At 44.2% G+C, this 144,179-nt stretch overlaps 1 protein-coding gene across 3 annotated transcripts; it reads right to left on the reverse strand.

The window, feature by feature from the left end:
- Positions 1-23,498: 23,498 nt before the first annotated feature.
- On the reverse strand, positions 23,499-115,042 carry LOC147902958 (eukaryotic initiation factor 3 gamma subunit family protein). Of its 3 annotated transcripts, none has more exons than XM_087374071.1 (12): positions 114,750-115,042; positions 114,541-114,662; positions 114,272-114,437; positions 101,343-101,424; positions 101,191-101,261; positions 100,951-100,992; positions 100,537-100,661; positions 99,966-100,059; positions 99,321-99,752; positions 82,230-82,335; positions 39,540-39,626; positions 23,499-23,750 (listed from the first exon to the last, which is right to left on the reverse strand). In XM_087374071.1, the coding sequence occupies exons 1-12, from the start codon at positions 114,863-114,865 to the stop codon at positions 23,664-23,666; spliced, it is 1,530 nt and encodes a 509-aa protein (XP_087230197.1). In that variant the 5' UTR covers positions 114,866-115,042; the 3' UTR covers positions 23,499-23,663. The 3 variants fall into 3 exon arrangements, with proteins under 3 accessions (XP_087230197.1, XP_087230196.1, XP_087230198.1); XM_087374070.1 differs by having other exon boundaries at positions 114,272-114,440; XM_087374072.1 differs by lacking the exon at positions 39,540-39,626 and having other exon boundaries at positions 114,272-114,440.
- Positions 115,043-144,179: the final 29,137 nt, after the last annotated feature.

Genomic DNA, 144,179 nt, shown 5'->3' on the forward strand with positions numbered 1-144,179 from the left:
GTCAGGCTCCAAAGTCACCACAATAGTCTATTCGAAACTTGGCGGTGTCACCACGACTAAAGCACTCTGAGAGACTCCTAGTAAAGTCACTAGTGTAGAGGTTGCAGACCTTGGTGGTGTCATTTCTACAACATTTCCCCTCTCATCAGCCTTTCGCTTCCTCTTCATGTCCACCTGACCATCCCATTTTTGTGCCTTCTTAAGGTCCCTTCGGTAGCACGAGCGTCTAATCAAAGAGGAATCTGAGGTGACGGTATGGGGAAAGCTTACATCTAATGGATGTGAGCCTATACTGTTGAACGGAGAACTACTAGAGAAAGTATGCATGAAGCAACCATTAGGATTTGTTAGCACTAGAGACACTAAGCAACCACTAGGATTTGTTAGCACTAGAGACACTGCTTTAGGATTGAGTTGAAGGGAGTTTTGTGATTATTCCTAGTCTTTTGGTGTGCCTTTGGAAGGGTATAGGAAAGGTTGGCCGCTTCCCAAAGGTAAAATAGGCATTTTTTTAGACATTTCTTTTTTTTAAAGGTGATTGGTCCAAGTATGCTCTTTGTAAGAGGCTTTAATGCATGCATTTAGTGACTTCTTGCTCTCTCTCTCTCTCTCTCTCTCTCTCTCTCTTACTTTTTTGATCTTGGGCAAGTCTTATGAATTATTAAATATCATTCACCTTGTTTATAAAAAAAAATATTCTAACCTCTATTTTTGGATGGTTGTTGGCTTTCCAGCTTTTTGGCCTGTCAAGTTTCAAGTGGAAGCCTAAGTAACGATGGCTGAGCGTGGCAAAGTGAAATTCATGTTTTTTGAAATTCTTTTGGTTTCCATTTTTGTCCCACTACGATTAGTCCAAGCTAGACTTTCCTATTCACTAGTTCAATTTACTATTTAAGTCCTCTCTCTCTCTCTTTCAAGCTTCCCTACCTCCACGCCCTTGCTCTTGGATTGTCTCGAGCTCGTTTGCTGCTGCGTTGGCCTCTAGTTGTTGGAAATTCTTCCACCAATTACCTGTTGGGCAAGCCTTATGAATGGCAAAAGTCATTCAACGTGTTTGACTTGGATGTGGTTTCCCACATTTTGGCTTGCATGTGCTTGCTGGATGGCTTCATACCTCCCAAGTTTGGATTGCTGGAGCGCCTTTCAACGCTTCCAAATTCATCAGCAGCTCCATCCCTGACACCCTTATCAACTGCACCAGTCTCTTAGGCATGGATCTCGACGACAACCGACTCGACCGTTCCACCCCGTCTCGTTCGCTTGGAAGAATTCCACAACTTCAATTCCTAAGTCTCAATTCCAATCGCTTTTCGGGGTCCATATCGGAGAGAATTGGCAATTGTATGTCTCTCTACCTCTTCGACATCTCTAGCAACATGCTGAACGGCCTCGTTCCGAACGACTTCGGTCTGCTTCAACAATTGGGATTTCTCATCTTTTCCAACAATATGCTCACCGGACACATTCCTCCGGCTCTAGGAAGCTGCGTCAGGATCTTCGTATTTGGATCTCTCTTTCAACAGGCTCTCTGCTAACATTCCCTCCAGCCTTTCCATGTAGAATCAATCTTTCGTTTAATAGTAACGCTACACTTTGCAAATCGACAGATTCTTCAAGATCACCTCGAATTCATCGCTCGCAATTCTGTCCTCCATTCGAAATTTCTCATATACTTCCAAACCTTGTTAACCGCTTTCCCTTCTTTTGACGCCTCTGTCAGCCATCCCTTCCAGATAAGGCAGTCTCTTAATCGCTAAAGCCGAGCCACTGCTCTGTACATCACATTGCCTCTTTGACCTGGTTGTTCAATGCGGGATGTGTTGCTCGCGATGCTATGTGAGGGAGGAAGGAGCTAGTGACGAGAACTTCAAATGATCGCACGAAGAAATGCATTGTAGATCCTATGCCCGGTTGCTCTTTCTAAGCATTTTTTCTTACTTCATTAGTGTACCTTCATTCGTCTTGCATTACAGCGCTCAAATTCCTATTCGTTGAGAATTGGTTGCCTACTGTCACGTAAATCTTCGGAGAAGTTTGGCACTATGTGAGACTATGCCCATTGAGTGCTATCATGATGGGAAAATTGTAACTTTTCATCACGACTCAATGTTTTTTAGGCATGAGCACAGCGGCATGAGAATGTGCAACAATTACGAATTTTGAGAGCCTTGCTTTTTGGCAAGAGGACATTTTGAGCCATTGCATTTTACCTAGCAATGCACACAGTAAAGCAGAGCCCTCTTGAACTTGTGTGAGATATAAATGCATTGGGCCGAATGGTCTTGTATTTGCTGGTGCGTGAGCAACATATTGTCTGCCTCATGCATGAAGGGCGGACTATGTGTTTATTGACTTCTTGAACGTAAGTCTCATGGTCAAGTGCATGTCTATATATAATGGTGTGACTCATTCAAGGTGAATAGTGTCAGAGCTAGAGCACCAAGCTGTAATTGAACCTGACAGTGGAGTGTTGCAGTCTCCAATGTCTCATTCACAAGGCTGTGAATTTAACTGCACCAACAAAATTCACTGCTCCACAAGCCCATGCTTGGCCAAAGTTTGCACAATCTAGCTGAAATCTAACTAGCGTAATGGGGCATGACAGGACCTTTACATTCAAATTTTGGCAACCTTATAGTAGTATGGCATCAGGGAAGTTCTTGCCAACCACGCCTTCCTACACGCCCAGCCTCCAGCACAGTGTTGCCATAGCTCCAACTTCGGATTAAAGAAGGAAATTTAGATCTGGAATATAGTAGCTAGTAGGACAACAATTTAACTCATGTATTAGGCTCCACCATGCATAGGCAAAATGGCACGAGTGTGTGTTACAAACATCCAACCAAGTGCTACACAAGTTACAGCCAAAGGGCTCAGGTTGGAAGCAGACTAACTAGCGAGTCCTAAGGCTACTACTAGGATGAAGGGACGAGTGCTAAATGACCCTTTTGTCTATACAACTTTGAAGGCAGGTATAGGCTGACTAGGACCAAGACTTAATTCTAACAATGGTAGCCATATTGCCCCACTTGGTTGGTCCCAAATCCAAAGTAAGAGTCATTGCTACAAAATTTGAAGCTTCATTTGCCTCACAACAAATTGGAGACCTACTACACATCTTCAAAGCTTGCATGATTCAACGGATGGAGCTGCTGGTCTTAAGCACGCTCAACCGACGGATGAGCCTGGTGACACCCATCTCATACATGAATTCCCAGTACTGGAGATCGTCTCTGGAAATATGTGCGCGGGTGGAAGAGCTAATTTTAAACACTCATAGAGGTGAGTGGTTGTTGCTGCTTCATACTAAAACAGGTTGTGACTTTTACTCTTGGATAATCTTAATGGCAATCGTAGAGGTGAGCGCGATGGTGATCTGTTGTTTCATGATCGATCGATGGATGGATCGCACATGTTGTGAGTTTTGGAAATACATTTTGATGATTGCAAGACTGAGATTCTTGGCATGTCGTCCGCTATGGTCGCTCTCGCTAGCAACATGCTGAACGGACTCGTTCCGAACGACTTCGGTCTGCGTAAACATTTGGGATTTCTCATCCTTTCGAACAATATGCTCATGGGATACATTCCTCTGGCTCTAGGAAGCTGTGTCTTGCTCTTATATTTGGATCTCTCTTTCAACAGGCTCTCTGGTAACATTCTCTCCAGCCTTTCTTCTCTAGTTGGGGCTTAATTTGCCCAACAATCCGTACCTATCCCTTCGTGGATTGGACAAATGGTCATGGCGATTGATCTCTCCTCGAATTCTTTGTCGGGCAAAGTGCTAAACAGCCTCGGTGATTGTGTTGCGCTCGTGCAGCTCAGTCTTTCGCATAACAAATTGGCTGGACCGATCCCGGGATCGCTCTGCAGCTCGACAATCTACAAGAATTAGATATGTCCTACAATATGCTCATCCAATCTTTACCGCAAGAGCTTGCCCTCTTATCTTCCCTCGTAAATCTTAATTTATCACACAACAATCTATCAGGTTTATTGTCTTCATAGATCTTGGAACCTTGCCTCAACTAGAACGGCTCAATGTTTCCTACAATAGCTTTGAAGGACCAATTAGGCGTGTTTGAACATATCAATGCCGCGTCCTTCCTCGGGAACCTTGGCTTATGTGGTCCGGTTCTTCAAAACACATGCCTTCAGGTTAACTCTACGCAAGACTTCAAAAATAAACATGGTCTTTCGCACAAGGGTGCAATTATTCTTATATGTCTGCATTTTTATTTCTGCTTTTGATAGGATACTTGACCACCAGATTCTATCAACGTCGAAACTCCAAGATTCGGGGTGCAGCCTTGACAAGACAAGAGCGCGCGAACTTGCAAGACAAGAGAGATTCATAGCGGAAGCTATGAAGAAGGAAATATTGTTGAAAGAGAAATTGCGGCACGGAAACCTGATACGAATTTTGGGTTACGTCTCTAATCTAGAGGTGAAGGCTCTAGTCCTGGAATTCATGTCCAATGGCGATCAAGGCCTGAACATTGTGAATCGAGCTAGGAAATGCGGCTCAAAGTAGTAATCAATGTTACAGAACGCTTAGTGTATTTCCAACATGGGTATGGTTTGCCCTATCATTCTCAAGGATGTGAAACCGAGCAATATCCTTTTAGACTCTAATTGGGGAGCACGAATTGGAGACTTCGGAATCTCCAGGCTCATTAGCAATCCTGATAGGAGCTTTGTTATCCAATTTCAAAGGTTCCATCGATCACATGGCACCAAGCAAGTACTCCGGCTACCATCTCCTTCATTTAGTTGGACTACGTGAATTGCTAGCTTCTTTAGTAGAATTATATCGTATAGTTTTTTTTTATAAAATTTATGATTTTGCTAGTTGTAAATATATTTTTCCCTAAAGATAATTTTTAAGATAATAAGAAAAAAAAGAATCGTGGAATGTTTTTGTTGTAGTCTGCTTTTGTGTATCCCATCTCTTTTGGGATATCCTTGAAGGGTTTTCTCAAATGGCACATGGGATTCGCAAAAAGCCAGTCAATGAATGCGCCTGTTCTCTTTCATTAAATATTCCATTATAAAGATCGTTTTGGCGCCATCTGCTTCAAGATATTTTTGAAAGAGTTTCCTTGGATTTAACTATCACTGTATATGTATGGTTAAATGCACTTTTGAATACTCTTAAGTGATGACATAAACCGGTTTCCTATGTACGAATAACAGATCTTGAAGATGAATGTGACTTGCAGAATGCATAAGGTGAGGACGAGTATGCAACTGAAGCCGTTGCTTGCAAAAAAAAAAAAATTGCAATCCAAAAAGCTAAAGCCAGTTCGCCTTTTAAAAAAGTCATTTGCCAAAAAAGCCGGTTCGCTTGAAAACTGATGTTTGCTTGTTGAAAGGACTTTATGCTAGCCAAACGGGCTTTACGCCTACCAAACAAGCTTTATGCCTACCTAACGGGCTTCATGCCTATTGGTGAAAAGTTCATTGTTTACTCTTACTGTAAAAGAAATAAAAATCCAAATAAAGTCCCCGAAAAAAAAGGAAAGTTACCATCAACACTTTGCATAAACTACTGGTCCAAGAGATATCATTTATAAAACCTTCATTGCTTTAGTTATTTTCTATTCTCTTTCCTAAGCTATGCAACTTCTAAAAGGACATCAAAGTGATTCATTTAAAACTATAAAGGTAGCCCTGTTGACATATTTTTTCTCTTTTTAAGAAAAAAAGGCGAGCCTGTAGTTCAAAACAATAACAATTAACCCAAACAAATCAATTGATAACATCTTACACAAACATAACTTAAGCCATGTCATGCATTTGGTTACACACCAAGCGATTGTTTATTTGATGCAGTCATGTACCTGTTGAAAAATGGGATGACCTTGAATAAGTACGGACTATAACAATCCAAAATTTTGTTTCAAACTTGTACAACAATGATCAGCATGCAATAAACTATCTCAACACATATTTGGATTTGAACTTCATGTTGAGATATGGTGCCATGAGCACATAGATTAAAGGGCTAAGGTATGTGCTAAGGAAAGAATTAAAGTAGCCACCCTAGGATGTGGACTACATGATGTGGAGATGTGGATTAAGGATATCCACAAGGAGAGATGTGGATGAGAGGATCCCACATGGTTTGACTATTTTAAAGGCTCTCTCTATATAAGAAGCCTATCATGTATTGTTGAACACACACATTGCAAGAGATATAGATTTGCTATCTCCCTCTCATGTCTTATTTAGTATGCTTTGATCCTCCTTAGTTCTTCCGCTTATCTTGTGTGCACTAGGCTAGTACGATCCGCACTTTGTTATCAGAGCATAGGTTTAGCTCTCCTAGTTTAGCTCATTAGTAGTTCACTTGGATTGCTTCCATTCCTATATTTGTTTCAGAATGTAAGATTAGTTTTAGGTCTCAAGAGTTTCTCACATCTAGTTTTGAGAGAGATATTCCTATGGTTCATTTCCATTGTGAGGAAGAGAGATATCATTCCGTCCATTTTCTTATGAGAGAATTTCTCTTCATGAGTTCAGTGCTCTTTCTTCTTCTTCTTCTCGGATGAGGAAATTTCCGTTGTTAAGGGAAAGAGAGCTTTGGAGAGAGATCTAGTCTCTCGATTTTGTGAAAGGCAAGAATGGCTAAGTGATAGAAGTGCTCAACGCTCCTATGCACACACCGCTCAACTAACAGCACCAACGAGCAGCTAGTCATTGAGTCTTGGCATCTCTTATGGGCTACCTATGGCCAGCAGCTACTCCTTTGCTCAGCTCAAGCAAGACTAGCCACCGGGACAGCTTATGGCAAAGCAAGCCTAGGCGGCTCCCTCCAACAAAGGCGTTCGACTCCCCGCCAACACGATGGTCAACAGCCTTCAACAACAATACAATCCAAGCCTCTACATCAACCTGAAGCCCATCTCTGCTACGTGCTCTGCCAGCCCAATAGGCAGATAACGACGTTGCAGTAGCAGTGGTAGTGTCTCCTACGACTAAGGCAAAGCTCATGGGAGGCTCCAACGAAACGGCCTCACCGTTCAGCGCATCTAGCTCCTCGACTCTGCAACGGACGAGCTCCACCCACTGGCGCCTAGCAACTAAGCTCTCCAACGACCTACGCAACCTTCAGCATATGCTCGCTCCACGGCAGATGCCACGCACAGCAAACAACTTCCTCACGGGCTACCTCCTAAGGTGTAGCATAGCCTAGAGATGAGGCTTCATCTACAACAACCACATGCGACTATTGTAGGCGACAACAAAAGCACACAGCAGCGCACACACCTAGTGCCAGCTGCAACCCTAGGACTCACGACAAAGACTCAATCTTGTAGCAAACGCCTCTCCAACACAACAGGGTCACGAGCGAGCGATGCCATAGCCTTGCCTCACAGCTCCAGAGCTCAAGGCCCTCACGGACTCAGATGAACAACCCACGCTCAGCTTCAAACGAACAACCCACAGCAGATTCCGCCAAGCTCCTCCTCCATCACACTTCTGTTCACTGATGCCCACGTAGTCCGCATCGCCGCTTCGATGCCATGGCAGATAGGCCTTTGATTCAAAGTTTTCATTCTTCCTAAGGTTTCCTACAAAGTGACATGTGGCAGATAAGACTTAATCAAGGTCTGGTTAACTTAGCCCACCATGATTAGAGTTAATGTTAGTTATGCCACATCAGCATGCACAGTCAAAGTGCCACCTAAGCACAGAGTCCCTTGCTAAGCATAGTATGGAATTCAACATGTGAATCCCTGTGCCACATCATCAAGACCCCCTCTTCTTCACAGAAACTTCAACAAGGCGCAACTTGCAATCCAGGAGGAATTTGGACACGCTCCAAAAAGGAAAAGTGATCGTCTTTTCGAGCTCCACGCGCCTATCATGTCAGAATCATTGTATGCAATTAGACACTGCCAATATTGAAAGAAGTCAGTTGGTAAGACCTTTGCAACAAATGAAAAAGCAACGCATGAATGCAGAAAGCATGCCAAAAGCACAAGTGCATGAGATGACCATAGCAGGAAGCATGGCATTCACACACAAAGCATCAAGGCGCATGGAAGAACAAAGCATCATGCATCAAGCTACGAAGCGAACGCCATCGACATGAAGCATTGAAAAGTAAAATCCTTTCCACCTACAGCCCATATGTTTTGTAATCAAACCTGACCACCTGAGAGTAGCTATGAAAGCACCCAGGGGAGGTATTGACATGTAAAATCCACACTTGACCACCTTAAGTAGCAATGCATGCACTAAGGGGAGGTGATGGAATGTAACTCACATCTGACCACCTTGCAGTAGCCAAAGGATCATGGCACCAAGGGGAGGTGTTGAGATATGGTGCCATGAGCACATAGATTAAAGGGCTAAGGTATGTGCTAAGGAAAGAATTAAAGTAGCCACCCTAGGATGTGGACTCCATGATGTGGAGATGTGGATTAAGGATATCCACAAGGAGAGATGTGGATGAGAGGATCCCACATGGTTTGACTATTTTAAAGGCTCTCTCTATATAAGAAGCCTATCATGTATTGTTGAACACACACATTGCAAGAGATATAGATTTGCTATCTCCCTCTCATGTCTTATTTAGTATGCTTTGATCCTCCTTAGTTCTTCCGCTTATCTTGTGTGCACTAGGCTAGTACGATCCGCACTTTGTTACTTCATACGTGAACAACATGGAGTTGAAACACACGACAAATATCTAACATGAATGAGTGTTCCGATATCACACGGTGGTCTTGGAGGAGATAGATTTGCCATTGCATGGCTTTCAAAGTTCCTTTTAAGACCAATTCTAGTGTGGTCATCTGCAACCGAAAAGATATGTATGTAGTGTGGCAATAAAAACGTATCGACCCCATTACAAATCTTGTATGATGACAGTTCTGTACAGGGCTTCAATTCTCAAAAGGTGCAAATCTTTGCACATCACTAAGGCAATAATAAAACACTACCCTTGACATTTGCAAGGAGGATTGGGTCTTGATGGACCCTGTATCGTGTCTCATGTTTATATATTTTTTCGTTCTTTTTTTTCTCTCTTTATGATATTTTCATTAAACGGTAGGATTCAAGTTTCAGTTTAAGATTGTAGTTATGTGCTCCATGACAAAAAAAGGAACTTTGAAATATAGAGAGCTATTAGTGATAATAAGCAGGTCTCTCAAGGTTAAGTAGAGGCTATCCACTTTGAAGTAACCTTGCATTTTTTCAACTACATGGATGCAAACATTGTCCTTAAATTTCTTTTCGATAGAGCCTCATAAGCTGAAGCCAGTGCTTTTGTGCATACATGCACTCTTGTTGAGAAAGGATCTAAGCACTTAGTGTATAATTTGAACTAGTCACTTAATGGTCTCAAGCAAGCCCCAAGTGTTTGGTACAAAAAGATTAATGGCTACTTCAAAGAGCAAGGGTTCCCAAGGAGTCAACTTGGTCATGCAAGATATATAAAGAAAGAAATGTAGATGTTCTCACAATAATAGCACTTTATGTGGATGACCTCATCATAGCAACCAATGACAATAAGCTCATCAAGGAGATCAAGGTCAATCTTTACAAATAGCTTGAAATGCATGATTTGGGCTCCTTGCACTATATTTTGGGTGTTGGGATCCAATAAAAAAGCATATTTTTTAGTTAAACTATGTACATAGACTCTAATTTAGGCCAATTTAGAATGTTGGCTGCCATAAGTCTAAATATGCCTGTTGAGACTAGGAACCATATGCAAAAGTTCGAAAGTTAACATTGAAGTTCATGACATTTAGAGCTAATTAATATTTCCTTAACATGTTCTAGATGTGAAATCTATTCTCCAATGATTTTCATACATCCATGTCCACTATTAAAATCATGACATACTTGACATTGAATTCTATAGAGTTTGGAGCTACTTCAGTCTTTTAATCCCATCCTTCATACTTATTGGAAACTTTAATCTCTTTTCCTAATGCTAATGGTTACTTAATTGTTGCCCATTGCATTGACAATCTATTTATTTGATGGAGGTACATATTAAATCATTTGTTTGGATCCTTTAAAGCTCCTTTGCTTGTCATGCAGGATACTATGAAGAATTATGCATGCCCTAGCAATTGTTGTAGGAACAAATGCAAGTAAAAGAATTGATGTAGGACTTGTAGAGGGTCATCTTGACCACGGAGGTGCCTCCAACATCTTGTATCTACTCAAAGGTTGGTTGAGGTTTGTGAAGGACTAGTGGAAGGTGTTCTTAGGCATTGATTCAAATGTTTTACCTCTTTTAAAATTGTTGTGTGAGAAGCAATACTCTAAGAGAACCTAAATTATAGGAACAATGGATACCAATCCAAGGAATCTTGAAGAGTAAAGGAATATATCATGTCAAATACATGAAGTCAAAGTTCGCACGATATAAGCGCCCTTAGTGATGTAAGAAGGGAAGGTTCCTTGCAAACTATCATTTTGTGATTCCGCAATCAATGACAGAAAAAAGAGAAGCAACCCTCCTATGTTGCAATAGTAGCATAACCTCTGCCTAGCACTAGGTAGAATGAAGCCCTACTTCTTCTCAAGTAGTAGATTCTCCTTCTTACAAAGGACAACAAATAGTTGAAGTGTATATTTAAGGAATTAGAAGAAGAGTAAAAGCATCTGTGATCAAAACTAAAAAGCCACTTCCCCAACCAGTTTTAAGTGATGAGTTAACCTGTAGCCAGTTGGAAGAGCTGAATCAGAAGCTTAAGGTAGAGATTCAAGAGAATCTCAAAGGAGAAGTGAAGAGGTCCCTACATACACATTGAGGGCCTACTTGATAAAACAAAGTAAAGGAACAAGATGAAAGTCAACACAACTCAAATAAATTCACAATTAGAGAGCTACATCACAGCTACAATTTAGTAGAAGACTTTTGCAAAGTGACATGAAAAAACTAACAAAGCTTTACCAGGCATTCAGTGACTAAACTTAGACTTTGATATTGATCAAGAAGGAGCACATGGAATTCTCACTTGCAAGACAAAATCTAAAAGAACACATATTGTCAAAAGGAACTCAAGAGTCTCAATCGAAGAACCAAACCTTAGAGCTTACAAAGGTAAAGGTTGTAGGAAAAGAAGGCAAATGGGTTGTCTATCAAGATGGCATGGCATTGATCAAATACCTCAAACCTAAATTAACAAACCCTTAGTCTATAATAACTGATGTATGATCTTCATTTGTTAGAGATTTGTTTTCTTTTTTTATTAGCTTTTTGTTCATCTTTATTGATTGAACCACTTGTTATTATAACATAAAGTTGTTGTCTTTTAAGACATAATACAAAAACTTTTTTGCCAAAAAAAAAAAAACTATTAGTATCTAAGTCCAACAAGTTTCTCACAAACGTTGAGGCAAAGAGAGAGTGTTCTTAGAGTTGAAAATCTTGAGTTTTGTTGAAGGAAGAATGGAGCTATATCTTTATGAGAGCTCATTTAAGGAATGTCACGTGACCTAAACTTGAGGAGACTACATAGAGAATTGAGTAAGGTTGACATCATCAAAAAAGGCCTTTAGAGTCTCATGCTATTATGAGCCATCATTGGATGTCTCAAAGATTATAGTTATTGATCTAAAGCCTACATATAAGATGCAATAGATAATACATACAGTCAGACGCTCATCAATTGAGGACATGTTTACCATCAACATTCTCTTCATTTGCTTTCTAGTCACAAGTGTCCTTCCCATTACCTTATGTGTCATCAAATGTTGTTATCATTGGCGGTCCAACTTATGTCCTCTTCTTGTTTGTTCACTTCTATTTGGTTTTGATCCTTTACTATTGTGTTATTTTCAAATTTTTCTCTTCATACTCTTTCATTTCTTAGTCATTTCAATGGTAACACAAGAAATGTCTAATAATTGAGCTTTATTTGTAATAATAATGGTGAATCAACATGCATGAAGCAATCTTAATGCTTTTGCAAATTAAGAGAAATCTTCCAAAAGGACCACTCTACACTTTAAGAGCATTTAATGACCACTTAATTAGCTAGGCCTCCTATTATTAACACTATTTTGATCACTTTTATGTAGATGCTATCTAAAAACTTACTTTTAAACACAAAATTTGTTAGAAATTACAGCCTTTAAGTTTTCTTTTGAATGCATTTGTTTCCTTTTTTGCAAACTTTGTGTTTGATACATTGTTTTATATTATAAAAACCTCATTAAAGTAGGGGCAATACTGAAAGCTCATTAAAGTAGAGGCAATGCTTAAATTTTCAAAATATCAAATAACAAAAATTTTTACATGAACTATAGAAACTAAAAAATGTAGATCTTGCAATACAAGATGAAAGCCACGCATTCTTACCCTTCTCATTAATCCTACATTTTCTACAATGGATCCTTTTTGGCACCCATAATCTATGTGCGAGAATATCCTCATGAAAAGCTTTTCTTGATTTTGGGAGTGTCTTAGCCTAATTTTGTTTATTGTGCACTCTCACCTTGCATTATGATAGCTAGTTATTCCAATGTAAAACCTTCCTCTTCTATAGTTTTTATTTTTTGTGTGTCTTGGCATAGTTTTGTTTGTTATGCATTCTCACCTTGCATTATGATAGCAAGTTATTCCAATCATCTCACAAGAGAATCATTTTGAGTCATGCAAACCTCCCCACATGTGCTTTTTAGGTATTGTTACTTGCTCTATGATGTGATTCATGCTCTTACCTCTGCTCGTGATCATGCATTTGCTTCCACAAGCAACTGGAAGACCAATAAAAATATTATTTGCACCTTTTATAAAAGGAAAGGACATGTTGAGGCTAATTGCTTGAAAAATAAGGAACAAGAACAAGAGAAGCACATGCCAATCTCGTTACTGAAGACTAGGCCGAACCTGAAGAGCCCCTTGAGGAGATACATGCAACCACTGTTGAGGTTCACGACCTCTCTCTTGAGGACATTATGACTAGGATTCTTGGGCTGTGTAGGACCTATATGATGCGTGTTTTTCAATTGAGCCAATAAATGTTCCTTGCCTTGAGTAGTCCCTCTAAGATGATTGTATTTGGAGTCAACAAAGGTTCTTTGCCTTGAGTAGTCAATATAGGTTCTCTGCCTTGAGTGATTAATAAAGGTACTCTGCCATGAGTAGTCCCTCTAAAATGATTGTATTTGGAGTCAATAAGGGTACTCTGCCCTGGGTTGTCCCCCCAAAATCATTGTATTGTCTTTTCCTTTGGTATGATTGTATTGACCACCCAGTTCAAAGTAAGGGGAGTGACGAGTGATGGTCTACCCTTGTTAGTCGCAAGCTAATTTAGAAGTCACTATCACACTGGAGATGTTGGATAGTTGGACTTACTCTTTGTAGTATTGTGGTGGAGGGGGGATCGATCTACTCCTTGCGTGTTGGGTCTCACACTCTTTGCTCTAAAGGGAGGTGTTAGAGAAATCATAGCCAAAGTGTGTGTTAGGAGTTGTAGTAGTAGTTCTATGTGTCTGTGCCATGACTCACTTTGGGAGTGAGTCCCATATACATTTGGTACTAGAGTGTGTGTGCCTATTCTATGAAGGCTTGTACTTCTCATGTCACATCAATGAATGAAAAAAAGCCTCAAGCTCTTTTAGTCATGTGAGTACTTTCATTTCATTATGTTTTCATTTGAGTATCATTTCCTCTCACCTACCCTACTCTCTCTCTCTCTCTCAACACCATGTCTCTAACAGTTACAGGGGCCTCCAAGACTTCCTAGCCCATTGTGGAGCCTTCCCATCCCTCCACGCCTGCTTCTGTGAGATTTTCCACGAGCCTCAAGAGGTTTTTTGCTCTATATCGGCACCCCACAAGGCCTCCACAAGGTTGCCTTGCTGTCGTCGTGGCATCCCATAAGATCCCCACAAAGCTACTCTTGTTGTCGCGGCACCCCCACAACCTGCTCCAACCCATTGTGCTCATGTAATATTGCAATTCCAGGCTAAGCATAGACACCTACTCCTATGTGTGCTCCATCTGACCTTGGAGCTGCAAAACAGCAAGAAATAAGGACCAAGATCAAGAAACGTGCCCACGAAAACTCCTCTCCAACAATCAACTCTCTCGAGACCCTCCCCTACCCCCATAGTCTACAATGCACTACTAAAAGGAATAGGAGGGACAAGATCATTGCCGTTGAAGACCACCCCTGGCTACAAACAAGCACACAAATATAAGGTGACATCTATTTCTATACTTTTGCATTTCGTGGTGGTATTCCTGAAGAGACATGGAGTGGCAAGAAGCCCTCTTACTCTCATTTGTGTATATTTAGATGTGAGGCATATGCACGCGTCAAAAGAGCTTCTAAAGAAGCTAGATCCTAAGTCTAAGAAATGTATCTTTCTAGGTTATGGGCTATTGTCTTGGGGATACAAAAACAAAGATCATACAAATCCATGATGTGGTCTTCAACAAGAAGAAGATGCATACGACACCCATGAGGGATGTGAAACTGGCATAATTACTTTGCAAGATGTGAATCCACCACCATATGTTGATAGAGAGCAAGTTGTGCATGTACAAATGTGCAACAAATGGTGCCACCAAGTACTCCCACAGGTACACAATCAAGGACAAATGATGAATCATCTATTGGTGAAAATGATGAGCCAAATTTAACGGATATACAAGTGGAACAAGCTAAAATGCCCTTGAGAAGATAATCTAAAGTGTCTAAACCGCCGGAGAGATTTGTTCCAGGGGCAGACTATGTCATGCTTGCTGATTGTGGGAAGCCTTCTTGCTACAGAGAAGCTATGATGCATGAGGACCAGTGCAAGTGAGTATTATGTGCAATCAGAGATGAATTCATTCATGAAAATTAAGACTTAGGACTTCGTTTCTTTGCCATATGAAAAGAAAGCATTGCCCTGTAAATGAATCTATAAGATGGTCACAAGTAGTGATGTGTAAGTACAAGAACTGTTTGGTTGCTGAAGGATTCAAGCAAGAGAGAGATATGAAATTGATGAGATCTTCTATTCGGTTGTGAATATGACTACACTTAGATGTGTATTTGGACTTGTGCTGGCAGCAGAGGATATGGAGCTTATGCAGATGAATGTCAAGATAGCTTTCTTGCATTGGGATCTGCATGAGAGTAGCCGATTTGCAGACTATGCACATTGAAGAGGTAGAGAGAAAGGCACATATCCTATGTACTTTTATTGCGCCTACTATGAGATCTGAGGATTGTAACATTTTTTCTTTCAGGAGGGACACAAATTCGGACCTCTCCCGACTGATCCACTTTCATAACCAGGTTTGTGTTGGACTCTTTTTTATGAGGATGCGGCAACCTAGAGAGACCCTACTGCAACAAATAAGATAACAGGTGACAGTACCATCAAAGACAGATCAAGCAAAACACGTCACTGAGTCACCCCTAAGGATACATTGGGCTAGAGGAGGAAGAGACAGCTGACATGACGACAACATGGATTAGCAAAAAAAGAGAATGTGGAGTAGTGGAATTAGCAACATAGAGGATGACCATAGAGGCCCAACCCATCGCTAATCTACTCATAGGAGACCACTCGAGTTGAGGCATTCCTCTTAATATGACCCACCGAATACAAAGATCACAAAAATCACATCCAAGACCACAAGAAGAGACGGTTCGACAAACATAGATACGTGATATCTTCGCATCTTGTCAGAGATCCACCATGGATATGTATTTTTTTTTTCAAAGAAATGAACCTTCTATTAATGCTTGAAAGATTTCATACAAGACAGCAACCCCGAAGGTGTTGAGTATGAAAAAAACCGAAAAAGCCTGAAAGAAATAAACCAGCATGTTCCAAAGAAACCCAGCTCACTGCCTAGGGAATCTGTAGAACTAGGACTAACATCCAAGTGGGGAGACTATACATCCAACAAATCTCTCGCGGGGTGAAGATGTAGAAAACTCTTACAGGCCAAGTCTTGCAAAAACGAGCACGTCTCTCAATAGTCGTTCTAGAGCCTAGAGTCCCACGCTCCCAGGTGGACCATATAGTGTAAATGATATCTTGCCAGATGGCAACTCGGGTAGCCGAGGGTCCAACCGAGTGCTCACCCATCACAAGACTGCAGCAGTAGCGAGCCACCCAAATATTCGAAGCCGTGATGTTGGATACCACCTCCCAAACACTATCCTCCCTAGGAGGAGGAGCTACGCTATCAGGAGGGACTGCCTTGTGGAGTGCAATCCTTTGGATGCTCTGACCCTATATCTGGTAGGCTGGGGAGATCTCATCAATCTGAAACGTGTGTCCTCCCTTTGTCAACCAAGGCAGGTGTAGTCTATGAAGACTCTGCGTGCGTGTCATGATCATGAGGGCTCCCATCCAGATTCTCACTGCGCTATGATAGCTCCACAAGTAGTGCGGGATAGTCTCCAGGACACCATGAGAGCAACAATGGCACTGCCCCTCCACTCGCATCTGCTCTGAAGCCTCCTGCCAATCCGTGTGGTGTAGAAAAAGAAGGGCACCTCATCCATCGGCTCAGCTAGGCTGCCCCTGGAGGGCCAGAACCACTCTCCTGGATCCCATAGGACCTCCCTCAGGGATCTACCCTCCCATAGCCAAATGCGCCATTTAGAGACATCCTACTCTGAGATACTAGGAGGGTCAATGTACCACTCCTTCCCCAAGCGTCCCACCACTTTGATCATCTGCCAGTGAATCCCATCAAGACTCCCATCAATCTCAAGGTCTCTCTCAGTGAGTGACTGAAGTAGGCCTCTAGGTCCTACATGAAAGAAATCGAGGTGCGTGCTGCCTCCTTGCATCAACAGAACACCAGTACAAAAAAACTGCACCCATCTACTGTCTCTCCAAACGTGATGTCCTTCCCAACAAGACTCAGGAATGGCTAAGTCAATCTCGCCCATCGCTTGCCCTGCCCCTCGCAAATGCACTAGGGCGTCAAGCCTCGCCTTTTCCTTCATAAGTAATTTGCTTCAACGGCCATACGATCCTGCTGGACCATTGTCCCACAGTGCCCAACCAATGTGAGTCCGCTGTCCGAGTATACATCCCTCCTGATCTCTGATCTCTGAGTGGCACATAAGGGACACCGCTCAAACTCCTATCTACATCTCGACGAAGCATCGACGAAGCACGAATGAGATCCCCTGCCAGTCTTTGCCAGATCCTGTGAAGGCTCCTCATCAAGGGGAGCCCTTTCTCGTAAGGGAAGCCTATGAGAAGATCCATATATGAAGGCTACCACTGTTCCCCAATGTGTGGGGTGTTCCTTAGAAGCCCTCGTCGCCGTAAGAGCAGCTTCCAAGGCTCTATACATGGGGTGAGGCCACGAACCACCAACTTTGCCCAGAAGGACTCTGTTCTACATCTCCGGATCAATGATACCCAAGCCTCCCAATGCCTGCAACATGATCACCATCTACCAAGCTAATCGAACCCTAGTGTTCCTCGTGCTGTCTGAACCTAGTTTCGTACCAATTCTCGGAGCTACCCAATGCATCCTTTGTGAAAGCACCAACAGGAGGCGATATACCGAGCCGTGGCAAGGACCTAGTTTGCCACTAAGACGAGACCTACTAGGGAGAGTGTGGCCAAGCTCCAATAGAGAAGCTTGTGCCGAACACTTTCAAGGATCGAGGCAATCTATTGCTCTGCTATAATGTCAATACCTACCTGGCATCCGAGGTATTTCGTTGTCTAGCCCCGCAGTATCCATCTCAAGCCAAAGTCACTCCCCCACTTGCGGATCTCCTGTGTCTCCTCAAAGCCTGTGAAGAAACCTATAGATTTCATTCAATTGATCTGTGTCCCCGAGGCCTCACAATAATAAATAGCCAGGACGCACCTAACTCTCCAGACTCACTATGGTGCCCTCAACATACAAGGCTGTGTCATCTGCAAACTCCAAGTCAAGTAGCTCCTACTATTTGATTGGGAGCCTCAACCCCGTGAGACCCGCCACCTGTGATCTCAAGTAGTAGCCCAAAGCCTCTGCCACAAACAAGAGGAAGGGAGCGAGTGGGCAGCCCTGATGGACCGAGCGAGAGAGAGGAAAGGCCTCGCCCGTGTGTCCTCCGATAAGCATCTGACTAGAGCTCCCTGCATATAGCGTTGAAACTCCTCTGACCCATCTGTCTGAGAAACCCAATCTCCTCATAGTGCCCTCCAAAAAGGACCACTCCACCCTGTCGTAGGCCTTCTCAAAGTCTAAGAGAAGGACAGCCAACGGCTAACTCCTCCCTGAACCAATCCACTACCTCCCAGAACGTGAAGATGTTGTCTAGGATGTTGCGTTCCTGGACAAACCCAATCTGTGTCATAGATGATGTTGGTAAGATGGGGCCGTAACCGCAAACTCAAGACCTTGGCGAGGATCTTGTATGTAGTATCAAGCAGAGTGATCGACCTCCACTATCGAATGTTTGACCTATCTCCCCCTTTCGGTATCAAACAAATCCACCCCTTGCTCAAGGACTGAGGAAGAAAGCATGTGTCAAAAATCTCCTGACAAGCTACACGAAAAGGGGTGAAGGTAGTCTCCTAGAAGTTTCGGAGTCAAGCCATCCTCACCCGAGCATTTCTGGGTCGGAAGAGCCTTGAGAGCTTCCCAGAGCTCTTCATCTGTGAAAAGCTCCTCAAGTCTGATGCATAAATCCTAGGAGACTACTATGGGAACGTGATCCCAAACTAGCTCTCGGGCCACAAGATCAACTGGGGTCATCCTCTCCGTCTAAAAGAGCTGGCTATAAAAACCGCTAGTCATGTCCAAAATCTCCTGCGGGTCAATGTGCATGATGCCCTGCGAGTCCCGGAGACGCTGCAGTTGTGTGCCTGCCGATCTTGGCCCAGTGGTCTGAAAGAACTGCTTCATCATCATGTCCACCTGTCTACTGTACCCACCGGGCCCAGGAGGAGTCATAGAAGAACTCAGCCCGCCGCAACTCTATGTCCTGAAGCTCAAGTCGAGCACTCTCAAATCTGTCACTAAGCCACACAAAACCTAGGTCCTGCTCCCTGAGCCTCTCAATGGAGGCGAGGTCTCTCCTCCCCGCTCACGCTCTTGAAGGGTCCTCCGCCTAAGGGCGGAGCCTAAGGGCGTGAGTCTGCAGCTCCTCACTACTCTAAATCGCATCGGCCACCCACGCAACCCAGCCCTCGCATGGTGTCATCTCTGACTGCTCCCAAATCCCTGCCATGACCTACTGGATCTCCTCGTCCTGTAGGAGGTCCTCTGGAATGCGGACCCCCTTTTGGGTGAGACCTCGACAAGCTAATCCAAGTGAAATACCACTGGAGACTGGTCTGACATCGTGGTACCTACCAAAATCCTAGTAGATCCGCCTCTTGTAGTGCCCAATCCCCAACATAGAAACGGTCTAGTCTCTCTAGCAATCCATCGTGTCTCCTCTGGCCAAAGGAGAAGAGAAGGCTGCCAGGTGTCCTACTAAAATCTGGCTCTCTCCATGAGTCTCTGCCATTGATCATGAAAATGAATTGCTCCCAGGGGCTACGCTCTGCTGTTGGCATCTCAGAGAACGAGGCGCCGCCTTGCTTGTCTTCCCCAAACTCCAGGTTGTTGAAGTCACCTCGAACAATCCAGGAGTCTACATCCGAAACACACTCTGACAGCCTCCTCCAAAAGGCCGAGCGGTGCTGTCTATATGCTGAGGCATACACGTTCAGGATCCTAATCCTTGACTCTCTCATTCGAACTCCCATCCAAACTGCCCGTCTTGTAATGAGCTTGCCATGATCATAGACCTCTGGAGCCAAAGTCTGTGAGATTGAGATGCAGACCCCTCCGCTCCGTCCTACTGCGAGGGACCACTCCTCTGAACCTCTCCTGGGAGAAGGTGATGACGTCCTCTGATGTCTGCAGCTGAAAACATGTGCTCATGAATCATAAGGATGTCCACTACCCGTCCTACCACTGTCCTCTGCAACTCCTACCGGAGTATCAGGTACTGAGGCTGGCTACGAACACGGTCGTGGAGCCCATGGGAATAAGGCTCTTCTGTGAGCGGGTGCATGTCCCAAAAAGAATGCCTTGTGCGAGGACAAGTAGTCGGGGCTAGAAGTATGCTTGCTTCACCTTTGCCTCCAGCAGCAATCTGATAACTCCTAGCTCCTCGTGCGTGAGGCTCAGCTGAAAGCTCACCTCCGCACCATGGGCGTACCAAAGGTCGAGTCCTTGTGACCCATAAGTGTAATCTGATTTCCCAGAATAGCATCGAACACCTATAGGGACCACTTCTCCAACCCTGTGGAGGCAAACTGAAATCTCCAAACGGGGTGTGTTTGAGATCCCACTGCACTAATCAAACCCCCCTTCCAGGACTGAAGAACCATGAGTGTTACCTCTAGTGGTAGAGGATATAAGTCCGGAATCTCTAGACAGTTCCGGGGTCCTAACCTCTAAAAGTCCCGCGGTAAGGGACGCCCAAGCTAGAGGTTGGGAGTTGCCGATCGGGGGGACAAGCCTCGTCTCTCAGGATCCCTCCTTGAACGCACCTGCTATTGCGATGAGGAAGCAAAAGGAGCGTCATCGTTCCCTTGCTTGCCGGTAGGGGTGTCAAGGTGAAAGAACCTGCTGCTGAGGTGGAGAGGGGGGTGGTGGAGAGGGGGGTGACGGAGTGGGAGTAGGGACGCGGAGGGCAGAGAGAGGGGAGCGGGTGGCGAGAGTGGCCATAGAAGGGGGGGCTGAGGGAGGGAGAAGGGGCAGGGGGAACCCTAGAGGGAGACGGGGAGGGGGAGGGGGAGGTGGAAAGGAAGAGGGGGACGGGGTCTGGAGGGGGAGGGGGAGAAGGAGGGATAAGGACAACCTCAGACCCCCCTACTGATCAGGCTCACCAGGGCTCTGGATCCACTCCTTCACGACCGCCGTTGGGCTAGCGTCTGCGACTTCCGCCATCGTCACATCTAAAGCTCCTTGGACTAGCAGCTGCTGCAAGGGTGGGTGCGGAGGCTAAACCTCCGAAGCTAGAGAATCGTCTGGATGGGAGATGGCTCCTGTTGTTCCTCCTTCGAGGCCTCTCGGTCAACACTGTCCCTCTCTCTGCGATTGGCCCTCTGCCTACGGCGCTTGCGGGTCTGCTTGCTTGGTTTCTTTTTATTTTTAACCTGGGTCCAATCCCCTTTTGAGGGGGTGACCCATGGGATCTGAGACTCCTGCTGCTCCTGCCTGAGCAGACGCTGGACTCGGGCCTGCTAACTATGTCTACTCTGTAGGAGAGGGAGGGGAGGCGCACGGGGGAGGCCACGGGGGCAATCTCTAGCGAGGTGACCCATCTGTCTGCACCGAAGACACTAGCCTGGTAACCCGGAGATCTCCACCCTTTGGCGAAGTGTGCCCTCAAGGGTCTCGATGAGGATCAACTCTGGGAGGGACTTTGGCTCTCAACCACCAGTCTGATCCTTGCGGCCGAATCTGGCAGAGACTCGAGCACTGTGCCAAATGCCCGACCAATGGAGGGGGGAACGGCTCTGTACTTCTTTGCGAGCCCTGGGAAGCGAAGCGTAGCCGGGAAGCGAGGAACGTGGTGTGTTGTGTCCATGTCCTCCACTATAAAGCCATGGTACCACGGAAAGAGACACACCAAATGCAAGCCAAGGAGGATGGGGCTCTGCTCCACCACCAGTGTCAAGGCTGTGTCGGGGGAGCTCAACTGGATGAGGAAAATGCCTCCCATAGATGGTAACCTCCTGAATGTAGTCGCCCTCTAGTGCCAAGCTCACCTGGATCCACTCTCGCACCTGTTGCCTTGTGGATGTGAGGCCCACAATTCTGCCCACAATCGCCTTGTCTTGAAGGGACTAAACTACTTGCTGAACCTCTTGTTTGTCGGCTGGAGAAAGGACCTTAACGACTATGGGATTCAAGGATGCTGCCATAGAGCCCCTCTGGCCAAACCGAAGGTCACCACCAAGATCCTCTTTCTTCTACCAAACCCAAAAGCTCCTGCTACTGATGAAGAATGGAAGGAGAGGGCCGAGGGGGGATGGGAAAGGCAAATGCGGGAGAATGGAGGAGAAGAAGGGAGATGAAGGGAAGCACGCAAGACGGAGAAGCAGCGGGGCGGTTAGGAAGAGGGCGGACGGGAGGCAGAGGGGGACGGGAGCACGGGGGAAAGAAGAGGAGGCAAGAGGGGGCGAAGAGGAAGGCGGGGGTGAAGGGGTGGGAGGGCGGTGAAGAGAGGACGAAGGGAGGAGGAGGAGGAGGATGGCGGGGCAGATGGCAAGAGGACGAGGCGGATGGCAGGATGGGGCGGCTGGCGGGCGAGCAAGGAGGTGGAGCACGAGGCGGAAGGGGGAGGCAAGGCGGCGAGGGGGCAGAAGGGCTAGGAAGGAGAGGCAGAGAGGAGCGGGCGGAGGCTGGAGCGGGGAGGAGGGTCAAGGCCAGGAGGCGGACGGGGAGAAGGTCGGAGAGGAGGCGAGGCAGAGGGGCGGGATGGCGATGGCGGGCAGCGGGAGCCAGGTCCGCGAGCAGCAGTCCCAGATGCTCCTTTCTTGGCCAAGCTCATGCTTCACAAGCAGCAATACGCTTCATCCCTGGATATGTATTAAAACACTAGCTTTGCATGTCTGATTTTTTGAGATTTTAAGATTATTAGCTTAGCTTAGCACTCAGCAAGGGCATTAGCGAGCCCTTTGCTTCAGCCCACTGTGGCTTGTATGACTTGCTCTATGGCTTGTACTTTGTCTCACGTAAATACCATTCTCTCTCTCTCTCTCTCTCTCTCTCTCTCTCTCTCTCAAAGCAAAAAGCCCACGCTGTCTCTCTCTCTCTCTCTCTCTCTCTCTCTCTCTCTGAGTACAGGTTGGCTATCCCAAAAAACGAGATATGCCAAATTACATCAACAGAAAATCTCACTATATGACGAGTATACATCATGTTCTATATAATGAGCTTGCAAACAATCAAAGAGAGAGTGCTGCAAGGAGTGCCTAAAGAAAGAAAGTGGAAAAGGTATGATCACCAAAGATGGGCACACATACACCCGCCCCCCCACCCACACACACACACAATGCACAGCCTCTTCAAAAATGGTAGGAACCTTGGAGTTGGCTCTTGGATAGGCCAATGTCCTGGCAAGATTGCTCATGAGCACAAATATATAAAGATATGAAAATATGAGCCATTGACATTTATCTGCAAAGCTGCAGCTTTCATAGGACCACTCTTTGTCCCATGGATCCTGTCGGGTCTCCAATGGACCTTAATAACATACTACCATATCATCTCTCTCTCTCTCTCTCTCTCTCTCTCTCTCTCTCTCTCTCTCTCCGTGGGTCCTCTCGCCCCTAAGGTCATTCTTGAATCTGGCAAAACATTGGAAATATAAGGGCAAATATCACATGCTATTGGGACAAAAATCTCTGAAGCCTCACTCAAGGGAAGTTTTTGTTAGTGTGACAAATGTAAAACATAAAACAAACAAGGATCCGGTTAAGAAGCAGATAATAGAAACCTGGTGCTCAGCCTTCAGCTATATCACAGTAATGATTTCCTGTGATTGTGCAAACTGCAGAACACTTATAGAATGCCTTGATGCCAAGCTGGAGCAAAGAAACTGTGAGAGTACCTAGACATGGCAGCAACATTTTTATATTTAATTACCCCTGCTTTCATGGACGTGTCCTTCACTCCAAGTGCGTGTGGAACATTTGCTCAGATATGTTCATATGCAAGCAACCTTTACTCCAGTCAAGACATAACCTCCATTTGAGTTCATCTGCATATGTGGATGTGTCCTTGAAGGCAGAACCTGTTTGTTCACAAAAATTGTACTTAAAGTTTACAGCTTAATCATTTGCATAATTCTGAAATGACATTTAAAATAATCAAGAAACCAACTGAATTCAGACCATGAAAGGGAATATTTGAGTAACTCTTTTCAGTGCTGCATCTTGGAAAATCAATCAAAGAGAAAAGCCACGCAGAGCAGTACAAAAAGAACCAATTATCATCAAGCTTGAAAAGCCAAGAAGGGTCCATATAACTATATGTAAAGAATCTGATAAGCAACACTGCTTGCAGAGCCTCGTCCTGCATACTTTTACAGGATGTCCACGTGGATTAATCTTCAGGCACATTTTGGTCATGCAGCTCTCTCTCTCTCTTTCTCAATATATATATATATATATAGAGAGAGAGAGAGAAAGAAAGAAAGAAAGAAATTTTATTAAAGGTCCACGGAAGGCCATACATGGCCTATGGGACACAAAATCATCCGAAAGGAAAATACATCATCAACGATGCGCCAACTAGGTGGCCTCATCGTAATACCGCTAAGATGCCAAAAATGGCTACAAAAATCCTAGATACAAAATGAAATGAAATAGAGTACCAAAATTGCCTAGATACAAAATGTAAAATATGAAATATGAGGAACATCGTCTTCCCTAAGGGGTCTGTGATCCAAATGGAGCACTCTCCTCCGAAAATCTGCCATCATCCTCCGTCGTCTAGAAATAAAGCGACAGATAGATAGTGTTTTTTTTTTTTTTGGAGGGGGGGAGCGGCAAAATCACCAAGAGAACTCCTTGCAGCGAAAACTTTTCCCTACAAGCTTCCCTAGCCCATGATACATTTATCTAGATGAACCCAGGAACATGCCCAAACTCGTCCTCTAAAAAAAAAATGGACTGTGCAATTTCAACCTCCAGACAGTCATCCACAAGGTTGAAAACCATTATCACACATAGCAGGAACTAGAAACTCTGACATGCCCATCAGTGCCCCCAATTGTGGGTGGTAAGTGGGACACAAATTTGAGCCAGCATGACTAGTAAAATGATGGGTAAGTTTCTCTGCATGCCTTGGACTCACAGAAACCAAATCACCCTTATTTGGAGTTGGTCAGAGTAAACTTAAAACAGCGAGGATGAGATTTTTTATTTTCCAACATAAATCCTAGATTTCAAGTGAACCATTATCCAAACAAGGTGAGATGCTCAGCAAGGTGACGTCTTCAATCAATGCAGAAAATAGTACCTCTGATTCCAATGGCCAAAGAATCTAGCAAGCAAACTTAATGCTTATCAAAACTTCAGGCATGTAATGGATCCCAAGGAGCCTGATTCCATTCAATCAAAATCAGTTGTAAGGCCATAAAGTAGGGTGGGAAAGGTATCAGCTCAAAGACTTACTCTGGATAAAGGACTTTCTTCAGGAGAGAGGAAGAGGTAAGGTAGGCATGTAGGAGCGAGGAGGAGACACGATAGATTAGATGTCACATCAACATGAGTGGTGGATGTGAACTTACATAGTCCCTCCACATTTTCCTTTAACTCCCACTAGAGTACTACTAACTTGGCCCCTTTTTTCCCACTTCATTACAGCCATCCCTCCCATTGAATTCTGCCCTCAAATTCAGGTGCTGAGACAGCAAAGTGATACTGATCAGCCTGGTAAAGATAGGGGTACTCCTGGACAATGCTCTCTGGCTTCCATGATTATTCATTCTCAGGTAGTCCTTTCGATCGAATGAGGTACTCAAATGTATAACTTTTTGCGGAGTACTCTATCTCTGAAACCCACAATGCTGCAGAGTACTCTATCTCGGGGACAGAGAACTCCTCGTCTATGGGTGGCCACTCTGGAAGAATGTGAACATGTTGATCCACATGAGGTTTCAGCAAAGACACATGGAACACATTGTGGATCTTGGACGTGCTCCGTAGCTCCACTTGATATGCTAACTCCCAATCTTGCAGATGATTCTATAAGGGCCATATTCTGACGAGCAAGCATTGTGTAGGTATTACCCTTCAGCGATGAATAACAATTTTTATGGAGACGTAAATGCAGATAATCTCCTTCCTTGAAAACCAAGTATCTCCTACATTCATCCGCATATTTCTTCTACTTGGAAGCAACATGATAGAATATGACTGTAGCAAAGAACTGCTTCGCTCCCCCCCCCCCGCGGGTCTCCTGCTCATTTGCCCCCCCTCCTTGCTTGCGCCCTTTTCCACCTCCAGCCACCACCTTGGAAGGGGCTTGTGCCCTGTTTTGGTGTCACCTCTAGCCTGGGTGAAGGCATGAGCAGCTCACACTGCTCGCGGTGCTCCAGAGCCCCCCCAGCCGACCGAGGCTCTTCAAGTGCAGTCCTCCTTGGTGTATTGCAGGTCCGGTCCCCCTCTGCAAGCTGTTTCAGCTTGCCCAGCAATAAGCCGCGCCCCCCTTGGTCACGGCATCTATCTGGAGCTGTGGGGGTAGGTTTTGAGCCCCCCGGAGTGCTCCCTTTGGGCTCAGCTTGTAGCTGCTCCACGGCAGGTGTAGCCGCAGCTCGGCACCTTCCAAGAAGCCTCCGTGCTGGCCCAAGGCCCATTGCAGCAGCTTGATTCTAGGGCTCCCTCTCTGGCTTCCCCCGATCTTCTCCACAATCCTGGGCACTTGGTTTCTCGCTCAGCTTTGCAGCCTTGTTTCGGACTGTGTGCCAGTTCCTCAGCCTTCATTCTTGGAGTTTTTTGTGTTGATTTTTCGGCAGCCCCACAAGCTTGTAGCAGCCCTTTGCTTAACCTCCTGGCTGCCCTCTTCCTCCTCCTCACTCGCCTCTGTTGGGGTAAAGGCACATTGCCATCCTTTTGTTAAAGTTATGACACCTATGACTGTCTTAAGACAGTCATAGGGTGAAAGCCTAATCCTAATAAAACCTATGAGTTTGTGGTGTGGCTCAACACTTTTTGACACACCCACACATTTTGTGTCTCTCTCTCTCTGTCTCCTTAGTTCCACTCCCTCTCCCTTTCCCTCACAGTTGTTGGGGTAAAGGCACATTGCCACCCTTTTGTTAAAGTTATAGCACCTATGACTGTCTTACGATAGTCATAGGGTGAAAGCCTAATCCTAATAAAACCTATGAGTTTGTGGTGTGGCTCAACACTTTTTGACACACTCACACATTTTGTGTCTCTCTCTCTCTGTCTCCTTAGTTCCACTCCCTCTCTCTTTCCCTCACAACTGGTATCAGAGCCTCTACCTCTCCCACTCCACTCCGGTCTACCCCTCCCTCTACCCCTTCCTCTCCCCTCGGGCATCGCACCCTACAGCAGCGGACAACGGCAGCAGGAGCAAGCAGCGCGGGGCAGCGCGCGCGGGCAGAGCAGGGCAGCGCGGGGCAGCGCGTGCGAGCGGGCGCAGCAGCCGCGCGCAGGTCGCGCGTGAGCAGCCGCAACAGCAGCAGCTAGCTGCTGCTAGCTGCTACCCGCTACCAAGCGGGCGCAGCCAGCGTGCAGCGCTGGCGCGCACCCAGGCTGCACACGGGCAGCCGTACAGGAGCAACCTGTACAGCCACCCGTACCAGTTGTACGGAATCCGTACAGGCCGTCGTACGGCTGTACGGTGGCGTGACCAGCAAGGCAACCGTACCGTACGGACGCCACCGTACGGACGCTGCGACAGGAGGCCGAAGTACAGGGTTCAGGTCAAAAAAAAAATTTTGGGATTTCGTGCCCTTGCAAGTACAGGGTACAGCAAGTACCCTGCGCAGGTACAGCAGGTACAACAGGCACAGTTTTTTTTTTGGGGAAGAAGGAAAAGAGAGAGCACTCTGCTCTTCATTCCCGGTTGTTCAGTTCTCAAAACTGTGTGTTGGAGGTACAGCAAGTACCCTCGTGTCCCTCGTGCTTGAGGTGACTAGTGCCACAGTGTGTGGTGGTTGCACAGTTATTTTGTTTCGGGAAGGTCAAATGCCTTGATTTTGCAGAGGGCTTTTATGCTTTTGCTGAGTGCAAATCTCAGCTTTCGGGTGACAATTTCAAAGGGCTTTTGCCTAGAAGTTTATGCAGTGTATGCCTTGAGGCAGTGTGGAGCCAGGGTGCCCACATTGGTCTTGTTTCCGCAGTGTATTCAGTGACATTTCTTGCAGGTCACATTCTGTGTACGACACCTTGAAAAATCTCAGTTGACGCTTGGCCAGGGCGCATCGAGTTTACTCGGTCCCTAACTGTCCATCGTTGACAGTGCTCAAAAGATTTTCTCTTCAGTGTTTGTACGTTGGGATCTGTGTTGTTACTGTGTACACAGGGCCGTTTATGCATTACATTGTCAGGTGAAAGTGCCAGGAGAGCGCTGTATTTTGTATGCTACCTCAGTGTTGAGGTGTTTTTCACTTGGTACAGGTGTCAAATCAAGGGGCTTTTGCCCAGATTTTGCTTGTGAGCACTTGAGTTACTGTTTGAGACCTTCAGATGCCTTTTATCCCCTTGGCAGAAGGGTGATTGCTTGGGATTTGTCCCATTCTTTGTTGCAGGTTTGTGACAGCCTGAGGTGTTTGGAGCCTTTTTCAGTGGACAAAACAGTGTATGACAAGTGGTTTATGCATATAAAATCAGTGCAATACCTCATCTGAGGTGGGAGAAGTGTCCAGGACAGCAGTGTTTTGTGCCTCGTCAGTTGATGATGCACTGATAAAGCACTTGTGGAACAGCTGCAGCATTCTGAAGTTACTGTTTTATGCCTATTTGAGCACGGTGCAGTGTGTCAGAAGGTACAGTGACTGGAGGGAAAATTTTTTCTGTTTTGCTGCAGATTTTTTGACAGTAAAAACAGCACTACTGTGAGTGCTCCTGGCTCTTGATAGAGCAGGTTTTTCTGAGAAATCAGAATTTTATTTAGTCATTTTTTGACTTACAGGGAGTCAGGTACTTTCCTTATCTGATATGGCATCAGGGGGAAGTGAATCTTCAATTCTGAACATAAAGAAATTGGAAGGGGCACACAATTATGCATTATGGGCAGAACAGTGTTTGAATGTACTTCTGCTAAAGAAGATTTCTAAGCCCATAAGGGTGAAGGGTGTCAAGCCATCTGGGATGTCAGATGATGAGTGGAAGGAGCTTGATTTGTCCGCTAGGGCTGCTATCATGCTTACTCTCAGTGATTCTCTTGTGTTCAATGTTCAGGCTGAAAAGACCTCTTATGGCCTATGGCAGAGGCTAGAAGAGTTGTATGCCCAAAAGAGTTCAGCCAGTAAGGTTTATTGGTTGAAAAAGCTTGTAGATCTTCGCATGAAGGAAGGTACAGCTATGACCTCACACTTGAGTGAGTTCAATGCCATCTTTACAGAGCTTATTGCACAGGGATTGAACCTTGATGAGGAGTTCAAGGCTACTTTCTTGTTGTGTACCCTCCCTGAGAGTTGGGACACTTTCAAGACCACCCTGTCTAATTCAAATGTCACTCTTATGTATGCTGATGTGGAGAGCTCTCTCCTTATGGAGGAGATGAGCAGGAAGAATAATATGGGCAGCAAGTCTTCCAATGCTTTGCAGGTACAGGAAAGAGGTAGGACTCAGCAGAAGGGGAGATCTGCTGGCAAGTCCAAATCCCGCAGTCAGTCCCGTGGCAAAAAGGATATTGAATGCTTTTACTGTGGCAAGAAGGGACATGTGAAGTCTAAGTGCTTCAAGTTTATACGGGATCAGAAAGCCAAGAAGGCTGAGACAAAGGATGCAGGCAGTGGAAGCAAAGGCAAAGGCAAGGCCAAGGCAGATGACTTGGATGCAGTGAATGTTGCAGCAGAGGACAGTGAAAGTGACAGACATGATGTTTTATGCTCTTCTGCTGTAATTGCACATACATTGGTTATTGATGGCCATGACATGCACACCTGGCTCTTGGATTCAGGTGCTTCTTTTCATGTTACTCCTCATAGGGAGTGGTTTACTTCCTACACAGGTACTCATGGAGTTGTTCACCTTGGGAACAACTATGCATGTCAGATTGCAGGGATTGGCAGTATACAGATAGTATTCCCTGATGGACGCACATTTATGCTTGATGGTGTTCGTCATGTGCCGCAAATCAAGAAAAATCTGATTAGCACACTGGCTTGTTGGATGACAGTGGTTACCACACCACATTTGGGGATTCCAAATGGGTGATTACTGATGGCCAGGTTGTAGTGGCTGAGGGTTATAAGAGTGATACCTTGTACCCTCTTTATGTTTCCAGTGTAGGTAATCATGTTGTTGCCATAACCGAGCTGCCAAAGGTTTCATTGTGGCATAGCCGGTTGGGACACATGTCCGTTAAAGGAATGCAAGAACTGTCACGTTTGGGTTATCTGCCGTCTCTTTCATTTTCAGATTTGCCTACTTGTGATCATTGCATATTTGGCAAGCATTCTATGACTCCTCATAAGAGGAGAACTCCCCAAAATAGAGCACCACTTGATCTAGTGCACACTGATTTGTGTGAGATGCCACAGCTATCACTAGGGGGTGCAAAGTATTATTGATGATGCCACACGCAAAGTGTGGGTCTATTTCTTGAAGCATAAGAGCGATGCCTTAGATGCTTTCAAGAAGTTTGTCCCTCAGGTTGAGAATTGGACAGGTCGCAGGCTGAAATGCCTCAGATCCGATAATGGGGGTGAGTATGTGTCACATGCTTTTGTACAGTTTTGCGAAGCTAAGGGCATTAAACAGGAACTCACAGCCCCTCATAATGCATCTCAAAATGGTGTGAGTGAGCGGATGAATCGAACTATTCAGGAGAAGGTTCGATGTATGTTGTCTTATGCTGCATTGCCCCATGGCTTTTGGGCAGAAGCCGTGCAAACAGCAGTTCACATAATTAACAGGTCGCCGAACAAGGCTTTGGAGTTGAAAGTGCCAGAGGAGGTGTGGTCTAGCAAGCCACCTTCATATAAGCACTTACGTGTGTTTGGCTGCGAGTGCTTTGCTCATGTACGCAAAGAACTGCGCACCAAACTGGAGCCAAAGTCTTTCAGATGCATCTTCATGGGTTATGGTGACGAAGGTGAAATGGGGTACAGGTTATGGGATCCCGTCAAACGGAAGATTATACACAGCAATGATGTCATCTTTAAAGAGGATAGTGTACACAAAGAACCCGTGCAACCTGTGGAATACAGGAGGGTTGTTTATGATGATGTCGGACAGCAAAGAATGCCCATTAATATGCAGCAGCAGGCTGCTGTAGATAACCCTGTTCAAGAGGGTATACAGGCTGAAAATCAGCCAGACAATTTTGCCAATGATGCACCACTGGATATGCCAGCAAATGGGGCTGTAGAACAGCCAAATATGGTGGTACAGCCACCCGTCATGCATGACGAACAGGCTAGACAGCAGCCTAATCCGGAACATCGGAACATTTTGTTAGGAGGAGCACCCGTGTACAACGGCCTCCTGACAGGTTTGTTCCAGGAGCCAATAATGTGGCTGATTTTATCATGCTGACAGATTGTGGTGAGCCTTCCAGCTTCAAGGAAGCTATGGGAAGAACAGAGAAAAGGAAGTGGGAGAAAGCCATGCAGTCAGAAATGGACTCCCTACTTCAAAATGATACATGGGATTTGGTGCAGCTACCTGCAGGCAGAAAGGTTTTGCCATACAAGTGGGTTTACAAAGTCAAAGTGGATTCAAATGCTTTACCGAGGTATAAGGCCAGATTGGTTGCCAAGGGATTTAAGCAGGAGAAGGGCATTGACTTTGATGAGATCTTTTCCCCTGTAGTCAAGATGACTACTTTGAGAGCAGTGTTAGCTCTTGTTGCTCATGAGGACATGGATTTATGTCAGATGGATGTGAAGACTGCTTTTCTTCACGGAGATCTCCATGATGAGATCTATATGAGTCAGCCAGAAGGATATGCTGTTAAAGGGAAAGAGCAGCTTGTGTGTAAGCTCAAGAGAAGCTTGTATGGACTCAAGCAGGCGCCAAGAGAATGGTACAAGAAGTTTGATGCCGTCCCAAGGGTATCATAGGTGTGAAACCGATCATTGCTTGTACACCAAACGGGCAAAGGATGGCAGTTTGATGCTACTCATTCTATATGTGGATGACATGCTGATTGCCAGCAAATCTCAGCAAGAGATTAGTGCTTTGAAGAAACAACTGCATAAGTCTTTTGACATGAAAGACTTGGGTGATGCAAACCATATTCTTGGCATGCGGATTATTCGTGACAGGTCCAAGGGACTTTTGTTTCTGTCACAGAAGGAGTACATTGACAAAGTACTGCAGAGGTTTAAAATGGAGGGGGGGAAGTCTATTAGTACCCCCTTGCCTCCACATTTAAAACTCAGCAGTAAGAACAGCCCCAGATCAGATGATGATAAGGCTGAAATGGCCAAGGTTCCGTATGCATCTGCAGTTGGTTCTTTGATGTATGCCATGGTTGCCACTCGTCCGGATATTGCTTTTGCGGTGGGAGTCATCAGCAGGTATATGGCAAATCCAGGCAAGCGGCACTGGGAAGCAGTGAAAGGTGTCTTGAGGTATCTCAAGGGTACCAAAGACTTGTGCATATGCTATGGTAGGCAGGATGCATTGGTGCATGGTTTTACAGATTCAGAGTATGCAGGAAATGCAGATAACCAGAAGTCTACTACCGGTTATATTTTCACATTTGCAGGAGGTGCTATATCATGGGTGTCTCGGTTGCAGAAATGCGTTGCACTGTCAACCACTGAAGCTGAATATGTTGCAGCCACTGAGGCTTGCAAGGAAGCAATATGGCTTACTCGGCTGGTGGGAGATTTGGGCATTACAGGAGATATGCCAGTTTTACATTGTGATAGTCAGAGTGCTATCATGTTGGCAAAGAATCCGGTTTTTCATCAGAAGACCAAGCACATAGATGTGAAATACCATTTCATCAGGGAGGTACTGGAAGACAAGCGACTTGAGCTTGTGAAGGTGCATACTGATGATAATCCTGCAGATTTGCTCACTAAGAGCTTGCCTACAGAGCGGTTTGCACATTGCCGCCACATCATTGGATTAGGATGAGACCATTCATATTTTATGGTCTTGTATACAGTAACTGTATATTGCTGTAATTTTTATTCTTTTCTCCCCTTTAGGCACATTGGCCTTTAGGTGGGAGGTTGTTGGGGTAAAGGCACATTGCCACCCTTTTGTTAAAGTTATGACACCTATGACTGTCTTAAGACAGTCATAGGGTGAAAGCCTAATCCTAATAAAACCTATGAGTTTGTGGTGTGGCTCAACACTTTTTGACACACCCACACATTTTGTGTCTCTCTCTCTCTGTCTCCTTAGTTCCACTCCCTCTCCCTTTCCCTCACAGCCTCATCCCCTCCCTTTCTCACAGTGCCGGGTTCGCTGTTTGGTCTTTGGAGCTGTGGCCCTTGTCTGGCAAGAAACCTACACACGGGAGCTGTGGGGGTAGGTTTCGAGCTGCTGGTGGCACTTGTCTGGCAAGAAGCGCTCTAATGGAAGCACCTTTGACTCCCCCAACCGTCAAGGTTTTGCTTTCTCCCCATGACAAAACATCAGATGAGGTTAGCAATTCAGTCTCTTAAGGGTAAGCGCAATGGACAGCGACGCGCCCCCCCCACCCCCCAGGGCCTCGGTAGGATCGACAAAAGACAGCAGAGGGAGCCTCAAGCAGTTAAGACATAGCGGCTGCACATCCAACAGTAGCAAGAGTCCAATCCCAGACCCCTTGGGTGGAGCCTTAAAAAGGAAAATGGACCAAGTAAAGAAGAAGAAAACAAGCCAGCAGGCAACGAGCCAAACTCAAAGAGAAGGCGAGAGCAAAGCAAAATCTTGTCTCCAAGATCTAGGGAGAGCAGTCTAGGATTGCCCCCTCGAGTCGTCCCTACATGCCAAAGGATGAGACCTTCTTCAACCTTTTGATAGATCCACCAATGATAGGAGCATAGTATACACACATATGCACGCAGCAGTCTGGGATTACCCCCTCAAGTCGTCCCTACATGCCAAAGGATGAGACCTTCTTCAACCTTTTAATAGATTCCCCTATGACAGGAGCGTAGTATACACACATATGCACGCAGCAGCAGGACGGCAGAGTTACCATTGCTCTTGCGTCTACCGCTGCCCCCGCCGTCCCTTCCAGGCGCATAGGGACAGTGGTTCAAACTACTCAGATACCTACTCAATAGTGAAGCACTTGAGTTTCCCGATACTTTAGAGTCTATCTTCCCTCCCATCCGCCTCCCCCTCCCCACTTTCTCCTAACACCCACCCCCAAACCGCTCTTCTTGCTGTAGTCACTATCTCTACCCGCCCCTTGCCCTCCTTTTCCTACCGTCTCCCTCTCCCTAGCCCGCTGGCAGCAAGATCGGCCGCCTCTTCTCGTGCTTCCCCTGGTCTCATATGTTGCTAGGAGTTGCAGAGGGCATTGGTAGGAAGGGTAGTGGATTTCCTTTTGATATGGGAGCACATGTTTCTAGCATCAAACATCAATCGCCTAGGCCACCTGCTTTTGGGGAGAGGTCCAGAGGTGTGACCCTCTCAATAGAAAGGAGTGGAAGTATTGGCATTTCAGTTTCTCACGCAATGGCACCAAAGATCCTTCATCAAGGACCATCTACAAAGGTGGAAAGAGCTGCAAACTATAGGATCACCCCAAGTCCGACAAGAGGGTGCTTGGTGGTAGAAAGAATGTGCTCTCAACACCAAGATAATCCCCATACTGGGAGCATACTGCTCAAACTGAAACCGTCTGACGAGCTGAAATTCAACACTGTGTCAAGCATTGGCCATAAAACCCCCGCATGGTGCGAGAATGCCTCCTAGCTGTCTGACTAATCCCCATGCTAGGGTATAGGCTGCTTGTCCTTGCCCGGTAATGCATGTGCGGCAAGGTAAATGATAGAGTAATGATGGCCATCCTCAAGTTTGATACAAACTTTTTTTTGGCTTCATACTTCAGTATTTTGATTGAATCTAATGAGCTAATGTTCGTTTATTTTTTGGTGCCGTATGATTATATCGTATGATTATATCACAGCTTCCTAGATCAATACAAAGCCGTGTATAAATGCTCCCTTTCTACTGTACTCAGCAATAACGAAAAGTCCATAATGGATGTTTCTGCCTAGTTGCAACCTCTAAATTTGGACAAAGTGCGAGTTATTTTTATGGCATAGAAGAGGTGTAAGTAGCTTTGTGTCTTAAATCTCTAAAAGTTATGCTCTTTCAAGACACTGCGACTGCATATCCAAAGATGTAGCTGAGTGGTAGGAGAGACAGGCTAAGTAAAAAAATATGTGCCACCAATGGATGCACCCACTGTGGAAGGCACTTGCTCATACTAAGCAACCTCTGGTGGTGAATCACTACCAAGTAGTGACTCCTCAACAAGAGATACACGCTTGGGTGCCACGGTAAGCTATCATGAGAGAACAGAGGCCTGAATGTAATTAGCTTTCCTACAACAAGTCTAATCTGGCAAACACGGCTGCCCCCACAAGCATGTATAACCATGGTGCAATGAAAGGAAGCATACTCAATGAAATAGATAGTTAAATTTGCCATAATAAGCACCTGATACTATGGGTGCCACGATAAGCTATCATGGAAGAATAGAGGCCTAAATGTGGCTAACTTCCTGCAAAAGGTTGAATCTAGCATACACGACTGCCCCCACAAGCACATACGACCATGGTGCAATGAAAGGAAGCATACTCAATGAAATAGATAGTTAAATCTGCTATGATAAGCACAGATACTATGGGTAGATGTCCATGGAGACGCTTGAGAGTAATGTCAATGAAGAAGCTTTGAATTGTCCGAATTGGCGCTGAAAACGGCCTTGTAAGGGCTGTTAAAGATCCTCAGAAAGAGCATGTTAAGGATTTTTTTGGGGGGGGAGGGGATCCTAGGCCACCTAGGACACTAACCTAAGGCTTCTAAGACAAGTAGGACACTTGAGTCACCCCCTAGTTGGTTTAACCTAACCAAAGCCATGGTTTAGCCTACCCTTGTTAGCTTAACATAACTAACCTTAACTTTGTTAGAATTATTGGCATATTCTAGGCAGTGACCGATGTAATCCATAAGTGAGTGAGTTAGGGCCACTTTTCCCTCACTAGAGGTTTTTCCCCCTAACCACAATTAGTGGGTTAGTGTGGTTTTGTCACTTGGACCAAACCACCTCCTCACTTGTAGTCTTCAATCTTATCTATTCCAATTCAATGAGACATTGAACACATGGTATTTTGATAGTGGTGCATCCAAGCACATCACCTCAAGGAAGAGTCTTTTTGCATCTCTGCATGCACCACCCGCTAAAAAGAAGGGGTGACATGAGCAAACAAGTCTTATTATTCAGTGTGTGGAGTGGGTGACCTGCAGATGCATGCTTACAGTGACTCAGATTGGGCTGGAGACTATGACACTAGGCAGTCCACAAGTGGTAATTGTTTCTTTTTGGGCAAAGTTTGCATTTCTTGGCTGAGCAAGAAACAATCTACTGTGGCTACTTCCTCATGTGAAGCTAAGTACAGGGCAGCTTTCACAGCGACAGTTGAATGTGTTTGGCTGCGTCATTTGTTTGCTGATCTTCATCTCTTATTGGAGGGTCCTTCTCCAATTCTCACTGATAGTCAGAGTGCTATAGCATTGGCAAAGAATCTTGTCTTTCATGCTCGCACGAAGCACATTGAGGTTCATTATCATTATGTCAGAGAGAAGTTGCATGCAGGGGAGATCAGTATGATCTATGTGTCAACACATGACAATGTTGCAGACATCTTCACCAAAGCACTTTCACGTGAAAAGTTTGAGGCATTTCGCTGTGCCCTGAATTTATCTCCTTTTGGTGATTGATCACTTCCTTGTACATCATCACATTGGCACTGCAAGAGGGTGTTAGAATTATTGGCATATTCTAGGCAGTGACCAATATAATCCATAAGTAAGTTAGGGGCACTTTTCCCTCACTAGAGGTTTTTTCCCCTAACCACAGCTAGTGGGTTAGTGTGGTTTTGTCACTTGGTCCCTCTTTGAACAAACTTAACCTAACCTATTCCAACCTAGAGTAACTAAACCTAACCCAGACTAAAACTAACATAACCCCAGCTAGATTAAACTAAACGTTAACCCTAAACACCTAACCTAACCTAAGGTTTAGCAATCCGACGCGACAAACGGCGATGAATCGGGCAAACATCATCATCAGTAGGCAGCGGCAAGGCACGACTAGTTCATGGAGCAGCAGAGTGGCTCAGGTAATTCATGGATGGTTTGTCTGCTCGTTGGCACTGGTGTGTAGAAGCGTTCTCATCAGGCAGCTCTGGTCGTCGGGCACTGGATTATTGCTCAACTATTGTTCCCATCTAAAGCACCTCTACCCATCCAAGTCTAGCCCTAACTTAAGTTCATCCGTGGTGCTGGTTGTCAGCTGATGATTGGCAGATATGGCTCCAATGGATCTATGGATCAATTTACTCACGTGCAGCGGTTGCAGGAGCTGACACCAATTTGGAGCTCAGCAACAATGGCAATCAAGTTTACTCCATCAATTTGTAAGTGAACAAACAGCCAACCCATTCAGTCATTGAACAGCCCTTACTTTTTCCAGGCCATGCCAACCTTCCATGCCTTGTCAGAGTACATGACTGCCTATCCTCTCAACACTGCTAGGGACTAAGTTCTGGGAATGCAACATTCTAATTTCTCATCCGTCTTCCATCTGACACTTTCCTAGCAACCAATGGAGAAGGGAACAGCAAATAGAAATAACAGACACAATTTTAGACCAGGATCAAAATCTCCATGGAGTATCCCAATCTCCGTAAAGGAGGATGATTCATTATAGGTCCTTACATATGACTAGAGAGCAGAACCTTTTTCCATATTTTTTGAACCTTGACACAAGAATCCACAGCAACATCAGTCAACTACTCAATATTGTGGTCAATAGATCAATCCTTTACAGACAGCGTGCTCAAATACCAAGGTATCAACAACTTTGCAACAAATGATGCAGGCATTATCACAACAATCAATACATACAGTGCATGAATCTGTCACCTTCATGCCATATAGGGCCATGTACAAATAAACCATAATACAAGGGCATCAGAGTCCTCAGAAATTCCATAGACGAAACTCCTTAATTTATATATGCAAAATATAAAATACATACATTAAACTTTCCTTCAAAAAACACCAGATTGAGAAAGTCTCTTAATAATGCCACGAATCCAAATAATATGCCATACAGGAAATTGCAATTCAGAGACCCTAATATACATAGGCAAGAGACAGAGTAGAAGAAGAGGCACCTTGACCACTGCACAGGCTAGTCCTAGTTTTGCTCTGCACTGTGTGGCCTGTCCAATGCTAACATCCACTCTTGCTGGTGTTGGGCCCGCTCCATGAATTACCTTTTCCATATATTGACCAGGAGGCTGTGCTAGTTGTCTACGGGTCTGTGAAGTTTTGAACTGCTTGCTCTTTAAGGCACCCACACCACAGGGACTCTTCTCAAGCCAGTGCTTGCTGACAGAGGCTTCCTATCCAACAGCTCATCTGCTCAATCTGAGCAAATTATTAAATCGATGCTCTACGTGGTTTTATTTGCACATGTCAATATGAGAAACTGTGCCATCCACCGTAAAGATACTGTAGATGCAAATTTTCTTGTGTCCTATTTTTAAAGCTTGCGGCGATATTTTATGACAGATTCTGTCGGTCTGGCTGCCCAAGCGTCCTTGCTTGTTCTACTACAAGCCCGTGGTTGGCACATTGAGTTGTGACACTATTGCTGTCACTTGTGTGTCCCCCAAAGCTCTTCAAGAGCTGCTGAAGAGGCCTTTCAAGCCTGAAATTCCTCATAAAGCCGCCTGAGCTATGTCTGATGTGTAAAGTTCAACCTTGCAAACTACTGCTTAGGGCTATCTCCTGTGGAAAGCTCAACCTTGCACACTATGTACAATATCCGGTGTTCATAAACCGTGAAGCATAAGTTGCAGACCCTTGGTCGTTTAAAATTTAGAGTAAGACTCTTTTAGCCTTCATACACACAGTTGATGCCAACTGGAGATCTCTTGTCCAGATTGCGATAAATCCACAAGAGAACCCTCTTTCACAAACTCAGAGCCGGCATAGCCTTTTCAAATACACACCAGTCCTCTCTCACACAGAGGATACAAGTAACACATGGAATTCAAAGAGGAAAACAGGATGAAAGCATAGGCAAACTAATCGAAGTAACAAATAGAATTCAATGAGGCAAACAGGATGGAACCATAGGCAAACTAAATTGAATCGAGCGAAGGAGCTTGACCATTGGTTTAAGCTGATGAGACCTTGCGCTCTAATAACAATGTGATGGATACACGATAAGCATATCAAAATGATGAACACAATTTATTAGCACACTCTCCATGATACCTTGTCCCAAGCTCCATGGAGTGACTCAATACATGTCCTCATATTGCCACACTTTGTGGACCTTTTTCTCTTTTCTCTTTTTCTTTCATTCTCCCTCTTTACGTCTCTAGCCATATAACTACTCTTTGACATCTTTGATGTTCTCAGTCTTTACAAAGTACCACTCTTTCCACATTCACTCACAATCACTTCTTTTCCCACAACTCTATCCTTTCACATACTTCACCTTGAATTCAAACTTCAGTGATATTCCAAAAACAATTAAATTCAATACTTTCAATGAGTGACCATGTACATGTAGACATGTTGACAAAGAAACGATGAATAGTTGACAACCCTCTTCCACACAAAAAATTTCACTTCCCTGAAATTCTCCAAAGCAGAACACTAAGGGTTGGGTATACCTGATACTCTCGTAACCATGGCTCTAATATTTCTAATGCCACAGCCATTCTATTTGCCTGTAATTGGTGCATGCACTGAACCAATGGCTGCCAATCAAAGATTTCAACAAAAACTATATAAGTAGCACATTCATGAATAAGCTATCTAATTCAATCAGAACTGAGAATAAGGTTTTACTCTTATTCTCATCATAGATTATCCCTTTCAAAATTCCAAGACCAAGCATACAAAACTAAACTTTTCACGTGACCAACATGATCCAAAGATTCTCTCTCTCCCTCCCTCCCTACCTCTCTCTCCCCCTCCCCCTCCATGGCCTCCGCCAGCTGCTGCTCTCTGCTCGCCCCTCTTTTGTTGCTACCCACTGCTGCCTTCTGCTTGGCCTATGCGCTGACCCCTGCTGCTCCCCATGGCCATGCTAGCTGCACAAGGCAGTCCGCCAGCGCAGCCTCTAGCCCCTGCCATCTAACTCTGCTCCTCCGCCACCCTTCTCTGCTCCTCCGCGACCCCATCTCTACTCCCCCGCCATCTAACTCTGCTCCTCCGCCACCCTTCTCTACTCCTCCGTGACCCATCTCTACTCCCCCCACCACCATTCTCTGTTGCCAAGTAGGCCCTAGGCTGACCTTGGTGGCCAGCCCCACTCGCCTCAGGCTCTGCACTTGCCCGGAACCTGCACACTGCCTGCACATTCAAGAAGGCTGCAAGGACAATCAGAAAGTACCAAGAGAGCTACCAAATATTTTGAATTTTCAGAGAAGGGGGCCATGAAAAGCTCACCCAATCAGAAAACCAGAGGGGAAAAAGACAGGAAATACAGCATAATTTGGACCAAAGGGCAGAAAGTAGAGGATGGGAATGCCAAAGCATGTCTATCCACTATCAAAGAGGTATGTAAGCTACAAGATGCTGAAATTGAATGCTTACAAAAGAAATTGGAAGAATACAAGAAGGATGAGATTTCAAACCTGTGTGCTCAAATGAATGAAAACATGCAGGGATGGCAAGAAGAAATGCATGCAAAATAAATTGGTAAAATGAAGATGGATATGATGCGAGATATGGACGAGAAAAAAAGGCTTCTTACATCCAAGATTGAGAGCGAAGCTCAGGTGATTAGTCTCCAAGATGAGAATGTAAAACTGAAGGCAAATACACACAGAGATGAAGGGGAGCTTAAGCCATCCCTACACGAGAAGCTGAATATCATTAGAGAACAAAGCTCAAGGGGACAAAGGGAACTTCAGAAGAAGGATGCAAGATTATAGATGAACTGAAATATGAGAATGAAAAACTCATATAAGACTTGGCATTTTTGCAAGACACTATGCAGGGTAAACATGTTGAATTCACCCAGAAGATCAAGAAAGGAGAGGCTGAGATCTTGGAATGGAGAGATGTGGTCAAGAAAGGCATGACTGCCCCCAACAAAGAGTTCATTTCAGATGCTCTAGAGCAGGATAAAAGCAGAAACAGTAAAGGCCTAAATGTTTTGGTTCGAGGTCTCACAGTGGGAGACATTCCTATGGCAGATGCAAAAGCCTTGTTCACAGAAATTGGGTGTGAACCTGACATGGAAGACAGCTTGAAGAGTTGGCAAACCCACAAGGCCACTTGTGATGAAGCTCCGAACAACCATGGATAGGAAGACCCTCATGAGCACGAGGGTGACTTTGAAAGGAACCCGGATCTACCTGGACGATGACCTCACCCTCCTACAGCAAGAACACTGGAGGAAAGGAATCATGGCAGCGAGAGAAGCAGGGAAATGGGCTGCATACAAGGATGGTAGGCTGATCATCCGAGAGAGAGGAGATCAAGACCAGGGGGAGAAGGAAGAAAAGGAAGAGAAAGAAGAGGGTGAATTATGACGGTGTCGGGCCAATGGGGCACAAAGTGGACTGAGAATTGCAGTGTGGAATTGCAATGGCACACTCTGGAGGCCAGGTGGTTTCTCAGAGACATACACTAATAGAGACATGGTCTTCTATACTGAGATACATGAGAGCCCCGAGAGAGGACTGCCCACTATGACAGGATATACATGGGAGTCATCTCATAGGAAGGAGACGAGGAGAGACACTGGTGTGTGAGGTTCGGGGGGAGTGGCTATCCTTTTTAGATCACACATGAGACCTCTCATATCAGTGGCATGAAGAGAGGAGCACGCGCGACACATGTGGATACGAGTCCAGCTACCAGACGCACGACTGATGCTCATAGCAATGTGTTATTTCCCCCCAGATACTTCATCCTATGCATGCGAGGTCACCACAGAAGGGCACCGCCCGTATGAGTCAATAGGATGATATCACTGAATTCTCCAAGCAGGGGGAAATCCTCCTTCTTGACGACTTCAATGCACGCACAGGGAACAGGCAGGTGGGCCTACTCGACTTTGCATTGGATTCCCTCATAGTACAAGAAGTAGATGCAACTAAGCTTGTGATAGTGAGACACTCTGCACATGCACCATAGGTGAAAGAGTATGGACGACATCTACTTGAGCTAGGGGTTGTTCATGATTTGATCATTTACAATGGCTTACAGAGATGGCCATCATCCAGTGGTCTCACTTGTTTCCCAAATGGCGGAGGGACAAGCACAATGGACTACCTATTGGGTCCCTTGGCCTTTAACTCACGGATAAACGACTTTATTGTGCCCCCTCCCCCAGCCGGTGCTGATCACTCATACTTAGCCTTTTGTATCTCTACCACTATACCAGTCACGGGGAGGGTCCTCTCACGCCCACTCGTGTACATGTTCACTTTGATCGAGCCCTGGACCCCATCTATGTGAGAAACCTGGGGAAGGGACTTCCAACACTATTACTTGGAGATGTTGTAGACCTCGCCCACGCCTCAAACACCCTTGCCACAATAGTCATGGACACAGCCATTAGCTCTTTCCCCACGACTCCATCTGCACGTGCCTCACTAGGGAAGATGCCACAGAATCCTTGGTATGATGATGAGTGCAGAGAGATGAGAGCTCACCTCACACGTGAGGGAGCCCTTGGCCACTTGACATCACCCTAGGCACAGTGGATCTCACGGCGACTAACACGTCGTAAGCGGCGGGCCTTCCTCACCCACAAAATGGATGAGGTGATCAGTTCATTTCGAGGGGGGGATCCCACCATTGATTGGGGGCTTCTATCGAAGGGTAGCCACCTATACCCATCACAGACCTAGATGTTTGGCACACTTATGCATGCTCTCTTTATGATGTCCCGATGCACGCACCACCTGATATGTCCACTATGCCCAGGCCCACCACTATGCACCCAGCTCTATTATGACCACTTTTTGAGAGTATCGGAGGATGGGCTCATCATCGGACCTCAGTATCTCGAGGACAGAGGAGTCTCACAGGCACTAAGGATTGCCATCAGACAGATATGAGTTTTGTCCCATCAGCTGAGGATCGAGACACGCATACCTAGAGAGCAGCGGACTTGCAGGTTGTGCACTATGGGGGTGGTCGAGACAAAGGAGCACTTTCTATGTGTCTGCCTAGCCTACTATGAGATCCAAGGGCGCTACCAATACCTTTTTCAGGAGGGGTACGGCTTTGGCCCACTCTCACGACTAATCCATTTTTAGGACCAGGTCTGTATTGGGCTCTACCTGATGGAGATGCGACGACACAAGGAGACACTACTACGACATATCAGAGACTAGTAGGATGCGACCACCGCACCACAAGGTACTGAGGTAGACCGAGGGCAGAGACAGGTCACGGATTTCTATGCATTTGACTCAGCTCTAGGGCACTCTGGGATAGAGGAGGAGGAGCTAGTCGACATGAGAGATATATGGATCAATGGAGAGAGCCGACGCACCACTACTAGGCGAGGGACACAGAGACCGTACACGGCGCAACACGCGATCAGGGCACACACGATCGAGATTCAACCTATTCCATCTCTCCTTAGGGGAGATCGATCGAGGCAAGGCATCACCCTGCTTTCCATGTAAACACTCATTGCTTTCCACTCCCTCCACCTGCTTTCCATGTAAACACTCATTGCTTTCAGTATGCTTTGGCACTGCTTTGTGACTACTTGCTTTTGTGAGTGCTTTTGCACTGCTTGTGAGTGGTTTGGTAGTGCTTTGGCACTGCTTTCTGACTACTTGATTTTGCCAGTGCTTTTGTGACTGGTTTGGCAATGCTTAAGCACTGGGTTTGTATTTTTGTTTGCTTTCCTTCTACTTTTGGAATTCTTTGCATATGCTTTGCTATGCAAGTGCATCATGTGCTTTTTGACCGTTTTCAGGGAGTGCTTTGTATAATTATTGGTAGTGCTTTGTTTCTGCATTGTCTGTGCATGACTACATGATTACTAAATGTGTTCTTGCATTAGTTTGCATGTGTTTTTTCCACCGGGATAACACAGGAGACATCCCGACAGATGCAGATACGTGAGCTCTTTGCATCTCATCAGAGAGCCACCATGGAGCCTGGATACATGGAACCGGTTCATGCACTTGGGACTCTAGCTCTGAGCACTTGATATTTTCATGCCACCCTCATGCTATTTTGCTACTTTTTTGCTATTTTGTACTAGTATAGCATTTTAGTACTCAACAAGGGCCTTAGTGAGCCCTTTGCCCCGGCCCATAGTGGTCTGTATGAGTGAGTTGATTCCGTACTTTGTCCCATAGGCCTGTGAGGCCTCCTGCGGACATTAATCTCTCTCTCTCTCTCTCTCTCTCTCTCTCTCTCTCTCTCTCTCTCTCACTCTTACACTTTGCCATCAGATGTCTTGCGTATTATGAGGTACGAGGTCATTAACATTGTCTCTTTAGGGATGGCTTTGGACCCCTCTTCAGTCTCCTGTCGTATCTAGCTCAGAGATGCCTCGCAACTTTCATTCATATTCAGGATACATAGGCAAGATCTAGGTGTATAGCCAGACTCCACTCAGGGCATGATCACTAAGTTTTTCCAGCTAAATAACACAAACCAGCAGGCCCTAGGGAGATGAGGGAGCTGAGGTCTCTGGAGCAAGAGAACAACAGCCTCGCTAGTGGGTTGATGCACAGATCAAGCCTGGGGATTTACCCTCCATATTCACCAGACCGGAGACATCCAATGGCACTTGTCCGACATAGGGCAACAACAAGGATATCAAATCGGACCACGCACACTGACCTCCACCAGTGCTCTATTCACATGATTTATGCCACCGCAGCTCTTGGGCTTGACCCCTCGAATAGCTTCTAGAGGATCATCATAGTGATACATCATACCATAGCTTCCATCCTCTCCCTAGGCTCAGACATTTTATGTATTAGTGTTTCTATGATTATGTTGTATTTATCTTGGGTGTTAATGTCCGCTTAAAGACTCCACCCATTCAGCTCATTGTACCTAGTTCTTTCAATCTCATAGACTCTTTGGTTTAATGAACTCTGTGTGTGTGTGTGTGTGTGTGTGTGTGTGTGTGTGTGTAGAAGTGTGTGTGTGTGTGTGTGTGTGTGTGTGTGTGTGTGTGTAGAGGGCCAAACGTCACATTGCTTCACCCACTTGCTTACGGTGTCACGCTCCTTCAGAGACTGTCCCTCATTTGCTTTGGCATTGTCAGTCTACTCGGAACCTCCTGGGAAAAATTTCAGATCATCTTCACCTCCGTTTCCCGAGTCACATATTTGGGAAACTTTTTTGGTTATTTGGCAAATTTAGGACGTCTTTATCTCAATACTCACTCTTTTTCTCATGGGTGAGATATTGGGCTCTTTGGACAATCTGGGAAGAGCATAATCTGGCATACTTGGGCCGCCAGTTTCAAAAGTCATATGAATCTTTATTGCGGCAATCTTTATATGATGCCTGCCATGAGGATGATATACATGCATCTTGCATTGAGCTTTTCTTTTTATGCTTCTAATCTGTGGAATACTCTCCATCTTGGAGACTTTCCCTCTTGTAAAGTTATGACATTATAAATACACTCCACTGGATTTTACCAAAAAAAAAGTGTGTGTGTGTAGAGGAGCGTCGAGGAGAGCTGAGGAGCAATCCAGCCATCGTCGTGCCTTCTACAGCATCCCGTACCACCAGTATGGCTGCCCGTACAGACTGTACGACGTTTTCCGTACAGGCTCCACTCTACCCGCAGCGCTTCGTACAGGCCCGTTCCTTTTCCATAGTTCCCTAGGTCTTTGTGCTTTGCTCGCGTGGTGTTTCGTGTGTTCTAAGTGAAGTATTTTCGTCCCTCTCAGAAACCCTGTGCAGCCCCGTCCGTACAGCTGTACGTTACCCGTACAGCGTCCGTACGCTCGTACATTTCCGTACATCTGCATCAGTTCCCATTTCACCTCTACAAATTCACGTACAAAGCCCGGTACCTTCTTCTCACAGTTTTTTCCATACACCTGTCCCCTCCGTGCAGCTCCATCCGTACAATCCCGTACTTCCAGCCGTACAAATCCTTGGAGTTTTTTGGGCTCTGCTGTCTTCTCTAACCGTCTTGTGTTCCAGCCAAAATCTTACATTTCCCTCTGCTATCTCCTTCCCCACTATACTCTTCTTATCCTCTCTAGTGGACTTCCTGTGAATACTTCTTTGGGACTGGTTTTTTTGGCTTTCACTACCCTTTTACAGGTACTTCATTTTCAAGCTCCCCTTCTTACAAAGTCATGGCAGAGTATTCATATGAAAAAATGTTTCAAAAGGAGCGCTCGGCTCCCTGCAAGAAACAAAAGCAGGTTGAGGGTCAGCATGACCTGATACATGAGACTCTTGAGGCTCAACTGGTATATGATGTAATGCATGAAGGATTTGCAGATACTAGAAAAGAGTGGAAAGACTCGGTTCCTTCAGTTGGCCTCATGGTTGAGGTCGATGAAATTGTGGATCCGGTCAGAGAATATGCCAAGAATGCAATCATATTATTTTTTCCAGGCCGGATGCCACCTGCTGCAGAAATAGGCAACTGGCTGACACGCACATTGGCTGGCTCTTTTGTTCGTAAAGTACACTATGCAGCTAGGGGCTTTTTTGAGGTTATCATGGTGGATGAGATCCACAGACAAATGCTTTTGGAACAATCACCTCTCTTTTTTGGGCAGCAAATGGTGCATGTCTTGCCATGGTCTCCCACAAGGGACTTTCAGGCTTTAATCCGACACAGATGCCCGGTTTGGGTTGAAGTTGTTGATTTCCCCCAATGTATGGCCTCGCTTTCGCCTAAAATTGCAGCACCTTTAGGTAAAGTGGTTTGCCCACCACGGCCAAAAGGCAACTCAAACAGATTTTGCATCCTCTAGGATACTGATAATCCCACACCGGACTCTTATTCAGTCACGGTGAATAATGTGAACATGGGAAGTGCTTTCTATAAACTCAAATGGGGTTTATTTGCAGGGGCTTCTTTTGAATGCAAAAAGTTTGGACACATGGCTTCACAGTGTCCAATGAATCTACATAAAATGCCTCGTGCCACTTTGCCAGTTTCCATGCCTACTAAAGATGTTCCTACTCCAGTGGCCAACAAAATAAAAGCAGTAGACAGCCTGCTGGGAGTCAGGATAAAGGCAAAGCTCCAGTGGCTCCCAATGGGAATCTCACATCACATTCACCTCCTATTATTCAATCCTCGACCAAAGTACAGCAACCTTCAACTAATGGGTGGCAGAGTCCAAGAAAAGTTATTTCTGCTAAAAGAATTCCACCCCCCCGCACTTGGAATGGTGCCTCTTCTAGCGGGAATACCCCAGAGATAAATCCAGGAATTGGGATTACATGGGCTTTAGTAACAGCCAGCAGAACACTCTTCCCTGAAGAAGAGGTTGCTGCTTTGCTGTCTACTTCTCAGGCGGCTACTTCTTCTCAGGGGCGAGGTCGAGACTTCTTCTCAGGGGCGAGGTCTCGACCCTGAGATAGAAATGCAAGGCTGACCTCATAAATTTTGCTGCTGTACATAGTTGTTACATTACTATAAATACCTGTATATATGACTGCTCACATCAAATGTTTTACACTTAATGTCCAGGGCATGTGTGACAGTAGGAAATGGAAATCTGTGTGGCTGTACGACAGATTTCAGCCTGACATAGTGGCATTACAAGAACACAACCAACATATGTATGCAGGCAAGACAGGACACTACTGTGGATATGATATTTTCTATGCTGGGGAGCACTCTTTCTCAGGGGTTGTCCTTCTGATCAAACATGAACTTCAACCAGTCATTGTATTAAATGACAACAAAGGCAGATGGCTTGTTCTCCAATGCCTTATTAGAGGAGAGGTGTTTGAATTTGCTTCAGTTTATGCGCCTCAGTCCTCTAGAGAAAGAACTGCAATTTGGGATGCCATGCAACAATATCCGTGGAGATATCATGCCTACATATGTGGGGATTTCAATAATGCTCCACAACAGGGAGACAACACCTCCAGACATGACAATATGTTATCTCCTGAAAGGCATGCATGGTCTCAACTACTTCTGCATCTGGATCTGGTTGACCTTTGGAAGGAATTGCAGCCTTTGTCACCAGGCTACACTTTTCAACATAATGCTCTTTCCGCCTATCAGGCACGTCTGGATCGATGGTATAGTGTTGCTCCCCAAAAAAATGGGGAGTTCACATGCAAAATGTGGATTGACTATGCCTTTGTGCATTCAGACCATGCACCACTATGGTTGCGGTTATCTTTTCATAACATGCCAAATGATAGACTGCCACACAGGAGACATCTAATCATAAACAATAGTTATTTCCAACATGCTGATTTCAAGGCAATAGTTACTGAAGCAGCTCATTGTCTTTCCTCTAGCAGCCATCTCAATGTTGATGGTGCCTGGGATTCTTTTATTTCTAAAATGCAAGTGGTGATTAGAGTTTATGGCAAGTCTTACATGAAGACTCTGAGGGAAACCATTGCTCAGGCCAAATCTACTTGTCAAGACCTCACTGAACTGTCATCATCGTTCGTTGTCCTTGCATGAGCAAACAACACCATGCCAGGCCAGACATTGTCTCAAACTAAATGATCACAGGAAACTGGCAAAATGGGAGACTAGAGCAAGACAAAGAGCCTTTACAGATAAAGGTTGCTCTTCCAAAGAATTTTTCAAAAGTTTACATCAGAGGAGAATCAAAACAGAAATTTGCGAAGTGCTTATGCCCGATGGATCATGGACTACTTCACGGTCACAGCCCACGGTCACAGCTTGCTTCTGTTTGTGTGCATCATTTCTCTCAGCAATTTGGCTCTACAGCTCCTCCCTCGCAACAGATTTTGCTTGCACGAAATTTACTGTTGCAACATGTTTCTCCTATCATTTCCCCTCCTCAAGCTTTGGAATTGGAGGAACCCTTTACTGAGAGGGAACTGTCAGATGCGATCAAATCATGTGGCAGATGGAAATCCCCTGGATGGGATGGTTTAATAGTAGAGTTTTTTCTAGCCTACTGGCCTATTATGAAGCATTCATTGCTATATATGGTGAATGCTGCATGGCAAAATCAGAAAATGCCGAACACATGGAAGAGAGGTCTTGTTAAGCTCCTTCCCAAAAAACAAATTTGTGAGTCTTTGGCAGATTGGAGACCTATCACTCTTATGCCCGTAATTTACAAAGTCACCACCAAAATAATTGTCGATCGGCTAAAGGGGATTTTACATAATGGGTTGCATCCTGCTCAATATGGCTTTGTCCCGCGCAGGCACATCACCGATAACATTGCTAATGCCTACATTGGAATTGAATATGCCAAATATACACAGCAGGATGTTTTGTTATTGCAAATTGATATTGTCAAAGCCTTTGATACTGTTCAGTGGGATTTTATCTCATCAACTATGCAAGCATTGGGTTTTGGCACAAAAATGCAGCAGCTCATCACTTGGCTATATCAAGACAGTGAAGCTGCCTGTATACTCTTAGGAGATATTTCTCCATCCTGGACTCTTGCTTGCTCTGTCAGGCAAGGATGTCCCCTGAGTGCTTTACTTTTTGCCATAGCCACTCATCCACTGCTTCAATATCTGGATCATCTCTTGGACACTGACCAGTTGCACGGTTTGGAGATTCTTGGTAATCGCAGCATGATTGCTCATGCATATGCTGATGATTCATTCTTTACTCCAAAAAATACTCGGGCTGATTTGTCCATGATTATGCATGCTCTTTCCACATATGGTTTGGCTGCTGGCCTTCGGGTAAATTTTCAGAAATCAAAATTGTTGCCATTACATGCACAGGAATGGCACAACCTTCTGTGGCCTGGGGAAATTGTCCCCGCTTCTCAATTCATTCGACATCTTGGTTATCCTCTAAGTTGGGGACTCACCCGCTCACAACAAACTGATTGGGTGCTAGCAAAGTTAAGGGCAAAACTTGAATATTGGAAGCTTGCAACTTGGCCATTACATGTTCGTCTGCGAATCACACAATCCATTTCGATAGCATACATACAATTTTATATGCCTCTCACTATGTTCACTAAGGCAGATCTGGTTTCATTTATGTCAGCTATCATGGAAATTTTCTGGCGTTCAAAACATGGCAAGAAAAGTCTCAGATTACTCTCTATGCATCGTCTCTGTTCTCCCAAGATGCACGGAGGTCTGAACATTCTCAATATTCAAATGCATTTACTTGCTCACAGAGGGAAAATGATGATACACTTTATGCAAGGAGATCAGCCTTGGGCTTTCATGATCCGCTCTCTCTTACTACATCTTCATACATCTGCCTTTGGGCATTGGCAGCTTACTCAGTGGGATTTTTTATTTGGCTCTATCCAAGGCAAGATCAGAGGATGCCCTTTTGTCTCTCGTCTGCTTCTTGATTGGAAACACATTCTATCCCATTTGGAATGGCATGGCAGGGACTCTCTCTCGGGCAACTCTTTGAGGGTAAAGAATATTTTTTGATCTAAAGTATTCCACCCCCCTTTGGCCATACAAGAACCCCGACGTTCTTATTTTCTCTCCTTCAAAGGCATTTCATCTGTGGCGGATGTACTTCAGGATGATGGCACACTTTTATCTTTTTCTATGGCTGCTCGCAAATATGGCTTGAGAGCTCATTATCGTCCTTTATGGCATCGAATTTCAGCAATGCTCCAACCGTACTTACCGGTACCCCATTTGGAACTTCAGAATCGGCTTGAGGATTGGATATTACGCTCTCCTTCCTTATACGCCCGTCCTCTGAAGCTCTCACATATCACAGTGTCATCACTGTATAAAGTGTTATTACCTCCGCCTTGGATTTCCCACAAAGCAAATACTGTTTGGCATATGGATCGCCCAATGAAGTAGTGGAGAAAAAGGCTGCGTCTCCTTTGGCATTACAAAGTCCCTCTTTGACAACAGCTTTTCCTATGGCGAGTTCTCCTTGGCATTTTTCCATCCGGACAGTTACTTGCACACAAACATATTGCTTCAGCTGTTTGTCACAGATGTCAGCACTCTACTGAATCAGTGTTTCATATCTTTTGGTCCTGTCCAAATACTTCTGATCTCATTGCTCTCATCAGACAAAGGCTTCGACAGCGATTTCCTACTGTTACTTTTGGCAGATTTTTCTAGTTGTTTGGCTTTCATCCACAGAGACAGGGTTTTGATTTATTTTTTGTATGGGTGCGCTATTGGACCCTATGGACTTTATGGATGGATAGAAACCATAGAGTCTTTGGTGATCCACTATTTTCATCTTTTCTTTTTTTCAAACGATCTCTGCAACAATCATTCTATGATTGTTTTCAGACTCGTTTGATTGATCAGGATGTGTATACAGCTTATACTGAGATCTTCAGTTGAGTAGTACCTACTTCGTTTTTTGAAGTAACTATGAATGTAATTATTCTACAGCAATAAAAGATTTCTTCCCACAAAAAAAAAAGTGTGTATGTGTGTGTGTTGTGTGTGTGTGTGTGGATGAGAGAGGTGAGAGAGAGACGGTGTGCGGCCTCTGCTGTTCAGCCTTGCCAGGGACTCCGTACAGCCTCGCCAAGGACTCCATCCGTACACATGTATGATCTCCGTGCAGTGTTCGTACGTCCGTACGAACAAACTCGTTAAGTCTGACTTACCTCCGCGCGGCTCTGAACACAGCTCCGTACCCATCTGGATCGCCGTACCGCTTTTCAAGAAGGCCACGTCCGTACGTACATACAGCCCCGTCTGACTTTCCGTACAGCCCCGTCTGACTTTCCGTACAGCCCCGTCTGACTTTCCGTACAGTCCCGTACAGATTTTAGGAAGACCTTCTGCATCTCCGTACGGAACTTAGGAAGACTGTCCGCAGATCCGTACACTCCTATGTACTTGTCCGTACAGTCATGTCTTTTCCGTACAGTCCTGTGTTTTACTCCTAAACTTTCCTGTACAGCCCTGTGTCTAGCTTGTTGCTTCTACACTTCTTCGTACAATCCTTCTTGCCTTGTAGTATTTCAATCATGGCTTCAAGTTTGGATGTTTGTACATATGCTCGAAAAGAGAGACCCGCAGATGCTAAGCGCCGCCCTTCACAGCCTGCATCACAAGATGATGAACTTACTATGGAAGCTCAGTACGTGTTTGATACCCTCAAGGATGACTTTTAGCAGTCACGACAAGAATGGGGCAAACCAGTTCCAGAGGTCACATACAAATTGAAATTGCCATCCCTCGTGAATCCTCTCAGGAAGTTATCTTAAACCGCCGTTATAATTTTCTTTCATCCCAGCAGCCAATGATGTTGCACAGGGGATTAAATCCATCCTTGGAGGATGCTTTGTAGAGGGAGTGTATTTTGCATCCAGAGGCTTTTATGAGGTGCATTTATCAGATGCTTTGTGCAAGCAGAAGCTACTTGAGTTTTCTCCCCTCTTTTACGGGAAGCAGATAGTACATGCTATGCCCTGGTCCCCAAACAAGGATTATCAAAGTCTTATACGACATCATTGTCCTGTATGGGTTGAGGTTGTTAACTTCCCGAACTATATGCATGAAGAGTTGCCTGGCCTGGCTGCTTCTTTGGGACAGGTCATTTGTCCTCCACGCCCTATGGGAAACCGTAACAGGTTCTGCATTCTCTGGGACACGGATACACCTACCCCTCCTATTGCAGTGGAAGTTGAGGGAGTGCAATTGGGAAAAAAGTATTTTGAATTGAAATGGAGCGTGTTTCCAGGGGCTTGTTTTGCCTGCCACAAGTTTGGGCATCTAGCCTCTGAATGCCCAATGGTTCTGCATCAGCCCCCTCCCAATGCCTTGCCGTCCCAGACACGGGAAAAGAATGAGAATTTGCAAGCTAAGACAGCAAATAGAAATGAAGCAAAGAATGCCAAATCAATCAATCAGGTGTCGTCACTTGCTGGAAAAGGAAAAGATAAAGAAAAAGAGAAGATGAAGAAATCTGCAGGAACTGATCAGGATGGTTTTCAACAACCTAAGAAGGTGGTTGTATTGAAGCAACGCCCCTTTCAATCTCGTCAATGGGATGCTACTTCTCCCTCACCAGGACAGGCTTCTACTTCAGCTCCTGTCCTTCAAAATTGGGTGGGGGTTTTGAAGAAGGGCATCCCCATATGTGATTCTAAAGAAGGGGGGAATGCTATGTCTTTCATGGATCATGAAGGAACGCAGCCCATGCAGGCAGAGGCTTTGCCTCTCTGATGTCTTGTTTTACTCTTATACTTTACTGTATATACCTCTTTCATGCATCAAACACTTGAGTGCTTTACATACAATGTACAAAGCCTCTGCAATGTCTCAAAGTGGAGGCTTTTCTGGAATTATGTACATAAAATGCAGCCAGATATTGTTTGTTTGCAAGAGCATAATCAACACTCCAAGGTTGGTCATCATGATTATTTTGGTGGTTATGATATATACTATGCTGGTACCACTATCTACTCAGGTGTATGCATACTGGTTAGACATGAGCTGGAGCCTCAATTAGCCTTCAATGACAATAGTAGCAGATGGATGGTCATACAATGTAATGTCAATGGTGATATTCTTGAATTTGCATCAGTCTATGCCTCCCAGACCTCTGCCATAAGGGCTTCTTTATGGGATTCTTTATGCAGATATCCATGGAGATCTAATGCATTCATCTGTGGAGATTTTAATAATTCCCCTCTGCCAAGAGATAACACCACTTCAAGATCTCATATGCTATCATTGGAAAGGTAGAAATGGGATAGTATGCTTCGTTCTGTGCAAGCTGAAGATTTATGGCTGCTTCTCCAAGGGTCAGTGCCTGGATATACTTTTCATCATAATGGACTTACTACATACTGGGCAAGGCTTGACAGATGGTATTTGTTTTACCCACAACAATATGCAGATTTTAGCCCTCATCTCCTTATAGATTTCTCATTGGGCTTGTCAGATCATGCCCCATTGTGGATGAATTTGCACCTTGGTATGCCACTGGATGATTTGCCACCCCTTTCCAGTAGATTATTGCATGTTAATCAAGCTTATTTCTAACATCACTATTTCCAGCAAATGATCAGATTTGCAATTCATCCCTTGCCTTTGCATGCTCAGGAGGACATGGATTATGCTTGGGACAGTTTTGTCTCTCATATACAGAATGTCATTAGGGAGTATGGAAACTGGCATATGACTCAATGGAGGAATGAGGTTAAATGGGCAAAAAGGACAGCACAACAATTGACTAAACTTTCTCAATTAAGGCCTCTCTCTGATTCAGAAAATGATTCCCTTTCACATGCTCAGATTAAATTGACTGTTAATGATAAGAGGAAATTGCATAAATGGCAGATTAGGGCAAGAATGAAGCCCCTCATGGATAAGGGCTGCTCATCAAAAGCCTTTTTCCAGGGCCTGCATGCTACTCCAAAGAAAAACTCATGTTTAAGAGTAAGGAAGCTAGATGGCTCTTGGACACACTCTTTCTCTGATCTCCAAGATGAATGCCAAAATTATTTTCAGAAATTGTTCTCTGCTCCTAGTTTCCCATCAACTCAAATGGCAAGGACTGAATTTCTCCAATATGTTTCTGAAATAGTGGAAATGGATGATGCTCTTACCTTGGAGAAACCTTTTACTAACTCAGAACTTGATGATGCATTGTTCCACCTCAGCAAATACAAGTCCCCTGGCTGGGATGGCCTTGCGGTGAAATTTTATATTGCTTTTTCGGATGAATTGAAAGATGTCCTCTTGCAAATGATCAATGTTGCCTGGCAAGAAAATCAGTTGCCGCACTCTTGGAAGCATGGCATAGTCAAACTTGTGCCCAAAAAACATCTGTGTGACCATATGTCAGATTGGAGGCCTATTACTTTGATGCCTGTAGTTTACAAACTCATTACCAATATGATTGTGCATAGGCTTCACAAGATACTGGATGCGGGACTTCATCCTCATCAGTATGGATTTATGCCGCGAAGACAAATCCATGATAACATTTCCAATGCCTTGATTGCAATTGAATATGCTAAGTATTCGCATCAAGATGTCCTTATATTGCAGGTGGATATTGCTAAGGCATTTGATACTGTTCAATGGGATTTTATCTCACAAATCATGACAAAGTTAGGCTTTGGTCCCAAGATAGCAAATGCAGTTTACTGGCTTTATTTTGACTCTACTTCTCAGTGCATTCTTGGGGGTCATCTGTCTCGGGCACTTAGATGCATTGCAGTCTTTCTGTGAGTCGCATGATCAGCACGTCAACCCAAGGTCATGATCTTCAATACATCTCGGGTCACGCATCGAGAGCAGTTTACTTTTGACGGGTCACCGATCAAGATTCTTTCATCATATTTATGTGTGTGTGTGTGTGCGTGCACGCGCGCCATGGTTTCTGATGCCATTCAGCCTCTTTCTCATCAAATGCACATTGATCTGGATTATGCATGGCAGGCTTTTGTTGCAAGAATGCAAGCTGTTATTCGGAATTATCATAAATCCTACATGCAGGCCACACGGGAGACTGTGAAGCATGCCAAATACACTTGCTAGAGTTTGACTGAACTCAATCATCTTCGGCCTTTTTCTTCGGAAGAAAGCATGCTATTATGTCAGGTCTCCAATCGAATGATCAAAGAAAGCTTGCTAAATTGGAGACCCGATCTAGGCAAAGGGCTTTTTTGGATAAAGGTTTCTCTTCCAAGCAATTCTTTAAAAGTTTGCATTACAAAAGACAGGCTGCCAATATTTGTCGAATCCGGATGCCTCATGGTTCTTGGTCCTCATCTCGCTCAGAGCTTGCTGCTTTTTGTGTGCAGCACTTTTCATCTCTGGGCATGTGGACATTCTTTCTCCTCAAGTTGTGTCTACCCACCACCTTCTTTTGCAACATGTCCATCCCATTCTCTCTGATGCTCAAGCTTTGGAATTGGAAATTCCTTTCACTGAAAGAGAATTGTCAGATGTTGTTAAATCCTATGGCAGATGGAAATCGCCAGGATGGGATGGTCTCACTCTTGAATTTCTTCTTGCCTTCTCGGATATCCTCAAGCCTACTTTGCTGCAAATGGTTAATTCAGCCTGGGAAAATCAGCAAATGCCTGTCATGGAAAAAAGGACTTGTCAAGCTCCTTCCAAAAAAGCAGCTATGTGATTAGCTCACTGATTGGAGACCAATAACGCTCATGCCAGTCATTTACAAGATCATAGACAAAATGGTTGTTGATCGTATTAAAGGTTATTTGCATGATGGGCTGCATCCTTCGCAATATGGCTTCATTCCCCGTAGGCATATCGTATATAATATTGCCAATGCTTATATTGAGATTGAATATGCCAAATACACGCAACAGGATGTTTTGCTCTTACAGGTGGATATTGCAAAAGTCTTTGATACAGTTCAATGGGAATTCATCTCACAAACAATGCGAGCTTTGGGGTTTGGAACAAAAATGCAGCACGTTATTTACTGGTTTTACAGGGACAGCAATGCTGCTTGCATTCTTTCGGGAGATCTCTCTAATTAGTGGACTCTTCGTTGTTCGGTCCGTCACGGATGTCCCCTTAGTGCTTTATTGTATGCTATTGCTACCCATCCTATGCTGCAATATATTGATCATCTCGTGGCGATAGGCTCCCTTCATGGTTTGGAATTGGATGCAAATTGCAACATGGTTGCTCAAGCCTATGCTGATGATTCTTTCTTTACCCCGAAGGATAAGCAGAATGATCTTTCTGCTTTGATGCAGGCTCTCTCTCTGTTTATGGTTTCACAGCTGGTCTTCATGTAAATTTTCAAAAGTCTAAGCTGCTTCCATTGCATTCTAAAGACTGGCATAGTCTTTTGTGGCCCGGGAAAATCATTCCCCCCACTCAGATTGTCCGTCATCTTGGTTACCCTTTGGGGTGGGGTCTCACTCCTCGTCAACAAACTAATTGGGTGATGGTCAAGCTTCGGAAAAAGCTAGAGTATTGGAAATCGGCAACCTAGCCTTTGCATGTTCAGCTTCGGATAGTGGAATCCATCCTTGTGGCTTATATTCAATTTTATTTTCCTTTGATCCTGTTCACCAAGGCAGATCTTGCTTCTTTTATGTCTGCCATTATTGAAATCTTATGGCATTCTAAACATGGCAGAAAAAGTCTCAGGCTGCTTTCAGTGCATCAACTTTGTTCTCCTGGTTTGAACATCACGAATATCCAAGTGCATATCCTTGCTCACAGGGGTGTTGCTGCAATTTCTACAAGGTTGGTCATAGAGGTATTGAGGCTACAGTTAAGGCTGTGGAACATTACTTTTGCTGGCCTACATTAAGAAAGGATGTGGATGCCTATGTTAGGACATGAATCACTTGCCAGAAGGTGAAATATGATAGGCAAAAGCCAGCGGGGCTGTTGCATCCTTTGCCTATTCGAGATAGGCCCTGGCAAGGTATTGCCATGGATTTCATATTTGATTTGCCTCGTGCATCCAATGGACATGATGGGATATGGACTATAATTTGCAGATTCAGCAAACAAGCCCATTTCATTCCCGTAAGGAAAAGGATTACAGCATATCAAATGGCAAGACTTTTTATGACACGTGTGTTCAAACATCATGGGATGCCTTATGATTAGATCTCTAGTCACACATATCAGTATTTCTACCTTTGGTCACTGGCAAATCAATTACTGGGATTTCTAGTCGCATCAATGGCACTTTGCCTGGCTGCCCTTTGGTCTTCAGTTTGCTTCTTGATTGGAAGCATGTCCTCTCTCATCTGGAATGGCATGGTCGACAGTCTTTGCTGGGTAATTCTTTGTGAGCTGAAAGCATTCACTAGTCGACAATTTTTCAGTCTCCACTGGCTTTGCAGGAACCTCACCGTTCCTACTTTGTTTCTTTAAGGGCATCACTTCTATTGCTGATGTTATTCATGATGATGGCTCTGTACTACCTTTTTCTCAGGCAGCTACACGGTATGGCTTGGGCTCTCATTATCGTGCTTTGTGGCAACAAATTGCTTATATGCTTTCGCCTTTTGTTCCGATTCCTCCTTTGGAACTTCAGAACAGGTTGGAGGATTGGACTTTGACTTCCCCAGGGTCCTCTTCTCGCCCTTTGAGGCTATCTCAGATTACCGTGCCTGCATTGTATAAAATCCTTTTCCCTCAACCTTGGGTTTCAAAAAAAGGCAATTCTATTTGGCGAATGCATTGCCCAGCCAAGTGGTGGAGAAAGAGATTACAACAGCTTTGAGCCTACAAAGCTCCTCTTTGGCAACAGGTTTTCTTCGGGCGAATGCTTGTGGGCATTTTTCCATCTGGACAGATGTTGGCTCGTAGACACATTGCTCAGGCTCATTGCCACAGATGTTTGAGATCTCAGGAGACTGTGCCTCATTTATTTTGGTTTTGTCCATGTTCTCGTGAGTTCATTGATCTTCGACAACGCCTGCAAGCAAGATTAACGACTGTTCCTTTTGGAAAGTCTTTTTGGCTCTTTGGTTTTCATCCACCCAGACCAGAGTTTCATCTTTTCTTTGTTTGGGTTCGCTATTGGGCACTCTGGACTTTATGGACACACAGGAATTGTAAAGTCTTTGGTGATCCTATATTTTCCTTGTTTGTCTTTTTTAAGCATTCTCTGCAGCAATCCTTCTTTGATTGCTTGCAGATGCGTTGCATAGATCATGATGTATATCTAGCATACACTGAGATTTTCAGCTGATGTAATTTCAGCTGCCTCGTTTTAAGGTCGCTACTCTTGTAATATAAAAAATCAAAAGTTTGCACTAAAAAATGTGTGTGTGTGTGTGTGTGTGTGTGTGTGTGTGTGTGTGTGTGTGTGTGATTTCACCCAAAAAAAAAAAGTGTGTATATGTATGTATGTATGTATGTATGTGTACACACACACACACATATATGGGAGCAGTTTACTTTTCATGGGTCATCGGTCGAGATTCTTTCATCATACACCTACTTAGGGGTTATCTTTTTCCGGACGGCGATGTAGGCTTGCCTAAGCTTTGGCGAGATTGGAGAGGCAGTGCTTCCGTTCACATTTTCAGAACTCTCGGACCAAATGCCTACTTTTTGACTCCTTGGTTTGACCAGCTTGAGATGTATGGCAGCCCTTGTTGGGGGTCGGATCTATCAGATACCGAGTGGGCTCGTGTGGAGTGACTATAGATTCTTATGCTTTCACGGATGATTTGTAGCGTCAATACCTCACCAGACCATCGAAGCTAAGTTTGGATCTACACCATTGCAGCTCGATGTAGCATTTCAAGTCATTACCTACTTATATTGAGTCAGGGCATACGGAGATCACACCTCTGGACGAAGCATATTACCATGGTTAGCGTTGTCCTCTTGCATGGCACCATCAATGGCAAGCGACCAGAGATGTTGGTTTGCACATACAGTGAGATGGTTTGAGCAACTAGGATTACACATGGATAGACTTCCTCCCTTCCAGTATAGCATTGATGCGCCCTTTTCCCCACTCCGGTATCATGAGGTCAATCAAGTCATACGTGAGGATCTTCTACAGCTACACACATTCTGGACCTGGTTGGAACCGAATGAGCTCCTAGTGAAGCTCAGCTTCTACAGAGATCATTGCCTACATATCTCGGATGAGGAGTTTATTGACCCACCAAGATATACACGGATTCATTTACCCCATTCATTGAGGATCTCCATTGGGCAGTTTTTGGTCTCTTCTCATAGACTATGTATTGAGAGTGGTCAGGTCTACCCAGGGAGAGATGCATATGGTCTTTGTGTAGCCTACAAGAGGTTCGCTTGGAAGAACATTTCATCTTCAGATGCCTAGTTTACTATGGGATTAGAGGGCGATTCTATTGTCTATTCAGAGATAGCCCCGGGTTGTTATCCCGATTTCTCTCTTTTCCCAATCAGAGGTGCCTGGCCGCGTTCATTCATGAGACAGTCGAGCATCGTGAGCACCTACTCCGATCTCAAAGACAAGAGAAGCGTACCTTGCTAAACTCTTCTTAGAGCATGATCCTTCCAACTGGGGACCACATAGACTCCCCTCCTATAGGCACTAGGCATGATCAAGACCCAGAGCCAATGACAAGGCAGCTCAGGCAGAGGGTTGATGCACAAATTACACTTGGGGACATTCCCTCCATGTTCAAAGTGGGAGAGCAACCGACAAAGGGGACTATTGCCCTTGTTAGACGTAGAGCTATGACCAGGAGATAGCGCAGGATTGCATCTATAGGTAGCCCGCAGCACTCTATATCTGATTTCATGCTATCGCTCCCTCACTCTTGATTAGGGGGGGGAGGACCACAGTGGCCTTAGAGCATACTTCATTTTGTATTATGATGACAATCGCTCTAATGATGATGTTGATGATAGTGATGTTGTAGATGACTATTATGTTAATATGATTAGTAGGATATAGTTTTTTGCTTTTCATATGGGTGTGGATGCTCGATTAGTAGCTCCACCCTTTCAACTGGCTTGTATCAGGTTTCTCACGGTCTCATAGACCCATCGGTCTTCCGAAGATTTTAATAAACTCTCTCTCTCCAAGCTTGATCCACATGAGCGGATCTACTTCGTACAACAAGAACTCAGAGATGCAAAGCTCTGCATTGCTTCCTTGGAGAAGACAGTTTCAGAAATGAAGAATGAAGGCAGACAAGAGGTAATCCAAGAAGTCCTACAGCAATGCAATATTGCACCTCCTACACCACAGCTTGTAGCCAAGGTCCAAGAAATGGTCACCACTCAGCTCAAATCCATGAGACAGGAAATTACAGCAACAATACATAACAAGATCGACAAATGTGATGTTTATACAGAGGCAAGAGAGCAGCAAGCCATAGCAAGTAACAATAAGATTTTACGTATCAGGGGATTGCAAGATAGTTGCCTTAGCTATTTTAAAATGGAAGAGGAAGAGGAATGAATTGATGAGGAAAATATTACCCAACTCAAGAAGGCAGTGCCACAAATCGGTTGGGATGAAAAGGACATAAGTCTTATCACTCGAAAGGGAAACCAAGCACACATTTATTTCAACAAAAGGATTTTAAGAACCAAGATCCTTAGACAAACCAACAAGCTCAAGGGTACTAGGATTTGGATATCTGAAGAGCTCACTCCGGCCCAACTCAAACAAGGGGCAAATGAACTTATCAAAATGAAAGAAGCAAGGAAAGAAGGTAAATGGGCGGTTTATCGAGACGGGCAAGAACTCATTAGAGATTTCAAACCTAACCCCAAAGACTCTCAGTCTTAAACTGATGTTATTCAGACCACCCTTAATATAGTACTTGAATGTAGTTATACTATAATAATTTGGGGCTGAGCTGGTGTACTCCCCCATAGACTCTCAGTTCTAACTGATGATGATGATTCTGGTGTGCATTTTGTCCCATAGACCCGTCAGGTCTCCTGTGGACATTAATCTCTGTGTGTGTGTGTGCGCGCGCGTGTGTGTGTGTGCTAGTAGCATCCAAATCCCCCACAGCTTCCATTAGGCTCTCTTTTGGAGTCTAATGTCATGTACATTGATTTTATGTTAATTTTATCGTCACTGGTTTCACCCAAAAAAAAATGTGTGTGTGTGCGTGCGTGCGTCTTGCCCTCCAATGGGGAAGAGCGCCCTCATGAGAGTACTTGTTTCTCTTTCGACCTACATGCAAGGTGGGAGAAAGAAGGCGGATGAATGCAATGTGGTAGAGAGAATGCTACAAATGATTACAATGAAGGGGAGGACACCTATCCCGTGAGATCACTCAAGTTCCATCTTCCCATTAAGACCTACCCTTAGCCTATGACTCTTCCACCTACCAAATAATGCACCCTTCCCTTTCCTATTGCCCTAGGACCTAGACACATGTGTGCACATTTTTATTACTAATCATTGCCCAATGTGACATAGTTTAGCAGTACTATTTACACGCTTAATCGATCATAAATACAAACATATAACTACACCATAAAATTGGCACCTAGCAATAATAAGGTTCTAATGACTATTAATTAACTAAATAATCATTTCTCTTGTCATGACACTCCCTCCTGCTTGAATGAGCAGAAGTCTTGTTCTAGATTATTGCTTGTCTCTTCCTCTTCCATGCACTTTCTCTTGTTACTTTGCAATTGCATTGCCTCTTTATAAATATGCGAGTATTTGTTGACACAGTACCTCAAGCTCATCTCATCACACGCCTACAGACACTGGGATTTGATCAAGAGATCATCTGGGCAGTCATGGCACTGTATGAGAGAATCTCAGGCCGAGTTCGAACAGGCGCAGGTTGGACAGATGAGATCCTAAGTACCATAGGGATCGAACAGGGTTCTCCCTTATCACCGACCCTATTTGGCCTCTACATCGATGAGCTTGAGACTTACATGGGGGCGTTTGGAAAGACCGGTTGCTCACTTCCCGGGATCATCATCAAAATTCTTCTTTATGCAGATGACGTGGCACTCTTGTCGTCCACACCCGAGGGGCTCCAACGACACCTGGATGCACTGCACGCTTTTTGTTTATCCCATGATTTGGAGGTCAACCTTGGCAAGACCAAGGTCATGATCTTTAACACCTCTCGAGCAAACATGCAACGGAAGCAAGTTACTTTTACTTTCGGTGGGTCACCAGTGGAGATCGTATCCTCATACACTTACTTGGGGGTCATCTTCTCCGGCTCAATCTTCACGATGAGACCAACGATGCTGGTCAGGTTGAGTAGGGGATACGCCTCACTAGCTCGGCTAGAGAGACAATGCTTTCACTCCCACTTCCAGAACCCTCGGACCAAGGCTTTTCTCTTCGACTCCTTGGTCCGACCAGCCGGTATGTATGGCAGCCCTTGTTGGGGGCCTGACATGTCAGAGATAGAGTGGAAACGGGTGGAGCGCCTGCAGATCCTCATGCTCTCACGGATGATCCGGGGAAACCGTTTGTACCACATTACATCATTCAGGCTGAGTTTGGTGCTTCTCCACTCTAGCTAGATGCAGCCTTTCATACCATCACATATCTACACCGAGTTAGATCATATGGGGACTGCACATCAGGGAGACAGAGGTTGCCATGGTTGGCTCTCGATTCCTCCATGAGGTTGGCAGCAGAGGGAGACAAGCGATGTTGGTATGCACCGACTCACAAATGGTTTGTGAGACTAGGGTTCCACATCGATAGGATACCTCCTTTTCAGTACAGTTTAGATGCCCCTCCAGTACTCCCACCCACCATCCCGATTGGGCCACACACCAACCAGGTCATTCGAGAGGATCTCTTGCAGCTACACACCTCTAGGACCTGGTTGGAGCCGAGGGAGCTTCCAGTGAAGCTGAGTTTCTACATAGATTATTGTCTTCGTATTTCGGAGGAGGGATTCATCACACCACCGACGTACACTGAGCTTCATATGCCTCACTCACTATGGATCTCCATCAGACAGTTTCGAGTATCATCACACCGCCTCCGCATAGAGAGTGGCAGAGTAGAGGGGATTCCTAGGAAGCATCGCTTATGCATATTGTGCGACTGTCAGGAGGTTGAGTCGAAGGAGCATTTTATTTTCAAGTACCCAGTGTATTTCGAGATCCGAGGTCGCTACCACTGCCTCCTCAAAGGTGGCTCCGGGCTCCTTTCCAGATTCCTCACCTACCCAGATCAAAGATGCCTCGCAGCCCTCATTCACGAGGGGGTCCAACACCAAGAGTACTTACTCGGGCGACAGGGCTTGGCCACATCATCAGACACCTCTCAAAGCAGGATCACAGAGTTCTTCTCATCGAGTGACATTGATCGTCCAGTCTCTAGCCCCAGACGTGACAGAGACCCCAACCCGACAACCACAACACGACACACGAGACATCGAGGGGACACACACATCACTCTAAGGGACCTCCCGTCATTGTTTAGACCCGGGATACTTCCCACGGGAGTCACAGTGGCTCTAGTCTTGTGTCGAGCCTCGTCCAAGAGACCGAGACGGACAGCACCCCTTGACGGGCGCCAGCGTCCCATCACCGGCTATGCACCAGCTAGGGCGACATGACATATGGAGGATTCCGCTCCGCTCTAGTACTTTTCTTTTCATTGTTACATCCAGATGTATTTGATTATGTACGATCAGACTTAGGGTTCAGCACGGGTGATGATGCTCGTTTCAGTAGCTCCACCCTTACTGTGATTTGTATCAGGTTTTCTTTCAGTCTCATAGACCCATCGGTCTTCCGAAGACTCTAATAAAATTTCTTTCTTTCTTTCTTTCTTCCATCCACTGTGCATCACTAGTTGGCTGCTTTTTAAACTTCAGAAAATATATCTCTCTTCTTTCCACGGTTACTCTTCTCTTTATGGTACACAATATGTTCCGGAGTAAGAACTTCAGTCCCATCTTCAAGTTCAGATTCTTCTTGATGCTGAGTATCCAAAAATGCAGAAGTATCGCCATGGTATCTCTTCAAATTGCTCACATGAAAGATATCCTTCATATGCCAGTGGGCTGGTAATTTCAACTCATACGCTCTAGATCCTTCTTCTGGATACAAAGCTGCCAAAATCTGAAATAAACTATAAAACTTCGGTACTAACTTGACATGTTTTGCACTTCCTCTCACTGACTTGATTTTTCTTCTATCAATCTTCACTAAAACTCAGTCATCCTCCTTGTAATAAAATACCCACTCCAATAACACACTTGGGGGAGAGAATTTTCGCCGCTGACCTTATTCTGGCCACCATCTAGGTTGGTCATGGACATAAGCTCGAAGTTAAGTAGTTATGGTTTGATTGGCATTCTCATTTTGTCCATCTCCTTGAGGATGGAAGGCTGTAGTAAATTTCAGTTTGGTTCCGAGATTCTCTAATAGGGCTGTCCAAAAGTTGCTAATGAAATGGCCATCATTATCGGATACAATAGATTTTGGTAGCCCATGTAACCTAAAGATTTCCCTAATGAATAACCTTGCTGTTTCAGGAGCAGACAACTCCTTTTTGCAGGGAATAAAATGAGCCTGTTTACTCAGCCTATCTATAACAATGAAAATCTGCTCAAACTAACCAACCTTGGGGAAAGCTGACACAAAATCCATTGTAATGTGTTCCCACATTTCAGAGGGAATAGGCAAAGGCTGCAAAAGACCAGCAGTCTTACTTGTGTCAAATTTAATGCGCTGACATACGTCACATTGTTGAACGAAGGCTAAAACTTCTTTGCGAAGTTCAGGCCAATGGAAGTACCCTCTCCATATTATCAATGGTCCCTCTAATGCCTCTATGTCTAGAATATCGACATGACTAGATACCGAAATGTTTTGGATATACAAATGGCGCATCCCAACAATAGGTATCCATCCACGATGGAATAGGCCTCTAACTCCCCAACCTCGTTACACTGAATCTCCCCATAAATTTCAGCGAAGTCCTCCTCATCTAAAGGATAAGCTTCAACCATTGCTCCTAGTGATTTCTCCTTAATCACAGAAATGTGATTAACTTGGGGCCATCTACTCAAAGCATCAGCTACTAAAATCTCCTTTCCTGGCTGACATTCAATATTTGGTTGCCCAAAGGATTGAATATATTCAGCCCATTTGATTTGTCTTGAAGAAACAATGGTTTGAGAAAACAAGTGCTTGATACTTTGATGGTCTTAATCTTGAAAGCAAAGCCATATAGATAATGCTTCCATAACTTCAAAGCATGAATGACTGCTAGTAACTCCTTCTCATACGTGATATATTTCAATTCAACCCGTTGAAGCTTTCGACTCTCATAAGCAATGGGATGCCCTCCTTACAACAGCATTGCCCCAATCGAGGTACCACTCGCATCCATACATACAACAAAGAACTCTTTGTCCATATCTCGAAGTGTTAACACCGGTGCAATGACCAATGTTCTCTTAAGCTCCTCAAAAGCTACTTGGTGAACCTCTCCCCACTCATACAAGGAATGCTTCTTTAACAAATCTCTTAGTGGAGAAGCAAGACGTGCAACATTCTTAATAAATCTGCGATAATAACTACACATCTCTAGGAAGGATCTCAAATCATGTTTTTTTTTTGGTATTGATCATTCAATTATGGCCTTGACCTTTTTAGGGTCAACCCAAATTCCCTCAGCACACACAACATGTCCCAAATACTCTAATTCTGTCTTGAAGAACTCTAGGAGCTCCATCACCTTAGCAAGGTGATCCTTATGCTCTTCCTCATTCTGGCTGAAAACGAAAATGTTGTCAAAGAAGACTACGACAATTTTTCCAAGTAGGGTCGTAAACCCTTCTCATCAGCCTACTAAAAGTGGCTCCAGCATTAGTTAGGCCGAAACGGATGACCAGAAACTCATAATCCAGTGAGAGTACGAAAAGCGGTCTTATGTTCATCTCCATCATTCATCCGAAGTCGATGATAACCAGATTTCATATCTAATTTGCTAAAAACTTTAGTACCTTTAAGCATATCCAATAAATCATCCACTCTTGGAATCAGATACCGGTTCTTAATCGTAAGTTTATTCAAAGCATGGTAATCTATACACATACGATTAGATCCATCCTTCTTCTTGACCAATGATACAGGTTCTCCAAATGAAGAACTTCTTCTACCTCCTCTATTTCTATCCTACTCATCTTGTATAGGGCTCTACATGGAAGAGAAGCTCTTGGCTCTAAGTCTATGGCATGATCATCTTCTCTCTCCATAGGCAATTCAAATGAGTCATCTCTTGAAAATCGATCCTCATAAGCTCTAAGGAACTCATTTCTATCCTAATCATCTTTTGAGATATGAAGATCTCGTGAATCCCGTATATACACAAGATTACCATCTACCCCTCTTTTTACCAATTTTTTTCTTGGGTAGGAGTAATCAATGGAATCGTATACACGTCTCGATCCCTTATGATCCTTATGTTCTCATCCTTGTGTACAAAGCAACAATGATGAGTATGAGGATGAATAGCAGGGTTGAAGTCATACCGCCATGGTTTACCTAGAATCATGTCAACATCTTGTAAAGGAGCTACTAGAAAACCCCTTCGATCTCTATATTTTTGTATACGAAAAGGGATAGTCCGCACTATGGATGTGTCTTCTTCATTATGTCCCCTAAAAGCTCCTCAAAGTGACATGTTTTTCATAGGTTCTAGTTTAAGATAGAGTAATTTTATCAATCTATCACTCACTAAGTCATAATTACATCCTCTAGGAGAGCCACTATTCTCTGTCTACGAATTCATACACCTTAAAAAGATCATGAGGCCCAAACGTATTGGCTGAATGAACAGCATTCACTATTGGCTCAATAGTCACGATAAATTTTGAGGATGATGATGTAGAAGCCTCACCCTCCTGCTTGGATGCCCTAGCTTTCCCTTTACCAAATTCGTGTTGGCAATTTTAGCCAAGAGAGTAGGGCACTTATGCCATACGTGCCTTGGCTTATGTTTCTTGCACCCAAAACATTTTCCTTCCTTAATCAACTTTTTCTTCTCTTCATCCGTCATAGAAGGAAATGGCACCCATCTAGGACGTTAAGCGGATGAATGCAATGTGGTAGAGAGAATGCTACGAATGATTACAATGAAGGGGAGTACCCCTTCAACAATGTCCCTTGAGATCACTCAAGTTCCATCTTCCCATTTAGACCTACCCTTAGCCTATGACTCTTGCACCTACCATTTAATGCGCTCTAATGCACCCTTCCCTTTCCTATTGCCCCTAGGACCTAGACACGTGTGTCCACATCTTTATTACTAATCATTGGCCAATGTTACATAGTTTAGTGGTACTATTTACACCGCTTGATCGATCATAAGTACAAATATTGGTGCCTAACAATAATAAGGTTCTAATGACTATTAATTAACTAAATAATCATTTCTCTTCATGACACACTTTGGGGTTAAGACACAGACACCCTATCCAATCCTATTGGCTGAAACGGGTATGTTGCCTCTAGAGGGGGAAGCATTGTGTCAATTCATGGCTTACCTCAACAAAGTGGAGAAGATGAACGCCACTAGGATACCATACAAGGTGATGGAAGCTACACAGAGCGTGGGGTGGCACAAGGAGGGAATGAAATGGATGGAAACATGGGGTATAACAGCCACCGATTTACCAGAAGATGCATGTGAAATAAGGGAGATTGTGACACAAAAAATGCTACAAAACCTTTGGCAAAACCCGGCGCCAAAAATGCAGTTTTATGAACAGGAAATTAAGTCAATGGACAGCGAAAATCAGAACTAGCTCACATGATCTCGAAGTAGAGAACCCAACAAGTACTAAATACATGACAAGTTTGGAGTTTTTCTCACTGGATGTAAGGGATCACTATTAATTGATAGTCATCACCAGTCCCATAGATCCTAAAGGGTCTCCCGTGGACTTTTATACAATCATATCCTCTCTCTCTCTCTCTCTCTCTCTCTCTCTCTCTCTCTCTCTCTCTCTCTCCTGCCCTGCTCCCTCCCTCATGCCGCCCTGCTGCTGCTGCGCCTCCTGCAGCCCCCCCGGTCGCCTGACTCCTCCCTCCCTCCACCGCCTCCCTACTCCTCCTTCCCGCCACCCAGCTCTTCCCATCCTCCGCCCAGCTCCTCCCTCCCGCCGCCCTGCTACGGCTGCACCTCCTACAGCCCCCCCCGGTCGCTACAGCCCTGCCCGCTCCTTCCCTCCGCCTTTGCTCGCACCTCCCCTCCACCCCTGCTCCCTCCCTCCCCTTCGACGCCGAGCCGCTCTACGAGAGCATCCCACCCTATCCATGGATGAGAATTTGACACCACTACAGATTAAGGAGCGACGAGTTCTTCTCCAACAGCGGGATGTTGCCTGCAAGGAGGGAAAATGGGCCGTGGTCCGAGATGGTAGGTTGTTGACCGGCACCCGGCGGGCTCCCACCCGTACCCCCTAGGGGGACGAGGCCTATGAGACTCAAGTTCCCGAGACCCTAGCTTGCACCATTTGGAGCTGTAATGGTACCTTATGGTCGGACCCAGGGAACTTCTCAAAATCTTACATAGGAGGAGACATAGTCTTTTACACAGAGACACACCGGAGCCCAGAGCATCCACTACCCATAGTCAGTGGCTACACATGGGAGTCGGCCTTCAGGGATGAGACGAGGGATACAGAAGGAGTTCGAGGATCAAGCGGGGTCGCAGTATTGTATAGGTCTCTAGGAGCTGATCACACATACCTATTCTTCACTATCGCCACCCCACGCTTAGCCACACCACACACCCCACATAGGAAGCATGACACCTACCACGACATACACTTTAATCACAGCCTCTCCCCTGCCTACTCTGGACGCCTAAACAGACTCCTAACCTACATCAATCACATACCACTCGTAGAGGACCGTGCTGCCCTGATTAGTCGCACACTCCACGAGGCCGCCCTCCAAATCTTTCCCCACACCACACGGTCCACTAGACCACCACCTCTTGGTTATGTACCCTACAACAACTGGTACGATGCGGAGTGCAAGGCTTATCGCCGACAACTCCAACTTGAAACCAGATGTCACCTCCTGAACACACCAAACACGGTACGCAAGTACTGATGTCTCGTACGTCGGAAGAAGCAGGCATTTCTTCGTCGAAATGAGGAGAAGTTGCTGAACATCTTGTATAGCAAACTCTAAAGACTTTTGGCAGAGATTCCTTGAGCATCGGTCTCCATCACCCCTCACCGACACGAGTGTTTGGCACACGTATGCACGCCATCTTTATGATGTCCCACATCAGCCTACTCCAGATCTCATACACACACCTCGCCCCACCACTTGCACGTTGTTTACTAGAGGGGGAGTCAAGGATGCGACATTGGAACTAGACAATGGCCGAGCTAAGGATCACGAGGGGCTATGCACTGAGTTTATCGCATATGGGATCGACACGTTAGCCCCGATCCTAGCAAAGCTATTCAATGATGCTGTTTGCCTTGGCTTCCCGTGCACTTGGACACTCAACACCATCACCCCCATCCACAAGGCAAGGGATCCCATGGACCCTAGTAACTACAGGACTATCATGATTGGACATGTGATAGGCTGGTTTCAGGCGAAACCATGGGACTTTGGATCACATACTCATACTCAATAGTGTCATTGAGGAGGCAAAATCATAGAAGGAGAGGGTATATTACTGCTTTGTGGATTTTCGCAAAGCCTTTGACACGGTACCTCGAGCTCATCTCATCACATGCCTACAGACACTCGGATTTGATCAAGAGATCATCTGGGCAGTCATGGCACTTTATGAGAGTCTCAAGCCGAGTTCATACAAGCGCACGTTGGACAGATGAGATTTTGAGTACCATAGGGATCAAACAGGGTTGCCCCTTATCACCAACCCTGTTTGCCCTCTACATTGATGAGCTTGAGGCTTTCATGGGGGCTTCCAGAGGGACCAGTTGCTCACTTGCCGAGATCATCATCAGGATCCTACTTTATGCAGATGACGTGGCACTCATGTCGTCCACACCCGAGGGGCTCCAGCGACACCTACATGCACTGCAAGCTTTTTGTTTATCCCATGATTTGAAGGTCAACCTTAGCAAGACCAAGGTCATGATCGTTAACACCTCTCGAGGAAACGTGCAGCGGAAGCAGTTTACTTTTACTTTCGGTGGGTCACCAGTTGAGATCGTATCCTCATACACTTACTTGGGGGTCATCTTCTCCAGCCCGATCTTCACAATGAGACCAGCGATGCAGGCCAGATTGAGTAGGGGGCTCGGCTAGAGAGACAGTGCTTCCACTCCCACTTTCAGGACCCTCAAACCAAGGCTCTTCTCTTCGACTCCTTGGTCCGACCAGCCAGTATGTATGGTAGCCCTTGTTGGGGACCTGACATTTCAGAGATAGAGTGGACACGGGTGAAGCACCTGCAAATCCTCATGCTCTCACGGATGATCCAGGTGAATCCATCTGTACCACATCACATCATTCACGCCGAGTTTGGTGCTTCTCTACTGCAACTAGATGCAGCCTTTCATACCATCACATATCTACACCGGGTTGGATCATATGGGGACTGCACATCAGGGAGACACAGGTTGCCATGGTTGGCTCTCGATTCCTCCATGAGGTTGGCAGCAGAGGGAGACGAGCAATGCTTGTATGCACGGACTCACAGATGGTTTGTGAGACTAGGATTTCATATCGATAGGATACCTCCTTTTCAGTACAGTTTAGATGCCCCTCCGGTACTCCCACCCACCATCCCGATCGGGCCCCACACCAACCAGGTCATTCGAAAGGATCTCCTGCAGCTACACACCTTCACGATCTGGTTGGAGCCGAGGGAGCTCCCAGTGAAGCTGAGTTTCTACAGAGATTATTGTCTTTGTATTTCGGAGGAGGGATTCATCACACCACCGGGGTACACTGAGCTTCATATGCCTCACTCACTACGGATCTCCATTGGACAGTTTCAAGTATCATCACACCGCCTCCGCATAGAGAGTGGCAGAGCAAAGGGGATCCCCAGGGAGCATCGCATATGCATATTGTGCGACTGTCAGGAGGTTGAGTCGGAGGAGCATTTTATTTTCAAGTGCCCAGTGTACTACGAGATCCGAGGTTGCTACCACTGCCTCTTCAGAGACGGCTCCGAGCTCCTTTCCAAATTCCTCGCCTACCCATATCAGAGATGACTCGCGGCATTCATTCACGAGGAGGTCCAACACAGAGAGTACTTTCTTAGGCGACGGGGCTTGGCCACATCATCAGATACTTCCCCAAGCAGGATCACAGAGTTCTTCCTATCGAGTGACATTAATTGTCCAGTGTCTAGCCGCAAACGTGACAAAGACCCCGACCCGACGACCGCAACACGACACACGAGACATTGAGGGGACACACAGATCACTCTAGGGGACCTCCAGTCATTGTTTAGACCCGGGATACGTCCCACGGGAGTCATGGTAGCTCTGGTCTTACATCGAGCCTCCTCCAGGAGACCGAGACGCACAGGACCCCTTGACGGAGACGCCAGCGTCCCATCACCAGCTATGCACCAGCTTGGGTGACATGACATACGGAGGATTCCGCTCCGCTACAATCTTTTTTCTTTTCATTGTCATACCCAGATGTATTCGATTATGTATGATCAGATTTAGGATTCAACACGAGTGATGATGCTCGTTTCACTAGCTCCACCCTTACTGTGATTTGTATCAAGTTTTCTTTCAGTCTCATAGACCCATCGGCCTTCCGAAGACTCTAATAAAATCTCTCTCTCTCTCCTCTCTCTCTCTCTCTCTCTCTCTCTCTCTCTCTATTGACGAGATCACTTCTTTTGTCGATCGACTAGGCGGAGAGGGTTGCTCTTGGCTAACCCGATGGTGCAGATATCGTTGTATGCCGATGACATAGTCCTCATATCATCCTTAGCAAGAGGGCTGCAGAGACATCTAGAGGCTCTAGAGGTGTTCTGTAGGGAGAGAGATTTGACAGTCAACCTTGGGAAGACCAAGGTTATGATCTTCAACACCTCGCGAGCAGCGTCCCATCATTCATTTCCAGGACCTCCCGACGAAGGGCTAGCTCTTTGACATGCTGGTGAGACTGACTACCATGTACGCAGCACCTTTTTAGGGGAGTGATCAGCGAGACGGAGTGGAAGAGATTAGAGAGATAGCAAGTGACCATGGGATCAAGGATGATTCGGAGTAAGCCCTCAGTCCCCCATCAGATTATACAGGCAGAGTTCGCCATGACCCCTCTCCAGGTTGATGCTATCTTCCAGACAATGGCATTCCTCCACACAATTTGGAGCCTATCCTAGGGAAGACTACCTAGGTTAGCACTTGAATCCTCCATGCGACTAGCAGAGAGTGGTGTTGATACGGCATGGTACGCACGGATATCCACATGGTTTGGTAGTCACGGCATTCAGATGGACAAACTTCCCCCCTTTCAGTACAGCCAAGACACACCACCCGAGATGATCCCACGAGACGAGATAAACCGTACCATACGATTGGACCTCCTCCAGCTCCACACATCTAGGGCTTGGGGAGGAGAGGATCTCTCCACCAAGCTCTTGTTCTACCATGATCACTTCCTGAGGGTCTTAGAGCATGGTCTTGTCATCAGACCTCAATATCTTGAGGATAGGAGAGTTTCACATGCACTAAGGATCGCCATTGGTCAGATACGAGTCTCATCACATCAGCTACGGATTGAGACAGGGAGAGTTGCAAGCATACCCAGAGAGCAAAGGACTTGCACACTATGCCAGATGGGGGAGATCGAGACGGAGGAGCATTTTCTATGTGTCTGTTCGGTCTACTATGAGATCAGAGGATGATATCACTGTCTCTTTCAGGAGGGGAATGGATTTGGTCCACTCACACGGTTGATACATTTTCATGATCAGGATTGTGTTGGGCTCTACTTGCTTGAGGTGCGCCGACAAAGAGACACACTGATGCAACGGACCAGAGAGCAGCATGGACTAAAGCCACAGGTCACCATCGAAAGATCACACACTTTTGTCACAAATTTCTATGCATCGGAGTCAGCTGCCACTGTAGCTTAGGGAGAGGAGCTTGATGAGATGAGAGCATCATGGGTCCACCAAGATGCGGTCAGACGAGTGACACACTCTTCACGTAAGACATGGAGAGAGCCCAGAGTACGCACGATCCAAGTCCAGCCTATCTTCTCCCTTCTCAGAGGTGACCACCAGAGACGAGGCATCACGCTTGACGTAGCCCACTGGATCCAAAGATCAAGTAGACCACACCCTCCCCCACATCGCGAGATAGCTCGACAAACACAGATATGAGAGCTTGTCACATCTCATCAGAGTGCCACCAAGTTACCTGGATATATGGAACCTGAGCACGTACTAGGAGAGCTAGCCCTGAGCGCCTAACACGCTTATTACTTTGCTACTCTTTGTCAGACAGTGGGCCACATCACGGAGACTACAGAGGAGGACAAGTAATTGTACCAATACACAAAGCTGGAGACCCCATGGATACTAGGACGTATAACACCCCCATTGGCCAAGATTTATGGATCAGTACTCAATAGGGAGATCGGCAGTCATACAAAGGCTTGGGTCCAAAGATAGCATTCCACTCTAGATCACATCTTCACTTTGGGTGAAGTCCAGACATCAGAAAGTCTACGCTTGATTTGTAGACTTTCAGAAGGCATTCGACACGGTCCCATGATCCCTCATGATCAGGAGACTACAGGAGATGCAGATTCCAAAGACTTTGATTTGGCATGCGATGAGTCTATATGAGTGCGTTAGAGGGAGAGTTCGTGCCCCAGGTGGTTTATCGGATTGGGTCGAGAGCACGATCGGGGTGAAGCAGGGCTGCCCCCTCTCACCGACTCTTTTTGGACTCTACATTGATGAGATCACATCCTTCATAGACTGCCTAGAGGGTCGAGTGGGAGCAATCTCCGCAGGATCTATATTCACGATAACTCGGGCAACCAGGGCACGATTTACATAGGGGAAAAGTGCTTTAACCTGACTAGAGAGACAATGCTTCCAGGCACATTTTCAGGATCCACTGACGAAGGGCTAGCTCTTCGACACTCTAGTGCCATATGCAACACCCTTCTAGGGATGTGACCTCCCGATGACAGAGCAAGGAGATTTGAGCGGCTACATGTGACCATGGGATCTAGGATGATTCAGAGTGAGCCCTCAGTCCCACATGAGATAGTTCAAGCAGAGTTCGCCATGATACCTCTCCAGGCCAATGAGATCTTTCAAACAATGGCATTCATCCACGGAGTTTGGGACGTACCTCGCTGGAGACTACCGAGGCTGGCCCTAGAGTCATCCAGACGACTAGCAGAGAGCGTAGTAGACACGTGGTTTGCCGGGCATCGTATCCAGATGGACAGACTTCCCCTTTTTCGGTACACCATGGACGCACCACCTGAGTCAATTCCACATGATGAGATCAACGGTATCATATGGTTAGATCTCCTTCCAACTCCATACATCTTGGATTTGTTTGGGGGGGGGGGGGGGGGGGGGGGGATTCAGTTCTATTGCGACCACTTCCTAAGAGTATCGAAGGAGGGATTCATCATCAGACCCTAGTACCTCGAGGACAAAGGAGTCTCACATGCACTGAGAATCGCCAATGGACAGATGCGGGTTTCGTCCCATCAGCTAAGGATCAAAGCGGGGAGAGATTATGATCTTCAATACAACCCGAGCAGTGCTCCACCGAAATAGTTTCATTTACCGAGGGCAGCCAGTGAAGATAGTCTGGTCTTACACGTATCTAGGGGCAATGTTCATTGCGCCAATCTTCACGATGACCCACGCCACCAGAGCACAACTCACACGAGGGCAGGGTGCCTTAGCCCGACTAGGAAGACAGTGTTTCCAAGCGCACTTCCAAGATCCACCGGCGAAGGGCTGGCTTTTCGATACTCTTGTGAGACCGATTGCCATTTGGGGGAGTGATCTTTTAGCGACAAACTAGGCAGAGTTTGCCATACAGGTGGATGCCATCTTTTAGCCAGTGACATTCCTCCACAGAGTCTGGGCCCTACCCCAATGGAGACTACCGAGGCTAGCACTAGAGTCATCCAGGCGATTGGCAAAGAGTGGTACTGACACACCATGGTATGTGCATGTGTCCACATGGTTTGATAGCCACGACATTCAAATGGACACGTCATTCAGATGGACAGGCTCTCTCCCTTTCAGTACAACATGGATGTGCCACCCGAGCTGATCCCACACGACGAGATCAACCGTATCATACAGTTGGACCTCCTCCAACTCCATACATCTCGAACTTGGGAGGGGGGCCGGGAGCTCCCTACCAAAATCTTGTTCTACCATGATCACTTTATGAAGGTATCAGAGCATGGGCTTGTTATCAGACCCCAGTACCTTGAGGATAGGAGAGTCTCACATGCACTAAGGATTGCCATCAGACAGATACGCGTCTCGTCCCACCAGCTAAGGATTGAAGCAAGGAGAGCTGCAGGCATACCTAGAGAGCAGCGGATCTGCAAACTTTGCACGATGGGAGAAATCGAGACAAAGGAGCATTTTATGTGTGTATGCTCGGTATACTATGAGATATGAGGACGGTATCACTATCTCTTTCAAGACGGGCATGGCTTTGGGCTGCTCACACGACTCATCCACTTCCCCGACCAAGTTTGCGTTGGCCCCTACTTGATTGAGATACGGCGATATAGGAACACACTAGTGTGGCAGACCAGGGAGCAGCTAGAGACAACGCCACATGACACTGAGCCTGACCGAGCACAGACAAGCTTCACCGACTTCTACACATCCGAGCCATTCCCGGGTGAGATTGAGATGGAGGAGCTAGAGGACACGAGAGCAATGTGGATCCGCAATGGGAGTCGCCACGATGCTGTCAAGCGAGGCACACAAAGACCGCATACTGCACAAGGAGCGACCAAAGCATGTACGATCAAGGTTCAATCTACCTCATCCTTCCTCAAAGGGGACTGCCAGTGACAAGGCATCACTCTCATGATTGGCCACACGCTAGCTAAGATCTATGGATTGATACTAGAGAGGGAGATCGGCAGCCATACAGAGGCACATGGGCAGTGCACTCTAGGGCAGGCAGGTTTCCGAAGACAACACTCCACTCTCGACCACATCATCACCTTGAGGGCTATCATTGAGGAGGCGAGGTCGAGACGCCAGAAAGTCTATGCTTGTTTTGTAGACTTTCGGAAGGCCTTCGACACCGCAATCCCGCATGATCAGGAGACTACAGGATATGCAGATTCCAGAGGTTCTAATATGGAGAGTGGTGACCCTATACGAACCCGTTAGAGGGAGAGTTCCTGTCCCAGGAGGCCTATCAGACTGGGTTGAGAGCACGATCGGAGTGAAGCAAGGATGCCCTCTCTCACCGACTCTCTTCAAGCTCTACATTGATGAGATTACATATTTCATAGGCCGCCTAGGAGGCGAGGGAGCACGACTAGCAGACTTGATGATACATATTCTACTATAAGCAGATGACATAGTCCTCCTGTCATCTTTGACAAAGGGGGGAGTACAGAGACATCTAGATGCCCTAGAGGTGTTCTGCAGAGAGAGAGAGACTTGATGGTTAACCTTGGGAAGACCAAGGTCATGATCTTCAACACCTCTTACACAATGCTTCACCGACATAGTTTTACATACCAGAGTTAGCCAGTGGAGATTGTGCAGTCCTACACATACTTGGGTACAGTTTTCACAAGGCCGGTTTTCACGATGACCCACGCAGCCAGAGCACGACTCACACGAGGGCAAGATGCCTTGGCCCGACTAGAGCAACAGTGCTTTCAGGCGCACTTCCAGGATCCACCGGCGAAGTGTTGGCTTTTCGACACTATAGTGAGACCGACCGCCATGTATGCAGCACCTTTTTGGGAGTGTGATATTTCAGCCGCAGATTGGAAAAGATTCGAGCAGCTACAGGTGATTCTGGGCTCCAGGATGATTTGGAGTAAGCCCTCGGTCCCCCATCAGATTATACAGGTAGAGTTTGCCATGACCCCTCTCCAGGTTGATGCCATTTTTCAGACAGTGACTTTCCTCCACAGAGTTTGGGACCTGCCTCGCGAGAGACTTTCGAGGCTGGCACAGAGTCCTCCATACGACTATCTGAGAGTGGGGCAGGTACAACATGGTTTGCACGCATCACCGCATGGTTTGCCAATCATGACATTCAGATGGATCAGCTTACCCCGTTTCAGAGTAGCATGGATGCACCGCCCAAGTCGATCCCACAAGATGAGATTAACCGCATCCTACGGTTAGATCTCCTCCAACTCCACACATCTCGCAATAGGGGGGGGGACCGGGAGTTCCCCACCAAGACCCAGCTCTACTATGACCACTTTCTGAGAGTCTCGGAAGATGAACTCATCATCAGACCTCAGTATCTTGAGGACAGAGGAGCCTCACACACTCTGAGGATTGCCATCGAACAGATACGGGTCTCGTCCCATCAACTGAAAGTCGAGATAGGGAGAGCTGCACGCATACCCAGAGAGCAGTGGTGGACTTGTAGGTTGTGCACGATGGGGGCAGTCGAGAGAGAGGAGCACTTTCTCTGTGTCTACCCTATGAGATCCAAGGGCGCTACCACTGCCTTTTTCAGGAGGGGCACGGCTTTGGCCCACTCTCACGACTGATCCACTTCCAAGACCAGGTCTGTGTTGGGCTCTACCTAATGGAGATGCGACGACACAGGGAGATACTACTATGACATATCAGAGAGCAGGAGGATGGGACCACCGCACCACAGGGTACCGAGGTAGACTGAGCGCAGAGACAAGTCACGGATTTCTATGCATTTGACTCAGCCCCAGGGCACTCTAGGATAGAGGAGGAGCTAGCCGACATGAGAGAGATATGGATCAATGGAGGGAGCCGACACATCACTACCAAACGAGGGGCACAAAGATCGTACATGACACGACAAGCGACCAAAGCGCACACGATCGAGGTTCGACCTATTTCAGCTCTCCTTAGGGGAGATCGACCAAGGAGAGGCATCACCCTTGACATCATAGTTACACTGAAACGCATTTCAGAGCCCAACCAGGCCTGAAATGCCGTTTCAGGGAAGCCTACATCCTGAAATGCGTTTCAGGGTCTGAAACGTTTCAAGACCCTGAAACGGCTGGCTGAAACGTTTCAGCCAGTCTGAAACGCATTTCAGGACATAGAAACGGCCTATTTCAGACAACAAAGTGTCTAGGGTCTCCAAATGTTGCGAAAATCCACCGCCAGCCCGATTTTGGTCATTTTGATTTCGATTTTGACCTCCTGTGCAATGTTTCACTCCTTCCATTCCTTCAGCCTCATACTCTCTCCATCCTCAAGGTTTTCCAGCCCTCCTTGAGCCCCATTCACTCCTTTGCACTCCTTTCTCTCCTGCAAGATGCTTCAGCCCTCCATCATCATCTACTCCCCTTCAGCCCTCCTTCAAAGCTCAAACTCCACTCTTTCAGCCGCCTTCAGACTTCAGCCCTCCTTCAGCCTCCTCTTTCAGCCCTCTCTTTCAAGTTTCAGCCTACCTAGTAACTTCTAAGTTCTAATTTGTAACTTGTTCTAAGTTCTAACTTCTAAGTGACATTGGGGTAAGTATTATGCACTATATTTTAAGTTACAGGTAGGCTGTAGACTTTAGCATTCTAAATGTGTGTGTTCTCATCTCAAACCCCCTTTTCTAAACCCCCCCTTCTTGCTGACATGGTGTTTCCCCATTCCAGCCCTCCCAAAAATCCCGAAACGTTTCCGTTTCCGTTTCCATTCCCACTTTCCCCGTTTCTGTTTCCCCTAACTATGCTTGACATAGCCCATCGGATCCAAAGATCGAGAAGACCACGTCCTCCACCACCACGGGAGACATCCTGACAAATGCAGATACGTGAGCTCTTTGCATCTCATTCGAGAGCCATCATGGAGCCTAGATACGTGGAGCCGGTTCATGCACTTTGGGCTCTAGCTCTGGGCACTTGATATCTTCATGCCACTCTCATGCCTTCTTTGCTACTTTTTTTGCTATTTTGTATTAGTATAGCATTTCAGTACTCAGCAAGGGCCTTAGTGAGCCCTTTGCCCCGGCCCACAGTGGTCTGTATGAGCTACTTGATTCCGCACTTTGTCCCATAGGCCCGCTGCCCGAAGGCCTCTTGCGGACGTTAATATATCTTTCTTTATTTCTCGATGTAGCCCACCGGATATAGAGATCGAGGAGACCGTGCCCTCCGCCACCACGAGAGACAGCTCGACAGATGCAGATACATGAGCTCTTCTCGACCCATCAGAGAGCCACCAGGGTACCAGGGTACATAGAGCCTGTACATGCACCAGCTCTAAGCACTTGATATTTAGATATTTTGCTACTTTGCTATTTTGTACTAGATTAGCATTTTAGCACTCAACAAGGGTCTTAGCGAGCCCTTTGTTTCAGCCCATTGTGGCTTGTATGAGTTACCTCTATTTTGCACTTTGTCTCTAGGCCCATGAGGCCTTCCGAAGATGTTAATGCATCTCTCTCTCTCTCTCTCTCTCTCTCTCTCTCTCTCTCTCTCTCTCGATCGTGATCGTGATCGTGATCGTGCGGACATCAAATCCACAACTTCCTCTCCCTACCGCCGATTGTTCACTCTTCCCCAGCGTGGCGATATCACTCAAGCTACAAAATAGCCAAGCCTAAGATCATGAGAGGCTATGCATTGCGTACATTGCACATGGACTTAGAACCCTAACCCCAATTGTTGCAAAGCTATTTAATAAAGCGGTTTACAAACTAGTTTCCCTCACTCATCAGACCCTTAACACCATTGTCCCAATCCATAAGGCAAGGGATCCTATGAAATGATAGGGCTTTTATGATCTGGCATGTTAACAGAGAGTCTATTGTTGATTTTGTAGATTCCCCTTTTGTGACCTCTCTTTAGGACTCACTGACAATTTTATGGTCATCGATTGCCCCTAGACGATTTCCCATAAACAATAGCATAGCATTTCCATGCATAGAGAAAACCTCAAAAACTCGCTAGACCCCCTGCACCCCTCAAGGACCTTGATAAACAATAGTCCTTGATTATCAGTTTAACACTTTGACCCGCAAATCAAAAGCTCACAATACAATTCCATACATAAAACCAAACTAATATGTACAAGAATTTGCACACTCAAGCTACATTAATTCATCTTATTATCTCTCTAAAGGTCTCCCTCAACCGACCCATCTGAGGTCATGCCACATTCCTAACTAAAACGTACCAAGAATAGTCCAAAATCCCTACAAACTTCTACATCGAGAGGGAAATGCATTAGGTGGAGATAGAGGAGTGTGTATTGACGAGATGCTGTAGGGTATTTATAACATTTGAGGTTGATACCCCTAGACATGCAGCGGATCAATGACTGCTTAAACTAAAGCTACATTATTCCTTTTACATCCAATGCCATAATACATTGACTCATGAGACATATCGATGGACAAGTACCCCATTAACAAGTTGTTAAACATTGTTCTTCACAAAAGTGGAGCCCACACTCCGTAGAAAACGTTGGGCATACCATGTTGGGCCTACCTTCCAGGGACATCAAACCAAGATGTGGTTGGATACAAGACCGGTGAGCCCTCATCCTATTTGAGACACCCTCATTGTGGACTTCCATCCAGTGTCTAAATTGGGACCTACCAAGCACCCGTGCTACTCAGTGCCTGCTCCTCATAAAGGGAAGGACTAGCCGCTACCGCATACTTACATAAGAGTGGAGCATCGATTTGTATCATCCTCAACGTGTGTGCAAACCCAATGAGCTCCATTCTCAACCTTATCTTCTAAGCTTGCAAACATCAACAATGACAAGGTAAGAGAAACTCTCTCAGGTCACATAACTCTGATACCAGCTTCGCAAAGCGATGATAAGAGAGGAAACATGTGGAGACCACAAACACACAACACACCTGCAATGTAATTCTATTAGAATATCAGAGAAAATGAGTTTATGTACATATAGAGTTAGGGTTGTTCCCCATGCCCTTCACTATACTACTCTCCGTACACACTTGTCAATGCACATGAATACATCACATGAGACCACAAAACTGAACCTATACTGACATTCCTTGAGCTTCCTGAATCTGTTTATGGCAGGTTCAAGGAAATCTCATTGGAATGCGTATCTCAAACAATTACAATATTTCACTTCACACTTTAATCCCCAAAAATGCAAGTAAGCAATGTCTTACTCTTTCCTCAACTCAAGCGGAATTTTCCCCCCCCAAGAGAAGAACTTTCTATTCATGCTTGAAAACACCATACAAATCAGCTTCCAAAAGGAGCTAACGATGGTAAATACAAAGCAAAAACTTGCTGTCAGAAAGAAACCAGCCTGTTTCCAACGAACGTCTCTCTTCGCCTAGGGAATCTTTGGAACAACCCAAGCACAATACATGTCAACAAAGTTGCAATTTGTAATCGCGTTTCACTAAAAAGACGCTCGAGGTCTCCAATATGCTACCCCCAACATGATCCGGGAAATTTGGCTCATCATCATCCAAGCTATCCCATAGCATTTTTACAGGAATGAGGCCCTTAAGTAATAAACAAGGCAACCAACCCCATAGAGGTGCACCCAATGTAGACATCTCAGAAACAACTACTTTTCTAATTTGACAAGGTGCCAGAAGTAAGCCCTGGTATATACTGACCCAATAAAAAGTATAAGAAATTCTTCCCACAAAATAAATCATCCGCGGCACAAGGAGGGCTAGGGCTACCTGTAGATATGGATGATATATTACAAATGGTGCCGAAGAGCAAAGAAGAGGTAGAAGTTCCTGAGCCATACTCCAAGGCTCAAGTTCAGGTGCCCCTATTAGCAAGCTGGTAAAGAATCGAAAGTTTACGTTAAAGAAGAGAGTAATGAACAAGAAATGACATAAGTGCAGAAGTTAGCAGACTGCATGGAAAAATATTCAGTTATTTGTGAAGAGTACTCACAACAAACAACGCACTTATTTGCACTAATGTCAAGCAGCATCTCAAGCCAATTGAGTTTTAGAACAAAGAACAACTCAAATGGAACATAAAGGTCTAGCTTATTTCCTTATAAAAAGTAAAACTTATCACCACGTCCAGCAAAAAAGAGTAAAGAGGTCTGCTATAAAATTAACACATCCCCTGATCTGGCATGATGAATATAAGACATGATGCACTCTCCTTAAACTTTGGAAGAGCTCGTCCTCTGTATAAGAATACAACGAGTCTTATGAGAATAAATTGGCCTGTAATGGCATAGCTTGTCCCCTACATAAACAATACAACAAGTTTTAAGAGAATAAATTTGCCTGCAATGACATAGCAGCATCTTGAACCACAAGTCCTGAAGCAGCAGTACCTTCATAACTACATACACCTCTGATTCTGACAGATGTATTAAATGACCCCTTCTGGTCCTCAAGCAAATCTGAGATTGATGGACTTCAGTTTCAAAAATTTAGACTTTGACTAAACCAAAGCAAGAATATTATGCCGACGTGGATTGCTTAGTAGAAAAAGATTTGTGTATTTCTAGTGTGCCCTAGAGCTCGTACAGTTTGAAGAAGGTCGAGCAGGACTGTCAAATGGCTTGCAATTAAGATACACATCTTCTAAGGATCAGTTGCATGTCAGCCCCAAAAAGGATTGTTATTTGAGTTTATGTTTTATGGTTCATATAAATATCTTAAGGTCAGTAACAAAAAGTTAAATCTTCAACCTCTATAAGATCTTGAGGAGTAACAAGCTGATCATCAGCACCCAATACTTCTTTTAGTCTACTGACATGAAAAACAGGGTGTACTCTCACATGAGGAGGCAATTCTAGTTCACATGCAACTAGTCCAATCCGTCGCTTAATCCAAAATGGACCACAACATCTGGGGGATAACTTCGAAATCTTCCAGTACCTATTGTCTTGGATTCCTTGGGAATGCGCAGATATACCAAAGTTCCCACTGAAAATTCTCTAGGACAACGATGTCTATTAGAATAAATCTGCCCAATCTTGGGCAGTTCTAATAGATCCTTTGGCAGACTCCAACATCTCCTGCATGTCTTGCAAGAATGTCTTCACAGCATCATTCTTAATCCCTTCGTATCCAACCATGACTAGAGACCTAGGTTAACCCGCACGTAAGCATAAAAGGACTGAAACCAGTATTGGAATGCTTAGCACTGTTATAAGCAAATTTGATCATGGGTAAATATTCTTCTCATGAAGACTCTCTCTTGGAAACATATGGACGAAGCATATCTTCCAGTGGTTGATTTACTTTTTCTGTATGGCCATCGGATTATGGATATTCCGAGGAACTCATACTCAAACTAGTCTCCAACTTCTCAAACACTAAGGTCCAAAAGTTGCTAGTAAACTTGGAGTCCCTATCACTAACTCTTTCAGCCTTAGTCGTTTGACAGACTCAGCAACCTCCGACATAGTGTTGAACAAACTGTCTCATCTTAGGACAAAAAAATTGACCCCTGGGTGTCCTGCACGAGGTGCATCATGATACTCCCTAAGAATCTTAGATCTAAGATCCCCAAAGTCCGGTACACAAATCTTATCTTTTCAAACGGCAAGCCATTCCAAATCATCCACTGACCTCCTGCCGCTTACACTATGGCCGCTACAATCCCTGAGTCTTGGTCAATCATGGAGCTCCCATCCTAGCCCTTCTGCCAATATAAACTGAATTGCGCAAAGCCTCTCAAGGATTGAAATAGGTTAGAAGATATCTGAGTAAATTATAAAGCATTTACCATCTTAACTAGACTCAAGACATCAGCTACATTAGTCAATGAACCTTTCCGACCTAATCTCAAAATCAAAATCCTGCATCAACTCTATCCAACTCGCTTTCCAGCCCCTCAAATCATTGCCATCACATATATACTTGATTGATTGGTAATCAATCTAAGATGCGAAATCAAGAACCATACAAGTAATGACTCCAAACCTTTAGTGCATACACTACTACATAAAGTTCTTTTTCCGTCATCGGCCAACGACATTGAGTGTCATCGAACTTTTTACTCTCAAATGCAACTGGTCTTCCTTCTTGAAATAATGCTGCCCCGATCGCAAAATCACTAGCATTAGTCTCCAAGATATAAGGTCTGCTAGGATCGAGCAATGCCTGAATAGGTGCTTCTTTGATACAAAGTTTCAAAGTATCAAAATCCTTGTTCAAATCTTCATTCCAAGAGATAGGTTGGTTTGACTTACGTCCCCGACCTTTCAACACATTGGTTAAGGGAGCCATGATTTTAGAATGATTTCCTTAAAAAGACAGTAAAACCCAAGAAAGAACGAAGTTGCTTGACAGTTTGAGGAATTCGCCATTCTAAAACCTTTTGAATATCTAGGTCAATGCTGATCCCTTCCCGTGAAATCTTGTGTCCTAAATAAATGATTTCCTTCATAAACAAGTCACATTTACTTTTCTTGGCATACAGTAGATTCTATCTTAGTAAATCCAAGACAATCCTTAGATGAGATATATGATCCTCTAAGGTCTTGCTGTAAACCAAGATATCATCAAGGAACACAACAACAAACTTGCCCAAGTAATCTCGGAACAAGTCATGTATCATCTGTTGGAAGGTGGCTAGAGCATTGGTCAATCCAAAAGGTAAAGCAAGGAATTCATAATGACCACATCTCGTCCTCAAAGCTGTCCTCTCCACATCTCGTCCTCAAAGCTATCCTCACAAAGATGCGTATCTGATGATAACCAATAAGCAAATCAATCTTAGAAAAATACTTCGCTCCTGAAGTCTGTCTATTAGTTCATCAGATCTAGGCAAAGGGTACCTATTCTTAATTGTTACTTTATTCAGACACTTATAGTCCACACATATTCGCCAAGTATTATCTTTCTTTTGTTGAAGCAAGACTGGCACACCCCAAGGTCATTTACTGGGACGAATATATCCCAACTTCAGATATTCCTGAAGTTACTTTGCTAACTCATTCTCCTCATCTTGGCTTGTAGGCTTAGGAAGCAAAAGGATGCACAAGAGTGGAGCAAGAAGTGGAAGCTGTCACATCAACTAGCATAATGAAAATGAAAGTACAAAGTACTATAAAAGAGAACCCTAGGACCTAGTGTCCTAGTGGTTCCACTAGTACTAGGTGTCATAAGACACTAAAAGTACTAGGTGACCTAAGTGCCAATAACTAAAGCTACATGGCACATACCAGGGCCCAGAGGGCATCAATACAACCAGGAGAAGATGGCCTACAAACCCCCCTCCATGGTATGGGCTGAAGTATTCTAGAAACGTCTCAGAATACCTGGTATTTTCTGGTAATGGTAGCACACGTTCATCCAAAAGGATATAGCCACCTATGAATGTACAAGGTATGCCAGATCATGTAACAAAGGGAACCAAGTGTAAAGCCTATCGAAAGACTTCGAACTTGAGACAAGAAAGTGCCTTTGTAAACATATCTGCTACATTGTCCTCTGTGGGAAGGTAGGACAACTCTATGTCTCCTGCTGACAACCGCTCTCGAACATAATGATAGTGAACCTCAATGTGCTTGGTACGCGCATGAAACACTGGATTACGCGCAATGGCCAAAGCACTCTAGCTGTCAGTGTAGACCATAGTGAAGGATGTCTGGCGAATACCAAGATCTGTAAGTAATTGTCAAAGCCAAACACACTCTACTGTAGCGGTGAAGGCTGCTCTGTACTCAGCCTCACAGCTAGATGTGACAATTGTTGGTTGCTTCTTGATGAGCCAAGAGATACATGAACTACCAAGCAAAAACCAGTTGTTGATATGTGACACTCTGGTGTCGGAACAACCTGCCCAGTCACTATCCGTGCAAGCATGCATGGTAAGTGAACCCTGATCACCATAGAAGAGGACTAAATCTTGAGTGCCTCTGAGATATCTAAAGACTCTCTTCACTGCCTGCCAATGCTGTGAACTGGGCATGTGCATGAACCTGCTGAGCTGGGATACTGCATACTGTAAATTAGGTCTGTTGTGGCATAAGTAAATGAGACATCCAACAGCCTGCTGGCAAAGAGTGATATCACATGGTGGGCTCCCATCATGAGCTGAAAATTTGAAGCCAGGGTCCACTGGAGTAGAGATTGGCTTGCAATCCTCAAACCGAAAACAATCAAGGAGCTGTCCAATATACTTGGACTATGACATCATGATACCCCCCTCAACATGAGCGAACTGAATGCCCAAATAATAGTGCAGCTGTCCCATGTCTGACATTTCAAAAGCTTGCTGCAAATCAACCTTGAAAGCTGCAATATGCTGAGTATCAGGGCGCGTATTCAGCATGTCATTCACATATAAAATCAGCACTACAAAATGAGATCCACTCCCACAGACATAAATGTTGGAGAATAGGAGGGAATGAATCACTCAACCCTCCACCCAAGATCTCTCCCGCTCTTCCACACACTCAACTCAGAGAACTGATCACAAATGCAATAAACACTCACTCAGAGATAACTTAAATGGAGACAGAGAAAGATTATATTCATCCACCAGATGGTGGGCAGAAACTGGCTCCAAGGGAGCAATACAAAACTCAGCCAAGTGCTGAGGAGAACTGATGGAACTCTCTCTGTCAAACTGAACCAGCTCTGAGTGCACAGCACAGCCTAGGAAGAAGGCTTTCTGTCCTGCACTGGATCATGGAATGAAACAAGGAGTGGGCCTTTTATAGGCACTGCCCAGGCCCTCTGGGTTGGCCGACCAGCAGGGTCGGTACCCTGTCTGGTGGCCGACCAGACTGCCCTGGAAATCCGACCAGGGTTGGCCCTGGTCGGTGGCCCTGGTTGGGCCGACTGGCCCTGCCACAGGCCCCTATAAAAGGGTGCCCTGTGCAGCCAGTCCACGGGACTGTAGACGCCTCCAAGGGAGGCACAGGGCCCCCCTATTTCTCTGCTGTTGCAGGCAGCAACCAGCCCGTGTGCTGGTTGCCTATGATGTCAGCCTTGGTCTCTCTTTCCCAACCCTCCTACCTCTCACTGCCCCTTGTCCCCTCAAATCAGGGGCTCACAGGTGGGCACAGTGAGTCTCTAACACCCCCCCTCAATGTCACAAATGTGGGCCAATCCCCATGTGTTTGATGAGGTGCTCCATCTGTTCTCGAGGGAGTGCCTTCGTGAAGAGGTCGGACAAGTTGTCGGCGGTCGGGCAGTAGATAAGCTCGATCACGTCGTCGATGATGAGCTCTCGAACAAAGTGGTAATGAACTTCGATGTGCTTGGTCCGCGCATGGTACACTGGATTCTTGGCAATGGCTATGCAACTCTGATTGTCGCACATCAGCACTGTTGCATCCTCCTGACACACGTCCATATCCTCCAGAATCCACCTCAACCACAGTGTCTCACAAGCTGTTGTACACGCAGCTCTGTACTCTGCCTCTGTAGATGGAAGGGCCACTTTGGGTTGCTTCTTACTTAGCCAAGAGATGGCACCAGATGCAAGTAAGAAACAATACCCTGTTGTCGATCTTCTGGTGTCAGCATCACCCGCCCAATCACTGTCACAGAACCCGCCTAGTTCGATGCCTTTGGTGTAGGTGATCCTATAAGTGCAAGTACCCTTCAGATACCTCAGCACCCGTAAACCTGCATCCCAATGACTCTTCCTGGGAGAAGTAGAGAACTGGCATAATAGCCCAACTGCATAACAAATATCAGTCGAGTATTGGTAAGGTAAAGCAAACTTCCTACCAATCGTCGATACAAGGGAGTATCAACCGACTGAGATGTGTCGTGAACACTTAGCTTGAGCCCGACCTCCATGGGAGTTAATGCTGTCCTGCAATCCTCCATCTGAAATCTCTTCAGAAGTTCTCTGCAATATTTCTCCTATGAAATGAAGATCCTGTCTTTGGCGTGCTTTACTTCAATCCCAAGGAAGTAATGTAATAACCCAAGGTCAGTCATCTCAAACTCAGACATGAGTAGCTCCTTGACCTGTGAAATCTTCTTGACATGATCACCTATCAAGATAAGATCATCAACATAGAGGATGAGTACCAGTCGCAATCCCTTCTCAATGAACAAGTAAAGGTTTGCCTCAGAAGGACTCTGACTAAGCCCTATCTTCTGAAAGAATATATCAATCCTTTGGTACCAAGCTTTGGGGGCCTGTTTTGGCCCGTATAACACCTTCTTCAACCTGCACACCTTTAATGGGGACCCTAGATCTTGAAAGCCTGGTGACTGCTCCATGTATACCTCCTCCTCTAGGGTTCCATTAAGGAATGCGGACTTCACATCCATTTGAAAAATAGGCCACTGGAATTGGGCAGCAAGGGCAATCACTGTCCAGATAGTAACCATGCGGGCTGTGGGAGCAAAAGTTTCATCAAAATCCATGCCTTCAGTTTGAGCAAAACCTTTCACCACTAACCTTGCTTTATACTTATCCAAGCTGCCGTCTGATTTGTATTTAAGTTTGTATACCCACTTAGTGCCGATGACTTTCCGTCGAGGGGCCTAGCCACTAAGTCCCAGGTATTGTTCTTCAGGATAGCATCCATCTCTGCCTTCATGGCAGCCTGTTCCATTGTCTTCATGAACCAACATTGCACTGAGTCGGTACAATCCATTCTCTTCAAAGCCTTGAGCCACCATCTACCCATTTCCTTTGGATGTCACAGTGACCTTGCCATCTTGAAAGAGAACTGCCATGTTGTTTTTGTCCATCTAACTTACAGACACTAAATTCTTGCAAAGGTTGGATACATAAAGTACTCCAGAGATATCCTTCTCCTCACCCGCCGTTGTAATGAAAGGAATGCTACCGATGCCCTTCACAGGACACGTCCGGCTATCCCCAATAGAAACTTTGGAATCTGGGTGTGTACTTTCCATGGTTTTGAACCAAGTCCTTCTGTTGGACATGTGCTTGGAAGCACCACTGTCAACATACCAACCCTCTTTACCTTCACTGACTGCATATGCTGAACAATGTTCACTGAGTAAAAATAACTGTCCAGTCGTCACATTGGCTACCGATGCCCTTCACAGGACACGTCCGGCTATCCCCAATAGAAACTTTGGAATCTGGGTGTATACTTTCCATGGTTTTGAACCAAGTCCTTATGTTGGACATGTGCTTGGAAGCACCGCTGTCAACATACCAACCCTCTTTACCTTCACTGACTGCATATGCTGAACAATGTTGACTGAGTAAAAATAACTGTCCAGTCGTCACATTGGCAGAATCATTCTTAGGCTCTTCTTTGTTCTTGGCTTCTCTCTTCCACTTTTGATCCGCCTTCTTCTTTCGGCATTCTTTGGCGGAGTGGCCAAGCTTTTCACAGTAATAGCACTTCATTTTCTTCTTGCGTTCAGCGTCCTCTGACTTCTTGGAATCCTTTGTCTTGCCTTTTCCAGGCTTGTCTTTGGCCACTAATGCCTTCTCGTCGGTTTGCGTAAAGAGTTTCTCTCGAGCCTCCTCCTGAAGCAGGAGTGGACAAAGCTCCTCAAAGGTGATTGGCTTAGTCCGTTGACCCGCAGTGACCGTAGTCACAAAACTTTTGAAACTCCGTGGCAACTTGTGGAGTGTGAGCAACGCCAATTGACTCGTGTCCACCTTCTGACCAACCGCTGCGAGCTGGTCCCGCATGACTTTCACCTTTGTCAAATGATCATGCACACTATCACCCTCATTCATATCAAGATTATAAAGCTGATGCTGAAGAGTAATGATACGGGCTGTATTATCGGTTTCATACAGCTCCTTCAGTATGGCCCACGCCTCTGAAGACGTCTCTGCCAACTGGATATGAGGAATCACAGCATCTGCTGTCGTGCCAATAAGCATTGCTAAGGCTTGAGCATCCCTCTCCTCCCATGCACAGAGTTCATCCGCGTCTGCTTCAACTAAAACTTCACCTCTTTTGTCCACAATGTCCTCCGGCTTCTCTTCGGTCCCATTCACAATCTTCCACAACTTCCGTGCCAACAGATGGCTTCATATCTTTACTTTCCAAATTGGATAGTTCATCCCATCGAGCTTTCCAGCTTCACCGAAATTGGGGATAAATGAAGAAGGAAGATGACTGGAGAAGGAGGAAGGACGAGCAATGGGTGTAGAGGCTTCTGATCGCTGATCCATCTCGGTGAATAGCAAACTGAATAACTGAAACAGAAATAAATGTACTGACCTCCCGAGCTGAAAATAGAATCGCCTTACTGCCAAGGGACTCCTTTCTTCAGAGAGTGCTTTGATGAGGAAGAGTTGAGAGCCTATGGCTCTGATACCATGTTGGAGAATAGGAGGGAATGAATCACTCAACCCTCCACCCAAGATCTCTCCCGCTCTTCCACACACTCAACTCAGATAACTGATCACAGATGCAATAAACACTCACTCAGAGATAACTTAAACGGATTCATCCACCGGATGGTGGGCAGAAACTGGCTCCAAGGGAGCAATACAAAACTCAGCCAAGTGCTGAGGAGAACTGATGGAACTCTCTCTATCAAACTGAACCAGCTCTGAGTGCACAGCACAGCCTAGGAAGAAGGCTTTCTGTCCTGCACTGGATGCTGGAATGAAACAAGGAGTGGGCCTTTTATAGGCACTGCCCAGGCCCTCTGGGTTGGCCGACCAGCAGGGTCGGTACCCTGTCTGGTGGCTGACCAGACTGGCTGACCAGACTGCGCTGGAAATCCGACCAGGGTTGGCCCTGGTCGGTGGCCCTGGTTGGGCCGACTGGCCCTGCCACAGGCCCCTATAAAAGGGTGCCCTGTGCAGCCAGTCCATGGGATTGTAGACGCCTCCAAGGGAGGCACAGGGCCCCCCTATTTCTCTACTGTTGCAGGCAGCAACCAGCCCATGTGCTGGTTGCCTATGATGTCAGCCTAGGTCTCTCTTTCCCAGCCCTCCTACCTCCCACTGCCCCTTGTCCCCTCAAATCGGGGGCTCACAAGTAGGCACAGTGAGTCTCTAACAATAAAGAGTGGGCTTTGTGGGGCTATTCTGAAAACCAAGGGACAGTAAGTGTGCATGAATTTCATGCCTACCATGCCCTGGGTACCTGCTTCAAACCATAAAGGGCTTTTCTTAGCCAGCATACCTTGTTTTCAGAGCCAACAATCTCAAAGCCAGGAGGTGGTGTCACATAAACTTCTTCTTGCGGATCCCCATGAAGAAAGGCAGTCTTGATGTCAAGCTGGTGCAATTGCCAATGGTGATGGGCTACAATGGCAGTGACACATCTAATAGTAGTAATCCTGGAAGTGGGAGCAAAGGTCTCCTCAAAGTCAATGCCCTGTTGTTAAGCATACCCTTTTGTAACAAGATGGGCTTTGTGTCGATCTATGCTGCCATCAGATTTCCTTTTTAACTTGTAGACCCACCGGGTACCAATGGCATGCTTGCCGGGAGGGAGATCTACTAATTCCCATGTGTCATTTTTGGCAATAGATTGTAGCTCAACTTTCATTGCATCCATCCACTCTTTGCTATCAAAAGCATCTTTATGGCACAAAAGCTCTTCATTGCAAGCTGTAGCGAGGAGTGCAAACTCAAGAAAGTGACCATGCATCTGTCTATTCCCTAATCTTGTCCGGGCAGCAAGAGGTTGCTTTTCGTTTGCTGTCCCTCAATGTGTCAAGAAGCCATTTGGGAGCTTGCCTTTGCTGTCTATTGACAGCTCTTTCTTCAATCACTGCATAATGAATAGTGTAATCATTTTGTGCTGGAAGAGAAACCTGCAAATCAGCATGGGGTACTGGTTGATTATTGCTTGTTGGAGGGCTTGCAGGAGGCTCATGTTACTAGTCAAAGTCTCCCTCTGAGGGAAGCAGAGATAACCAAGAGTCAGAGGCATCAAACATGTCAACTTCTAGCTTAGCTTTGCAGTCCACAAGAGGAGAAGCCGAATGTTCAGCAAAGATTACATCTCTACTGACAATAATCTTCCCAGTATTTGGTTGGTATAACCGATACCCTCTACTTTGCTGGCTATAACCAATAAATATGCATTTGATTGCCTTGTCATCAAGCTTATGTCTCAGCTAAGATGGTACATACACATATGCAAAAGACCCAAAAACTCTCATGTGTGAAAGCACAAGAGGAGAAGCCGAATGTTCAGCAAAGATTACATCTCTACTGACAATAATCTTCCCAGTATTTGGTTGGTATAACCAATACCCTCTGCTTTGCTGGCTATAACCAATAAATATGCATTTGATTGCCTTGTCATCAAGCTTATGTCTCAGCTAAGATGGTACATAAACATATGCAAGAGACCCAAAAACTCTCGTGTCAAAGTGAAAGCTTCTTGCCTTTCCATGCTTCATAAGGTGTAACAGTCCTCAATGCCCTGGTAGGTGATCTATTCAGCACATAGTTGGCACACATCACTGCATCAAGCCAAAATTTATTGGGCAAGGACTTGGCCTTAAGCATGCATCTAGCCACCTCCATAGTGGACTTGTTCTTCCTTTTAGGAACAGGATTATGCTGAGGAGTGTAAGGAGTAGTGCATGAGTGAACAATGCCCCATGAAGCCAAAAATGCATCAAACTCCTTTGACATACACTCTCCATCCCTACCTGTGTTGAGGGTGACAAGCTTGCATCCTGATTCATTCTCAACCATATTCAGCCACCTCTAAAAGCATGAGAACACGTTAGATTTGGCTTTTAAAGCATATACCCAGCAATATCTTGTGAAGTCATCAATTAAAGCATATACCCCCCAATGGCATTTGTCCTCATTGGGCCACAGACATCACTGTGCACTAGCTGCAATTTCCTTTGTGAGAATTTTGGACAATTCTTTTGAAAAGGAAACCGATGCATCTTACCCAAAAGACAACCCTCACACACATGTTTGGAAACTGTGTGACTTTGAGGTACATCATTTGCCATGCCTTGTGAATGTAACTTGGCAAGAGCTCTATAATTGAGATGACCCATCCTCTCATGCCAAAGATGAGTTTCAGCAAGCTGTGAATCTGAAATAGCAAATGCTTCAATAGAAAGTGCCGCTGAGTGATGATCAAGATGATAAAGCCCCTTTTGCAAAGTGCCAGTGAGAACTATGGCATTGTCATCACGAAGATCATATACTAGGCATTTGTATCCATCAAAAATCACTTTGAAACCTGAAGTGGCAATTGCTGAATTTGAAATCAAGTTGACTTTAATTCCAGGCACAAAAAGAACATTTGTCAAAGTGACAGGATGGCTTGAAATGGATGTGAGCTGCACATCTCCAATTCCTTTTACAGCATAGGAAGCATTATTAGCACATGTGACACTCCCCCCTCGAGGTGCATTAGCCAAGGAATGAAACAACTATCTACAAGATGTGACGTGCTTGGAAGCACCACTATCAAAATACCAAGACTGAGCATCATTAGCAGTAAAGAATGCATCAACTTTAGAGGGATCAAAGGAGCAATGGACGGCTAGCCCATGCCCAATCATCCTGGAGAGCATGTGCATGTGAGGCATCTGCTAGCTCGTGGGATTCAATTGCATGTGAGGCATTTACTGTCAATCCTGCTTTCTTTTTCTTCGAAGCAATGTGCTTCCTGCATTCTGAAATTTCATGCCCTGGCTTGCGACAATAGTTGCATCTTTTCTTCTTTGACTTATCTGCTGTATTTTGAGATGCGTTGGAGGAATTGCCACTGTTAGGTGCATGTTTAGGCTTGCCCATAGGCTTGGAAGCCTTGCCTTTTCCTGTCTGTTGTGAAGCAAATGCATGATCAGGAATAGTAGCTTGCCTATTAGCACGACTTTGCTCTTCCTGAAAAAGCAAAGTGACTAACTGATCAAAGGAGTAGTGGTCTGGATTACCCATGGCCACTAGTCGAAGGGTTGTAGCAAACCCTTGATATGTATCTGGCAGCCCATTCAATGTGGTACTGACAAGCTGAGAATTTGGCACCACCTCATCAATATTGGCAAGTTGTTCCATGAGGTCCTTGACCTTTGTCAAGTATGCATCCATAGAGTCACCTTCACATCAACTAGTGTAATGAAAATGAAAGTACAAAGTACTATAAAAGAGAACCCTAGGACCTAGTGTCCTAGTGGTACCACTAGTACTAGGTGTCATAAGACACTAAAAGTACTAGGTGACCTAAGTGCCAATAACTAAAGCTACATGGCACATACCAGGGCCCAGAGGGCATCAATACGACCGGGGGAAGATGGCCTACATGGCTCATCCTGTAAGGTGGAATACTTACAAGCTGAGCACCAAGGACCAAATCTATTCGATGATCTACTGACCTTTCAGGTACTCCTGAAGGCAGTCAAGCGGGAAAAAACATCGGTAAATTCAGTCAACAACTTCTGTAATTCACCTTATTCAAACACACTTAATTCGTTTTTGTCTTCTACTGAAGCAACAAATGAACAAAATGAACTCAAGAAACAAGAATAAACATCATAAGAAGTTGTATTATTCATATGGCTCAACTGAACCGCGTTTACAAGAGAGCCCTATGAGGGGGTAATCTTATCACACTGTATACAAAAATGTGTACCATTATGCCAAAAAGAAAGAGTATGGTCCTTCCACCCAATCTGGACATCGTGGGTTTTCAACCACTCAATGCCAAGTAACAAGTCTATGTAATCTCAGTGCAAAATATAGCACTGCAAAATATTCTCATAGTCTTGAATCCACGGAGGAGGACTATCAATCTTTCAATCCCAAAATTGTTTCCTGCTAGAAGACAGATCTCATAAGTGTGATCACTCGGTGTCATGTCCAGCCCCAATTTCTGCACAAGTTTGTGATGAGCAAAATTGTGAGAGCTTCCGGGATGAGAAAAGAATGTGAACACATTCCTTCACTTCGCCATAAGCATGGAACAAATCATTAGGACCAAACAGCATATGACTAAAAGTACAATTGCAGAAAATAGGGCAAGTAAGAACGGTGACAGAAATACATGTAGTGTTGGCAGCTTTAGACTTGGAAACTTGTCCCTGCTTCGATTTTGAGCCTGAGGGCTGCGAATTACCATTGAACTTGGGGCAATTCGCTTTCGTATGTCCCCGTTCCTCGCTATGGAAACACCGACCTTCCTTCTTGAGCCGTAAAGAACGAAGAAACTCTCTCGGCTGCTGCCCTTAGTCACATTAGATCGTTTCTTTGAGGGATTGTCATGGGACTTTCCCTCATTGGTGCAAGAAGACTGATGAGTAAACTTATGTTCATTCTTCGCATTGTTGTCATGCGCAGTCGCACTCTTTGCAAGTACCATCGTACCATCATAAATGCGCCCAAACGAGATAGCTTCTTGCAAAGACGTAGCTTTATTGTTCGACTTGGAGTTTGTAGGAATCTGGTAAACCAGCCACAAAAAATCCAAGCAAAGTGGTGGAATCCATCTTTGATGCCCGTGTTTGCAAATCTCGAAACTTCTGTAGGTAGGTCTCAAACGTGAGATTGTTCTTGACCATATCGAGGTCTCTGAATTTGTTCACAATATCGTAGTTCTCCTTCTTCAAGAACAACTTCTTGAAGGTATTCTCGAAATAAGCCCATGTGGTGGGTTGCGGCCGCAGTTCCTTCCACCACAAGAGGGCTTTCCCTGAAAGATAGCCAACCACCAATTGAATCCTCTTGTCGTCAGAGTACAGATGAAATTTGAAGTGGACTTGCCACTTGTAAAGCCATGTGTCCACCACTTCTTTAGTCTCGGCTGATGTTCCCCCGAATATGGATCCGGAGTGATATTCGGGCCTAGAACAGAGGCCATAGCATCCACGTGTGTAAGGGCTTGCTTGTTCGTAACAAAAGCCTCAAGCATCTTAACCTGTTGAGCCAAATCGGTAAGGTCAGTTGTAGAGGCTTCAAAACGCCGATCTAAGCCTGTGAGGAAATCCAAGAAAGCTTGCTTGGTGACGAGGTCATCGTAAAGCCCTTGGTCATCCCCGCCTCGTAGATCCATCATATGCTCCTCCTCAAGAACCACAGGGATATTCACATCAGCCATGGTGGAAGATTCATGGGGAAAGAAAAGAAGCGGAGGCTGAAACTGGATTAGAGAAGAGAAAACAGCAAGGGCTTTGATAATGGCGACCCATCAAGAAGCAATGGACTGCCAAAGCCAAGAGGATAGAGGCAAATTAGTAAAACTGATGAAGAGGAAAGATGTGAAATTTCTAGGTATAGAAACAGCTGAATTCCGGACTGGCCAACAAGAATCAGGGCAGGTGAGCAAATTGCAATCTCTTGCTGCAGCTATCTAGCGAAATCAGGGCCTGGAAAAGAGTGGGATGAAGCTTTATAAGCTGGGTTAGGCCTGTGCTATTAAAAACCAAGCTTCAAGCACCTAAAATCAGAGTGCTTTTTTCTTTCTTGGCATCCAAGTAAGCTTCTGTTTTTAGCCAAGCACCTAAAAGCGGGGTGCTTTTTGCTTCCTTGGCCTCCAAGCAAGCTTCTCCTCCAGCCTGGCCAGCCCCTAGTGCACCCATCACCTCCCTGTTCCTTGCAGCGCCTACCCTCAGCCAGAGATCAGCTACCTGATTTCACAGCATGTCATGCCTCAAGCGAGGGAATCCTCTACACATGGTTCCCACACCCAAGAGTCCCACACAATAACCCCACAGATCCCTTCTCTCCTAGATCTTTCAGTGAATCTAATACCAACTTCAACGATCAACACCCAATCCAAGTCTTGATTATTTCTTTGCCACAACTGGCATGATCACCAACACTTGCATGGATCCAAAGCAAATTTCGAATTTGGGACATACCTAGAGGAAATCACGTCCACACCTTCAGCTACACAGATTCATATATCAAGAGTTGGCTCTGATACCAACTGACACAACCCCAATCATTCCTAAGAATCCGGACCTGAAAACAGACATAGACAGCCATAGAAACCATAAAGAACTAGCAAGCTGCTCACCACCCAACCATGACATCTACGAGAACGGATCTCAGATCAAGAGATGTCCCCTCCGAGCCACGAGCTGAACTGCTAGCACATCATCCATCTGGTCACAACCACCTAGCGTATCATACCACTAGGTGGCACCCTCAGGGGCCTCAGACTTAGGTGAACCTATGGCAACACTAGATAGCAGGTGCACGTCCGCCCTCAATTCAAGATCAGACCCGCAAGAGAGAATTGGTTCGCTACCACTCACAATACTGACATCTGAGGCCTTGAGCCCCTTATATAGGCTCAGGCCTGAAAGCAGCGCTAAAAATAACAGAAACCCTAATCTATCAATGCCCCTGCAACTCAGCTCGAGAATCGCCTGCATCTAGCCCTAAGCTTCCTAAGCTAGTCTCGTATGACTGACACGTCAGATAGTCTAGGGGATTCCACACACCTCTACCACTTCCTCTGCCAATGTAGATGCCACTAGTTTCGTGACCTCCACCCTGGGGGGCCAAGAACATGGCACTGAGAGAGCATAAACGTAGGCCGTGACCCTACTCAGGATCAACCTTCAGTCATCAATTTCAGTTATAACCATGCCTACCCTGCACCAATTCACAGACGTATAGTACTCCACGACCATCCCCATATCCACATAGATGAGGATCTCACACCTCTACACGTAGAGGATAGACGCACCCTCCTACAGCAATGGAAGGTTGCCCACATGGCAATAGTCTGAGATGGGTGTCTCTTGACATGACACAAGCAGACATCCAATGTCACATCCACATAAGGTTACGGGGCCCACGAGACTCAACTTGCTGAGACCCTTAACTTGCACTGTTTGGAAATGTAATGGTATCTTCTCGTCAGACCCAAGGAATCTCTCGAAGTCATACATATTGTTTTCTGTATGGAAACCCAACATCTCGGCCCATGGGGGATAGCTATCCTCCTCAACTTAGCAATGAGCATACCGTCCCTTACTTCCCCCCCCCCAAAAAAAGCCCAATTGACCAAATGCTTGTGTCAACCATGGAAAGAGAATAAGGATGTCTTCGTATGGTTGACCAAATTAAGAAATCCAACATCTTGAAAAGGTGAGTGCTTAGGTTGGTGTCCATTTAAAATCAACATTTGTGCCACCCAGATGGCTCCATCACTTAGGCTGATCGTACAAAGACATCCCCATGGGATTGGAAGCAAATATGGTTAATGGCAATCCTCAAAAGGACACTAACTCCATTGACCAACTTTTCCCCTTAGGAAATAGCAATACTTGTGTCTCCCACCTAAAAAGGCTTTTAATACTACACCACTGATAAGAGACATCCCACCTCTATGAGTCATTTCGACAAAATGTCTGGGTAAGTTTTAGAACATGGACCCTTCTTGGAGGTAGCTAACAACGGTCCTCCACATGAGTCCGATTGGATTGCCCCCTTTGAATAGGCACGTTTCAAAAGAACTATCTTGACTTTGACATAGCACCCCATATGACCCTAATTATCAGTACATAACCAAAATCGCATACACCGTTTTAGAAAGAACTTGCCAACAGAGCTCAGCAGTAGGGCTTGCTGGATCAATCAGGGTCATTCATAAATAATTATAGATACTCATTGGCACCATCATTGCCGATTGTCAAGGAAAGGGAGGTATAAATTCCCCATCTTCACAGGAAATCACAGGGATGGTGGTGCTTCATGATAAAATTATCTGACCTCACTTCCAGACTCCTAAACCTCTACCTGATATGCAAAACAATGAAGAGCCTAAACATGTCAAAACCAGCCAAGTTAGAACAAGTAATTGCCCTCCTCAACAAACAAGAAACGGCAAGAAATTAGGGGTAAGACAGTCGCATCATACTGCTTACAACTAAGTACATGCACACAAATAAGAAAGGACCACTTCCTCCTAAGGTGCTCAAACGCAGTTCCACCTTGTGAAGCCCTGCTTTGACCATTTTGAGACATCAGCAGAAGAAGCATATCTCCCTGGCCTGATTATTCCATTGGTATTTGCAGAAGCAACCTTTCTATCAACATCTTGCTGATCTTCTTCAACCACCCCAGCATCGATGCACACTGCAATGCCATCCAGTATAGTTGAAACAGTACCTAGGCCAGTATTGCCAGAAACTGGGACTGTAATAGGCTCTGCTTTGATAGCACTGCTTTCCTCTATGAATGCAGACTCAACATCTTTCTCCTCAGACATGCCCGCAGCTACATCTTTCAGCATAATGTCGCAGTAATCAGTTTGAGCACTTGAGACATTGCAAGTTTCAGAAAGTCCATATGATGTAACAGTATCACTGGATGCGTTCTTCTTGAAGGCCTCAGAGACTTCCCATATTGAAGCTCTAAAGACTCTGCAATATATAGCAAAGCAACAGTAAATATGTAGTCGAAAAATTCCCCACAAAACTCCTTTAAGCAAACCTCTGTTCTTAGCCAATAGTCATTAAATCCCCACAAATTTCCTTTAAGCAAACCTCTCTTCTTAGTAAATTTATATATGTACCTATGAAATATGCAAAACGTACCATTCACAAAACTAACCCCCAAAGGTTACAATAGACCACCTGCTAGACATTGTATTGCTGAGATTTAAAAGACCCACAATGTCCATGGGATGAGGCTTATCCCTGTCATATACACTGCAGACCGAACCAAAACCTGCAACCAGATCATGTAGCATGAGAACCCACGATTTCATAGACCAAGTCTTATAAAGGAGAGGCACTTCAGCCTTACTTGTATCAGCTTCCAAATGAACCTATAAATCCACTGAAAGAACCAGCTGCGACAGCCTATTGATTCAGTGGATGTACCCGCCTTTAGCAAAAAGCAAGTTTAAACGGATAGAGATCAGGCTAATTTGCTTGGTCTGTAACTTGAATAGTAAATGCAGCAAAAATTAAACAGCAAGGCTTTGCAGAAAGCTATGCACGGATAAGGAAATGCCTTCGGAGAAAGAGGTGCCATTTTATAAACAATGAATAAGTTCTCTCAGGGGAAAAAATTTAAGTGACCTTTTATAACTTTTAGGACAAATTCTTAGGAGTGAATATTCAAATGGCCTGTTGAAATACTCTAGCTGTATGCTATCAGTTTCATTGCACATAGTTTAAAACAAAAGTGCCAAAGTCATACCTCCAATACGTTCTGCAATGGATGCTGTAAGAAGTCCTCCAAGCATGTCCATTACCAGCACTTCTGCATGAGCCCCAACGTTTCCAAGGGACAACATCAACCCTAGCATATCCACACGTAGGAACCTGTACCAGACATCAGCTGGCTCTAAAATGCCATGACCAACACAAGCAAGGAATAAACTGACATTATGTTTATAATGTTCTGATAAATTATTTAAAAGCTTCAGTAAAACACTATAAAGGCCGCCGTCAATATGTAAAGGTACTAATCAAAGATCTATAATGAGGCTTATCACAATCAATTCAAGATTAGAAACAGGTAATCTCAGGAAATGTTGTGAATGACTATTTGGGAAACCTGACCAGAAATGCCAAGCTTAAGGTAAGACAGAGGAATGAGAGAAAAACTAACCCAATCTTTTGAGGACATTTCATGAGATATGCTTCACATATTCTGTCAAAACATAAAGTCTGACTCCATGTAAGAATTCCCAATGGACATTGACCGCCAGCAATAGATTTTATGCAATTAAGGTGGCATAAAGCACATTCGCAGGCATTCCCAACAAAAGCACACCCTAGCTAAAACAGCCTAGAGCATCTGGGAGTGTAAATGTATACAGTAAGTTCTTTGACAAAACAATGTGCCCACCTCCGTGCAGATGGACGCCTCAAGACCAGACAAGGAGCATATTTCTTTGCCTTTTTCTGCTTGTACTTTTCCTGTAGAATTGGATAATTACATGTAGCTCTACCACATTTCCACTTGTGAAAATCAATTAAGCATTACTTGAAAACATCTACCTGGGAATAAATTGTCTTGTTCTGAAATGTTGTACTATGAGCCACAAGGGCCTCTACAATTTCTTTTCCTGACGCGCAGTCCCTGCAAATCATCAGATCATGCAAAGCATTGATGCAATAAGACCATTGCCAAATTGCACATCCATAATGCAAGATACAAAACAGCATGGAAAAATCATCCTCGTGGTATTTCTCCTATATGAGCTGAAACCGGCCTTCAATAACTAAAAGGGCAGTGATCTCCTTCTACTTAGTCATAAACTTCAGAAATAGCCACAATGCAAGCTTCAGTCACTTCAACCACTTAGCACAACTTAGAAACAAACTTCAACAACAACAAAGGTAAGGCTAGAATGCCCCGGCTCAATGAAAATAGTACACAGTGCACCCACTGGCCCCAAATGCATTGGTGCCCCTTCCTGTATTTATTTAATGCTTCTGAATGGAAATGCTTTGCAACAGGGGTTCAACCCTGCACTGTTCCTCTCAGCAAATTCTCTACCTGTCTTCAAGGCATCTAGTCCAAGTGCACCACTAGAATTCGCACTGGCAAGGCATACTCAGGCATCCACTTCTGATCTCACCCAATTGAGAGGCATTCAGGCATCCAAACCACTAGCAAACTGAGCTCAAGGCAGCCTCAAGGCTATCACATGCCTCCACACTGTCCTTAGGCCTACCACAAGAACACCCTTGCTCTAGGTTCTTGCTGGCTATCACATGCCTCCACACTGTCCTTAGGCCTACCACAAGAACACCCTTGCTCTAGGTTCTTGCTAGAACCTGTAGGAGTCCTGAAAGGACTGCAAACAACACGCATGCACTACAAAAAGCTGCAAAGCAAGAAAGAACAAGGAAAAACAAAACCTGGAACCAATTCCCGCTGTCTGTGGCAGAGGGGCGAGCTCCTTCCTCACACCTATCTTCTACCCAGGTTGCTGCTGAAAAATTACAATGAAAGTAAAGTAAATAGGGAAAAATAGCCCATATCAGAATATATATCATCTGTAAGATACAACCTGCAATGATAATATGGGCTAGGAGAGCTCGAGAGTCCATCCATATGTCAATGCATCCTCTGTGTCGAGTGTCATGAACACATATCATGAAGACTTCACAGCAAAAATATTGTCAGCACGCAGCATCTCAGGTGAGACAATCAATGCCACCAAGTGATCTCCAAATACATGAGCAGTCTGAATCAAGAAGGGAAGGTGCTACCCTCCTCTCGAGCACCAGGCAATGCTCCAAAACTCTGCTCTACTGAGTTTGCACCACAGTGGGCGCAAGCTGAAACTTGTCCAGGTAGAGCTGCAAAATCTGAGATGACTCTGCTAGATCACCCTCCTCCATCCACTTTGCATCCAGTGCAAGAGCAAATCACCCTGGAGCGAGGTGTGGAAACCAAGACAGGACTCAGGAAGAGAATTCGGAGTAGTGGTTATCATCTTTGAATCCGGAATGACTTCATCAATATTCAGCAATTGTTTCCTCAAGTCCTGAAGCTTTGTGAGGTGAGAATTCATGGAATCTCCCTCATCCATATGCGTATGGGAAAGCTCTCGTTTCGGAAAGGAAACTCTAGCATCATTTCTTGCTGCAAACATACTCTCTAGTATCTCCCAAGCTGCCATTGAAGTCTTGCATGACTGAATGTGAGGTATGATGAACCTCTTGACAGAGAGAGAATCACTGAAAGAGCTTGTGCATCTCTAAAGTCCCATTTTTTCTGCTCTGCTGTGGGAGCTCCTAGAGCGGCTGCTCCAACTACTTGTACTGCATTTGCACCTCTACCCCTGCCTCCAACTGTAGGAGTGACAGGTGCAGCCACTGTATCTGGTCTTGCTTCATCTCCATTGACATAATGTTAAACACTTCCTTTCCTAGATTCTACTGTAGATCACGGGAGCAGCACCACAAATCTCCACCCAGCCATATCTCACTGAGGCTAACCAGCAGACAGAGATCTACGTTACAAATTTTTTACATGAATCATCTTCTTCTCTTCTCTCACTAGCCTCAGCAAACCCCAATTCCCTAGATAGATCTAGATGCCACATGTCATCCATATAGGGCCTTCCTAATGCAACATTTCACCCCTCTCTTGGGATGCATTAAATTCCTTGCCCCTAGGCACAATCTTTGCACTAGGCCCTTGGCCTTAGATCTACCTAGTCTGGTGCTATCAGCCCTCACCTAGGACCTTGACATTAAATCCCTCCCGATCATTTACATGAAGCGCAAACATATATATTACAGAGATAGATCCTTTAAGGGAAATGTCGACTGATTCTTCCGAGGTCATGCTACCTCGGCTAGAGCGTAACATTCCTTCCCTCTTCAGACATCAACGTCCTCGATGATAAAGTCTGTAAACACTCTCCGCAACTGATATACGGATTCCCAGGTAGCTTCAGATAGAGGCTGACCATGCCATGCAACCAACACCGTGGGTATCTTTCGATTTCGTATTTGCATTGTTCCTCGGTCCAGGATTCTTGTTGGTTTGCGCCTTGCAATATCCTCTATCTCCTGAAACAAAACCACACCTTCGATTAGTGAGTCACCTGTATGTAAAATTTTCTTTAAGCGCGAAACATGAAAAACCGGGTGCACCTTACACCCCTGTGGCAATTCCAATTTATAGGCTACATTGCCTATTCTCTTTAGAATTAACCACGGCCCACACTATCGAGGTGATAACTTAACACACTCTCCTGAAGTCAACGACTTCGAGTGCGAAGGAACTCTGAGAAAAACTTTTTCTCCTTCTTCAAATACTCTTATAGATCGATTTTCGTCTGCATATACCTTGGCCCTATCCATAGCCTGGCGGATATTAGCTCTCGCAAGTGCTAGCATCTCCCGCATCTGAACTACAAAGTTCGCGGCACTAGGCACTTTCTGAGGTATTCCAACTATAGTTGGATTTGCTGGTCTATAACCATAGTTCAGTTCAAACAGACTGAACCCGGTAGATGAATGTTTTCTATCATTGTAGGCAAACTCCAACAATGGCAACCACTTGTCCCACGTATGTTGCCTCAATGACACATATGCCCTCAGCATATCCTCTAAAGTTTGGTTGACTCTCTCCGTCTGACCATCCGTCTCAAGATGATCCCCACTACTCATTCCTAACTCAGTCATCAGTGTCTCAAATACCGCTGTCCAAAAGTGACCGGTAAATCTGACATCTCTGTCTGACACTATGGATCTAGGCAATCCATGCAGACGAAATATATGTCTAATGAACAAATCCGCCACTTGCGGGGCACTAACAGACTCTCTAGTTGGAATGAAGTGAGCCATCTTGGTTAGACAATCAACCACCACAAGGATAGAATTATATCCTCCTTGTGTTGCAGGTGGTCCTACAATAAAGTCCATGGAAATGCTCTCCCACTTACTTAGTGGTATTTCCAAGGGCTGTAAAAGTCCGGGTGGCTTCACCCGCTCGGCCTTGCTTACCTGACACGAGAAACACCGTGTCACATATTCATGAATATGCTTTTTCATCTTTGGCCAAAAGAAATCTTGCTTCACGAGATCATATGTCTTCTCGACTCCTGGATGTCCCCTGAGCTTTAGGCCACAAGCTCTGGACAAACTCGTCCACTTTTTGAGTTTCTCTTATCTCGGTCATTAGAGCACTCTCTAATACCGTGAAACTCAGGTTGTGCATAATGCGAGACAACGCATCAGCAACCTTATTGTCTTTTCCTCTTCGGTACCGAATCGTCAAATTAAACTCTTGCATGAGCTCTGCCCACCTAGCTTGGCGGCCCCTCAAGTCAGGTTGTTTATAAAAATGTTTCAGAGTATCATGATCTACATCCACATAAAACTTTGAACCATACAGATAATGCCTCCATGTTTTCAAAGCATGGATAACAGCATACAACTCCAATTCATGAGTTGGCCAATTCCTTTGAGAGGGAGAAAGCTTCTTGCTTTCAAAGGCTACTGGCCTTCCCTCTTGAAGGAGAACTGCTCCTACCGCAATGCCACTTGCATCGGTTTCTAGGAACAACGGTTTCTGGGGATCAACTATTTTTAACACCGGTCCTGTGACCACAGCTTGTTTTATGGTGTTAAAACTTTCTTGTTGATTCTGTCCCCAAATAAATGGTACTTTATCTGAGGTCAGATCAGTCAATGGCGATACTATTCCGGAATATCCTTTGATATGCCTTCTATAAAACTGGACAAATCCCAAGAATGATCGCAACAACGCGGTCAGACTCTAAGGGATTGGCCAAGTTAGTATCGCAGCCACTTTCTTCGGATCCATTTCTACCCCCTGTGGAGTAATTATGAATCCTAAGTACTCAAGCCTAACCATACACAGTATAGTTTTCTTTTTATTCACGTAAAGACTGGCTTTCCTCAAAGTACTGAACACTATCCTTAAGTGTTCACGATGCTCAGTAACACTTTTACTGAATATTAGGATATCGTCTATGAAATGTACTACGAACTTTCCGATATACGAACGTAGTAAATCGTTCATAAGCATAACGAAGGTCGCTGGAGCATTGGTAAGTCCGAAGGGCATTACCAAAAACTCATAATGACCAAACCTGCTTCTAAAAGCGGTTTTATGCACATCCTCGGCTCTAATCCGGATCTGATGGTAGCCACACTTAAGATCTATCTTACTGAAAATCACGGCTCCATGTAATGCATCTAGCAAATCATCAATCCGCGCCATCGGATACCTGTGCTTACCAGTGATATTATTTAATGCTCTGTAATCTATACAGAGGCGAAACGTATCATCCTTTTTCTTCTTTAATATCACCGGCGAAGCAAAAGGTGAGAAACTTGGTTGAATCTGCCCCAACTTGAGGTATTCTTCCAGTTGTCTACGCACCTCCGCCTCTTCAGTAAAACTCATTCTATAGGGAGGTCTATTTACAGGTTCTGCCCCCGGGATCAGTCCGCCTCTTCAGTAAAACTCATTCTATAGGGAGGTCTATTTACAGGTTCTGCCCCTGGGATCAGTTCGATCTTATGTTGAACTTTCCGCTCTGGAGGTAACCCATAAGGTAGTTCATCCCTAAAACATTCAGAGAACTCCTCTGTTATAAGATTAGCCAGCTTGGCCATCTCACCACTTTGCGTAACATCGGTGCTAGCCGAAGAATCATCCACCGGCTCTACCGATGCTGTGCAAAGGAATAAAAACTCTACTTGAGCCTTTCTGATTTTCATCACGGAAACCAACGGTCCCTGAGGTATATCTTTTTCACCTCGCAAGACATAAAGCACATCATTCATCTTGAATTGATATACGTGCTTTTTCCAATCAATGGCTGGATTCTTCCTAGAATGCCACGCCATACCCAGGGCTATATCTGCATGAGCAAGCTTGGTCATTTCAAAATCAAGCTTCTCAGCATAGTCCTGAATCCGAAGCTCCAACTGGGTAACCCTTTGGTCCCATACTTCAGTTGAACTTCCATCTGCCATCCTAACTGTATACGCATAGTCAGATGGACTTGTCTTTAATTTCAGCCTCTTCACGAGCTTGGAGTTAATCACATTGTGAGTTGACGCCGAGTCGAACAACACAATGACATCATGATTGGCCACTTGCCCTTTCATTTTAATTAACTCCATATCATCAAAGGCTGTATACCCCGTTGCTACGGGCTTAGATAGGATGTTATCAGGTGCACTCGTCACTAACTTAGCAACAGACACACATAACAAACAAGGTACTAACCTCTGAGAAGATCCCGCTAGCTGAATCTGCATCTCTTCCGCTCTGGGACTTCCCTGCATCTCCACGTCGCACTCTGAGATCACCATCTCAGCCATCCGACGATCTTTGTTACGTGGACATTCCTTCCACTGATGAGGTTGAAGGCAACCAAAGCATAGGCCTTCTCTCCTCGCTTTTTCCCTTTGTTCTGGGTTCAAGGGAGATTTAGACCAAGCCTGGGCTGCCATTGGGGTTACTTTCCTCTTCACTCCAATGGTGGTACTTGGTTTAGGAGTTTCAGCCGGTCTCGCCTGCTTGGCTTGACCACTCGGCTGCGAACCACTCCCTCTACTAGCCCACTTCTTCTTAAACCCAGATTTCTTCGGATACCCATACTGGGTTCCGACCTGTGCAAGCCCACTTGGCTTGCTGCCCTTGGCATCCTCGTAGTTCAGGGCTATAGCTATTGCATCATCTAGCGTGTTCGCGTACTTAGCTTGAACTTCCATTTTTATTCGATCATTCAATCCAAATATGAAATCTTTCACTTGGATTGATTGAGGCAGGGGTTCGTCAACCTTCATTACACTCTCTCGAAACTTATCAGTGTATTCTGCCACTGATAAATTTCTCTGACGAAGGTTCCTATATTGATCCCAAGCTCGGGATGCTTCGTCAGGAGGTAAGAAGTGTTTCCTGAACTCTCTTTTAAACCCCTCCCAGGTAGTGGATGCTATGCCATCTTTTTGTTGTTTAATCCACCACCGATCCGCAGCCTCACTAAACATGTGGGTGGCCTCGCGGATCTTTTTGATGTCATTTCTGATCTCACAAATGGCGAACGCCTCGTCCCATTTGTGTAACCAGGTCTCAATGACATCGGAGCTACGGTCGTTCATCCGACCAGAATACTTTTCCGGTCTATAATTGGCAATATTTGGCACTTTAGCCTTCCTAGGCTCGATCGTATGGACACTAGACTCCAGTTCCATTGGAGCCTTTCCCTTCTCTTCTCGAGAAGCTCTGGCAGACATACTCTGTATCGCTCTCCTAAGTTCGGATTGCCCTGCATTGGCCTGTAATTGCTGCGCTAACAACTGTTGCAAGGCATCCTCCAGCAATGCAATCCTGCCAGATAAAGTGTGAGCTACTGGGCGCGATCCCTGCTGGGTCGGCCGGACTCCTGATTCACCAGGGTCCCTCCTGGAAGCTCCTTCTTCTGCTTCCATTCTGTTCAATGGGTGTTTTGTTTTGATTTTGGGGCCTTTTTTTTTTTTTTTTTTAAAACCATCACTAGCAAACTGTATTTACCAGCTGACACAATTCAGTGTACTAGGGAATTCCTGCAATCTGACATGCACACTATCTAGGCATTTGACACATGCATAACCCAAATAACGCTTTTCCCTATGCTAGGGAAATTCCTGCAAACTAACTCTGACTGAAGCACACAGGCATAATCTCAATCATAATCTGTAACCTCTGCCACAACCACAAAAGCCTAACTGCTTCTGACAAAACAGGAATAACGAAGACCAAATGGGAAATTAGATAAAATGCTCCCTGATTTTGTTCGCTCCTGCCTCAGCTCCACAAACTCGAATCTCCGAAGCCTGCGCTGCTCTGATCGAAATCTGTCTGAGGGAATCAGGTCAACTGTCACGAGCCAGCCAACCAAGCAGCTAGATATCTCAAAGCCTGCAGCCTCCACGTACGACCTGCTCTCTGATTGCAACTACAGTAGATAAACGAACTGGTGGCCAGAGAAGTCCCGCAAATATCATAAACTACTTCTGTGAAAACGTAGCAATCTGTTTGGGATTTGTCATAGCCCACGAACTATATGCGTGACCATGGACGAGACAGATAGGTTATTCGTCAACCTATCGTCTATCTTCACCAACCTCCTCAGATCCCGCGCGTCGCCCAATCACGTATCACGTGCCTGCGCTCCTCTATCACGACCAGTCACCTAACACCCCGCCATCTTCTACTAACCCGTGCGGGATGATCACCGAACAGCCACATCGTCTGTCACGTGAAGGTCACGATCCCTTTGTCTGTGTCTCCGTTGGGCGTCACGCACAGCAATCCGTCCCACCTACGCTCTGGTCCTTCGACACCCCTTTCGTGTCAACCTGCGCTCACGAATCGCTTGCTGTCCATAGTCCCTGTTGTTCGTCGTTACAATCCACGTATCCCTCATCTCTCCACAGGCTCTGATACCAATTGTTAAACACTTCCTTTCCTAGATTCTACTGTAGATCACGGGAGCAACACCACAAATCTCCACCCAGCCATATCTCACTGAGGCTAACCAGCAGACAAAGATCTACGTTACAAATTTTTTACATGAATCATCTTCTTCTCTTCTCTCACTAGCCTCAGCAAACCCCAATTCCCTAGATAGATCTAGATGCCACATGTCATCCATATAGGGCCTTCCTAATGCAACATTTCACCCCTCTCTTGGGATGCATTAAATTCCTTGCCCCTAGGCACAATCTTTGCACTAGGCCCTTGGCCTTAGATCTACCTAGTCTGGTGCTATCAGCCCTCACCTAGGACCTTGACATTAAATCCCTCCCGATCATTTACATGAAGCGCAAACACATATATTACAGAGATAGATCCTTTAAGGGAAATGTCGACTGATTCTTCCGAGGTCATGCTACCTCGGCTAGAGCGTAACACATAATCCCAAAGATGTCTGCCAGCCAAGATATTGCAAACCATGAAACTCCACAAGGAGTAGTTGGTGCCATCCAACTTATCCTCCTGTGTGAGAACTCCGAACACCTCATTGGAGTTGTTCTGAGCCATTTTTGCCAAATAAACTCAAAAAATGCAGCAAATTGACCAAGTAAAATCCCTTTCTGGGATGTCAAATGCACAAGTAAAATCTACAAAGAAAATCTGCCCACTGTGACAAATACTGTCACAGCCTATCAAAGGCTCAAAATGCACCAAAATGCTCTACTGAATGCCCAAAAATCTGCAAATAGAATCTGCAAAAAGTGGCAAAAGTCTGCAAATTGACTCGTACTGAGTCCAGAAATGCTTGCAGACCTCCAAAATGCTCTTTTACTTGCAAAATTGCAACCCAAATGGTGGGAAATTACATACAAAAGAGGGCAAATGATCTGAAAGCCCCAAATGTTGCATAAATTGCACTCTGCCCACAAAAGCCCCAAATTTCAATGCAAAATTGTAGTGTAATTGCAAAAGGCCCAAATTTTTCCAAAACTTGCAGATCAACTGCAATGTCTACTAAAGCTCCAAATGTGCTCCCAAAAGCTAAGCTAACCAATGGCTGAAATGCACAAATGTCTATCAAAGACCACCTGCCCTGAGAATCTGCAAATGCACCGAGAACTGAACGGATTCCTGCAATTGTACGAAATGCAGGACTCTGTCCGGATACTTGTACGGTGTCTGTACAACGCATTAAATGCAATTGTACGGAACAGTAGGGCCATAGGTGCGGCGCAGCTGTACAGTCGAGTCTATAGGTATGGAATGTGAGCACATACGTACGGTTGTACGACGCTGACAGATCGTACGGATGTACGAACTGCGCTGAATGGATGCTGCTGCAAAGTTGTATGGTAGAACAACGTACGGACTTCGAGGTGTACTGACGAATGCAACACCGGGTACTTGTACGGAATGGTGGCGCAAGCTGGTACGAGGTAGGCGGTATGGATCCTTACAGTTGTACGAACTATACGGTCGCAAGCTAGAGCTATACGGACAGAGGCTTGGAGCAGGAAGCCGAAGTGCGGGAGCTGGAAGCAAGAAGTAGGGAGCAGGTCCGGGAAGAAGAGCTGCTATGATACCAAATGTGAGAAAACGGAAGCAAGAGCAAGAGTGGGCAAACAGAGAGTGAGTTGAACGTAGTTCACTCCCCAAATTGTACTGAACTGAAGTGAAGTACAATGAAAGAGATGAAGTGACAAAACCCTATCTAATCCCTGACCGTAGTTAGAGATTAGACCTTGGTTAGGTGGAAAAACCTCAAAGAGGGAAAAGTGCCCCTAACCCACTTATTACATTACATTGGCCACTGCCTAGAATATAATAATAATCCTAACACACACTCGGGAGCAACAGCAAACACTCCCTCAAGTGTACATTCAGGAGGTAGAGGAGAACAAGAAGAGCTGCAGACTGAGCTCACAGAGGGTTTGGATTTTTGGCTGTCTTCTAGGCCAGCAAGAAGCTGAGATCTAGACGGAAAGTCTACATACGCTCGGGATGGAGTACGCGGGCTCAAGTCTAGAGATAACTGGCAAATAGGAGAAGGACCTTGTGGTAAGATCAAAGGACCACACCATTGGTGGGACTCTAGATATTTCTCTTTTGTATAGTGTCCATAGCTTTAGACAGAAATATATTATTTTGGTGGTTTCTCTATCTGGCTGGTTCATTGTCTATTGATGAGTCTGCACACCTATGCTATGCACATAAGTTTTAAAAAGTTTGTGATTCCACACCCACACCACACTGTGTAAGCTCCTGGGTTATTCTATCAGTCTTCCGTTGTGCATACCCTCTGTTGGTCGATTTCTAACAGTTGCATCCCAATGTTCGAGTACATCAAATTGGCATTTGCAAGGGGCATTCCACCCATCAAAGGTTGCTGGAAATTCTGCATTCTGAGCTGCATGCTGCCCATAAAGCTACCCTGCATTCCGGGTGCCTCTGCGGATGGTGCCACCATTCCTGCGAAATGCCCTAGCTGGAAATTCTGCATTCTGAGCTGCATGCTGCCCGTAAAGCTACCCTGCATTCCGGGTGCCTCTGCAGATGGTGCCACCATTCCTGCGAAATGCCCTAGAGATGAAATGCAAAAAATGCAGAGAAGGTCACAAGAGGAGTGCCCTTGCAAGGGAATTGTTCACTTCCTCAAGTGCCTGAGTTACACGTATGATACCATATAGAACTAAGAACACTGTGAAGCTCGAGAGAATAAGCCACCCCCTCTCACCGCCGAAAGGTGGAGGGAAAAGCAAAGGTAAAGAACAAATATGTCGTAGCAGCACTGATAATCCAGAGATGGTAGGATTTCACCAAAGGAAGAGGTTGGAGCTGAACAGTGATCCAGTGTGTGCCCGATCTTGGACCTCGGGAGAGAGGAGTCCTATGGTTAGCCCTGTGTTAAGCATGGGTTGAGTTACAAAAATACTTTACATCACTTTTCATGTCCCCATGACATGAGCCAAAGAAGTAAGATGAATGAACCCCAAAACAGTAGTCCTTTTTTTGGAAAATAATTGAGAACAGTAAATATCATGCACAGAGAGAAACCTGTCTTTACCCAAGACCTAGCATAAGATGAAACAATTACGTGACCAGTTGTGGAATGGAAGTTTAATCCACCAATTTGATTCCTTGTATAAGCATTTACATCTTGTCCAGTAATCTCTCTCATACTTCCAATAACCACCCTACTCCTTGCCCATTGCATTTAATTATTTGTTGCTCACTCTCCTCCTCTCCCCCATTTTTTAAGGGACTCTGCTTTTCAAGCAGCAATAAGCTTGCCTTATTATCCCCGTTTCTCAGATGAGGACTAACAAGACATAGGCATGTGCAATGAATTCACATAGAGAGAGTTTTAAAATAGCCCAAATAGTTAGCCCGCCACGGTAGCTGAAGACTTCACTGCTCAGAAACAAGTGCTTCCAAGGGAGGGAAGGAAGGGCGGGCTGCCTCTTATGGTCAGGCATTGCTTGATCTTGGTGGGATGCACGATCTCGTTATTTGTAATGGTCTTAACAGATGGCCATCCTCACGTGGTTTTACTTGCTTCCCTCATGGAGGGGGCTCCAGCGTTGTTGACTATATCATGGGATCCCTTGCCTTTGCCTCCCGCATCACTGACTTTTCCATCACCTAGGTGAAACACTACGATCGAAATGTATGTCCTAAAAAGTGATGTGAGTGATTGGAGGTACAGCCTGGACTATGCAGCCCTACCTACTGCCTTGGCAAAGGCCTCTACCCACGGGGAGACCTATCCTGAACAGGGCGGGCACACCCACAAAATACCCCTCACTCACTATGAGATGCACATAACTCCAATGCGCTTGCAAGTACAATTTAAATCTAAGCTCACTCCACTTAAAGAATCAAGGGAATTCAATCCTAGTTTTAGATGTCATGAATGAAGGCTGCTGAAATTTAAATGAGATAGCTTTGGTTTGAAAAGAAACTTACCCAAGCTTGAATTTGCTTAGACACACAAATGGTCGTGGTGCATATATTGAGCCTAAGCATTCCCATGTTGATAATTATCAACCAAACGCACCACTGCGCATAGGGTTGACCACAATCATACCATTGATCATACAATGATTAATCTAGGGTTGAGGATATATCAATCGAATGTTAGAAATTAAGCCGAGTCTGAATACAAATTGGCAACAACCTAGGGCTGGATTGGAGCTAGCAGGGATAAGGTCTGGAAAGCTTTGGAATGGCTTTTGTGGAAAAGTTGGCTATTTACACATTTTGCTTCCATATAAGGGTTAGAGCTGAATGTAGCTGAGGCATCCAAATATAAGGAGTTAGCTTTACTTAGGTAAGGCACCTTGGACAAGTTGGGAGTTCACCAAGTCACCTTTGGGATAAGCACTTGTAGTTTTTAATGACAACCAAGCTAGCTCACAGTCGTACAAACCTCGACCTCAAGGATGTTTTGAAAAAGAATCTCAGGGTGGTTAGGTAGATCACCCTTATGAGGCTATGGAAGACACACTGGCATTTGTAACTCGTCACTCCAGAACCAACTAAGGTTAGCTTTTTACACCATCAAAAGCCACAAGGTAGAGAACTCATCCCTTGGAAGGGCAGTTCAGCATTCCAATATGGTTAGGTTTCGTCTTGCAATACCTTGGATTTTTACTTTAAAAAGCCACAAGCCACCCTTCCTAGATCAAACCTATTTGCACAACAAAATCAATGGCATCCATCTCAAACACAAATAGTTGATATGGTGTTGCCACATTCAATAGTGCGCCTGCTCTTATTATTGGGATGACTCAAAAGTTTCTTTCTCACGCTCTTCCCATTTGCTCTGGTTTTGTTTTGCATAATCAACCAAGATCTTCCAAAAATAAGCTTATGTCCTAAAAATCCTAAGAAATTCAGAGATCATTTTTGGCAATTTTTGCAATAATAAAACTTATGACGTAAAAGCATAAAGCGTTCAAACCTCCGCATGCGGCTAATGTCATCGGCAGACAGTTTTTGTGCCGTGTTGTCATCTACCAAGCTTCTATTATCCCGTTGAATGATATCAGCAGCTATATTGCCAAGATCAGCAGCACGATCCTCTTGAATGGCTGGTTCTTCACTTGCTTGATCAGTAATAATTTCAACTTCTAAGCAGAAATATTTTATTTAGTTAGAACTTATCCGAAACTACAAGCCAACCTATTTACAAACAAAGGAGACATATAGGTTTATCTCAAGACCCCTTACTGGAAGGTGGGATTCGCACAAGACAAGGACCTTGTGACCCCTTCTGCAACTCGAACACAGAGCCATAGGGGCTTCCAACTAGGGGAGATAATGACACCCTTGAATTTCCGATCTTTGCAGTCCTGAAGAAACGGGGCCAAATTTGTAAAACAGTAACCAAAATTATGAATACTGGAACGCAACAGACTAATAGCAGGTTGAGATCTCACGCAGAAGAATGCAAACGGACGAATGTGAGACGGTCGCCATTGTTGATGTCGATCAGTACATTGGAATTTAATTGAGCCAGGTGCTGCTCGTCGTTCTCCACTTCCACGGTTGTCATTTTTTATGAGTTTTCACTACTCTATGCTCACGTTCAATTTGAAATAACCCATGTCATTATCAAGTCACGCATTGATGACTTTCTACTTCAACTAGTAGCCCATGACACCAAAATAGGTGCCCTATGATACAAGAAGGCTGGACTACCGTGAGTTTCACACCCGTCCGCCATTTTGCACACCCGTCCTCCCACAAAATGGCAGACAGCGTGGCGTCCAATGAATGTGCACATTGGTGGATCATTCAATTCAAACTTGTCGGTCCGCCCATGGCATCCTAGTCACGCTCGAGAGTGAGTCTGAGTAAAGGAATCCAATCGTAGCCTGTGCTAGGATTAGAACCTAGGACCTACAACTATCGGCCTAACAGCTTTACCAGCAAGCCATGCCTTTTTTGGAGAATACCTATTGTGGCATTACTGCTTGAAGAGAACATGTCCACCCTATTGTGAAAAGTGGCACGGACGGACGCGGCATTCTGCTTGAATTGGAGGCGGACAAGCATGTTGGGGTTTCATCCATTCGCGGACGAGTGTGAAACCCCTCTAAGTCCAACTAGCCTACCTTGGACATATAGCATAGGAGGGAGGAATGGGTTGTTGTGTTGTCGTCTACACAAGAACCCTGCAAGAACAGTTCAAGACATGCTATGTTGGGGAGGGGGGGGTCAATCATAAAGTGGTCGGGGCACCCTCAGGTGTTTGTGTGTATATGAGAGAGTGGTCCAACCAATATATGAACATTGTTCTGTGTTATGTATTGGTTATTGTGGATGGTACCCATATGTGGTCAATAGTAGTTCCATGGATTGTTTGTTGGGACTCTGATAAGTTGTTTCATTTTCTTGTATGTCATAATTGTGCAAGGTTTGAAGCGCTCATGGAGTTATAGTGGTAGTCAATGTTGAAGTGACCTATTGTGTATGTTTCGATTTCATTTGGCACTATGTTGTATAGTTCCTCCAAGGTTTTGACAAGATATGAAGAGGGGAGAGGTGAAGAGTGGAGATGAGGAGAGAGGGCACAGCTAGAGAGCACACCACAAATGACTAACTATACACTAGATTTAGTTGAAAAAACAGAATATATACAAACCCATTTAGGGTTAAGGTTAGGGGATCTAACCCTTTCCTTTATAGCACTCTATAAGGTTAGTGCTATGCACATATGATCACATGATGGTGCTATGCACACGTGATCACATGATGTTGAGTGTGAACTCTCAACACCTTTCCTTAAGATCAACATCATGAAGTAGGCCTTCCCTCAAGATGATGATTCTGGGATCGAAGGACTGAGCATTACATTCCATCATGCCCCTTTAATGGGAATGTCCTTCCTCTGCGTCAAAGCAAGAGCTAGTCGGTGTTTCTCGAATAGCTCTTTACCGAGTGGTTTGGTAAAGATGTCTACAACATTCTCTTTGCTATCACAATGCTGTAGTGTGATGTCACCAAGTAACACTCTTTCTCTTATGAAGTGCTCTCTGACATCAATGTGCTTTGTCCTGGAGTGATATACTAGATTCTTGGCCAATGCTTGAGCTGATTGATTATCACAATATATTGTTATTAGCTTTGACTCATCAAAGTAATCTGTTTCTGACAATAGTCTTCTAAGCCATATAGCCTCACATGCACTTGTAGTCAGTGCTCTATATTCTACTTCAGTCAAAGACAAAGAAACAGTTGGCTGTTTGTTTGACAACCATGATATAGCACCTTCACCAAGGAAAAATGCATATCCCTATGTCGATCTCCTGGTCTCATGATCTCCGGCATAGTCACTGTCATAGTAGCCACGCAACCGTGGATGACTTCCTTTGTATTCTATCCCAAATGTATCTCAAGACTCTTTTGGTTGCATTCCAGTGAGACTGTTTTGGATTTGCCATAAAGTGTGCTAGTGAGCTTATTGCATAACAAATATCTAGCCCTGTGATTGTCAAATATACAAGAGATCGGATAAGCTGCCTGTAGTGCCTATCATTGATTGTAGGCTTTTCTGAATCTTTAGTAAGTTTCAGGGAGAGGCTGCAATCTTGCAATCTGCCATATGAAACTTCTTTAGGAGACTATCAACATACTTAAGCTGACTCGTGAATGTGCTATATGAATCTCTCCAGAACTCAATTCCAAGACAATAGTTCATAAGTCCAAGATCTTTCATGTTGAACTTTGCAGATAAGTCTTGTTTCAATTTTCTAATGAAGCTATCCTTGCTTCCTGTCACAATCAAATCATCTATGTACAAAAGTGCAATAGTAATGTCTTCCCCTTGAACTTTGTAATAGAGAGTATGATTTGCATTGGACTTCATGTATCCCAGATTAGCAAAATACTTATCAATTCTGTTGTACCAACTTCTGGGTTCTTGCTTTAAGCCATAGAGACTTTTCTTGAGATGGCAAACCTTATTCTCCTTTCCTGGTTCAACATGACCTGCTAGTTGTTGCATGTAGACTTCCTTGTCTAGATAACCATTGAGAAATGCATTCTTGACATCGCACTGGTACACATTCCGTCTACTGAGTGTCACTAGTGATATCAAGAACTGTATGGAATCCATCTTTGCTATTGGAGCATAAGTCTCATCATGGTCTTGACCATATTGTTGTGCAAATCCTTTTGCAACTAATCTGGCTTTGTATTTTTGAAAACTGCCATCTAGATCGTACTTCACTTTGTATACCCATTTGTTTGCTATGGCCTTCTTTCCTGATGGAAGGTCGCATAATTCAAAAGTATTAGTCTTATACAAAGCATCCATTTCTTCATTCATAGGCAATTTGTCATTTTGGCTTGTCTACTATGTCTTCGAAGTACACTGGCTCTTCAGTTGCCATGATGGTAGTCATAACAGCATAGTTGGTGGTTTCCACATGAATTGCTCTGCCTTTCTGAGCATATGTCAATCTGGCTGGAGGTCTGCTTTCCCTAGTAGACCGTCTGAGCTGATGTGGCTCTGCTTGGGGTGTTGCTGCGGCAATTCTTGCTCTTCTTCATCAACCTATTCTGTAGATGACTGTGAAGTCGATGCTTCTATCTCCTGTGTAGGTGAGGTTTTCCATTCTAATTCCTCATCCAAGATTACATCTCTGGAGATAATGACCTTGCAGTTGATGGGATCATACAACTTGTATGCTTTGCTTTCTTCTCTGAAGCCAACCATGATGCATCTGTGTGACTTTGCATCCAATTTCTTGTGATGGTCATCATGTATGTGGGCATATGCTATGTAACCAAATATGTGGAGATGCCCAATGTGCGGCTCGTGTCTAGTGAATGCTTCGTAAGGAGTCATACCTTGTATCGGTTGGGTAGGAAGTCGATTAAATAAGTAGTTTGCTGTAGCTATTGCTTCTGCCCAACACTGATTCGGAAGATGCTTCTCACTAAGCATTGCTCTAGCACTGTCTGCTAAAGTCCCATTCTTCCTTTCAGCTCTTGTATTCTGCTTAGGAGTATCTGCACATATGAATTGTCTTCGTATGCCGTGACTTCTACAATAGTTCATGAATGCTAAAGACATGTATTCACCTCCTCTATCTGATCTCATGACTTTGATCTTTCTGCCTGTCTGGTTTTCTACCATGCCTTTGAATTCTTGAAATCTAGAAAACACTTCAGATTTCTCTTTTAGAAAGCAGACCCAACAATATCTACTGTAGTCATCGATGAAAGTCAAGTAGTAAAGTGAACAATTGATGCTGCAGGTCTGGGCATAACCCCATGCATCTGTATGTATCAAATCAAGAATACCTCATGCACGAGAGATACTTTTGCCAAAGTTGGTTCACTTTTGTTTGCCAAAGCAGCATGCTTCGCAAACTTTTCCAAGAAACTATAGCTTCAGAAGCCCACTTGCCATATTTTGATTCCTGAGATCTAACAAGTACTTGGAGTTGACATGACCATATCTCTTGTGCCTTTGCAGATAGTGGCATCTATTGCAGTTGAGCTAACATGGCATGCTTATTTGGTACTGTAGCTAGCATTCTATATAAGCATCGTTCCTTGACACCTTTTGCTACTAGCTGCTGACATCTTTTGGATTTGTCTCTGATAGTGTATTCATCACTGTCGAACATGACTCTGTAATTGTGTTCCATCATTTGACATACTAACAAAAGGTTCTTGCTGAGCTTTTGGAACATAGAGCACATCTTTCACCAATCCTTTCATACCAATGAAATTGTTCATAGGGATAATGCCTATCCCTTGAACCGGATTCGGTGTATTGTCTGCTGTGTAGATGATATTTTTTTGACCTTCTAATGGCTTCATTTGTGTGAACCATTCCTGATGACTTATCATGTGAGATGATGCATTGCTATTGATATACCAAGGATCTTGTTCCACTTGGTGGACTTGATAGTTGTAATCCTCTTTGGGATTGAAATCAGAGTCTAGATACATTGTATCAATCTAATGCATTTCCTCGCTGGCAAGAAACATATTCCCATGTTCATTTGCAAAATGACTGTGACTAGAATCTCCACCACAATGATTTTCTCTACCTCGAAAATTCCCTCTGGATTGACGACCTTGGTCGTACTACTTCTGGCAATCTCTTTCATAGTGTCCAAACTTGTGACAATAGTTACACTATATGTTTGACACATTGGTGGATGCATTCCCTTGTCCTTGAAATCTTCCTCAGTTGGAATGATTTCCTCTTTGTTGATTCTGATGTTGCTGAGGATGATGCAGATGCTTATGCTGATGGTTATGTTGATTCTGGCTTTGCTGATGATGACCACCTTGTTGATATAATTTACCTCTGCCTCTGCCTCTGCCTCTGCTTCTGTCTGAAGCTGTGAATGCCTGATCATTAGAATGACCTTTATATGCTTGAATTGCATGAGTTTTGAGTTCTTCACCAAGTAGAACTGATTAAAGTTCTTCCAGTGTCGGAATTTGTCGTTGAATGGCAATACTCTGGACTAAATTCTCGTATCCCTCTCCTAGTCCATTCAAGATGACTTGAACCATTTCTGCGGGGTTCATAGTCTCTCCTACTGCTACAAGTTGATTGTTGTAGTCTTTTATGCGAAGTACATAAGCATGATGGGTTTCACTGCTGTTGCGAAAACTCTGGTTGATCTGGTTTCTCAGTGTGAGAATCCTAGATGTGTTCTTGGACTCGTAGAGAGCTATGAACATATCCCATGCTTCTTTCGATGTCTTGACTGTGTTGAGATGTCCTAGCATGACATCTTGTACATTTTGCTTGATCAGATGATAGACGTACTTGTCTTTCTTATCCCATTCTGCCTGACCTCAGGCAATGGCAGGATCTGCTACTGGTGCAAAAACTGTTTGTGTAGTTGTAGATCCTGTTGCTGGTGTTGTGACAACAGATGGAGTAGAGCTACTGGTGGCTGGATCATCCAATGGTCTAGGTGTAGACCCATCGACATACTCCCATTTGTCCTGAAGTACAAGAATGGTCTCCATTCGGTATTTCCATGTATTGTAATTGGAGTTGTCTAACTTAGCAGATGCCTCCAGATTGAGGTTGCTAGTCATAGACATGGTATAAGAAATGTACTCAAAAGTGTCGTGAAAATCTGTGTAATCAACTACAAATACACTGACTGTGCCAAGTGAAATCTCTGAACCATTAGTGAAGATAGAACTGCAATATATAAAATCTGATCTATATTACAAGGCTTGTGGCAATGATGCCAGGAATAGCCAAGAGGCTTTATAAGGCTGGAATGATGTGCACAATGCCGTGAGATAGCCAAATAGGCTTTACAATGGTGGCATGTGTGTGCGAAATCAAGTGCTATCTGCCCACCATTGAAACAATCTGCAATGCCTCTATACTCTCTGAAATTTGCTCACTGAACTAATGAGCGTAAGGTTTCACGTAATGTAATGATGTGAAACCGTATATGAGCGTATGGACTGACTCCAAGTAGGTACTAGTCGGGAATTTCAGGCATGGCTTAGATTGGCAACTTGGGGAAATTCAAAGTGTCCCCTCCATGGCGATCTAGTCTACTTTGATCTAGATCTATACCAATCGTTGATCGATGAAAGTGCAGCTGATAATTTCTTTTCTTTTGTTCTTTTTAAGTGCTGGGTTAGATGCATCGATGTAGAGGCGAATGTGCATGAAGGAAGTGGTTTTGTCGACGGCAAGGCTCAAATGTGAGTGTAACTTGTGTCGAAATGTGTGCATGATGTGATGAGTGCGTAGAGCACAAAAAACGAGCAACTTTCCTTTTTGGAGCGCCCTCAAATTCTTTCGAGATCAAGAGATACGACTTGATCTAGGTGGAGGGGCAAAAGGAGTGCAAATGGTGCTCAATGATGATGTGTCACTATGGGTCACATGCAGTGATGATGTGTAACTGTGCCTAGCAAGAGGTTTTCCACTGGAGCCCTATGTTGAGGTGGCAGGAGTGGTCACATAAAGTGACTGTGGAGAGGTAACTGTGCTTGCAGAGGTTCAGTGCTGACTCGACAGCTGAGGTGGCACTACTGAGGTGACACAGATGATGATGTCAATAGATGATGTGGCAATGATGATGTGGTAGTGATGACATGGTACTGATGATGTGACAGTGATGACTAGTAGGGTGATGTGGCTATGATGATATGGCAGTTAGTGATAATGTGGCAATCGATGATGACATGGCATATAAGGCTGACGTGGCACTTGCTGATGTGGCAGATAGAGTTGCTTGCTTAGGTGGCATGATAAGGTGGGTGCACATGGTAGTTTAGTGACCAAGCTTGAGGATGACCTTAGTATAAGGTTGGGTTACCTTGGGGATAAGACGAAGGCCATGTGTCCCTTGGAGGACATGCCACGTGTTGTAGTGAGGCTGACGGAATCTATGGATACTGACAGAATCTGTGGGAGATTTCAGTGATTCTGTCCATCTATGAGCATTGGAGCTAGCTTTTGTGGGCATCTAGAGCGTGGCATCGATGCAGATTTGTTGGCCCTGGAGCGGGGCTTCCTGGCTGGAGACCTTTAGACTAGAGGTGATGGAGAAGATGTGCCTCCAAGAAGTTTGGTGCTTAGGTTGCTTGCGTTGGAGAAGTCGTTGGCAAAAAAGCTATGTGTTGCATCGATGGCACAACCAAGTGAGCTGTTGTAGCCGCTCATAGTTCATCAACGTGTTGGAGTCTACAAGCAGTCGAAGCCATGAAGCGGGCTGAAACAGTTGTGAGGCATTCTGGTCGATGGCTCATGGCAAAACTACGTAGCTAGGTGCTACTAGTATCCTAGTCGGTTGAAGAGAAGCTGGTTGAGTCTGCTGTTTCCCATGTCTGCCTATGAAGGAGGTGGCAAAGCATGTGGAGGCCTAAGAGTTGTAAAGGCCATGGGAGTTCATGCTGTATAGACGGGCAGAGAAGGCATAGGAGCCAAATCGTTTCTTTGTGGCTGTGGGCTGGCTATGGTTGTAGGCCACAGGAGTTCATTGCCTTGTTGCAGTTTGTGTGTTGAGCCACTGTTTGGCATAGGATGTAGTCATTGGGCTTGTTGTAGAGGCTTAAGGCAAGCGTCGCTTATGCTATTGGAAGGTCGCCTTTGAAGGAGCTCATTGAAGCTGGCAGGTCTGCAGAAGTTGAAGGTTATACTGCCTTGACTAAGCCACTTTTGTAGATGCTAGGTGCAGTTGACCATCGCAGTTAGAGAAGCAGATTGCAAATATGGAGTTCTTGCCCTTCTCTCGAGCTCTCTCTCACAATAAAGAGTCGAGACCTTCCTCTTTCTCACAAGAAACACTCTCAATCTCTCTTAGAACTGAGGATGGATAATAAGGAATCTCTCTCTCTCTCTCGCAACTGAAATCTTTTAAAGGAATGGACTCTCAATGAATGGAAGTGGACGGAATTTCTTCCAAAATGAACGGAAATTTTATCTCAACGAAATAGAAGGTGGTCTCTTATCGGAGGTGAACTCCAATGGAGAACACTCAAGAGGACCTTGCAATCACTCAATCTCTCTCACTATCTCACTCTCACATACGGATCGCAATGCCTCACGGAAGGCAAAGAAGCTCTGATACCATGACAAAATATGAAGAGGGGAGAGGAGAAGAGTGGAGATGAGGAGAGAGGGCACAGCTAGAGAGCACACCACAAATGACTAATTGTACACTAGATTTAGTTGAAAAAATAGAATATATACAAACCCATTTAGGGTTAGGGTTAGGGGATCTAACCCTTTCCTTTATAGCACTCTATAAGGTTAGTGCTATGCACATATGATCACATGATGGTGCTATGCACATGTGATCACATGATGTTGAGCGTGAACTCTCAACAGGTTTAAATGAGGATTTGACTTTTTATTTGAGGAGATTTATACACATTTATTATTGCTATTTGGTGGTGGTTGTTTGTGTTTAATATTGTGGGGAGGCAGCTCGAGGGAGGTCAACCACCAAGGGGCCCGCCCCACACCGCTCACAAGCATGAGTGGAAGAAAGCAATGAAGTCAGCGAGGGAGGACCCCAGTTTGCAGCACGTGGAGACACGAAGGATCTAGATGGAGCAATATGGAAGTGTGCATTTTGGAGCAGGGGGTGTTGAATCATGGGAGGCCCAATTTGTAAGTATCGATCTCAAATTATATTGCTTATGTAGTTTATTAGGAGGTTGTTTCTTTGTACCATAAAAAAAACTCAATGAGTAAAAATATGGACATGAGACAAGACACACGGTCCGTTAAGACCTGATCCTCCCTGCAAATGTCCAGAATGGTGATTTATTATTGACTTGGTGATATCCATATTATCCATGTGGGAGATGATGTGGCAGTTGAGTTGCAGTGATGACATGTCACAAGGGTGACCAACCCTCTTAACCAAGGGTTAGCTATAACTAATCTTGGTTACATGCTATTTGCCACATGTCTAAATCTGAGGTAGTGAGAGATAGGTTGAGATAGACTAGTGAGAGAAGGTGCATGCAGCAGAGGAGGAGGACGACGATGGAGGGTTCTTGGCCTTTTGGTGGGTCGCTCGTTGCATTGCATAGTTTATGAAGGAGGCGCTGGAGCCAAAGAGGGTAGTTGAAGAGATAGAGATGCTTGGAGAAGCTTGTTGGCCAAAAGTGGTTAGCTTATAGCCACTACTAGCTACTGCGCGATAAGGGCATTGGTTGATGGCTCCATTTCACTACTTTTGTAGTCCATTTTTGGTTGCATATAATTTTCAGCAACATGTGCATTTTATGGGGAGGTTGTGCATTTTATGGCTTGTTGCAATTTGGTTTGAGGAAGAAATCTTATTGCAATAATCATAGGGGAGGCAGGGGGCTTGAGCATGCTACTTAGTGAGGAGGAGAGACATAAAAAGGGTGGAATCTAATAGCTATTAGGAAGAAAGGGAGTTAGCTATTAGGGTGTGAGATAGATAGATAGAGGGAAGCTTTATCAAGGTGAGGGAGGAGGGAGAGTGTGAAAAGACCAATGTGAGAGAGAGTGTAAGGCATTAATGATCTTGTTCTAATTGGGAACCTGAGTGAGGATTTCAAGGGGTGAGAGTATTCACAACTGCTTATGTGGAGGCAAGTATGGTAGTTAAGCCAAATGCATGGTATTCATGCATCCTCAAATCTTTTGGCATTCATTCATGTGCCTATCGCTTACACAATTGAGATGGGATTTTGTCATGTGTATTTCCTGTTCTATCTCGATTTTGATTGATTTTCTTCTCTATTGCACTATTGAACATTATCATTTCGTAGTGTCTTTATCTGATATGTAGAGGTGCTACACATTGGTAACCACAATTCATCTTACATTCACATGCAGGGTGCTTTCAGGGATTCATGTCTGCCCATCAGTGTTGTTTTTATTGTGGTGATGTGGGCTGCATGAATCCATGGGCACTGGTATAACACCTATGGAGATTAATGCAAAGATATTGTGCTTGCCAGATGAGATCTGATGGATCCGGTTTGAGATTCACTTAGTCCAAATAGATCCATAGAATGAGGCACATGGTGATCTCTAGTTTGTGGACATGCTCATTTGCTTGATTTGGAATATTTGGGATGAAATTTGTGTTCTTTTTGGTCCCAATCTTGAGTATGCCATCATAATGTATGCACATAGGTTTGCAAGGACCCCTTGAACCGTTGGTGCCTTCTAATTGACAACTAGGGTGGTGTCGACATTCTAGGTAAGATTATGCAAATATGTAGGATAATTCTAGTTCCCATTATGCATCTTCCATTTGATACTTTCAAGTTGCTATTTTTTGTGATTTTTTGGATTGGCTAGGTAGGATAGGTAGCATAGCATTTCGTGTGCTCACAAACCCTACATGGGCTGTAGACTTCAAATATAGAGAGACAAGAGACTCAACTATGCTTGGATAGATATGAATCTCAGCTTTGCAACAATAAGAAAAACTCCCAAATCCAAGTCAAGGACCAAAAATTGTCGCAAAAATATGACTGTTGCTTTATTTGGGAGGGCTTTTTTTATCTATATGCCTTTTACCCATGCCTCCACTGGCCTATCTACCACTAGTTCCACAATTAACAATCAGTTTCTATCTTCATGCAAAATAAACATCTAGTCCTAGCATGCAAAACATGACCTAATATTAGTTTCACCTAGTTCCTATCATTTTTCATGTCCAGTAGTCTCCTTTTGCTTTGCCATGTTATCCTCTTGAATCGAAAGGAAATAAACCCTTTTGTTTGTATTGGTCACATTGCTTCAAGGCACCCATACTTTGCAAGCAACACAAGCTCCATGTTGCCTGCACCACTTGCAATACATAGTCAATTACTAGGGCTTGCACAACTAGAAATAAGTGCAATTGTTGAAGTAATTATTATTGTCATAATTTGAAGTGAAATAAAAATTCAATGTTAGTTTCACCATATGCACCCTTTGCAAAATTAGTTTCACCATATGTTATTTCAAAATTAAAAAGGTGATTTTAAATGCCTCAAAATAGTAATGTTGGATAATAGGTCCACAATGGTAGCAACAATAAGAGTTTGCAGGGCCCTAATCTCTTAGTCCTTTGCATTTTGAAATTCTTCTATGCACATCACCCAAGAAATGCAACCTCGTTCTTAAGTGAGAACCTATGTATATCTGATGACAAACATTACATCTCCACTGTTCGCTGTCTAGTATCGTAACATTATCCTCAATGTTTGCCACAACTTCAACCGCATCTGTAGACTGCATTGTTATGTCAATGTCAATACTAGCAGGTGGTTGCAAGATGGCAGCCACTCTCATCGCCTCTACACTATGGCATTGTCCTATTAACATCTCCCATGAAGTGCCATAACATCCTCGCCAGTGAGCCACAAAATTCTTGATGGTAGATATCACATCTCCAATGATTTCCTACTATCATTGTAATGTAGTTGCATGCTGCTGTTGAGACTCCATTCCTCTCTGGAGACATTAAGTGTTGTCAAATCAAGGAGTGTACTTAATTCAATCGCTTTCATAATCATAAAAAACTTTTGATCCCTTTGAAATGCAATTTTATCCTAACTTCCAACATGTGAGTACTCCATGCAAGCTTGCTAGACCAAGAGAGAGAGAAATCACCCAACTGTCTTGCCCCCTCCTGACGTGGTCAAATGATTATAAACGTGGTAATCTACCTGTTAAAATAGGCATGGGATGGTAAATCACCTTTTCCCACGTCCTTTGATCTCCTGAGTAAGCATCTATCTATGCTATAATCATCCACAACATCATGCTCTATTGACTGATGTCAGCATTTACACACACTAGTGCAGCAGCTAGCATCACTTACACAAGTACATAAAGGTTGAAAGCAATTGGATAATACTTTCCAAGTTTGAACATGGAAATAAAACAATTGTAATACCATCTAAAAGCTTTAGCATTACTTCCAATCACTAACAATGGTACATCTTGTTCTCTCAATACCATCGTGTACTACTTGCTCCCATCTCTAGTTTCATCCTCTCATAGTGTGCATCCAATAGTTGTTGCGGACAACATTGTAACTAGGCAACGTAAAGCTTGGACTTGCCTTTGCTACAAATGCCATGGCTCTTTTCTAATGTGAGTTTTGAACCATGCTTAGTGGGTACCCGGTGTGACAAATGGCCTCAAAAACATCTTGTTGCACTTTCTCTATATGTGGTTGTCTAAATAATTCTTCCAAAGATTTTTGTTACGGATGTGCACGTGATTACAAACGAGAAATGTCACTACATTTCCCACTATCCATATACTTTATAGAGTAGCTTGCCATCTATGTGAACGAGGGCACACCACTACTTTGAGGTGGCACATCTATAGATTGACTAGCTGGAGGTGTGAGTAAATCATGAGGCATACATTCTTGAGGCTAGGATTGGTGATATGCGACTATATCATCTACCTAGTTGTCTATACTTTTAGGCATTTATCCACCTAGAGTGTCTATAACTCTCTCCAATCCTTCCCCGTTGCATTTTACAATCTATATGTTGCTATTACCCAAGAAGTGCTTTTGCATTCTTGTGCCAGAGCTTGAGTACTCTTCATGACAAAAGTTGCATTTCCACTTCTTGTTAGGCAACATCGTAATGTAATCGCGAGCCTTTGTTGGATTTTTTCCTCATTTTTCTAGAGCCATGCTTCCAATAAAGGCTGTAAGAGAAACATACAAAAATTTATATAAGTCCTAAGTATATTCACATTAGTAATCGTGTTCTAGATACTACCATATCATTTAGGTTCTAGGACACATAACAATATTTTGAATCGTTTACAGTTCTATGTCCAAAATCAATGTGGCTATTTGGGACACTAACTTCGAATACTCCATGCAAGCTTGCTAGACCTCGAGAGAGAGAAATCATCCAACTCCCCCTCCCGACGTAATTGAATGATTGTGAATGTGGTAATCTACTTGTGGAAATAGGCATGGGATGGCATATTGCCTTTTCTCACATTCTTCTCTCTCTCTCTCTCTCTCTCTCTCTTTCTCTCTCTCTCTCTTGTAAGCATCTATTTGCACCATGATCATCCACAACATCATGCTCTATTAGTGGATGTCGGTATTTTACACACACTTGTGTAGTAGCTAGCATTACTTACACAAGTAGTTATAAAATTTTTTACTACTAGTTTCTAAGCTAAGAGAAATTGTTAACCTAATACCCTCAATCCTCAATATTGTTTTTTTCTATGTATATATGTAATATGGAGTTTCAATTCTAATAAAGGCTACAAATTAAAAAGTATGTAATATATTAATATCTTATTTATTTCACCTAATAATCTATAAAACATAAGGATAGTGAACCTATGTATACCACTATCTCTCCACACATACATGACATAATTTTGTGAGTTTCTACGAGCTGGCAATTGCAAGCTCCACTACTCGCCAGACTTCGAGCAAGATGTAAACGGCCAGCATAAGCGAGCCCACAACTGGCTCAAAGTCAACTATTTCCTCGTCATTCTTAAATACTAGTTTGTAGAGTTTCAGTAATATATAGTATGAATTTTAACCACATACGAGATGTTCTAGGTCGGCCTAAGTGAATCTCCATCACGCACATGGTATAATATTATTCATCAACGAACGAGTTGCTACAAGTCGGCTTAAGCGAACCTCCAACTGGCTCATTGACTTTTTCTTTAGGTATAGTTACAAGCTATAGTTACATGCTTATAAATAAATACATATGCTAAAAGTAAGAAAATCATACACACAAACATAAACTATTTCAAAAGTAAATTATTTCATGCGCGAATGTCTACTCTACCATTTTTAAAACTTTTCTAATATCTATCTACTATATTTCATGCATCTAGAATGAAATCTTAAATTATGTAGCTAAACTAAAATTCCAAGCCATGCAACTAACAAACTCTTTACCTAGTCCTAAGTGACAAGTTTTTCCAAAGAGTCTACAATCTAGACAAGTTACAACTTATATACTTCATGCATAAAATAAAAAGCATCTATTTTTCCAAAGCTACGTACAATGTCACAAGAAACTTCATTGGCACAATGACTGTAACTTGAATGACCATCACGATGATTTTCTCTTCCTAAAAAATTACCTCAATTGATTGACCGCCTTGGTCGTACTGCTTCTTGTGGCAATCTCTTTCATAGTATCCAAACTTATAACAGTAGTGGCACTGAATGTTTGACATGACGTTGATGGATGCATTCCCTCATCCTTGGAATCTTCCTTTGTTGGAATGATTTCTTCGTTGCTGATGCTGAGGATGATGCTGATGTTGATTTTGCTGATGACTTTGTTGTTGATGATGACCACTTCGCTAAAATGATCTACCTCTATCTCTACCTCTGCCTTTGCTTTTATCTAAAGCTATGAATGCTTGATCATTGGAATGACCTTTGAGTGCTCAGGACTACATTCTTGTATCCCTCTTCTAGTCCATTCAGGATGACTTGAACCATTTTTGCAAGAATCATGGTGTCTCCTCTTGCTACGAGTTGATTGTTGCAATCCTTGATCCTAAGTACGTAAGCATGACTGGTTTCACTACTATTGCAGAAACTCTCGTTGATTTGTTTTCTCAGTTTGAGAATCCTAGAACTGTTCTTGGGCTCATCAAGAATTGCGAACATATCCCATGCTTCTTTTGAGGTCTTGACTGTGTTGAGTTGTCCTAGCATGACATCTTGCACATTTATCAAAGGATATGCATATTTTTCTTTCTTGTCCCACTTTGCCTATGCTCGAGCAATGGTAGGATCTACTACATGTGCAGTCACTATTGTGCAACTGTAGATCTCACTGCTCTATTGGTGATGCAACAAGTGGAGTAGAGCTATTGTTGGCTGGATCATCCAATGGTCTAGGTATAGACCCATCGACATACTCCCGTTTGCCTTGAAGTACAAGAATTGTCTCCATCCATTTGTTATTTCCATGTGCCATAATTGGAGTTGTCTAACTTAGGAGATGCCTCCAAATTGAGGTTGCTAGTTGTAGACATGGTGCAAGAAATGTACTCAAAGTGTCTGTGAAATCACTACAGTCTAACTGCAATAGTCTAACTGCAATGCACTAATTGTATCAAGTGCAATCTGAACTATGGGTGGAGATAGAACTGCGATATATATAATCCAATCTGTTACAAGGCTTGTGGCAAATGATGTCGGGAATAGCCAAGAGGCTTTACAGGGCTTAAATGATGTGCTCAATGCCAAAAAATAGCCAATAGGATTTACAATGATGGCATGTGTGTGTAAAGTGCTATTTGCCCTCTGATCAGTTGGTCAATGCCTCTAAACACTCTGAAGTCTACTCACTGAATTGTGGAATGTCGGGTTTCAAGAAATGTAATGATGTGAAACCGCATGTGAGCGAAGGGACTGACTCCAAGTAGGAACTATTTAGGAATTTTTGGGCATGGCTTCGATTGGCTTTTGTGGATTATCTCCTGTAAGGATGATCTAATCTACTATCAACTAAGGATGATCTAATCTCCTCTGAACTAGATCTAGACCAATCATCGAGTGATGTAAAAGTAGCAAATAATTCCTTTTCTTTGTTTGTTTTAGATATTGTGTTCACATGCAGTGCCTATGAAGAGACTCGTGTGCTTAGCAGGAGGTCAGTGCCACATGGCAATGATGATGTGGTAGGATGATTGGATAGGGTGGCATGGCCTTGATGACATGGTAGGAGAAGACTTGATAGTGATGACATGGCACAATGCCTTGGGATGCTAATTTGGCAGTTGACTTGGTAAAATTATGATGTGGCAGTCGATGATGATGTGTCACTAGAGACCCTGGTGCTGACATGGCATCAGATGATGTGGACCTATGTGACTGGTAGATTATCTGTGTTGCTAATGTGGCATCAGATGAGGTGACATGGCAAGTTGTTGGCTGCCTAGGTGGAAGATGTTAGGCAACACGTGGCAGATAAGGGTCTGCCTACGTGGTAGATAAGGAGGAGCCTTGGCAGTGCCATGTGTCCTCTTGTCTATTGTGACACAAAGTGCAAGGTTCTAGATGTTCAATCAAGAGTGGACTACATAAAGAATGCCTAAAATGCACCTTGAAAGAGGAATTTAGAAGTATGTAAGGGCTGCATGTGTTGTGTTTAGGCTCCTGTATGTTCCAAATTTGCAAGATAGATGAAGCGTTTTGGTTAGTAGTCACATGGGTCTTCTTTGAGTTGTCGAATCTAGCATACCTTTTTGGCTTTTCTCTTTTGTGTAGCGGCAGTTTTCATACCTTCTGTTGAGAGAAGGTTGCATTTGTGTGTGGTGTTTGCTATAATGTTCTACCAAGTTAACGTGAAAACAAAGACGAGCGTTTGGTTAAATTCAACATACATTTCCGCCTCATTTTTTAGTGTGAGTCTATGTGCTCGTACGTTCCGTTTTGTCATGGACATATAGATATTCATGATATGAGAGCTTGAAAGGGGAATTTGAAAGCATGCAAAGGCTGCATGTCTTGCGTTCCTCTTGGGCAATCGGTATCAGCAACATGACTTCTCCTTCCTTTCTCCTCCCCTTCTCCTTCTACCGTACCGCCCCAGACAGGAGTAGATTGGCAGTGAGGGATCTATGGGGGAATGTAGTGCTTTTGATGATGAGTTTGGCGCTTGGTTTTGATGGAGGGGTGGCATGATTGTTTGTGCAATTTTTTTCCTCTCTTCATCAGAAATGAAAACTGTGCTTTTTAGCGCTATAAAGATCTTAGCGAGGTTGCACTTGTGGGTTAGGTTGGCAAGAGTTTGTGTTAGTGGCATGGTAAGGGTTAAGTGTTGAATTTATAAATTGTTAGGGTTTGTGTGCTCTATTTTTGTTGTTGTGTTGATTTAGGTTTTTCGTGTACATAATGTTCTAGCCATGCGTATCTAGTGTGAAGCTGTTAGTCATTCATTATTTTGAAGTCTTATATTCGTGTTTGCGGCAGCTGTAATGTTTGGCTATATTGTCGCTTAGTCATGATGTGTATATTGAATGTTGTGGTTTGTCTTTTTGTACTTGCTTGTATGAGTGTGGCTATGTCTTCTAGCATGTTTAGAAGACATTGTTAATGGAAGGCTTGACATTTTTGGCTCATGCCAAACGTTTTCTTATAAAGAAGATATATACAAAGTCCGAAGTTTTGCTTTTTCAGAGTATTACACTTATAGCTAATGGGTAATAAAAAATTAGTGTAATGAGAGAACATTCTCTAATGATTGTCTTTGGGCAAAAGCTTATGTATTTTGATAAGCAATATTTCTTTAATGCAATATTGTCAAAAGATATGTAATAGCAAGTTCTTAATGAAAGTTAATATGGCAAATTATTGAAGCAGGAGTGTCTAGCTTGGATGTATTTCAATTAATAAGTTTTGTAATGCCAATCCAAGTTTTTGTGGTCATTATTGTACAAGTGCTTAGCATGAATATATTTTAGTGTTGGTATTTGTAATTTAATATTTGAGCTTCAATGAAACATATAACCAAAATATATAAACATGGTTCTTTTTTTTTTTGCAATGCTAAATTAGTTTTTTATTTCTTTCTTAAATTTTGTTATAATAAATATTATGATGTTTGTAATGCTAACTTAATAATTGAACTTTAATGAAACTTGTAGCCAAAGTATATAAACATCATTATATAAATTAGTTTTGCAATGTCCAAATAGTTTATTTTTTTATTTTTTAAATTTTGTTGTAATTACTATTTTTTTAAATTGTTATAATGAATTTTTTTTTGGCATTTTTTAAAAAAAATTTGCAGCAAGTAGGCACTATTGTACATGTCTGCACCCTCTATATTCGATTGAGCTGCTACTCTGCGTTCTAAATGTAAATGATTATTACCTTATGTAGTATTAGTCTTATTAACAAGATGTGTGAAATTGTCAATTGAAAAATCATAACAAATTTGAGAATGTCAATAAGTTATTACAAATTTGCATATAAATAATTATAAAATATTGTTAGTTTTTATAAAACACTTCACTATTGCTATAAAATAATTTTAAAATTTGTCTAATATTTAATTTAGAACATTTTATTGTGGTTTTTTTGGTCCTAAAATAAACTGTAAGTCTTTACAGACTATGTACTTGTCTAGTGCAAAAAGAATTAAGGAGAAAAACTTCCATTGTAATTTTGGCTTGCTTAAAAGGATTTTAACATGACATGCACGAGTTATGAAGAAAATTGTTGATACTAATCAATCTTCAAAACCAAAGTCGACTATAGATATAAAGAAGAAGCTAAAGCATAAAGAAAGAGGAGAGAAGATTGTAATCAAACCTTGGTACTATGAAAATGCTAGAGCTTTAGGGGCTTTTGAGTTTATAAGCATGCACATGCATCTATATAGTCAAGACTAGGGTGAACATCTGATTACACTTTGGTATTTGATCCTTCAACTAAGGTCGAATGTTTAGAAATGTTTGCAATTGACCCAATATTTGTTCCGACCACTAGTATCTACAAGTACAAAAGAGATAATGAACAAAGGACAAGGGAACTATTTGCCACTGGCTACAGTCGTAGTGATGGTGATTAAGCTTAGAAGCTGCATGCATCAGATGGATGAACTAATCATTGATGATAGTGAAAATACAGAAGACCTTATCATGGTAACTTATCATTACAATTCTTTAGATTTTTAATCACAGTGAGTTTTTTACTTCTACCTGAGAAAATTTTAAGCTACGTTACTATTGCAGTTGACTTTTTGGAACAACCAACATTCGAATTATGTCAAGATTGTCGATAGGTTTAAGGTAGTGTGTTTCTACCATTTTGTTCTAAGAAACGTAGGAGCGAAAAGAAATAGCTAGCCAGTCGTGCTAAATATGCTTGATCTGACTATCATGGCACCTGCAAGATTTCCTTCGATCTCTACTAAATTAGACCGAGTGTTCCACTGACATATTTAGTAGATCAGTTACGGCAATTGAGTAATATTTGATTTGTGTACATCAGTATATAATATTTTAGAACATATTATAATATGTTGGTAGTTAATACCATTATGATGTATTAATAGATAAGCAAAATTTCACTGTTACAGGTCTGAATTCAACATTATATGAGCCTGCATGCTCATTTTGTAAAGAGGGAAAGATTTTAAAGGAGAATAATGTACCTCGATGCTTGACATGTGACCGGATTACGATTTTGGAAAAGCTCCCCAAAGTGAAGGCACTTATTACAAGCTTAGATGGTGCAACTGTGGAGGTTACATTGAAGGGCACATGGGTTGATAAAGTTTTAGATTTGTCTCGACCTTTCATAGAGTTACTAGAAGACAACACACAATTTCTAAAATCAGAGTTATTTGATTGGAGAATCAAAGGAAGATTCTTGGTCAATATGCACGATTTGTTGCAGGCTTCATCACTCTAAGGAGTAATGGTGCTTGACAAGTTCATCAGCTCAGTTTTCTTATAGTAGAGTGGTAGCCTAATATTTTCCAGCTTCAATTTCTTTGGTTACATAGTTCAAGATTTCATTGAGTGTCTTTTACCTATTGTAGAAGATAAGCTAGTAAGCTTCATTGTTCCATAACATAGTAGCATTTGGTGCTACATGTTACTTTGTAAAAAACTCTTTCTTTATTCCAAAAAAAAAATTGTACATAAAAAAAACTTGTCTGCTTTCATATTTTTTTTAAATTCAAGTAAAGTTCATTCAGTAAACAATCTACTTTGAGAACTTAGACGTAGATGTGTGCATAATTCAACTATGATTATGTTATTTAAACAAAGGTAATGTAGTTGTAATATTAAAGTCACCCTTACTTTAGTTTATTTGCAAGATATTATTCGGAATAAAAATTTATTTTCAACTTCTCAAGAAATCCGACTTATGGGTTTCTAATACTTACTAAATTGGTAAACATAATATTCTCTTTATTGGAAAATTTGAAGCAACGCTACTTGTAATCATACAAACGAAATATAATTTTAATCTACACATAATTTAGCACATACATACTACAGATACCATTTTAAATATAATGATAAGAAGTCTACTTATTAATAGGAACTCTTCATAGAAGCTAACCAAATGTATTTCCATACTAAATTAATCAAATTAAACAAACGCTTCCTTTAGTTTAGTTGCAAGATATCATTTCAAATACACTGTTATTTCTACTTTATAGGTAATGCTATTTATTTGTTAGTACTTGTTATTAGTTTCAAAGTGGCATTATTCAATCTATTTGTTAAACTAAAATAAGGTTTCTTTTCACAGCACCACTATAACTGGTATAGAATATCTATATATTTACTAGTATTCCAAATTCAATGAAACATTACATTTCTTCGTATATCGAAAGATAGTCTGTAAAACTACAAAACAACTACAAATGCGACAACTCTACCATTTACAAAAAATACAATACCTTTTATGGTATTCTCCACTTTCAAATACACCTCTCAAGAAATAGTTATATTTATAACCACATTTATGCTCACTACAAGGCATAGGCCCTTTTCCGACGAAAATACCGATGCTTTTTACATTATTATTTTTTTAAACGAGCGCAAACATTGTTATTAAAGCCGTTAAAAGTGTCGGAAAAGAACCGTCGCTATATAGCAACGATGACAAACGTCGCTATATAGTGACACTGATAAACATTGCTATATAGCGACGATTAATAGAACTATAAAAAAAGCATTAGTGGGGCTAAACAGGGCCATAGCAAGTCCTATTTTGCCCCACTAATGCTTTTTTTTTTGCAATTACAAAAAAAGTTTTTTATTACAAAATTTCCCTTGCGAAAAGGGTGATACAAAATCGCTCAAATGAAATGATCAAGCAACAAAAGCATATACATGTTGAACATATACAACATTGTTTGTTACAAAATTACCCTTTCAAAAAGGGTGATACAAAATTGCTCAAAGAAGTGGATATACAAACTGACATACATGGCGAAGTATATGCAAACTACTACTATTACTACTACTACTACTACTCATTCGAATCGTCCTCATTGTCCTCGTCTTGTTGGCCTGATCCTTGGTCCTCGTGAGCTGCGCCTTCTCCCTGATCCTCGTCACGTGCCTCTGATCCCTAGCCCTGGTGATTGCTCACCTCCAGTGATGGGATACTCGAGCTTTGACCCTAAGAGTGAACCATATAAATTGACAATTAGATTGGAACTTAAAGAATAAAACAATTTAAAAAGTGAGATTACAAGTAGGAGTAGACTTATATCATGCGAGCAACCACCTTAGCCCAATCGACCATCACTCCCATTGCCTCTTGCTCAATAAACCACAGCTTTGTTCTTATGCGAAATGCGCATCGCATCTCTGCATCTATAGGAAGACGACCCATCGCAGCTTGCTATGGATCCAATTTACGAGAGTTAGAGTTAGATAAAGTGCATGTAATATGTAGTAAAACAAATAGAACAATACATTAAATGAGAAGAAGTAGACTTACCACGGTTGCCTCGAATGCCAACCGTCCGCCTGCACCAAAGTGCGAAGTACCTACGATGTCCAACCGTCTCTTCACAGCCCTCCTCTTACCCTCAAACATTTTGGGATGGTCCCTATTCTGCTTCTTGAAGAACTTCTAATCAGCTTTGTCTGCACAGCTAGGTTTAGCCATCCCCTTTGTGATGGAAGTATGCAAGGTTGATCTACGGTGCTTCAAGACCAAACCCATGTGCTCTCGCATATAATTCTCATTAAACTCCCAATTTGGCAAGTTAGGGCATTTTTGTTTTAATTCATCGATGACCGCCTACTTCTTTTGGTCATCTTGATACCTCCAATAGGTAGCAATGCTACTCTTGAAGTGATCGCTCATCAACTGCCTCATGGTGGCCATCACTGCTTTGCCCTTTCTATCTTCTATTATCTCTCTGGCAGTCGTGATTTGATAGGAGAGATCCTCTGATGAGTAAGGAGGACTGATGGTAGTAGAGTTAGAAGGAGTGAAAGCTGTGTGAGCGCTTTCGGAGTGAGGAGTAGCAATGGGAGTAGGAGCGGGCAAGGGACTTGACTGGTACTATGTCTCTGGACCAAGTGGAGACTTATAGGGATGTGAGTGTGCTGACTCGTCTACATCTCCCAAGTCAGCACAACATAAGCGGCCCTCCTACTCTTCCTTCCCTTATGAGAGGCACGTGTAGGTGATGACCCCTCGATCAAAAGAGCATGAGGGGACGACTGGGCAGTAGGTCCAGCCGTCGATGTAGGGGAGGGAATTACTAAGGTCCTCTGAGATAGCAGAGAGAAGAATCTCGCCGCTCCTCATCGGTCATCTGCGCTACAAACTCGTCGAGACTCTCGACAAAGCCATGCATGGCTAGCAAAGGAGTTTCCCAAGGGGTAGTCGCAGTGCTACGTCCGAGAGGAGTCAGACCAGGGGTAGTCACAGTGCTGGGTCCGAGAGGAGTCAGACCAGAAGTAGTCCCCTCAGGTGTCACTTGAGAGGAATCAAAGTCCTATGGAGCATATAGATCTTGATGTCTCCTCTTGCGAGGCTGTCCATACTCGTCGAACGTGCAACGTGATCCCATGTCTAACATAGACACAAACACGAAAACAAAAACAAAAAACAAACATAAGCATAGGCATATGCAAAGGAAAAGAGGAAGAAGAGGGAAAGGAAAAGAGATTGGAAGAGGGGAAAGAGAGAAGAAGAGGGAAAGGAAAAGAGGGAGGAAAAGAGATTATGCGTAAGTATAAGAGCATAAGAGCATGAGCAGAAAAGAGGGGAAAGAGGGAAGAAGAGGGAAAGGAAAAGAGGGAGGAAAAGAGGAAGAAGAGGGAAAGGAAAAGAGATTGGGGAAGACGGGAAAGAGAGAAGAAGAGGGAAAGGAAAGAGGGAAAGAAGAGAGAAGAAGAGGGAAAGAAGAGGGAAAGAAGAGGAGAGAAGAGGGAAAGAGAGAAGAAGAGGGAAAGAGGAGAAGAGGAGGAAAAGAGGAGGGAAAAGAGGAGGGAAAAGATGGGGGAAAAGAGGAGAAGAGAGAAGAAGAGGGAAAGGAAAGAGAGATTGGAAAAGGGGAAAGAGGGAAAGAAAGAGAGAAAAAGAGGGAAAGGAAAGAGGGAAAAAGAGACATATGCTCATGCTTATGCATGAGCATATGTCTCCTTCTCTTATGCTCATGCATAAGCATAAGCATGAGCATATGACTCCTTCTCTTATGCTTATGCTTATGCTTATGCATAAGAGGAGAGGAGTCTTATGCATAAGCATAAGCATAAGCATAAGAGAAGGAGTCATATGTGTGGGGGTTAAAGGTCACTGTGCCTTAACCCCGGTTATGTACAATACTCAAACACACATATAAATGAATGAAAAAGAAGATTAGGGTGGTTCTGCACCCACCAAAACTTGTGTGGCTCTCTGTCTCTCTCTCTCCTTCTTCCTTTCTTGCTTCCGTTGAGAGCACTCTCAACTGGTATCAGAGCCCGAGTGATCTAGCTGAGCATGCGTGAATGCTTGGAAGCTCAGTAGCTCTGTGGGAGGAAGGAGAAGCTTTGTGGGAAGCTTTGTGGGTGACTTTACTTACATCCGAGTGTGCAGAGACCTTGGAGGAACCTATGGAAAAGTCACTTTGACTTTGCGAAGTGGTTTTGAGAGCCTGTTAAGAGCTTTCAAAGAAAAAGTCGTTTTTTGAGCTTTTTCCTGTTCCGTTCGATGACAGAGACTCTGTATTGACTTGTAGAGGCAACTATTGCTTGCTTTTGGTGTCCACATTACTTCAGGAGCTTGGAAACACCTTCATTCTTGAATCTGGGATCATTTCATTGGATTTCTGAGTCACTGTGTCAGTTCCTGCGTTTTTTGCCCGGGTGTTGGAACTCAAGTTTGGAGCAACCATTTGCAGATCTGTCAGTTCCGGTGGACTCAGGAGGTCCTAAAACTTCTATGTTGCTCATCATTCGCACTCCGGTGGAGTTTACAAATAGCTCTGTTTCCAAAAACGTTTTTCAGTCCGTGTGTTGGACCCAGTGATTGAGGCCACGGTTTCCAAAACCGTCTTTCCCATTGCGTTCCGGACGCCCAAAAACCTCTACCTATCAGTTCTTGCGTGATTCGTGTTGGGATATCTCAAGGTGTATGCCTCAGGCACACCTTATGTTTCTATGTGTGAGTGCTAGAAGCACAGTTAGGTGCCCACAAGCACAATTAGGTGGTGGAAAAGCCACATAGGATGATTGAGTGAATCTAGGAGCAGATTGAGGAGATGATTGTGGAGCTTTGAGGTCATCAGTGATGTCAGTGACCTTGTATGAGGTGCCTACTTAAGGACCTCTTTCTTCTTCATTCCATAAGCAAGTATTCTGAATTTGTGTCAACTCTACTCTTTCCTTTCAGTATTCCAACATGGTATCAGAGCCATTTGATCCCCCTTGAGCCCATTTCTGCCACATCATCATCTTCTTCTTCATCTTCTTCTTCTCCATTTTCCTCTTTCTTCCCAAAATCTTTGAGAGCTTGGTTCTCCATCTACAAACGACCATTGCCCAAACCCTCTGAGCTGGAAACTCCTCTAGTATGGGCGAACTTCCACCTGCAAGCAATTGAAGAAAAAACGTCTGTGGTGGCTGCCATTCTCCAAACAGCGAATTTCTTCTGTTGCTCAATACTCCCTGCCTGCTCCGCCATTGCCTGAGCCCTCTTAGGAGTAGATGGGCGACCTCAAGACGAAGATTTTGAGCCATTTTTCAAGTCATTTGGTTTAGTAACGAGGGAGAAATCGTCAAAACTCAGTTTCAGCCTGTAGCAACTCTCCCGGGCAAAAGTGCGCACCATTTCGTCCAACCTCTGTGCTGGACCTTCTCTGGTATATGAGCTTTCTTTTGCTTCAGAAAGCCCTCTTTTCTTTGCTTTGAAGAGTGTGATATGAGCCCTCCAAGTTCAGCTCTCTAGTTTTGACAGTTTTGACATACTTTTGAAAATGATGCTACATAAAATGCTACTCTAGCATTTCTGGTCTTTTGAAGTTTTTAATAACTTCACTACAAGTGTTGCTTCAGTTTTGTTTTGACTTGCTAGACTTGGTGGTGATTGGAAAGTGTTTATTTCATTCACTCCTATGAAGCATGCAAAAGTAGCATCATTGTTTGAAAACTAGTCACTACTATTTGCTACATCAAGTGGTTATACTTTGGAAGTATTTCAGTTCTTTTTGCCTTGTAAGAGAGATAGACACTGCCCAATATCTGGGTTAGACCCTCTCATGGCTACTTTATATAATCTTGAGAAGTTCAATGGAAAGGGGTTCCATACATGGCAAATGAAGGTAAAATTTGCATTAATGCGGGAGAACTTATGGGGACTTGTCAAACCTACTCCTACCGCTTCTTCTACGGCCTCAAATGCTGGGGAATCTTCAGCTCCGACACGACCGGCAAGGGATCCAGCAAGAGAAGAAAAAGCATATGGTATAATTGCTTTAGCTTTGGGTGATGATTACATACATCATATATCTGACTTGGAGTCTCCATCGGAAGCATGGCAGAAGCTAGATTTGATTTTTGGTGCAAGCTCTCACATATCTAAACTATCACTTAAAATTTCCTTCTTTGAATTAAAGATGGCAAGTGATACTACTTTAGCTGCCCATGTCAACTATATGTGGAGTCTTATGACTCAGTTAGCTTCTATCAACTCTCCTATCACCCCTGATGATGCTATGGCAGTACTACTTAAGAGTATGCCTGAAAGCTTTGATCACATTGTAAGCACTTTGAAGAATCTTCCCAATCCACACCTTGAAGGCATTATCTCAGCTCTCCAAGAAGAAGAAAGACATATGGAGTTAAGGAAAGGCAATGACACTGCTTATGTTATGAAATTCCAGAAGGGCAAGTATTCTCCTTGCAATCACTGTGGAAAAACAAATCACCTATCAAAGGACTGCTTCAAAGTAAATCCATGCAAGCACTGTGGCAAAAACAACCATAGTGAGAAGTTTTGCAGAAACAAAGAAAAGACAGAAAATGCAAATCTACTTACAGTGAATGAGCCTCCACAAGATGAGGCATCTTTTGAAGATTATGCATTTTGAAGATCATCTCTATGTATGCTCCAGATCTCTCTTTTTATGTCAAGGTACTCAGCCTGGATAGTCCTCCAAAATGAATGAAAATAAACTATTGTGTTTTGTGTGTTTTGTAAACACCTCTGGTCACCTTATGATGTAGGCCATGTGTATGTTTTGTTCCATGGTACCTCCTACAGACATTGTGTGCATGTACATGCAGGGGAGATAACCATTGGAAGGTCTGTTTGTATCCCTTTCTGTTTACCTTACACCCAAGGTAACCCTTGCTAGCATGAGAACCTAGCCATAGATTAATCCTTGACCACCATGAGATGGCATGAGAAACTATGAGACTAGATGTATCCTTGACATAGCCTGAGGCATTTCCTTGAGGGGGGGTTTGTTGGGATATCTCAAGGTGTATGCCTCAGGCACACCTTATGTTTCTATGTGTGAGTGCTAGAAGCACAGTTAGGTGCCCACAAGCACAGTTAGGTGGTGGAAAAGCCACATAGGATGATTGAGTGAATCTAGGAGCAGATTGAGGAGATGATTGTGGAGCTTTGAGGTCATCAGTGATGTCAGTGACCTTGTATGAGGTGCCTACTTAAGGACCTCTTTCTTCTTCATTCCATAAGCAAGTATTCTGAATTTGTGTCAACTCTACTCTTTCCTTTCAGTATTCCAACAATTCGGTGGAGGATTTTCAAAGTTATAAATCTCTGTGTATTCGATTTCGTCTCTCTGTTATGCATTTTTCATGCTAAGGTTTTGAAACCTTAGATTTATGCCACATGGCAGTGGATAAGTGTTGACTCCCATTTCGCACTCATCGGTTGGGATTTTGGAGTTTCGGCAGAAGAGAGATATTTGCAGATTTTCTTGCTGATTCCGATTATGCAATGGCGCCCATGTTTTGAGGCATCTCAGGTCCTATTTTCAGTAGCGCTCATTACCGTGGGACTATGATTTCTTGAGCATACCTTATGCAGATCACTCTGGTTGCAGTTTGAGCAGTGTGCGCTCATTCGTGGTATGCATTGGGTTGCAGTGGATGATTTATAGGCCATTTGGATGCATTGCGGTCCTTGTTGGATGCGCTGATAGGCCCAAATTGCCTTGTGGGATGCTATTTTTTATGGACGCTTTGCACATGGATGCTATTTTAAGCTGAGGGACAGCTTTGACACATTGCAGGTGATGCACTGATAGTGCTATCCTCTCTTGGATGAGACATTATTGATGCATATGCCAGTGGACAGTGTTTCTGCTTGAGTCATTTGGCACTTATTGGCATTTTCTTTTGGGCCAGATTTGCTCATATGGATGCATAGTATATGCACATGAGTCAGATGCTTTGAGCTTTGAATTTTGGTGATATTTCACTCTATTGTGGCATACACATTTGGGTGCACCTGGTATTTGGTGTGATTCTCTCTTGCAGGCACTAGCATTTGGGATTTTGCTTTATTTGCATCATGGCATCCTCTTCCATGTCTGAAAAGGAGTTTTTTAGCATTAAAAAGTTTGATGGGACAAACTTTTCTTTGTGGAAAGAACAAATAAGGGATGTGCTTATTCAAAAGAAGCAGATTAAACCCTTGGCAGGTATTGAAGCTAAGCCTGCAAATATGTCTGAGGATGATTGGAATGAGTTGGATGCATTAGCAAAGTCTACTATTAGACTTCATCTTGCAGAGTCAGTTTATTTCACAGTAGTAAATGAGCAGACTACTGAAGATTTGTGGAAGAAACTGTGTGCCACTTATGAGAAGGAAACTGCCTCTAATAAAGTTTACCTCATGAAGAGGTTGTTTGAGCTGCAGATGAAGGAAGGGGTCTCCATTGCTTCTCACTTGAATGAATTCAATATTATTTTCAGCCAGCTTCAGGCTCAGAAAATGAATTTTGATGCGGAGACTAAGGCAATATTTCTCTTATGTTCATTGCCATCCTCATGGGATACCTTCCGTACAGCTGTAAGTAACTCTGCACCTGGTGGAGTACTGAAATTTGATGATGTTGTGGGTAGCTTGTTGGCCGAGGAGATTAGACGAAAGTCTATGGATGGCAACAAGCAGGATGCAGCCTTAAATGTGCAAAGGGGCAGATCACAGTTCAGGGGGAAGTCCCAAGAAAGAGGGAAGTCTCGTAGCAAATCCAGGGCACGAAACATTGAGTGTTACCACTGTGGCAAGAAGGGCCATATGAAAAAGGATTGCTACAAGCTGAAAAGAGAGCAAAAGGATAAGAAAAAGAATGCAAATTAGGGTGCAAATCAAAAGGAAGAGAGTCCAAGGGAGGACAAAGGAAAAGTGAAGATCGAGGAGATCAATGCAGTCACACATGATAGTGACAATGATGTTCTCTTCATGTCTAGTTTATCTGCAGAGTTGCTTGCCACTTCAGATGATGCATATTCCCAGGATTGGATTTTGGATTCTGGTGCTTCATTCCATGTTACTCCCCATAGGGAATGGTTCTCCACTTATGATAGTGGAAAGACAGGTTGTGTGCATCTTGGAAATGACTATGCATGTGACATAGTGAGAGCAGGTGACATAAAGTTTTCTTTTGCAAATGGGTCTGCATTTGTTTTGAAACATGTGAGACATGTGCCTAAGCTGACCAAGAGTCTTATTTCAGTGGGTCAGCTAGATGATGCTGGTTTTCACACCACTTTTGGCTTTCAGAGTTGGAAAATTCAGAAGGGCTCTATGCTTTTGGCTAGGGGTGCCAAGTGTGGGACTTTGTATCCCTTACATGTATCAGGGGTATTTGATCATGTTGTTGCAATAACCGAGCAGCCAAGCACTTCTTTGTGGCATTGCAGGTTGGGGCACATGAGCCAGAATGGGATGAAACTCTTATGCCGTTTGGGTTATGTACCGCATTTGAGTTTCTCTGATTTTGAATTTTGTGAGCATTGTCTCTATGGGAAGCAGACTAAATCAGCCCATAAAAGAAGGGGAAAGAAAGAGTTTGAAATGCTTGATTTGGTGCATTCAGACGTATGTGGTCCCATGCCTACACGGTCATTAGGCAGGGCTGAATACTATGTGACATTCATTGATGATGCAACTAGGAAAGTGTGGGCTTATGCTATAGCTCGGAAGAGTGATGTGTTCCAGGTATTTCAGAAATGGCTGGCCTTGGTTGAGAATCAGTCAACTAGAACGCTTAAATGCCTACGGACTGACAATGGTGGAGAGTATCTCTCTCATGACTTTCAGCATTTCTGTGATACTCGTGGGATTAAGAGGGAGCTTACATCCCCTCGTACTCTAGAGCAAAATCCAGTTGCAGAAAAGATGAATCGTACCATTCAAGAAAGGTTGGAATGAATGCTTTCC

This window comes from Dipteris shenzhenensis, chromosome 4 (genome assembly GCF_047967505.1).
Source record: "Dipteris shenzhenensis isolate YYH24624 ecotype China chromosome 4, Dip_SZ_1.0, whole genome shotgun sequence".
NCBI lineage: Eukaryota > Viridiplantae > Streptophyta > Polypodiopsida > Gleicheniales > Dipteridaceae > Dipteris > Dipteris shenzhenensis.

Excerpts from the sequence above, each read along its gene's own strand:
- LOC147902958 (XM_087374070.1), bottom strand. The coding sequence starts at position 114,865 with ATGACAACCGTGGAAGTGGAGAACGACGAGCAGCACCTGGCTCAATTA. Across the intron at positions 114,441-114,540 it reads TGTGCGAATCCCACCTTCCA|AAGTTGAAATTATTACTGAT; the intron begins GTAAGGGGTCTT and ends ATTTCTGCTTAG. Across the intron at positions 23,751-39,539 it reads CATGGTTACGAGAGTATCAG|GTTCTGCCTTCAAGGACACA; the intron begins GTATACCCAACC and ends GTGAACAAACAG.